This window comes from Canis lupus, chromosome 26 (assembly GCF_003254725.2).
Source record: "Canis lupus dingo isolate Sandy chromosome 26, ASM325472v2, whole genome shotgun sequence".
Taxonomy (NCBI): domain Eukaryota; kingdom Metazoa; phylum Chordata; class Mammalia; order Carnivora; family Canidae; genus Canis; species Canis lupus.
In genome coordinates this window covers 18,396,927-18,521,457 of record NC_064268.1, presented here as the reverse complement: position 1 = coordinate 18,521,457, position 124,531 = coordinate 18,396,927, and the positions used below count along the sequence as shown (strand labels likewise).

Below are 124,531 nucleotides of genomic sequence, written 5' to 3'. Positions count from 1 at the left end.
GCTAAAACTTGAATTTTATATACTTTTTACTTGTCATTCTTTTTTAGTCCCCCCCCCCAACCACTTAAAAATGTAAAAAATCTATTCTTGTGCACTCTACACAAACTTCCAGTGGGGTGGATTTGGCCTGTGGGCCTCAGTTTACTCACTTGTCTTACTACCTTAAATGGTTACTCTGGCCACTGTGTTGAGAACAGACAAAAGTAGGGAGCAGGAAAGTTGGTTTGGAAGCTGTGATAGTCCATTTCATGTCAATTTTACTGGACCATGGGGTACCTAGATTATTTGGGCAAATATTCTGAGTGTGTCCATGAGGGTGTTTCCCAGATACTAACATTCTAATCCTTAGACCAAGGAAAGCAGATTGTCCTCCACAGTGTGGGTGGGCCTCACCCCAATCAGGTGAAGGCCAGAAAAAGAACAAAAAGGGGGAGTTTAAGAGGGAACTCCTTGACTATCCTTGAGCCTTTTTTTCCCCATTGTCTTTGGACTCAAATGGAAACATCAGGTCTCCTGGGTCTCCAGCTTGCTGAAAGGAGACCTTGGGACTTGTCAGCAACCATAACTATGAGCAAGTTCCTTATAATGACTTTATATATGTACACATCCGATTGGTCCTGTCTCTCTGGAGAACCCCACTGCAGAAGCTCAGTTCACATCAGAGATGGCAGTAGTGGTTAACAGTGGCAGTGTGAGAGGCAGCCACAGCCAACAGGAGTAGCTGAGTCTGTTGTGGGATATGAGAAAGGAGATGGGAATCAGGTGGGGTGGGAGGCAGGCAGCAAGTCCAGGGGGCAAGTCAGGGGGCTACCCCAGAGGAGGCTGAAAAGCATGGACTTCATTCTGGAGACAAGGGGAACCTTGTGCCCCCCTCAGGGGTCTCGACAGATTCTGTTCTAGAACACATCACTCATGAAGCAAAAAAGGGAACAGGTGGCTGGTGGTAGAGGAACCAGCTACAAGGCTGTTCAATGCTCTGTTCTCTCTACAAGGAGAAGTTTCTGGCAGGTGCCCAGATGCCTATATGGGATTCTCCACCCTGTCATCTTTTGTGGCATTTTAATCCACAGCCCCTAGTAGAAACTGGCCAGGGTGGTAATTCATTTTACTGTTTCAGGGGCTGTAGCTGATGGAGGGTGGCTGTAAGTGGTCCTGCAGGTTTGTTAACCATGAGGTGCCTCTTCTATCTTCTACAACCCAAGTATCATCTTGGCACGGAAATGAACCTGCAACAACTTCCTGTTATTTGTGGGGCAACTTCCCAGTTCTCAGACCTCTCAGTGCAGCCCAAAACTTGGATTTTGTTGCTAAAATACTGGTGATTTCTTGACCCTCAGGGCACACAGCTCCTGTCTGAACCCCAAACACAGCTGGACCACTTAAGTCATTTGCTCAACTACATTTTTTTCCAGGGCTTTCAAACCTTCACAGGAAAAATAAGTATTTACCCAGTGAATGCCACAACAGAATCATGTCTAGTGTGTGTGTGTGGTGGTGAAAAGGGTAATGGGGGCGGGGAGTGGAGATTAGTCATGAGAAGACAGCAGGGCTATGATAAAGGCCAAGGCCTGCTGTTGGGGACCAGAGGCACCACTCATCTGGCAACCCACCCCCTCAAGGCCCCCAGGCACCCTGTGCTTCACCCCTTTATGCTGCAATCTACTTGCATCACCTGGACCAATTGGCGGTGAAGGTACTTTATTTGTAGCTGAAGCCCAAGCACAGCACCTGGCACCTGATGAGCTCCTTGCTCCTTCCCTTTGCAATGCTGATGACTGCACATTTTTTTTTAAAAAAATATTTATTCATGAGAGACAGAGGCAGAGAGAGAAGCAGGCTTTCCACATGGAGTTTGATGTGGAACTCGATCCCAGGACCCTGGGATCATGACCTGAGCCAAAAGCAGATGCTCAACCACTGAGCCACCTAGGTGCCCCTGCTTGCCTCTTTCAATCTGAAGCTTTCCAAACAACCCACCAACTGGCTGCTAGTCTTTGTCTGATTCCTCTCTCTCCAGCACTGCCGCAAACCCAGCACTGTCATCCTGTCCAAAAATATCCATTCAGTCTTTGAGCCAGTGTGAGAAAGCCTCTCCACTTAAAAAACAAAAAACTAAGCACCCCGTGGTTTCAGTAACAGATCTACTTGCTTTCCGGCCTCCTGAGCATCCTGCAGTGATTCACTTGTCTCCCATCCCAGACTTTCCCCGTCACCTGAGCAGCTGTGCTTCTCACTCAAACACTACCCCCACCCCCCATTTACGAACTCGGGCCCTTAAAATCTGTTTTCCTACCTGGTTGCATTTCTGTACAATAACAGTAAAGCTACGCTGAACTGCAGATTCTAGCAGCTTCTCTAAACTCACTGCCCTCCACTTTCCAGCCAACCTAACAAACTCAGAAGCTACTAGACCCTTGGGTACCTTTGAATCTGGAGCAGTTTCTCTCTCCCCACTTCTCCATTTCACCGTTTCCAGAAACTCGCCATTGAGAAACAAAGCTCATTCTGCCTAGTGTCGCCCAGCAATCTCCTTCCACCTCTGTGATGAACAGCTTGCCAACAGCCTGAACTCCTGGGGGCAGAAGGAATGCCGCTGGTGGCACACCCCACCAGGGAGGTGAGATCACCCCCATTTCAAACAGTGCAGGCAGCTGGAACGCAGATGAAGCATACTAAAATATATTATTTCGGGGGGCACCTGGGTAGCTCAGTAGTTGAGTGCCTGCCTTCCGCTCAGGGCATGATCCCAGGTTCCTGGGATGGAGTCCCACATCGGGCTCCCCACAGGGAGCCTGCTTCTCTGCCTGTGTCCCTCATGAGTAAATAAAATCATATCTATATATGATATATATATCACAGATATTAATAAACACCTTACTTCATATCATATTGGTTGGAAGTCTATTTCCCAGCTCCCATGACCTTTCACTTTTTGACATATTGAAGTCTTATGTAATTGGGTTTTTATGGAGCCAATCTAGCTTTTCCTCTGAGATTTAAAAGGCTTCCCCCAGACTTAAGTCTAGATAGAAAAGGATTTTTTTCTTCTAAACTTGAAAATCAAGTTTCCATTTAACTACTGACTCCATCCGAACACACACTGGTGCTATAGAGTCCCTGCCCCCAGGGATACTTAATGTCGCTGCACCACTTTCTCCCAGCCACTGACTTAGGATGCTTGTTTCAATGTATTACTATTTCATCATTCATACGTTGACTTTAATAACTTTTTTCTGGGAATTAAGATAGTTATGGGAAATACACAATTGAGTAAAATCTAATTAAATACAAATTTCCCACACAGCTGGTACCTCCACACAGCAGTAACAAAACTTGTGTTTATTCTACACGTAAATATACACTGCATATGCATATATCCTGAAAGATGGCTTGCCAAAAGCAATCCATCCTGGGCTGGTTAATTAACCAACCCCCCCCCCCCACACACACACACACACACACACACTGATTTTTCCTCTAATTCCTGAATGGATCTCCCACTAGTTTGCCTGGGCCAAAATTCCCAGAGATGAAAACTCTGGGCCAGAAGGCAGGAACATTTAGGACTTCAGATATACCTTGTTGCACTGCCCCTGGGAAAGGCTGTGCCAGTGTGTACACACTCCCTTCCAGTCTTTCAGGAAAGGACTTTAAACAAAGGGCACGGTCCCGTATTGCCTGTCTACTGGAGGAAAGTGTGTCCTTGGCCATGATGCATGTTCGAGTCCACTGATGGCTTCAGGACATGCTAATATGCTAGCAGAAACAGAAGGGTCACTGAGAGTTGACAGATTCTTAAGAGCCAACAATAAGTTTTTCTGGACACCAAGAGCACCAAAGGAAGTAGCCTTTAAAAAAAAACAGAAGTCTCCCTCCACTGGGCCTGGCTGGCCGTCTGGGGCTGACACGGTGACCTGTGGGTTTTCTGGCATGGACACAAGGCAGCGGAAGAGAGAGTCAGTTGTCAACACTTCACACATGCGTCTGCCCCCTGACTGTGGGCACAGAGGGGCACAGACAGTATCTGCTGCTCAACTTCCTGCAGCCACACAGAGGCTGACCACAAACCCGGCTGCCTTTCTCCTCACTGACTACAGCAACTTTAGGAGACTACATTTGAGGAGGGGGAGTTTTGTGCCAATTATTCATCATGTCTACAAACCTTTAGAAAAACCAAATGGTGGGGAATTCTTTGCTACAAATCACTGAAATGTCATGAGATGGTATTTTGGTATAAAAGGGGAAGCTAAAAGGGCCATGAAGTTCAACTGACCCTGAAAACCCTCTGTTGGAATAAAAATCACAGCTAAGCTGAGAAGGCTGTACTTGTACTGAAGAAAACAGTGCTTTCGAAAGCACAGTCAGAGACTCAGCAGTCACAATAACAATGCCAGCCATGCGGTAGTGGCAAGGGCTCTCAGTACGACTGGGCGCAGGTATCTCTCTTCCAAATGACATGGGATTCGTATCCCTCCTTCAGAGCAGGGAAAGAGATGCCCCAAGATGAGATCTGCCCCAGATCCCACCCCTGGTAAAGGCTAGAGGCTTAACTGGAGTCTGGCCTGTAGCCCTCACCCTGCTACACCCCACCCTACCTCCCCCTGTGCTGGAGGGCAGCGGCCTACCCACACTCACCCTGTACTCACCCTGAGAGAGGAACAGTCGCGCAGCTGGTTCCACTGAATCAGAGAGGCTGTGGGCTGCCTCAAAGACAGCTGAGGTGTGAAATAAACACGGACACCATTTTGTAATCAATGATTTTTTTATCTTTGAAAATGGAAGCAAGTGTTTTGACAGAATACTATGGCCGCTCTATAAGAGCCGATCTAGGAGTAATTCACTGGTTTTCCTCTGGGATAGCACGGCTTTAAAAAGAAAGAAAAGAAGAAGAAAAGAAAGAAAGACAAAACAGGAAGGATAATCCACAAACTTCAGGCGCTGACTTTGAGCCTGGCTGGGCACCTGTTCATTAAATAAGTCATAAGCTACGCACTAAGATCAGGATAATTTCTCCTTGCCCTCCGTCTTCTCTTTGAACCACATTTCCTATGGTGTTCCACCACCAACAATTTTGTTTACTTAATTTGATATCAGAATCTTAAAACATTTCTGAATCTTAAAAAGGAAGGTCTTCAGCAGATTACGTTGATAAAGAAACATGTACAGATTTGAATATAAGTCATTGTGATTATTGTTTTCCTTATATTTCATTATCCACTCCAATATTACACACACACACACACACACACACACACACACCAAACACTCAGATGCCCGGAAGTTGTGGAGACAGAGATCCCAATATTGGGAAAAAACATGGTACCTTTCCTACAAAGACATCAGCCCCAGCTTGGCCGTAGATTCCAACCCGCTGTCACCACACTCCATCTCCATCCTGATTCCCGGTTATAGACATTCCCTGCCAGTTCCCTTCCACATCAGCAGGAATAGGCGCCAAGAGCCCCCAGGGGGGCCCACTGGCACCATCTGTTCCATGTTCAACCACACTCACTCAGCTCTTCCCCGAGATTCCTTAAATCTTGCTCCTCAAGCGTGCAAAATGAAAACATGGAAATGGGAGAGAAGCTAACTTGGTAATGGAATAGGTATTCAGAGCTCAGTCCCTGGCCCCTGAGTCTGGGGAGCCTCTGTGGGAGCTGGAGGGGCAAAGCATGTTGGCTTGGTAGAGGGGGCAAAGGGACAGGTTTGTACACATTAAAGCTACAGCAGAGGCCTGTGCTCCTGGTTTTGCATAATTCTAGACCGTTCTCCTCAGTCTCAATATTAAATAGCACCCTCTGGCCTCCTCTTAGCTGAACGTGAAGAGGGCTGAGAGGCAGGAAGGACAGAAGGACTGGCTGGGGGAGCCCTGAGAGAGATGGCTGCATCTGGGAGACTGAGGGGAGGGCAGGGGCTCTGGTGGCACAGGGAGAGCCATGCTGCAGGCAGCATGGCACAGAGACAGCATGGGATGTTCGGAAGAGCAGAGGATCACGTGGGGGCACACACTCCCCTCCAGCTTCCCTAGGTCTTAGTCTCCTACTGTACTGAAGAGCTAGGCAAGCTGCTGAAATGGGCAAGAAGGAACACTCCACAGTGGCTTCTGTGGCTTCTTGTCCTGGGCCCTTATCAAGTATTGACCGAAACCTGAAACATGATGTTTAAAGTGATCAATGCAATAGATTCTATGTGTATAACAAAACTGCAGAAACACATGCTAGTTTAGGTTAGATTATAATCATCTGAAGCACAGGATAACCAAGAAGTGAAATTCCATCTGGTACAACCACCCAGTTTCTAGAAAAGAGAAAGAAAGAAAACAATACAATAGGAGCTTTTTTGATCAGAAGACTCCATGAAAGGAGAGGGTGGTGATCGAACCCACGTGATTTTTCAAGTCTTCCTTCTGTACAGTCATGAGGATGACCAGGTTTGTGCTGCAAACGAGCCAGCACCATGTGGCTACTGCTCTGATTGTTCTCAGATGAATGTGTATACAAAATAATATCTTATCTTCATTTAGTTTATAAACATACACAGTGCTGTCCCTTTCAAATTAAGAAAAAAAAAAAAAAACCACACACAAATACTGCAAAGTAGCAAAATACAAGGGGGGAAAAAAGCTACTTTTGGTTTTGGCAACATTAAAAAAAAGAAATATAAAAAGCAATGTGGCATTGGTCCCTGTTTATAAAAAAAAAGGTACTTGGGCACGACACTGAATCAGAATTGGTTGGTTTTCTAAAATTCAGAATATCTGGGATTTTAAAAGTAGCACTTTTGTCTTTTAAAAGTTCGACAAGTCACATAACACTTAAAACATCAAAAAAGCTTTCTGATAAAAAGCTCGGCTTTTAAATCACATTATGTTTCTGCAAATTTGGGAGACGAATTGAGTTCTTACTGGAATGTGGCCTATCGCTGGTTGACAAATGTGACCCGGAATGTCTCCGAATGGCAGTGCCTCCCTTTCGCCCTCCCTGGGACCACGCCAACAACCAGCTACCAAGCACAAGTTCCTGCTCCCATTTTGGGGGTGGGGGATGGACCTTCAGGCTGCAATCTTCGCCATCTGCTGTTCTAACTTGGAAATGCGTTCGTCTTGATTGCAGATTGTGTCTTTTATAGATTTGATCTCTTTTAAAATCTCATCCAACTTGGCTTCATTTTGCTAAGGAAACCAAAAAGGAGGAGGGAGAGGAAAGAGGTTGACTAAAATGCAGTAAACGAAGCTTACCAAAGTTGAGAATTTATAAGGCATACAATCTAATTTTCTACTTTGGAAATGCAAGCCATAGCCACCAAGTTGGGCCTTCTGAGAAAGGAACTGCATGCTGGTCAGTCCACCTGCCACCCCACAGTAGAACCAGGGTCCCAGTACTCCCCATTCCATGTGCCTCTGCACTTACCTGGACTGAGACTCAGAACAAGTCAAACTGTGGGATAGGACCGATCCCTTCAGGGCTGCCCCACAGCCCAGCCACCCCATGCAATACCATCAGGAGTAACTTTTATGTGACCCAGGTCAGGAGTGAACTTCCAGAGGCTACAGAGCTCCTATCATCTCCCATGGAGGGTCCTTCTTAGGAGCCAACCCCCTTGCCATGCTTGCTCACTCTTCTGAAGAGGGCTCAGCCTCTGCCACATGTGGAGCTGATTCTTTTGGAAACCTTGCAATCCACAGCACCTCATGTGGCTACCTCAGTCATGGCCAAAACACCAGCTCTTCCAGGCACCTTGCCTCTTCATTCCACTCACCCTCTCACTGACAACTCTCTGCCTTCCCTCTGGCTCCCTGGGATCCTGTTCTACTCCTGCCAACTCCCCATGCCCTCTCCTCCCTGGCTGGACTCCGCTCTCCCAGCAGCAGCACCCTCAGCGGCCATGTGGGTCTCCAACATCAGGTTTTGGTTCCCACCACTCCAATGACATGGTTCTTGCCAATAGGCCCAAGATCATCTTTGCTGCTAAGTCCCACTCACCGCCAGATATTTTGTCTCTGGAACATTCAGCAACACCTGAACCCTGTCACTACTCTTTCCCTTTCCTTGGGCCCTTTCTTTCCAGGTTCATTTCTACCCCAATCAGAGATGAATGTAAACACTCTGGGTGGGGAGAGACCGCTAAGAAAACACCCAAGCAGCTCCTGTATACTCTCTCAAAGATGGTAGCAGACAGATTTCTATCCTGGTCATTATAAAAAATGCAGCTAAAGGAGCCAAAGTGGCCACGAGCTCATAAATGTCATGTAACCAAGAAGGTTCTTACAAATAGTATGTGTCCTCGTTTACTAAAAGCCCTGAGCCACAACCAAGCACACCCCTCCACCTCTTGCAGTCCTCACCACACTGGCCGTGTCTGGAGTTTTCTTGGGGGCACTGATCAGGTCGCACTTCTTATTTGCAGTGGGCTTGCTATCCAGAATGTTCTTCTTGACCACCTTGAGATCCCTGTTTTTGCCAGGGATGTATCCATGCTTTAAGGAGATGAGGACCGGGTCTGCATTTTTCCCCTCAAACCACTCCTCTGCCTCCAGCGCTGCTTCAGGCCCCGCTGTGTCAGGATACAGGTCATCTTGGAAAAGGTCGGACTATAAGAGACATTTGGGAAAACGCTTAAAGATGACAAGCCTGAAATTTTAAGAATCTTTTTAATCGTGGATTGCCCAGGAAACTGGGCACTTACCTTCCTGGGAACAGTCATGATAATAGGCTCACACTTTCTCTCATGAAGTTTGAAGAATCTTCAAGGGAGAAATAGAAATAATAACAAAGTTGTATTAAGTGAAACAGGAGGCCAGGTTAACAGGCTTCATGACTGACGGCTAGTCTTCTACACTGCTGTCTGGGGCATGAAACGCTCTGCCTATCACCTGAGCTGATCTACTCTGGGGAGCAGGTGCAGTGTGTGCTCCCATTTTCCAGAGGAGAAATGCGAGGCAATGGGGGACTGGAAACAAGAACCAGGAGCAGAAGTCTTTGCTTCTGGGGATGGCCCAACTCTGGTAATCTGGGGGCTGACCAGCCATGGGGGAAGAAACACCACTACCGACGATGATTCACTTCTGCAAAAGTGACCAAGTCAGCAGGCAGGTGAAAACAAACACCTAATATTAGACAGAATCTAGGACCTGGAATGCCAGGTCTTCTGCCAACTAGAGGTGGCTGAACATTTGTCAGCATAAATGGGATTTTTAAAAGGGAAAAGAAAAGAATCCTGAGATTAAAACTTTGGCATTCAAGCAAACCACATCACGTCTAACATTCAAGAAAAATTTGAAATTACCCAAAATGTGGATAAGACTGGGCACCTCTGCAGTCAGCAGAGCAATAACGAAGACCGGCCTGGGTTGACACCCAGCTCAAGTGCTACAGTGCCCGAGTGTGTGGCAGCACATTTAGCATAGCATCCAGCATATAACGAGTGCTCAATAAACAGTAAGTAGGAGGTATCCTGAATGGTTATGCTTGTAGTCTTTTAAACTTTTAGATGACAGTAAAATTAATGCTTTTCCAAATACTGGAGGCAACCTTAAGTTAGGATTTGATCAGTTTTGAACCATGTTTTGATGAGACTAGTTTAAACCATACTTTTGACTTATCTCTGACAGCTTTCCTTTGCACTCCAGGTGTAGAGAAATGTATTTTTAAGAGAAACTTCTAATAATATAAAAAGGGGCTTCTAAAAAATTATTTTTAAAGATGTGTTCATTATTGTGTGATCAGGACAGCATAGTTAGGCAGATACGTATGTAGTGTTGTGGGGTGCCTGCAAGGCTCAGTCAGTTACTAGTGTCCGACTCTTGATTTTGGCTCAGGTCATACATGAGGTCAGGGTTGTGAGATCGAGCCCTGTGTCTGGCTCTGTGCTCAGCGGGGAGTCTACTTGAGATCTCTCTCTTTCCCCTCTCTCTCTGCCCCTCCCCCTGTGCATGCTCTATCTAAAATAAATAAATTAAAATTTAAAAAAGAAACGCAGTACTGTACAAATGTGTGGTAGGACCACAGGCCTGATGGTGCAGCACTAGTCATTCTGTTGTTTAAAACGGCCAGTTATCCATGCATCTCATGGACTATCTTTTGTCGACCACGAGGAGAAAACAGCCTATTGTTTAGGAAGACCACTAGGCATTATGCAATACAAATTTTTTTTTAAACCACAGTAGTATATTTTATGTATTATATAACACAGCTGAACTTCCTACATCAAGCTAACCCAACAACCCAGCTATTGGTCTTTGGCTTCTCTAGTTTAGGATCCATGAGGTCTACAATCCAGTTTGGAACCTGTTCGTCTCCCTCAGGGCAGGAAAACCATCTCTTCTGTCCATCTCAGCAGCAGGCTCTCCCTGCTTGCCTCCCAGAGGACACTGGCCACAGACTCAGCCTGAAGACAAGAGATGAAGGCTTCACTATTTAAGTGTACAAAATCTGCCTTGGCTAAGCCACTGCACCACAGGTTATGTAGTCCAAAGAATGAGGAGGGGCACAATTCAATTACAGGATTTTGAAAGGCTCTTCACTACTCTAAAACTCCACGTTCCTAAGTGTGAGCAGGAAACGAGATACCAATTCTACAGGACAACAAAGGGTAGATAGACTGGCACTATGGTATGACTGGTAGTTGTACTACTCTTGTGTAACACATGTGGCACAAACAATCTGAATACTTTATGATACCAATTCTTTACCTGGCAATCTCGCATTTGTTAACATCAAGTCCCCTCTTGGGCATGTAGCCCATCCCTCTCTGAGGCTCCTTGCTGCTGAATGTGTTGAGGTAGTGGACATACGGGGATTCATCTGTGATCTCAAAGTAGCGGATACTGCTGTCACCCTACAAGAAATCAGAGACAAATTTGCATTGAATGTTACCTGAAGTATCTGGTTAAAGTGGTATCTCTCTCCCCTATAAACCCAGAATTAACTGGGACTCTGCTTCAGTGGCCAACCTCAGCTTTCCCTTCAGAGGAAGAGGATACAATGGTTTCTCTTCATGGCAGAGCAGGCCCTCACTTATCAAATGCTAGCATAGCCTTTAAACAGTCTCTCCTCTGCCTCCTACTGAAGGCTCAAATTTTACACTGCTGAGCCTAGACATCAAGTTGGAGTCAGAGCAAAAGCATTAACACCTCTGGCCAAGCAACTGCAATTGCAATTCAACTTCAAAAACCAAACACAAGTCTAGGAGGATCTCAGAGAAGGCAATAACTGATTTGAGTACTCTCACTGCCATGGAATAGTGTCATTCCCAAACCCAAGGGCACTAACATGGGACAATCAGATGATGATAAAAAATAAGATTTTTATAATTAAGAAATATTAAGAATAAATAGTTCTTAATCATTCTTATTTCATAATTAATTCTTAACTCATAATTCTTAATTAAAAAACTCACTAAAACATGAGTATCCTTTAACTTAAGAATATAGTACTATCTCATTGCAGTGTATCAAATTCTATGATAATTTTGCCTAGAATGTTCAGATGTTTTTGGAGGTCTGAAGCACATGCTAGCTTGTCCAAGTATAACTGTCACACAGTTCTACCAACCTGAAAAATGAAGGCAGGGCTGCCTGCTAGAGGGGGAAGTATGTATATAGATAACCAGGCAGTATTATGCCCTTCAAGACTCTTTATTTTGCATGGTTTCCATTTGTTTCAATGATGTAAATATCTAAAGCAATGGTAAAGAAGCTAAACACAGACTATTTGCTCCCTGCATATTCAAGAGTAATGTTCTGTGTTAATAATATATCTGGGTAACCGCTCCTGTTGTTTGGTCTGATGTACTCTATGGCAATTGTGAACATCTGAAGTAAAATGACTTTCAAAGAAACAGACAAGATCTCAGTTTCTAAGCAACTGACTGACCTATGACAATATAAAGCGTTCTCAGCCAAATATGAGAACTGAAACATCTCTGGCTTTACCTAGCAAGGGGCTATCTAACAGGTTTAGGGGAAATATATCAACAGCTCCAGCTGCCTTAGTTCATTTATTCCAACTACAAAAATTCTAAGGAAAATTGAACCTACAAAAGAATAAGGAATATTAAGGTTACCAGTCCACTAAAATAAGTCATCATCATCATCAAGCTAGACATCATAGTTAGGGAGAGAGGCTCATAAAGCAGGCAAGTAGGCTCTCTGATTTTAGTGTGGGGTCTTCCTGTAACAACTGTCACCTCCAGAAACTAGTCAGACCACCTACTTTCAAGCAGAGGGCCCTAATGCTGAGCTCCTCCAAGAACACCCTGGAGAATATCTGAGGCCTTCAAAAGCTCCTATCCGCAAAGCACCATTCTCTCCACAAGTCCATGGCATGTGGTGATAAGTAACGATATGCCAATAAAGGGCTACCCAGGGGATTTCAGCGTTAAATGTGGCAACCCGGTTACTCATTTGTCATACCATTACAGAGCAATCTAAAATCCTGGATGGCACTAGAGGTGAAAGGACAACAATGTGTCCTTTTTTCTCACTAAAATGCCTGAGTGAAGATGTCCCTGTCAGCGTTTGCCCCAACGCCAGAGCCCCATACCTAATGCAGTCAGAAGTCCTGAACACAGTGTGTTGTTACCACACAAATGACAAGTTCAAAGGGTCCAGTCTCAAGACTTAAAACACACCAAAATCACCAGCCCTTACTTTAGCTCAAGGCATATACACAGAGATCAGATAAATTAAAATATTAAAATGATGTAATGCACGGCCCACCTACTAAATTTTTTTTCCTCTTTCAAGACTACATCTAATATGAAACATTAAAACGACCATTTACCTTTCCACATAAGTAGATGATACTGGTGTCAGGGTCATAGAAGGGCAGCAACACCCCATTGCTAGTGTCCATTTCATGAAGAGCGATTGGTTCCTGCATATTTTTCTGGGGAAAAAAATACAAAAAAATATATATTTGCATATACACACACATTTACAAGATGAATCATTCTTTCATACATAATTATGGGAGCAATTTCCTAGAATAATGAAAGGTTGAACAATGCATATATAATACTTATACAAGTAAATACCAATTCATACATGTAAATATCAATTTTCCAACCCATTGAAAACTATCAATTTGACAACCTCATCAATGTATATATACATCAGTGTGATTCCATGACAAAAATGAGACAGCTCTTCTCCTTTATGATTTTGTTTCCTTTTATTTTTTATTTAAACTTATGTATTTAAAATAGGCTCCACACCCAATGCAGGGGTTGAATTTATGAGCCTGAGACCAAGAGCCATGTACTCTACCAACTGAGCCAGGGAGAAACCTTATTTTCTTTTTTTAAAGAAATCTTTCTTATTATAAAAATACACTCTTTAGTTAAAGTTACAGAAAGACTATAAAAACCATCCCATATTCCATAATCCCACAGTCCAGTGGATGGCAAAAACAATGACCGTTTTGGTCTACTTACTTCCAACACACACACACACACATACACACACACACACACAGATCATACCATATATTCAGTTTTGTTATTTTTTCACTTATGCTATTCTCAACATATTCCTAAGCGTGACTATTGTGACTTTAACATTTGATCATATTCTTTATAATACAAAGTTCAGAACTTGTTTCCCAAGTCCCAAACACTGGCTTCTTCGTGCAGTCTTTTAAAAATATATAGTCAACACAGAGTATTTGAGAGTATCAAGAATGCATTTTTCTAATACATTTAAGCAGTAAGTCTCCAGTGACGACGAGAGTGTCACATCCAATTCAAGTCAAGCAGGAGTTCAGAAAACTACACTAAGAATCCTATAATCTACCTACCCACCCAAAGACCTGCTCAGAAAAGAGAGAAAGCTCAAGTGTAAGCCTGTGGAAAGGCTGGGAAGGGGCATACCGGATTCCAGAGAGCCAGCTGCCGCTCACTCATGCGGCTGAAACCAGTGGTAAAGACATTCCCATCAGCCAGAAAGATGGCTCTCATGGGTCTTGCTCCTTCGTGTGCTTTCTCCTTCTCCTGGGAGATCAAGAACAATAGGAATATTATATTCAAACTGCAAGAAAGATGGAGGGCTCATACACTGAATTTAACCCATGCCCACCCCCATGTCTTTCAGATTACCAGGTATGCGTGTGTGTGTGTGTTTGTCTCCTCTGAAGATGAGAAACCAGAGACACTATGTAATTTGGCCAAGGTCCCTCAGCTAGTTAGTAAGCAGAAATGCCAGTTGATGACTCAAAAGCCTCACTCCTTCCACTATGCCCTGCTGCCAACCCATGCCCATGTTCTGCAAAAAGAAAACATGAAAGGACTCTGCCAGATGTCTGCTTCTCAGGAAGATAACCTGAAAGTTGGATATACCCTTCAGTTTCTACCAATTTCATTGTACAGAAGGCTGTATGGCTCAGTAACCCTTTCCTTAATCTCATGTGTCTACTGAGAGTGCACAAGCAGTGAGCCCTAGAAGGTTCTAGTGGAGAAAGCACTTTGTGAAGGGCTGGGAGAGTCCTCGGTGCTTGAGAAGCACTAGCCACAACCACTATCCAACTCTTAAGAAGTAATACTGTCCAAGAATCAGCACATCCCAGAGAAAGGTAAATGCAGGACCACAGAGCAGGGCTGATGCAAGACATCCCATGCTGGATGGGATCCAGCATCTGCCGTTTCAACCCCAGCTCAAGTCCCAAATGCCTGTCTTCTGTCATGCTGGGTGACCTGGTGAGGCTGAGTTTGGGTGGCAGGAACTAAGGCACTGAGCTGAAGAGATAGCCGGTGGCATCTCTGTGAGGTGCTCTGATGATGGTTACAGGAAGGGACAGGGATCAATTAACCAATACTCAGCACTAAGCCAGGATTGCAATTAACTGTTTAGATTAGCTGATCTAGGTTTGTAAATTCATGAAGACTCCAGTGAACTGATAAAAACTTTGTTTCTTTGTGAAAAATGGTCACCAAGTGAGAGAGAAGGCTCATGTCAATGCTGGAATGCACAACTCTGAAGGGTGGCTGGGAGGCAGAAACTTGTACAAGGCTCTGTGGATTCGTGGTCTGCTGTCTGCACACAACGAGGCTCCACTGACCAGGGAGCCTTAACAAGCAAAGTTCACACTCACTGAAGTGCTACAGAGATGGAGGCACTTGTCCTAAGCATACTTACAGCAACGATCTCTTGTTTTCTAGGATCGATTACTCTCACTTTCTTGTCTTTGGAAGCTGTGCAGATCAGACTGCCATTCCGGTTCCAGCTTACGTTGTAAATCATGTCTGAATGCATATCATCCAAGTTTATAAGGGCTTCCCCTGTCCCCACATTCCAGATGATGATGGCATTATCACAGCCTGTAAGCAAGCAAAGCCACACCCCTCAGAGATTAGAAACACCTGTAGAGTAACACTTGAAAGCTACAAATGCAGTGAGGAGACAAATGCACAGAAAGAATGACGCTGATTATAAGTGGCCTGACTTACTTGCTAGAAGTTAAAAACTCAAGCGACAAAGAAAAAAGACATCTGTATAAAAGAAATGTGGTAAAGGTAGAATATGGCTTGCTAAGTTCGGGTTCATATGAAACAAACAAAAAGCAATGACCAAAGAACTCTAAGAAAATACAATTCTATGTTTTTTGAGTTAACTGGGGCTGGTGGACCCCACGTGATCTTAAGCTTCCTTTTCCACTAAACCAACATCAGAATGGATACAGTTTATTTCTTCTCCACAGCAGAACTAAAAATGAAGAGTTTAAATAACTGCTTAGAATACTCAACAAAAATGTGGGACAGTACATTATTCAAATCAATAATGCTGTAAAACATGGTCTTCCATTAAAGCATGGTAAACCAAGTAACCAGAAGGTAAATGCATGTGCTCACAACAGATCTTTATCTTTTAAAGGGGAGAAAAATAGGTCAAGACTGGGCTGATCTAAGAAGCCCAAACTGTAATCAAGTAGACATGTGGATTCAGAAGCTGATCCCCAGAGAGGCCACAATGCTGACATAGCCACACCCCTCTGATCATAGACTCTACTTTCCTTCAAGCATCAGCCCCAAGTTCCCTTTATTTTATTAAAGAGTTATTTATTTGAGAGAGAAAGAGGACGTGCATGGAGGGAAGAACAGAGAGAATCCCAAGCAGAACCCCTGCTGAGCATGGAGCCTGATGCAGGACTCGATCCCAGGACCCTGAGATCACGACTTGATCCGAAACCAAGAGTTGGATGCTTACCTGGCTGAGCCACCCAGGCACCCCACCCTAGATTCCTTCAAAAGGCGGGTGCCAGGGACACCTGGGTGGCTCAGAGGTAAAGCATCTGCCTTTGGCTCAGGTGGTGATCCAGGTCCCCAGGAGTCTGCTTCTCCCTCTGCCTGTGTCTCTGCCTCTCTGTGTCTCATGAATAAATAAACAGTATCTTAAAAAAAAAAAAAAAGAAAGAAAGGCAGGTGCCATTTGTTGCCTTCCAGGACATTAGTTCAAGGATAAAGCCAAATAAAGGATGGATATCTTGAAGATAAATTCTTGTCAATAAGCCAATTTTGCAAGCATTTCAAAAAACTTAGCCACTGATACCCAGACACCTAAGCTGTCTAAGGGCTAGAAGCAGGAGACTGGAGAAAAAGCATGCACAACAGCAAAGCTGTAGCTGAACCCTGGGATGAGACCCGACCCTTCTGCCTTGTGCACCACAGGCAAACAGGTAACTTCAGCCACCATGGATGGATCATGTAGTCTTAAAATATGCACAACACTGCCATCAAGGCATTCTCCTTTGCTTGTAGAAGGCAGAGTGGGAAACAGTTGGCTGATGATGCCCTATGTTCGACCTCGATGACAAGGGGCAGCAGGAAAATTTCCATGACAGAATTCCGCCTTTGGAACTGTTTTCTCTCCTTATCAGAGTGAGGAGAACATTAGGAGGGTTCCCAGGTATAGTTACTTGTGATTTTAAATAAAAGAGAGAATTCTATATAGCGTCATTTTTTAAAAGCAGCCCTTGATTTCAATAGGTACCTGGTAAATTCACCATAAACACCCTCTATTCCTACTTAAAAAAGCTCAACTGCCTCCTCCCTTCCTTTTTTTTTTACTGGTGAGAGGAAATATCTTTGAAATTCTACCACTAGCAGTTTTCATAAATCACTTTTATTAAGGTATAATTTACATACAATGCAACGTTCCCATTTTGAGTATACATTTGCTAAACTTTGACAAATGTATATATTCATGTAGCCACCAACACAATCAAGATATAGAACATTTCCACCATCCCAAAAGGCTCCCTTGTGACCTTTGTATTGTTCCTATAAAAGATAAAACCTCAACTTGTAGACTGAGGACAAGATTTCTGTAGGATAACACTTGGAAACTACTCTAGTGGCAAAGCAAGAACACTAGGTCTTGGTTTGATACACTGTAGTGCTGTTCAACAGTGTAAAAAAATGCAGAAAGCCTCAGTGTACTGAAATAGGGGCCTAATTAAATAAATGAAGGTATCCAAGTATTGGTAGCATTGTTAAAAATATCACAGGAATAACATTTAATAGGACACGGAGAGGACCACAGCGCACCACTAAATACAAAAAGCAGGTCACATGTAAAATGTCTGAACCCATTTTTGTGGGTAAAATCATTTATGTATGTTAGCATAAGTATCTTCTGGAAAGAAATATCAATGGTGATGGACTGGTAGGATTACAAATGATTTTATTTTCCCCTTTTATTTATATTTTTTTTCCTATAACATACATGTATTATATGTATAAGGAGAAAAAAATCAAAGTATCTTCCTTAAAGGAAGGAGGAGATTTGCCTATCAGGACCACCCCAAGATTGGCAACAACATCAGAGCCTGGCACCCAGGGCTCCCATGAGGGATCCTCCTGCTGTATCAGGAATAACTAAAACTGTGTTCCATGAAGGGCCCCAGCAGGAGCCATGAGTCTGCTGGAATTCTAGGTAAGCGTGTTCATTTCTCTAGGCAAGAAGTCTTGAGTCATTGGCCTTTTCACACAGACATGTGCATGTCTGCAGGTGGGCTGGGGAGCTGCTGCATCTTAGCCCCTCACCGTGGATTCCCAGTAAGCTGCTTCAGAACTGCACAATGCACAAACACATTGGCCACTGCACAACGCATGGTCAAACACATTGGCCCTTACCCACCACTTTGCTCCTACCTGCACTAAGAAGTACATTGCGGGCAGTTGGATGCCAGGCCACAATGCCAACTCTCTTCGAGTGGCCTTCTAAAATTACCACAGGTTCGGTCAGGGAAAGAGTGAGTCCGTTTTCTGGGATCTGCCACACCTGTTGGGAAAGGAAGCAAGAGGGTCCATATGAGGGATGACCTTTTACTGTGACCATCCAATTTGCAGACTTGCTCTGCAGAAATAGAACACACACTGGTCTTTGGACAAAAGGCAGAATATTGTACAACGACTACATCTATGGAGGTACTTTTAAAATGGAGGATATTAAAGATCAGAACATTCATCAGGCCTATGAAATATTGCCTCTCCACTTTTATTTAATAATAGTTCAGATTTTATTTAAAATTCCCTGTTAAGTTCAAAACTCTCCAGCTAGAAGCGTGAGAAAAAAAAAAAAAAAAGGAAAGAAGAATAGAAAACAAGTGAAGCACCTGTGAGAAGCAGCACTGTGGGACAGCACCCAGCTAGGCCCACAGTTCTGGAGGGGGGAGCAGCCCCACTAGGGCTCCTGAGGGATGGTGCAGTTTTTAAAACAACATGTTTTCTGTGTTTTACATTTGGAAAATAAAAATATACATAATATACATAATAAATTCTGTAACATTTATCATAGAAAAATCTTGTGAAGAAAAAAAGATAAACTGGGCCTTATCAAAATTAAAAACTTTGCCTTTCAAACGACACGATCAAGACAATGAAAAAGAATATATAAAGGACTCTGAACAAATCAGTAATAAAAGGAAAATAACCCAATTTTTAAAATAGGCAAGGAATCTAAACAGAACATTTCTGCAAGAAAGATATATAGATAGTTTTAAGGCACATGAAAATGTGCACAATATTAGTCATTAGGGAAATGCAAATCTAAACCATAATAAAATATTGGCTCATACCCCCTAGGAGGCTATAATCAAAAGACCATGAGTGATCCATGAGGATGGGAGGCAATCAGAGCCCCCCCCCCCCACCACTGGTGGGAATGTAAAATGGTGCAGCCACTTTGGAAAAATCTGACAAGTTTTCAAATGATTAAACATAGAATTACTATATGCCCCAGCATTATCACTCCTAAGGCAACCCAAGAGAAATGAAAATCTACGTCCAGACAAAAACTTGTACGTGAATGTTCATTGCAGCATTATTCATAAAGGCCAAAATGCGGTAACAACCTAAATGTCCAGCAACTGAGAGAGATAAACAAAATGTGCTATCTCTATACATCGGAATGTTATTTGCCCACACAAAGCAACTGAGTACTGATTCATGCTACAACATGGATGAAGCTTGAAAATATTATGCTAAGTGATAAAAGTGAGTTCCAAAAGACCACACATATTGCAGGATTTTGTATACATGAAAGATCCAGAATAGAAAGATATGTAGAGACAGAAAGTAGATTAGTGGTTGCTTAGAACCGGGGACTTGGGGGCAGTGATAGTTAATGGGTAGAGGGTTTCTTTTTTGAGGTAATGAAATGTGCTAAAATCATCTCTGGTAATGGCTGTATGTATCTGTGAAATTAGGACCACTGAATTGTACACTTTAAATGGGCGAACTGTATGTGTATTATAGCTCAATGAAGTGGTTTAAAAAATCCTGACTGGCAAAGACACACAGAAGATTCGCCATATCTTCCTGCAGACATGCCAGGGTGGCAGAGGGGACAGGGTTGCAAAAAGCATCAGACAGAAGGGACAAGAGACTATGACAGTGAAAGGAAGACCTTTTAATAGACTAAGAGACACCCTCTGAGAAGAAAGAACGGAGTCACCACTAAGCTGAGTCATAGAATCCTGTAGAAAACCAGATATTAAGTAACATTAAATTTGTGGAAAAGCTAAAGTTTAAAATAATGATAATGATCTTCTTATATACGGAGATTAAAACACATTAAATACTTTAATATATTTTAAACATACAGATATTAAATAATCTGTATGTTTAAAATATATTAAACAACTCAAATGTATTATTAAATAAATTTACCACCAAAAAAGATTTTAAGGAACTAGTTCATGAAAAACTTAGAACTTGCCATGAAAAACTTAGATCATGCTCAACAGTGGAACAAGTGAGAAACAAAATTTTCCTTTGTTGGGGATTTTTAAGGAACTGTTTTCAACTGCTTAGTGGAAGGCAGAGGTCTGGATTAGATGAGTGTTTAAGGTTCAGTTCAGTTCTGGTGTCCTGCAAAAAATTAGAAGAAAAAGTTTGCCATCCTGAAGAATGAGAAAAGTCACGAATTAAGTGATCATTCTTACAACTAAATTCTGTCCAGGCTAACTACACAACCCCTTACGTCAATCACGGCAAAACAAAGGTGTCTTCTGAGGGTCTGAGTTATTAGCACATCACCTGATTTCTCCTGAACCCTCAAATTTTAAACAATGCAGCTGTGAGCAAGCATAGACAGCAAAAGAAGATCTACCTTGCCTCTCTCCCCCAGGGGTGTGGCATCTGCTTGCAACCCCCCCGCATTATAAGTTTGCTTTTATCCTGATATACACTATTTTTAGTCAAGGCTTTATAAGTAGTCAAACAGCTCCAAATTGAACTTAACTACCTGAATGTAGAGCAGGCCTTGTTTTTTTATTTTTTTATTTTATTTATTTATTATTTATTTATTTATTTATTTATTTATTTATTTTAACAGAAGGAATGGAAAACAACTACTGATTTGATCAAAGCATGAAGTCACAGAGAAACAATTATGAAATGGGACTTCACTGACTCAACTGGAAATGCATTTTCCAAGTTGAATTCTGACCCAGTCTTAGAGCTGTTGGAGCAGTAACACCACCTGCCATCTCCAGATGGCACCACAACCATGGGCTGCTGGTTTTCACTCATACAAAGGACTGGAAACCTCTGCACCCTGTATCCAACTCTGACCACAATTAAACAGTGTGTTTTCTAAATCCCTAATGAGGCATGGAGTGATAGAAGTCTTTGTTCATAGTCAGCATTTCCAATCTTAAATATGAAGGTGGAAGCAGAGCCCAGAATGGGACATTACTTTTTCCTCTCTCTAGCTGCTCCCTCAGCCACATTTTTCCTTGGACTGCAAGGAAATTTTAATGATGAAGCAAAACACTTATTATGTAATTTTTAAAATGAGGAAACTGTTCCTTTTTTTATCTCACCTTGGCAGATTTTGCCACCTTGGTCACTCATTCAAACAACACCTCTCTCAAGTAGCCTCTGTAAGGGTGGAAGGCGGGGGTGGGGGGGTGGCGGGGAAGGGGACTACATACAGGCTCTGCTTTCAAGGGGTTCACAGTCTGATAGAAAGCAGAGACTTCTAGAAGACCAAAAATCAAAGCAAGTGGTATGATGTAGAGGCTTAGGGCATGGGTGCCAGAGCCAAACAGATCCTGGTTCAAATCCTGCCTGGGCCACTTATAATGATGGTCCTGGGCAAACAACTCAACATCCCTGTGCACAGAGGAAACATGAGTACTTATACTTTCTAGGGCTGCTGTGAGGATTAAATGAGTTTGTAAGCCCTAGAACAGTGCCCAGCAAACAATTAGTGCCCCCCAAATGCAGAGACACAACAGTGAAGTGGCTAAGAACAGGGGCTCCAGAACTAGACTAGACTGTTCAATTCCTGATTCTGCCGCATAGCAGCTGCATAACCTTGGAGATACTGACCTAAACTTTCAGAGACTTAAGATTTTCTCATCTGCAAAATTGGAATAATAATGATTCTGCTTTCATTACAGTTTTGAGAAGCAATGTGGTAGTAAGAATCCAGAGTATTTAGAATAATGCCTGTCATAAGACAAGCTCTTCCTAAGCATTAGCCATTGCTACTGCCTCTATTATGTGCCAGGAAACCACACAGTGTATGTAACCAAAGCTACACTGGTATAAGTCAGGTGCTGCATGAAAACTCAAGTGTCATAAGGTTACCTTCTTGCTATCCAGTCTGGTGCAGCCAGGAAGGCTCTCTGAGGGGATGACCTCTAACAACGAATAGGAGTTCGGTGACAGGAAGAAGAGAAAAAGAAGGAAGAAGTAACATAGGCCTGAGGATTTACAGTGGGAGGTCAGTGACTGGAAAAGTCTGTGAAACTCAATGAAAAGATGATGGAACTCTTCTTGTCTTTAGTGATAAGTAAAGGTGGTGGTGTTCTGCATTATGGACTATGGAAAAGAGCTGGAAGATCTGTAAGCTTTTCCACATAAAACTTGCACGTCCTCTGGCTGGTGCCCACTGGCCCTACTCACGGCCTGTGGCTCTGTCCTTTGTAGTGTTTGTCTGAGGCTTCCAGGCAATGGCCTTCCTGTTTGGACCAAAGAGATCTTGCCTCCTAAAGTGCAGGGACAACAAAGCTGAACCCCGACTTGGTATGTGTTTAGTCTTCTTGTAGTCTGGGACGTAGCCTGGTGTGGCAGAAAGGACGCTAGCCTAGATGCCAGAAGACACCGGCGCCTGACAGAGCTAGGGTACTAAGTGGTTGTGTTAATATTAAGAAGGGACTTCACTTCTGGGAGCTTCAATTTCCTTGTTTGATATGGGGCCAGCATCAACTCTACTTACATGCATTACTGGATGCATGAAAAGAGCTAAAACATTCTGTATACCCGAAGCACTTCCCTGTCGTGAGATACTGCGAACAGGGTGACCTTTGACAAACCAGTTACTGCCTGGGCTGGTGTTTCCTAGGCTGTAAAATGAGACATCCTCTTGTCTTACTGTGCTGTTATAACAATTAAATATAATCATGCACATAAGGGCTTATAAAACATGGCTTGGCCAAAAAAACCACAAATGCTTACTGCGTTCACAATTATTTTTCTTGCTGTTTGCTCTGAGTCTGCATATATTTTCAAGAGTGAACATCAAGATTTCTTTCATGAGCCTTATCTTCAAATTAATTCAGCACTGTAACCAACTACCTAATTTACATCCAAGATATTACGTGTGAAAGCTCTAGTATATATGCCTACGCCCATCAGCACAAATGAAAACAACTTTGATGTCTACGCAGAGACATGGATAAAAAACCATGTCTAAAACCACTCTAAAACCAATAGCTTTTTCAAAAACATGTCAACGAGTAGAGAGGAAAATAGGTGCCAACCATCCTCTGCTATGCCCAGACTGAGCATCCCAGCACAGCAGGGATAACAAACTCTCTCTCTCCTCCACCAGATTTTTGCTTTGTTTTTTTAAATAATAATTTGTAGTCCTGAAAATTTTCTATTTGGACAGGACATTGCTATGGCAATGTTTTGTTTTGAAAAAGAAAAACAAAAACAAAAACAAAAAACACGTAATCAGCCCCAAGGGCTTCCAGATGAAAAAGCAAATCAATTAGTAAAAACCCATCATGGTTCTGGGAAAAAATAACTTGAAGCACATGTTCAGGAACTAATGTATCACTGGAATCCTTTTCAACATGTGAAATTCTGAAAATGGAAAAAGGACAGCTCAAGAGAACAGTTCCAATAGGAAAAAAGTGATGAATGGGGCACTTGGCTGGCTCAGTTAGAGGAGCATGAGACTCTTGACCTCAGAGTTGTGAGTTCAAGCCCCACACTGGGTGTAGAGGTTACTTAAAAATAAAATCTTTGAAAAAAAAAGAAGAAAGCGTGATGAAAATAAAGAAACTTGGGTTTCTCTCAAGGAGTAATTTTTATCCAATTCATTAATGGTGTTGTGTCTCAAACACAGTGCAAATTTAAAGCACACACAAGCATTTCTAGACACTGCTTCCCTATTTTAATTACCTCTCTTGAACTTGCTACTGGTCTAGCACTAGAGTTACAGTCATAAAAAGGGTATTCCCTCCCAAAGGCCATATTTTTTAAGTGCTAAGGAAACGAATTCCAAAGGGAAAGTGAAGAAAGAGATGATCTTAAGAGACAGGAAGAAGCTCACAGAGTCTGTAGCAGTTACAGAGCAGCAGAAACTGCCCCTACAGAAACTGCCTAAATAAACCAGGCCATTAAGAACATTAGTTTCGGGCAGCCTGGGTGGCTCAGCAGTTTAGAGCAGCCTTCAGCCCAGGGCCTGATGATCGTGGAGACCAGGGATCAAGTCCCACATCAGGCTCCGTGCATGGAGCCTGTTTCTCCCTCTGCCTGTGTCTCTTCCTCTCTCTCTCTGTCTCTGTGTCTCTCATGAATAAATAAATACAGTCTTTAAAAAAAAAAAAGTTAGTTTTGGGAAAATCAAGAACTGAGAGCTGGCTTCTAATGTGCCCAGGTTATAACACCTACTGGCAAATGGCCCAGATGCAATCTGCACAAAACAGAAATGACACGAAGCCCTGCAGAATGACTGAGGAATTCACTCTCACCAACTACAAAGTCACTTCCATTTTTATTTCAAGGCAAAAGCTGTATTAGGAAAATCTGTCACAGATTTTGGGACTGGTGAGAACATCTAGCCAGAGACTAGTAAGACAAATACTCTGTTTCCAAGATCTTTCCCTCTCCCAGACTCTGGGAGAAACAATGATTGCAACCCACTGTTTGAATTGGCCATTTTTTGCATTTATGTTTGATTACTCCCTGCAGATAAGGAACAACGGTGAATCAATGTCATTCACTAAACTTAACTTGGCTCCTCTTTGTATTATTTAAAATAGTAATATTTTCTTGAGCTAAACTTTTCCCAAGTAAAATACTTAGTAGCCACAATCTTTAAAACTCTCTATGAGAAGATATTGTTGGAGAAAAGTACAAAAAGTCTGAAAAAACCTAGAAGCAGAGCATAATTTCTGGGAAAAGTTTATATATAATTTATATATAATTGTTTTCTGCCAGGATAAGAAACTGCTAAAAATTTTTAAAAATGTTTTCTGCCAGGATAAGAAACTGCTAAAAATTATATAATTTATATATAATTGTTTTCTGCCAGGATAAGAAACTGCTAAAAAGGACATGCAGGGACACCTAGGTGGCTCTGGGACGCCTGGGTGGCTCAGTGGCTGAGTATCTGCCTTTGGCTCAGGTCATGATCCTGGGGTCCTGGGATTAAGTCCCCCACAGGGAGCCTGCTTCTCCCTCCCGTGTGTCTCTGCCTCTCATGAATAAATAAATATAATATTTTTCTTAAGTACATTCAAGGTAAGATACACCAATATAATTTACTTTTAGGCTGCTTAAAGAAGCCATTTATAAAAGATGAAGGAATGTACCAATAGCCTGGCACTCCTTTTCCTAAACCTACAATGAAAGAGATATCACTGTTACTGAATTGATGCTTGCAAAATTAACAAAGCAATGCTTAAATGCTTAGGATTTAATAGAATTAAAATTATAAATACAAAAAGCAGTTTTAAAATTAATTTTTAGGGACGCCTGGGTGGCAAAGTCATTGAGCATCTAACTCTTGATTTCTGCTTAGGTCATAATCTCAGGGTTGTGTGATGGAGACCCTGCGACAGGCTCTGTGCTGGGCCTGGAGCCTGCTTAAGATTTTATTCCTCTGCCTCACTGTGCTACATTCCCTACCCTGACCCCGTCAGGTGCTCTCTCTCTAAAAAAAGAAAAAGAAATCTCAATTTAATTCTTTTATAGTTGGGATGTCTGGGTGGCTCAGTGGTTTAGTCTGCCTTTGGCTCAGGGTGTGATCCTGGATTCCCGGACCAAGTCTCACATCAGGCTCCCTGCATGGAGCCTGTTTCTCCTCCCTCTGCCTGTGTCTCTGCCTCTCTCTGTGTGTCTCTCATGAATAAATAAGTAAAGTATTTTAAAATAAAAAAATAATCTCGCTCTCTCTGAATGAAAAAAATAAATAAATCTTAAAAAAAAAAAAAAAAGGGCAATCCCAGTGGCGCAGCGGTTTAGCGCTGCCTGCAGCCTGGGGTGTGATCCTGGAGACCCGGTATTGAGTCCCACATCGGGCTTCCTGCATGGGGCCTGCTTCTCCCTCTGCCTGTGTCTCTGCCTCTCTCTCGCTCTCTCTGAATGAATAAATAAATAAATCTTTAAAAATAAAAAAAATTAAAATTAAAATTAAAAAATAAAAAATAATTCTTTTACAGTTCATTTGACAAAGTGGTTCTATTTTATTTTTTTAACAAATATTTGCTAAAGATATTCTTACTGCTATGAATCCACTATAGGTACAATGTAAAAAATAGTAACATGTTTTATATTTATAGCTTCCTTGTTGTTTTTATTATTTTACACTTGTTGTTATTATTATTATTTTACCTATAAGGTAAATGAGGTTGAGAGCATGTAAGTGGCCTCCACATGCTCCAAAATCCCCATCTTTGGACTTTTCTTAAGACTCTTCTCAAAAAAAAAAGACTCTTCTCTTACTAGAATGAAGTCTTGTTACACTACCTACTATTTGAGCTCCTGGGTTACTACCAACAGCCTAGGCTTGGGAAACTACTGAAAGCATTTCTGTTTTTAAAAAATAGTACTTGGGTGCCTGGCTGGCTCCATCAGTAAAGCAGGTGACTCCTGATCTCTAGGTCATGAGTTTGAGCCCCACAGTGGGCGTGGAGATTAGTTAAAAAATAATAATATAGTAAAAATAAAATTTAAAAATCGTGTTATGTCTGAAATGGTTTGGTCTATCATAGTGTTCTTTTACCTTCAGGAGAGCAAAGGGAAAAATGAGGTACTGAGAAAGTGCAGTTGGAGATAATCAACTATTTCTTTAAAATTTCATTTCATTTTTTTTTAATTTTTATTTATTATTTATTTATGATAGTCACAGAGAGAGAGAGAGAGAGAGGCAGAGACACAGGCAGAGGGAGAAGCAGGCTCCATGTACCGGGAGCCCGATGTGGGATTCGATCCCGGGTCTCCGGGATCGCGCCCTGGGCCAAAGGCAGGCGCCCAACCGCTGCGCCACCCAGAGATCCCTAAAATTTCATTTCAATTGCTAAACTATAGAAGCTTCTTGTAATTGCCCTAATAATAATAACAAATGGGGACACCTGGGTGGCTCAGTGGTTGAGCATCTGCCTTTGGCTCAGGGCTCAGGGCTCAGGGCATGATCTGGGATCCAGAATGAGACTCACATTGGGCTTGCTGAGGGGAGCTTGCTTCTCTCTCTACCTGTGTCTCTGCCTCTCTCTGTGTGTCTCTCATGAGTAAGTAAATAAATCTTAAAAAAAAAAAAAGATTTGGGGGATATTAAACAATTAAAATATCAGTGCCACACTTAAGGGCTTAAAAAAGCAAACTAAGAGGAGGATTAATCTCAAAGTATTACTTAATTTACAAAATGTTCACTCTGGCAATACCAATATAAGGTCAAGGTCAGAAGATTCTGGAAGGATGGTGGTATCAGTGGCAAGCACAATTTTGGGATCTCCTCAAGTCTCTCTGTAAAAACACAGAGCAAACAAAAACCCAGAACTACGTGATAACCCCCAAATCCAAGTGGGAGGAGGAAAACTACCAACAGCCATATGACTTGTGTATTAGGGGTCTCTGTGTGGAAAAATCATGGGGTAGTGATGGGGTGCTTCACAGACCTGGCAGCAGCAGGCCAATGTAGAGGCAAGCAGTGGAAACTGGGAAGGGTTTGCCCTCTCCAAGAGCAAGCAATGATAGGGACCCGAAATACAAAGGTCTAAAGGGGCTTGAGCAGTCTAAACCCCATACTCTAGAAGTGAACCATAAACAGCTCCCTTCCAAGACAGGCTCCACAATGAGGATAAATTCCAAGGAATGGAATCAAATCAGAGGACAGAAATAACAGGGAGAAAGACCAAATAAAAAGCAGGCCAGGAAATCTCAGAAAGCAAGCCACCACGTTTCTGAACACTATCTGAAAAGGACAGAAGGGGGAGCTCTGTGAAGTTAGGTTGGCTGTGTAAACTGAGCCACCTTCAGAACAATTAAATGCATATCAAAAATAAGAAAAAAAAGCCAAAGCCCCCCAAATTACTATAAGAAACAAAGAGAACAAGGTATAGAATAGCATCCCAATAGACAACAGAAGAATGCTAAGAAGTGTTTTTTCAAAATGAGAAAAAAACCATCACTACTTCAAAATAATATCAGAACTTGAAAACTCAAAAGGCAGCAAAATTTTTTCGAAATTAAAGAAAAATCACTTTAGAAATGAAGACAAACCAAGAAAGAACACATTATTAAAAACATAATAATGCCCCCAAAGAAATAAGTAGAAAGCAGAAAAAAGATTAAAGTTCTGAAGCTAACGTAACAAACACTATGTCAACTATACTTCAATTAAAAAATAAAATAAAATAAATGAACATGAAAAAAAGTTGGGAGAGAAATTGACCCAATATTGAAGACAGGTAAAGATGACAAAGCAAATGGATTAACAAGTGTCCCTGAAAAAGAAAACCAAGGCAAGAAAACAGAACAAATTCTAAGGACTATAACTGGAGAAAATATTCCTGGGAGGGGGAAGAAAAGACCTGAAATTCTACATTGAAAGAACATACCATCAACCTAGGAATGCCAACTCAGAATAACCAACAATATTCTAGCACGATTACTGTATTCTAAGAAAAAAAAAAATCTTATGAACATCTAGGCAAAAAGAACGTATGGTTTATAAAGGAGAGAGAATTAGATTATCTGATTCTTTTTTTACATCAAAACTTTATGCCAAAAGAAAATGGAATAATATATTTAGATACCTGAGGAAAATCTCTGAGCCAATGATTTTTTTTTAATTTTTTTTTATTTATTTATGATAGGCACACAGTGGGGGGGGCAGAGACACAGGCAGAGGGAGAAGCAGGCTCCATGCACCGGGAGCCCGACGTGGGATTCGATCCCGGGTCTCCAGGATCGCGCCCTGGGCCAAAGGCAGGCGCTAAACCGCTGCGCCACCCAGGGATCCCGCCAATGATTTTATATTCAGAAAAACCAGAAAATCTGTAAAGGTCACAGATAAGGCATTATCTATATAGAAGGATTTTTTAAAGTACTGTTCCCATGAGCCTTTTCTACTTGATTCCATTCTTTTTGCAATCTCTCCTCAGGGGGCCTGTCCCAGAAGGGAGCACTCTCTGGTTGAGTTCTAGCATACTAGGGTCTCGAATCTACTAGGGAAGGAGCTTAGACTAAATGACGAGAAGTAGATATAAGGACCTATGGAGAGCACTAACTATAGTGACTTACAGAACTAAGGAGAGGCTGTTAAATGTAATGGCTACGTCACCTTGGAATAGAAAGTATATCATTTTTAAAGCGGAAGAACAGAGAGAGCATAGATTGAAAAGCTGTGGTTCTTTAAAACTACTTTCTGTAATCATCAACTGGTAGTCATAATAGTATTTTTGCTCTGAGTTTTGCTCTTAGTTGTATCTATAATATGATAAAGCACATGAGACAGATCAAAACAGTCTAATTCACCCTCTGAGCCCTTTAGGACCTGGATTCTCAGTGTGCAAGAAGAGAGATAAAGATGCAATGTTCAAGAGGTTAGGTTAAAACTAGACAGTCCAGAATTTAAACAAGGACTATTAGGATGAAGTCACAGGGTATTTTATCCTTAAATATGTATGTATATTCTAGTCCCATTTACTGCAAAGTCTTTAAAAAAAAAAAAAAGATCACCATGGTAACAATGAACATTCCTAGCATCCAGACTGATCTAGAAATTCTATTTTCCATTAAAAGAAGCCAGAGCTTCTGAGAGAAGTGGCTGGTATGAAGCTTGGGTAAAGAGATGTCCAAGACAAGCCTGGAACACCTTAACATACTAAATAGCAAGGAAATTATCAAAAACAACTAGGGTATGTGAAAAAAACCTCAGGAAATTTGAAAAAGTTCCCATTAACAAAGACTGGATGACCTAAGCTTTGAAATAAGAATTGTAACGAATCAAAACCCATGAAATACTTTTAAATCCATAAGCTCAAGATGAAATGAAAGTGGGGTCAGGGGTAGAGAACCTAACTTGTCATTTTCTGAGAAAGACAGAGAACCAATTCATTATCTTGAAAACTGGGTAAGTCAAAGGAAAAAATGAGCATCTAGACTACTTTCCTAGCTTTGCGCAGTGGCAGTATCGTAGCCAATGAGGTTTATCCGAGGCGCGATTATTGCTAATAGACTACTTTCCTATATGAACAGTACTACTAGACAACCAAATAGTAGATAAGAGGGGGTTATCACCTTTCAATTTTTACTAGCTAAGAATGGAAAACAAAATAACAGAATTTAACATTACCATATTGTGACCCTTAAGGATTTGATGGATCTAGGTACTGAGCATTGATAACTGCACAAATCAAAAAAGAACAAAGACCAGATTATCTTGGTATCATGGGCCTCTAGACTGAAGGACATAATAACACTAGCTATAGTCTTGCCAAAGGTACTGAACCTGAATCTGATCACACTTCTGGATCCAGCTGCCAATTTGAAGGGAATTCAGAGGACAGGCAAGCATGTTGAAAGTGCACCATGAGCGTGCCATCACCAAAAACTAGACAGCTGAAAGATGCAGGTCAAAGGTCAGGCATCTTCATCAGATTTATTGTTAAGGACAAGGAAACAATGGAGGAGGAAGCTACAGATTACAAAAGACTTAGAAGACATCAAGTTCTTTAAACCGGCAAGACTAAGTTACAGCGTCTAGAAATACACGCTTGGGTAATTAAAACCACGAAGAACAGAAATTGAGTATTCGAAGAGTAGAAGTAGTGGTTACCTGGTTACCACAGCGAAGGAGCGCATGGAAGAGTCTGAGAAGAAAATGTTCTATTTCCTAACCTGGGTGGTGGTTAGAGGGTATTCACTTCACTGAACTTCCTTCCCTGTTTAAGTATGTTTTATAATAAAAAAGGCGTTTTCTTAAGATGAATCAAACCTGCTTCTTCAGAAGAAGTTAAGGTTTAGTTGAAGATTTGGCATCAGTGGTCTAAATAATATTCCTTTCCCTTAGCAAAATGTGTCTGCAGCCACGAAAATGATCAATTTAGCAATGAACACTAAGCAGAACAATTCCTTTTAACGGCAGCATATTTCTTTATAATGTGACTTGGCTGCCAAAATTATGAGATCACAGGAGGAGTTATCCTTAGCCAAAAGTCCATGAGGAAAAATGAGTAAATGTTTAAATGACACAGTTCAGGAATTAATTTGTGTTTATGTAAAATAATTTTAATTAATAAAACCTTCCAAACAATGTTTCTAAGTCTGGCTCAGTCTACAGAAAATGAAGAGGGAAATAATAGTAGTGTGGGTCTCCAAGCCCTGTACCCGACAGACATGAGATTGCCTGCAACTGACATAGGGACCACTTTCACTTATTTCTACTCTTACCACATTATTCCCCATCCGTGCTTATGGTAGCCTTTCAACATATTTTGGGCTAGGATTAAGAATTGATCCAAACCAATAATTACATTTTAAGCCTAAGAAGAACATAATCAAGAACAAGCAGCTTTGCATTAAAAAGTATCCCAAAGCCTGGTTTCACACTAACCTACTCTTGGAATCTAAATGAGGGAATGTAAAGAACCTACTTTAAATATCTTTCATGTTGTGTATCTGCATAAAAAGGACTTTCTTAACAGGGTCCAACTAGACAGAACACACCTTCTGATATTATCTTGGAAATAAGCACTTTATTTATTGCAAAACTTACTATCTCCCAATATCTGTTATATATCCCATTTTTTACATATAACCTTTCACTATAATGTACCATTCATGCCAGCCATGTTTTTTCTCCTTTAGAGGAGTGAGAAGAATTGTTGATCAAGGGCATTCACAGAAGTACTGGAAAGCCATTCTGCTTTCTCCAAAATCTTTCCACAGAGCAGATGTGACAACTGTCATTAAGCATGTGGACACCCATACAAAAGAAGAAGAAAGACAATATAGTACGTCTTTGATATAAGCCCTGGGCTTATATCACAGTTATGTTTATATCTATAGTTATACTTTGTCACTAAAATATTGTATAATCCAATGGACAATCAAAATTGCTATGACCTTCTGCTTTTCAAGCCTCTGCCCACACTTTTTGGAAGGAGTAGGTGGGTCTCACTTTGTGCATGCTACACCCTGGGAGCTTACCATAACCGTGCAGTCCTCTGAGCCACTGGCAATGACCTGATCATTATGTGGGCACCAGTCTATGTCAAGCACCGGTCCTGTGTGGCCACATACTGTAGGGTAGGATTTGTCAATCCGACCAGTCTGAAAGAAAAGAGAAACAAATCTACTATATAACACCAACACCACAGAATCTGTATGTTTTCTCAAGCCCGTTTTTTCCTTTGTTACCTCCACCCCAAATCCAGAGTCTATATATGATGACATTCACATCGGTCAGTGTCAACTAGTAGGAACTGTCAATTTGCATTTCTAGAAATAACTACTCCACCAAATCAAAAGGATCCAAACTTCTAGAACCACAGAGATTTTATTTAATCAACTGCATTATTAGGCATAGCCAACAAAAATATAAAATCTTTTCGCCAAAACACAATTTGTAAATTATAAGTGTGTTTTTACTATTAAAAAACCCTTGGTATTATTCAAAATGTTAAATATAACTTTTAATATAATTAACTAATACCCTTGAATATAACAAATTACCAGTACTGGAAGTGAATGGCATTGTAAGCATACAAAGTTAGGATAATAAAAAGAAAAGCTTTAGCTATTGCTCAGGGGTTGAAGGACAGACTCTATTTTAAGTCTCAGTCTCTTCACTGTCTTCAATCAACAGAAGAGCCAGCCAGACCATCTAATTGACACCAGCTTGGATCCCACCCATTATCCACTCCACATCTCATTAAGAATACTATTTTCAACATTGATTAAGTAGACATCACAATATGCTCATGTTATACATTTGAATCTAACAAGTCAATCTGGCTTATCAAGCCCATTTTTGTGTTAACTAATACAAACACTGCTATAACAACAGGTACATAAAAGCTCTTTCCTTTTTAAGCAGGTTAATACCAGTCCACACTGAGGTCCTATACGCTCTAAAAGCAGGTCTACAAAGATGAATCACTGCCAAGCAACACTGAACCTATTCTTTGTAGCTGTTGTTGTTTTCCTATTATGGCAAGTCATCACATCACTGGGGCGAGGCGTCTCAAAAATTTTTCAATATCAAGAAATTCTGTAATTTCTCTACTTTAACTCAATTGTGGAAATCTCCAGAGCAGTAGTATGCTAAATGCAAAGACCACAGTATCAGAGTCAGACACATATGGGTTCAAAACCAGGCTCTACTGCTTCAACAGCAGGTGACCTTAAACAAGTCATATAATCTCCTTGAGCTTCATCTCATCATCTGTGAAATGAGTAACAAGAATACTTACCTTCCAAGATTACTGTAAGGATTAGATAAAGTTTTTTGGCAAACCATAACTTAGTATTACAATTGTATAAAGTATGTAAAAAATTTAATTTCAGGTGTACCTCAGAGGTATTACAGGTTCTGGTCCATATCACTGCAACTAAAGCAAGTCAAATGAATTTCTGATTTCCCAGCGCACATAAAAGTTATATTTACACCGTAATGTAATCTATTAAGTGCACAAGACTTATGTCTAAAACAAATACAATTGTAAACCTTAATTAAAAAGTACTTTATTGCTGAAGAATGCTGTCAATGAATCATAATCACTGATCACAGATAAACCTTAACAAATATACTAGTTATGAAAAAGTCTGAGATATTCCAAGAATGACCAAAATGTGACAAAGAGACATGAAGTAAGCAAATGCTATTGGGAAAATGGCATCGACAGACTTGCTCCATGCAGGATTGCCAAAGATCTTCAGTTTGGAAAAAAAAAAAAAAAAAAAAAGACATGGTATGTGGGAAGGGTAGTAAATGAGGTAAGCCTGTATAGTGCCTGGAACATAGTAAATAATAAAAAAAACTACTATCACTTATTATTAGTTCTATATATATGTTAGCATAATATATTAATTTACTCTGCCATTAAGAACTACAAATATGTGTCCCTTATGAACTTTTAGGGGCCAGACACCATACTAAGTACTGGGGGTACAAATGTTTACAGGGCAGTCCTTGAATTGGCTGAACATGGACTCGAGTCCATTAAATCCCCAATTCCAGTGCAGCGTGAGACATGCTCCACCAGGACAGGTACAGGGGGGCAAGGACACAGAAGGGAGACATTCAATCAGGTCTGTGGGGGTAATAGTCTTTGGGACGGTTTTCTGCTGAGAAAGAAGAACTCTAAACTGAGGTGTGGAGATGGTCTGTCCACAGACCTAAAGCCTGGGAGTTTCACATGCTCATTTCCCCTTGCAAATCTAATTCAACCCCGTTTGGATCTTCAGAATTGCATTACCAAAAAAAGAATACTAGAAGAAAATGCCAATGAATACCATATGATATAGAATGTGGGTGTTTATTTTAAGGAGGGCCATACAGACAGGTCATTTACAGGCAGCAAAGCACAAGGGGGTGGGAAGCAGACTGCCTGGGCTGGCGTCGTAGCTCCATCCTTTTCCAGCTCTGAGGCCCTGGCCAAATGACTTCATCTCCCAACCTCATTTCCTCATCTGTAAAATGAGAATGTTACAACTCTTTCTATAAGAGCTCATGTGAGGATTAACTGAAGACAATCAAAGTAGGGGACTTGGTACTTTCCCAGCACCTGAAGGGATCAATAAATGGTACCCTAAATTAAGCAACTGCTGGGATCCACTCTATCATATCCCTGATCACAGCTTTCTTTAAAGAGGTAACTGCTACAGAGCACCTAGCCAGCTGGTTTTCCCTATCTCCCTCCCTGCAACTACACAGAAACCATGTGAGTAACCCAGCCCTGAAGCTACTGCCTGCCACCCGGTAATATTCCACTGCTGAAGCAGGTGGTAGCGGAACTCACAGGTGTCCATTTTATAATAATATGATATACAGAATACAAAATTATAATATGAACATTAAATCCAGCAGTGAAAGGCATGTCTCAGATTAGATTAAAATCAGCTACAAGTCATGTTTAAGAAATAATAAAGCAACTAAATTAAAAAATAAAAAGGGGGATCCCTGGGTGGTGCAGTGGTTTGGCGCCTGCCTTTGGCCTGGGGCGCGATCCTGGAGACCCAGGATCGAATCCCACATCGGGCTCCTGGTGCATGGAGCCTGCTTATCCCTCTGCCTGTGTCTCTGCCTCTCTCTCTCTCTCTCTCTGACTATCATAAATAAATAAATAAAATTTAAAAAAAATAAATAAAAAGGTCACTAAAGGAGGAAACAAAAATATGTAACAGCCAGCTGGCTAGAACAAACCAACTTTAAGATGCAATGCATTATTAAAGGTTAATGTCACTACGTAACATTTAAACAATTCATTGGGATGCTATGGGTTCTATGAACTCTAACTCCTCTAACTACATAGATTAAAAATAATTATAGTGAAATCTGACAGAACTAGGAAGAGAAAAGGACAGAGCCATAATCTTAAGAGATGTTAACAAAGACTCTCAAGCAAACAGACAAAAATTAGCATGAATATAAAAGACTCTAGCAAGTAACAAGCTTGATCTAATGGGCCAATCCAGCCTTGGAGCCAATATTTCAAAAATTAACTTTTTTTCCAAGCACACATTAAACATTACCTTTTTAAGATGACCAATTAGGATACCACAAAGCAAATCTCACAAAATACCAAGGAATCAATATCCTGTAGCCCATGTTCAGAGTACAATGCAATTCAATTAAAAAATTAATAGAAAAATATATAAACCCCATATTACCAAGGCACCTGAAAATTTTTTTTTACTTTACCAAATAATTCACACAAAAAATTATAATGGCCAATAGAAAAGGTTAAAACTGAAAAACACATGATGTTTCAGAATTTGTGGGACAGAGCTACAACAGACCTCCAATGGAAAATCAGTAGCCTTACATGATTATACAAAAAGTCCAAAAATTAAGGAGCTAAGCACGTAATATGAGAAGTTAGAACATACAGAGCACACCCACAGAATGTAAAATTACAAGAAGAAACTAACAAAAAGGGGGGTGGGGGTGAATGGGTGACGGGCACTGAAGGGGGCACTTGACGGGATGAGCACTGGGTGTTATTCTGTATGTTGGCAAATTGAACACCAATAAAAAATAAATTTATTATTTAAAAAAAAAGAAACTAACAAAAATAAATAATAAGCCAAACTGACACAATACAATAGATTTAGAAAAGAGAGAAAGCACAAATACCAGGAATTTTAAAGGGGACATAACTTATGGTGTAAACTTACATGATATGACAATACTGGGAATAACATCTGATAATAAATTTGAACATCCCAGATTGAACTGGCAATCTCCCAGGAAAAAAAGATAGCATACCAAAACTTTTTCAATAAATAAAAAACCTGGGGTACCTGGGCAGCTCAGTTGGTTAAGCATCTGCTCTCAGCTCAGGTCATGATCCCAGAATGCTGGGACTGAGCCCCGCATCAACAGGCTCCCCACTCAGCAGGGATCCTGCTTCTCCCTCTCCCCACTGCCATTCCCCCTGCTTGTGTTCTCGTGCTATCAAATAAATCTTTTTTTTTAAAGGTAAAAGATATAAAAAATAAATAAAAAACCTGAATAGACCCATAACCATAAAAGAACCAGTAACAAAAGTCCACATATTACCCACCTCCCTATCAGTCAATCATGTTAACACCAAAAGTCACTAGGCCCAGATGGTTTTACCAGAGTTTTACCAAACACTCAAGGAAGAGATCATCTCAGATAAAACTTCCCAGAGAACAGAAAGAAGAGCACCACTGAATTCATTACATACGGAATGTACCACCCTCACACAGAGGACAATATAAGAAAGGGAAACTGAAGCCTGTATGACATAAATATTGATGCAAACCTCCCTCAACAACAACAAACTCAGCAGTGTGGGTTGTTCTCAAAAAAAAAAAAAAAAAAAAAAAAAGCAGCAGAGTGGAAAGACAAGTTGCAGACAGAAAAACACATATGCAACATCCATACTAGACAAAGTCAACAAACAACCTACACAGAATAATGACAAATGGTACGAGCACGGAACTCACAGGGAAAGAAACTCAAACACCCTAGAGATGTAAGAAAAGCTACTGGTCTCACTGGTAATCAGGGACTACAGATTAAAATAGTGAGGTAACACTTCACAACTATTAAAACTGGCAAAAGTTTGGAAGTTGAAATACAAGTGCTGCCAAGGATGTCAGGAAAGAGGACCTCAAAAACACCAGGCATAGGAGTTTCTTCTGCTACCATACTTTTTGAGAGCGATCCAGAAAGGTCAGGTGGGGATGCCCACCCCTGAGCAATACCGCCTCTGGGTAGTCTGTGGAAGAGCAAGGCTCCCATATTTTACACAGAAAATATATTAAATGAGGCACCACAGGGAAAAGTGAAAAAAGCAGAAGCAATTTAAGTGTCCTAAGTATGGAAACAAACATCACTTAAGTAGAGGTTTAACACATATAATATTATAACCTATGCATAGATAGATACACACGTGATAAAAGTACACATCCCAACTTTGAGGAAATGGTTACCTCTGGTGAAAGAGAAGAGGAGGGAAGGGTATTTCAGCTACATCTGTTATGCTTTATTGTTTTTCAAAAAAGGGAGGTATGAAATAAACAGGGAAAAATATTAACATCTGTTTAATCTTGTGGGTAAGTACATGAGTGTTCTATTATTTTGCTTCCTATTTTTAAAAAATAATTAAAATATATAAAGTTGAGAAACGCATCAACATATGGTTATTCACACATACACACAAGACAAATGTACTGTTACTAACTTTACATTAAAAAAATTTTTACTCTAAAGGAAAAAAAGTTTTTCTATCTGAAGTGCTTTATCTCGGGAGTCTTTGCATCCTTACACTCTCCCCAGCAAACCACATCTGGCAGCTTTGATGGCAAAGTACAGTCACTTAACTCTGAACTTCTAAGGACACAAAATAATTTTTTCCAATCTGGGCTAAGAAGAGCTTTTGCTCAGATATACAGTAATTTTGAGGGCAATCTGGAAGTACTAATACAAGCTGTTCTTAATTCTACTGAGAAGCTTACTAAATGACTTTCTTTTTAAGGTGAAAATTATACAATCCTAGCTTAAAGATACTGGCCAGTAATGTTCAGTCATGTCAGACATTTGAGAGCAGGAGTTAGCCTAGCTTCCATTCTCAGCTCAGTGCTGACAAGTCCATAGCATTAATATACTAAGAAGGCTAACATTTTCATAGGAATTTATCACTTAAAGAGCAACTGCACTGCCTTCCTATCAAAAATAAATAATAATAAAAATAGCTAACACTTGGGGTATCTGAGTGGCAGTTAAGCATCTGACTCTTGGTTTCAGCTTAGGTCACAATCTCAGGATTGTGAGATCGAGTCTCGAGTCAGGCTCCATGCTCAGCGTGGAGTGTGCTTGTTCCCCCCTCTCCCTCTGCTCCAACGCATCCCATCCCATCCCACCCGCTGCCTGCACACTCCCTCTCTCAAACAAATAAATAAAATCTTTAAAAAAAATAGCTAATACTTTCAGAGTGCTTATATTACATGCCAGGAACTGTATAAAGAGCTTTAGATCCTCATTCTAAGCTGCTTTTTGATATATCAACTTTATTTATCCCCATTTTCTAAATAAAGAAATGGAGTGAAGAAGCAGAGCTCTAAAACATCACTGATCATCCAGCCATACTAGATTTCCATAGGGAAAGAAAATTCCCACTAGGCCACGGGTTGTGAAAAAGGCACGAAAGTAATGTTAGAATTATTGGCAGCTGGTCATCAGAAACAGAGGTAATAAAAAATGATATCCTGCCAACAGCTGTTTCCTCTGGTGGTAACATCATCACAAATCCTTACACCAAATAAAACAGGGAAAGTAGCATCAAATTTCAGCAGAACAAAAAGGGAATTGACTAAATGTCTGATAGTGATAAAGGAACAAAAAAGAAGACATGGGAAAAGAACTGGCATTTTAAATGTGCGTGGACTGTTTTACATACAGGATGCTCACCACACACAATCCAGGGTCAGCTATCTTGATTTCAAGGGCTTATACCCGAGTATCTTCTTATCCATAACAAAATTAATCAAAAGAAAAGCACATCTTTTACCCAGTGGGTATACGTTATTAAAGAGGTAGAGCTGGGCAATTATAAACTGCTGAGAGCTCGACTACATGGAAACTGCAGGAAACCATACAATACTGGCCTTATATGGTAAAGATGTGGACGCAGTGTTTCTCAGAAACACTCTGCACTAGGATCTAATGAAAATGCATTTCTTGTTCATACCCATGACACATCCTCATTCATCATGCAGTGAATAAACCAAGGAATCCATGTCTAATCACTGGCTTGTGAAGGACCACTCAGAAGAGACATCCATTGCAAGTCATGGTGACAGTACAGCTCACCTGCACCTCTAAGCAGCAAATATAAGTGCATGCTGAGGTCAGAAAAAAAGAGTTACAAGAACTTTTTTTTAACTAAATGGTGATTTAAGTTCTACCTATAAGTTTTCCAATGTTTACATATAGAGTAATTTCATTTACTAAAAAAAATCAAGTTGCTGTCTCATTAAGGATGTGTCACACCTCAGCTTCATCATCTAGAATATCACTTCTTTTCTAGCATGGAATTAAAAGTTTAGCTGAGAATAGTCAGTCACCATTTAGGCTCCTTGCTTTGAATAATGTTTAAAATTTTATTGATTACTTATTAGTTCCTGCCACTTGTCACAGGAGAGCTCTTATTGTACCCCTCTAGCTAAAACTCCTAAGTGGTGGGAATTGCCAGCAAGTCCTCAAGTGGCAAAATGACCAAGGTTACCAACAGAGCTGGCTTCGTGCCTAGTAAACTTGTGAAATATTAGTGAAACAGGTCAGGGCACTGGCTTATGGACTGTGATTATCTAAAAGATCCAGTGGCCTGCCTGGGGCCCAGCAACATGAGCCCCAGGGAAAATTCAGCCTCCAAAGTGTGTGTACAGCTGGCACAGGGGAGAGGTGTGACAGCACAATTTCCATGTGGCTGGCCCGAGCTGAGGCTGATGGCTTTGACATGTTCCAGCCAGCAACCCTTATGGTGGCAGAAAACCACCTAGACACTAGCACTATCATTTACTTTGGGTTTGAGGAAAGTTCTCAAAAATTTCAAAGCAGCCACAAAACTCAACAGAGCTCCTGGAAACTGATGCCTCAATTAAACCCAGAGTTAGGCAACACTTTCCTCCAATAGGCTTTTTTGGGGAGGGGAAAGTAAAAATCAAAATTTAAATACCAGTAAATACATTATCTAGCTGTTCTCTAAGAAAGAATGTTTGTAATTTTAAATAAACCTACAAACACATTCCTCCTGAGGCATAAATAATTCAATGTAACTCTTATGACATATTTCTAATTATTAAAGATATTTTCCATCAATTTTGGTGGAAAACCATAACTTCTCCCACTTACATTTCACAGTGTATTTTATTTATTTCTCACATCTCATGTCAAAAAGGAATCCATACTTAGGGAGTGCACTCATCCTATATGCCCAGGGCAGTACCATTGCAATCAAACAACTCTAAATATACAAGAACAGAAGCATACAGATGTCTTCTTACAGATTTGCTTCTATAAAGGAGCTCCACACTGCACTGTTTTTAAAGGAGATGATGGTATATCACAGATGAGCCTGCAGACATTTTCACCCTCTCAAACTCTCAAAATTCAACATTGGGAAGCTTCCCATAAGACTTCTGCATTATATAGAAGATCATTCAGAATGACTGTTTTTTTAATGTAACAACCACCCCTCACAGGATAACTGTGTTCAATCCACACATTAGCTTGCTCAATATTATGCTGAAGATGCTACCAAACTGAGGCTTATGGGAGCCTCTAATGGGTCCTTCAAAATGTACCATTTTGTTAAAGCCACACAGCACTTTACTCGGCAGGCTCACTCTTTTTCACAATAACCTAGGTTTCCAACAACTTAATAAACTTCCATGGTATAAAAAAGTGACATGTGTTTATTTTACTAGTCAAATAAAGTATTCCCCTTTAAGAGGCTCCAAGTATTCCACATAAGACGTCTTTCTAGCTGACAACCCAGAGTTCAGTCATGCACACCCAGACTGTTCCGGGGGGCGGCCTCTGACCACAGCCCACACCGTCCCCCTCATCTAGTCCTTTTTTTTTAAAAAAAGATTTTTATTTATTTATTCATGAGAGACACACAGAGAGAGAGAGAGAGAGAGAGAGGCAGAGACACAGGCAGAGGGAAGCAGGCTCCATGCAGGAAGCCTGACGTGGGACTCGATCCCCGGTCTCTAGGATCACACCCTGGGCTGAAGGCAGCACTAAACCTCTGAACCACCAGGGCTGCCCCCCCCCCCCAATCTAGTCCTGCACAGCAGCGTCCCAGAGCCTTAACCAGCTTCTGACTTGCAGTCATCTTATTCAGTCGCTTCACAATCCATCATTATACCCTGTCCTTATTATCCAGACTGACTTCACCAACCTCGGATGTAAAGGCCTGAAAAGTCCCTCCCTCTCCTGACTCAAGGAACAAGAGACCAAGATTTTCCAAACTGTCCATCCTTACTTTATATAAGCTTTTATTTTAGGAAAAAATGCTGATCAAAACCACTTTATATCCCCCAAGTTCACTAACTTTGTCATTCTGTCCATACTTTAAAAGATCTTTTGTGAGGCACTGATAATGACTCCTAACTGGCCTTGGAGCAATACACTGAAAATTCTTGAACTCTCGGCAAGGAGAATGGTAAGTCAAACGTGCTCGGAAGCAAGGGAAAAGTTTTCATCCCAAGCATAGTGGCTCCATTCACACTGTGTAGAGTTCAAAGGAGTCCAAAAAGAATGCCTACCGAAGTTTTTTTCAACTTCCTTTTTCTTGTATCAGTGTTATTTATGTGGATATATGCTCTGTTGAAATCTCTTCAGGCCCCGTTGCGCCACATGAACAGCTCTGGTGTCTGCGATCATGGGCCGGGGCAAAGTGATGACAGGGATTTCTTCAGCAGCCTAGAAAGACTGAGGCACACACAACAGGACTTGTGGACAGGCCGGCCACCGAGAGTGACCGCTTCTGACCCAGGACTAATACATTCTGTGGAGGTTTTCCTTTAAAGGAACCAAAAATACCCACCTTGAGGGTAAGCGGAGGCACCCTGGAATAAAACACACAGGTTGGGTTACTCAGGACTGTAAAGTAAGCCAGCTCCTCGACCTGCCAGGGAGAGGCAGTGCAGCTCTGCACAGGGCTCACCTGCCTGTGAGCGAACAGCAACAGAGAAAATGCCAAGCAAATTACTTGGCAGCACGGGTTCTCTTTAACACCTGGGTCTAATACCATTTTAAAAGTCCATTAAGAATCTGAGGGAAGTGACTATAAAACTATGGACTTCATGATCAGAAAGCAGAACAGAGGAAGTTAACATTTCCTTGCTCAACTACACCTAAATATGCAACAGTGCGCAGAGACACACTATGTCCTAACTTAACAATTTATAAAGTGAAAACCTCATCGCTACAGACAAATAATTCCATAGACTTCTGGTGTGAGAATAAGCAAAAGCTAGGAACACAAGGTGAGGCAGAAACTAGTCAAAATAAAATTCCACTCGAAAGCAAAAGCTGAAAAGCAAAGTAACTACTGACGTTAAGTGCAAATATAGGAAATGAAAACAAATTGTTCAACTTCAAATCAGAAAGGAGAGTAATCAGTTCCCTAACCCCTTGTACTCAGCAAATGACCGTGTAGATTTCTCCCCTGAGGACCTCCTGTGAATGACAAAGAGCTCCAGAGCTACTAACCTTTTTGGTCTGAGCTTTGCACTGGTTTACACACAAGCTTCAGAAAAAAAAAAAATCTGGGACACCTGGGTGGCTCAGTGGTTGAATGCCTGCCTTCAGCCCAGGGTGTGATCCTGGAGTCCCAGGATTGAGCCCCACATCGGGCTGCCTGCATGGAGCCTGCTTCTCCCTCTGCCTATGTCTTTGCCTCTCTCTCTCTCTCCGTGTCTCTCATGAATAAATAAAATCTTAAAAAAAAAAAAAAAAAGGAAAAAAATCCACCCTCCTTCAAGTTGAGATGAAAACCAGAAAAATATATAACTTTTTTTAAAAGGTAAATGCCTTGGGCTCCATGGCAGAGGCCATTCTCATCTTGCAGCAGCTATAAACAAGCAGGAAGGGGATCCCTGGGTGGCACAGCGGTTTGGCGCCTGCCTTTGGCCCAGGGCGTGATCCTGGAGATCCGGGATCGAATCCCATGTCGGGCTCCCGGTGCATGGAGCCTGCTTCTCCCTCTGCCTGTGTCTCTGCCTCTCTCTCTCTCTCTCTGTGTGTGACTATCATAAATAAAAAAAAAAAAAAAAAAAACAAGCAGGAGGATGGAAGTATAGACCCAATTCAGTAGAGTGTATCATTTACTCATGACTTAAAGCTCAGCCAGAAACCCAAGTCACTGTTCCTCTAAGAAAGCCAACACGTGCTCCATCACTCAGTCTTCCGGCTCAGCCTACCCTGGATTCAACTCAGGTCCCACCCTAACCATACAGATATTCAACTTGGCAACAGAAAATTTGCTACATATGGTTATAAAGGAGGCTTCTGGACAAATCAGGACTGCAGATATTTGCCCATCAAACCTTGGGTCTATTTCAGAGTAATCTGTGTTCGGAAAGCTTTTCTTTGATTTCCCAGACTTAGGTTATAATGTTTACATGGTGAGGGCTTCCGCTAGCAGCACTTGCCTGTGCACACTCTACACAGGCTCACACTCCAAAAAACCAGCAAAGAGTTAAACGTTCTTTGCACTTGACTCAGTGGCTTCCCTTCACCACACACTCCCAGATCCCACCATTCTCTGAGCTGAGCAGCCAATCAAAGCAAAGGAAGGAAATTATCCTGGCCAGCTGACAGCCCCAGAGTTCTGATGGCCATATATGGTAAAAACCACTGTCAGAGCCCTGTCAGCCCTACAGGCCGGCTGCTGTGGACATATCAGTAAACTGCAGCGGCAGGAGAAGTCGGCCAAGGAAACGTACAAAGGACAGGCTGCCTGCTCATCTCCAGGGGAGGAGGGTGCAGAGGGGAGGGGGGAGCCGGCATCTGCCAGGGCACACTCTGAGTCACAGCCACTCACTGTAATCAAAAATAGCCCCAGGGTACATTGTGAGGTTCGTTCTGCCAGGACTTTGTGCTTCATTGTTAACTGGGGGTGAGCAGGGTATCCCCCTTAAAAGCCCCCATGGCAGGACTGTGGAAAACAGTCCCTGGGAGAAAATGAAAGGGCCCTTCTGTGGCACTTCATGTGGTAATGAGGCCGTGCAGTGCTCGTGCTGCTGGCAGCTCGTGACATAATTTGGAAGTCATTGTTCTGCACCTGGTGCCGTCCCCCTGCATCCCTCCCACCCCTACCCCGCTGCCTTGCAGCCTTTCACGGCCCATACAATTGACAGTTCAAGGTGCTCAGCGCATCAGACAGCGTCTATTTCAGGAGGCGGTGAATGGGCATCCCGTGACACATCAGGACACTGGCAATGAATAAAATTCCCTGCCGTAACACCAAAGCGACCGTGTGCCAAACGCCCACATCTGTACAAAGGGCTACTGGCACCGCTCCCCTTGTCCAAACTGGAGCACTGCTATTTGTGGGAAAGAAAATTGCCTGTCAGCAGAGTACAGTAAGGGGAGTAAGGGGGAGATGCAGCCAATGCAAATCCAGCAGGTGCTGGCAGTGACACGGGGGTGGGGGGGGGGTTGTCACAGAGAAAAGCACCATCGGGAGACTGCCATTCCTTTTGAACCAGTCCATGAAAAGAAGGCACTCATCAGCACGGTGCCTGGCGCTTTAGCAGAGCCCTCCATAATGCAAAGTGCTGCAATTTCATCACTCTGGCTGTCTCCTTGAGGCAGAGTATGGACCCAGTACCTTCCAAACCTTAAGATAATTCTCTGACAGAGCCAAAGCCCTGGCAACCTAGTGTTTTTTGTTATTAACCCTTCTAATCCCAGAGAAAGAATGCCAAGGATTAAGTATCAATGAGACCACAGTTTCTATATGTCCCTCCCCATCAAAAAAATCTTTCACACTAGGTGGGGAAAAAATGTTAATCAAAAATATACATGTACAAATCAAATAAAGACTCAGAGGCCCAGGTTCTAATGCATGAAAGACCCCACAGCCCCGAGCAATCACTCAGTCTGAGCTTCAATCCCTGCACCTGCAGAACACAGGGAGGACAGCAAGCCCACCCATGCAACAGCTAAGACCATTTATGAAGGGGACCCTCCAAGCACACTCTGACGTCATTTTGGAGTCATATTTTTATGAAGATGACATGAAAGCATTGCCTTTTCCTGAAGAAGACACAGGAAAGATGCTTTGTGGATCCAGTTACAACAATAATCCTAAAATGCAGGACAGTGCTGCTTATTTTCTCGTTCTTCTCCATAAAATGATCAAGGAAAACACTAATTTTGCACTATTTACACTGGAAGCAACAGGACTAAAAGGACAAAAGAAAAGGTGTTTCTACCAAAAAGCTATTTTCACCCCCTCTTAATCCTTCCAAACATCCCATTTGACCAGTTTCACCAAACACTCATCTCCACACTCAAAGATCCTAGTATCTGAGGGGGAATGTAGCTCCCACCTCATTCTCCATTCTCCTGAGAACAGAGCACCTCTTCAAACTCATCAGTTTAGCGAATTGGCTGGGCTCCTCTTCTGTTTCATCCCTAGCTCCTACATATAGGAGAAACCTGAATTCCAATAGAACCTTCTCTGTGATATCTTCCTTGACTTATGAGCCTCAGTTGGAACACATCTTTCATCAGTGTGTCAAAAGAACTTTATGTACACACATAGCTCCCTATCAGAGAGATCAAGGTCAACTGTTACCAAAGCTTTTTAAGAGCAAAAACCCAACACAGGTCCTGGCACAGAGCAGGTACTCAAATGTCTAAGGAAGGAGTATGTGAATGAATAAATATGACTTTTTTTAAAGTACTGTTTTAGACTTCACTAAAGTTTAAAGAACAATTAGCTCTTTATACATGCCCTGATAGCACTACTGATAATACTTTTTAAAAAATAACCTTTACATGTAATAAATTCATTATAAAACATTTTGAGAAAAGCACAGTAATCATAAAGTAGAAAATAAAAATCACCTTCAGAAAAAAAAAAATCACCTTCAGTCCCACCATCAATGTTAACATGCCACACTTCTTCCCAAACCATTAACATAATTTGAAGTTACACATAAGACAGTGACTATGACCTTATAATACATTTTTTAGGTTATATGACTGTATCATAGAACATAGGTTAAACAAATCTTGCCATATAACTTTCTCTTGTAACTGTACAGAATCCCTCAATTATCCATTTTAGATTTTTTTTTAAGATTTTATTTATTTATTCATGAGAGAGAGAGAGAGAGAGAGAGAGAGAGAGGGGGGGGCAGAAACACAGGCAGAGGGGGAAGCAGGCTCCATGCAGGGAGCCTGATGTGGGACTCGATCCCGGGACTCCAGGATCACACTCTGGGCCAAAGGCAGGTGCTAAACCGCTAAGCCACTCAAGGATCCCCCATTTTAGATTTATTTAACATTGTTATATACCTATATATATTTATATATCTGTATAGATATTTTAAGATATATATGGAAAGGGCACCTAAAACTACCAGAGGCCTTTTAGATCACTGTAAGTAACTAATTTATTTATGCATTGTGTGACCTAACAGTATGAGTCAAGTGCTACATTCTGAGAATACATGAATCAGTTCTCAAGTACTGCTTAATAATTACCCTAAAACTTAGCTGCTTAAACTAATCATTTATTATCTCATAGTTTGAGAGTCAGGAGTTCAAAAGTACCTTATCTGGGTGGTTCTAGCTCAGGGTTCTCACGAATCATGTGTCAGCCAGGGCTGCAAGATGCACTTTCAAGACAGCTCCATCACAGGGTTGGTTGGTTGACACGGACTACAGCAGGAGGTCCTGTGGACCTCTCCACAAAACTGCTTGAGTGTCCTCAAAACATGGTGCTTCCCAAAGAGACAACATGGACTACAGCGGGAAGTTCTATAGACCTCTCCACAGAACTGCTCGAGTGTCCTCAAAACATGGTACTTCCCAAAGAGACAAAGTGGCAGCCAACATGCTTTCATGACCTACTCTCAGAAGTCACACTCCAGGGACACCTGGGTGGCTCAGTGGTTAAGCATCTGCCTTCCGGCCCAGGGTGTGATCGTGGAGTCCCGGGATCAAGTCCCACATTGGGCTCCCTGCGTGGAGCCTACTTCTCCCTCTGCCTGTGTCTCTGCCTCTCTCTATCATGAATAAATAAATAAAATCTTAAAAAAAAAAAAAAAGCTGTCACACTCCATCAATTCCACCATATCCCAGTGGTTACATCGTTCAGGACTATTAAATGTGGAAGGGACCCAAACTACAGCATGAATACAAGGAGGTGGGGATCCCTGGAGGTCTACCACAGTGGAGTAAGGCCAGATTTTGGAGAACCTTTATCAAGAGCTACCATACAAGCAGCCATCTGGTTTTGCATCCTCCAACCAAGTCAATGTCTAGAGATCAATATAATTATAATCATCCTCCCCTTATCTGTTAAGTGGCTAAGAACACAAATTGCAATGTGATGACACATTTTGTGGTACCATGAGCATGCACAAGTAGCTAAGGGAACCCAAAAGATGATTTTCACTGATTCAGTGAATCAGAGGTAACATCTGAGTTGGATACTGAACAGTAAGAACAGGTACTTAGAATACTGACTGAAATGAATCAAGATTTCTTCTTCAATAAACATGACAGAAAAAACTATAAAAGTGGCTCTTATCCACCCAGTTCTATGAGAAAATTAAGTCCTAACATTCTAAGGCAGCAAATCTATGTAATGAATTAATTTCTCTCCTATGCATCCAGAAGGCATAGCATGTACCATCCTTGAGAGAACTAAGAAAATATTTACTGAAATGATTTTCTGTAGGATTGAATTCTTTCAGAAAACCCTAGTTGACAAAGACTACAGGATCAATTGAAAAGAGGGCAGACTGGGTGGCTCAGCACTTTGGTGCCGCCTTCAGCTCAGGGCCTGGTCCTGGAGACCCGGGATCAAGTCCCATGTCAGGCTCCCTGCATGGAGCCTGCTTCTCCCTCTCTGCCTGTGTCTCTGCCTCTCTCTCTCTTTCTCTCTTTCTCTCTGTGTTTCTCATGAATAAATAAATAAAATCTTAAAAAAAAAGAAAGAAAAAATAGTTCACAGACATAAAGCCATGTCAGAAATATTCCCACGAACAGTTCCTAAACAAATGGGGGAAACATAACTGTGTACAAGAAGGTACTGTACAACTATACCACAGAAGCTAGAAGAAGAGGAGATAGTGACCCAAAAGAGTAAACAGAGGCCTGGCCACACCCAGCCCACACTGGCCCAGAGCAGAGCTGTCTCACAGGCCATTACTGGGAGGATGAAATCAGCCATCACTCCAATAACCCGAAGTAAAAATAGCCCAGGGAGGAAGGGAGAAAGTAATGAGGGAAGACAGGAGCCCTCCAATGTGCATCCTCCACCCAAGTAAATGTTAAGAGATCTAGAGCACAAAATTCAAATTCCTCTCACTCTGTTTTAAGTTGGGATTTACAGGTTCACTGTGACCTGAAGCTTTAGTGTGTATGTGCATGCACATACATGAACCTTCCCATAAACAGTGGTGTGTATGAACCACCAGGGTTCACGACAGCGATGGGAATGCCTCATCCCACATCACCAGTGCAGCTGCTCCACAGAGGGGAGGCTTCTTCGTGCCCACATGGTACACTGACCACAGGGAGCTAAAATCTGTATGCTCTCCATATGCAGCAGGTTGTGTAATTATGGGGGGAAAAATCCCTACAGCCAAAACCACAAAGCCAACTTCTGTTCTGCAAGACTGCTATTATTCATCCTCTGAAAGACCAAATAATAAGAAAATGTATTAAGCCACACCTTGAAAGTCATGACAGCATGGCATGCCACAGCTTGATGGGAGCATTACAAAAGAGATCCTGAACCACGTGTGCTAATCTAAATCACCCCACCTCAGAGCTGAGTACTTTCTGTAGTCCTCTAGCAGTGACCTCCTACAATCCCACCTTCCCTAATAAAACCTTAATGAAAACCTCACAAATCATACACTTAAAATAAATATACATTCATTCCTAAGATTGCTTCTTGCTATGTATGTGTTTTAACTTATTTGTCCCTACTACTCTCCTTTTTAAGTCTATAGAGATCACAATTTTCCCCAGAATCTAACCACAGCCTCATGAAGTAGCAATAATGAGCCCAATTTACTGCTTACGCTAAGGAGCTTTGAAGAGAAATTCACAGAAGGCCATGTTTGCAAATAGAAACCTTTAACGAAGAGTCACAACGTATCTTAAGATCAATACATGCATATTCAAAATTAACATGTACAGAGAGCTCCAAAAGCATCACCAAAACTCACCTGCCCATTTGTATCCAGAAAAAAAGGGGGCAGGGGAGACATTAATAGAAGTCTCTGAGAGGTTATTAAAAACCATGGCCATCTCCTACAGTTCATGTTTAGAGGAATCCCAGACTGCTATCAACACATACTGGAGCCCAGTATACACCTAGAGTATCATTTCCTGCAATCTTAATTTCAAGCATCACTTCATATTATATGTAGGAACTTGGTTTTTCTTTGCTTTAAACCAAAGCAGCACCTCATTATAAAACTATTTCAAAGTTGTCAAGAGACTAAAGATATAGGAAGGATATCCATGTCCCACTAGGCTCCCCAGTTCCCAGACCCATGTTCTTCTATGCCACACTGACCCTAAGGGCAAAAATATAGACACTTTTAATACACAAAAATCCCACACAGTACATGTGAACCCATCACTTATAAAACTCATTAACACTAAGTACTTCTAATGGTTGGGCTTAGTTTATGCCAATGTCACCTCCTCCAAAATAAATTAATATTTTAAATATTAACATTAAATATTAATATTTTTAAAATATCTTATTGATTGATGAGAGACACACAGAGGCAGAGACACAGGCAGAAGTCTCCCTCAGAGAGGACTCTTGCGGGGAGTCCATTGCAGAACTTGATCCCAGGATCACACCTTGAGCCGAAGGCAGATGACCAACCACCAAGCCACCCAGGCGTCCCCAAAATAAATTAATATTTAAGGAGCAAAGCCTCATGGACCATATTATAGTCTGGGAAAAAAGACCCTAAAACCTCCTCCAAAAACTACCGCTTCTTCCCAACATGGCAATTTTTAGAGCAACTTCTTATACCTTAATTCCTATACAACTGGCAAAAGAACAAAATACTAACACAAGTGAAAACCAAATCTTAAGATCCAGGTGGCTCAGGAACTACATACAGGTCTCCCTTAAATGACATAAATGAAACTCAAAGCTTCTGTGGTTTTTAAAAACCAAAATGGATTCACAGAGCCTTCTGTGGATGTGGAACTTGAAGAGAACTATCTGAACTCAGAGGTAGATTAGCCATTCAAAAGTTTATTTGGGGCTTTACTGGCTTTGAAGCAAAATAAATAAATTAGTAAGTCATTCTTAAATGTATCCCTCAGTCTATAGAATAAAAACTCAAACTCCCAAAACACATCATGGTGCTCCAGTGCCTGATCTCAGTTGACAAGCTGAGGTGTCCTCTCAGATGGCCACCGTAAAACCCACCACATGCAATTGACATTAAATTCAAACTCCCACTGTAGAATCAGGTAAGCAGTTACAATACTGTAATGTATTATTGTCCCTGCATTTTCTCCACAGAAATAAAAGTATCCGAGTAGGTGGGCGCCTGAGGGGCTCAGTTGGTTAAACATCTGCCTTTGGCTCAGGTCATGATCTCGGGGTCCTGGGATCAAGACCCACATGAGGCTCCTTGCTTGGTGGGGAGTTTGCCTCTCACTCTCCCTCTGCCTGCCACTTCTCCTGCTTGTGCTCTCTCTCTCTCTCTTAAATTAATAAAATCTTAAAAGAAAAGTATCCAAGTAGAAAATTAAATTTCGACTTCATGAAAAGATTCTCCTTTAAAATATAACCAACAACTCTGCCAGTAAAAAGGTATGTGGGAACACTTATCAAATTTGTTCCCCAAAGGCATCCATCTACTATTTCTGTAGTAAGATGGTCCTATTGTATAATATCACATCAATCTGGCCACTGAAGTAAAAATCAGATGTTAAAATAAGTCAGTCATGAGCATCCGAGAGGAAGTAAAATATAGGGGAACTGGGAGTTTTCCCAAGGGAAAAAAGTCAAAATATAATGGGAAACAACATTTTGACAGAAACTCACTTTACTGTAACCACTTTCAGAATCACACGGTCCATTATGACAAGATGTACCCCTAATATACATGGCTCAGACACATGGAGACCCAATGTTCTCAGCAGAGTGGAAACAGCTGTAATGTGACCCAACACCTGCATCCTCACCAGTACTGAGCCCTTATCATTAGAGCTCAGGACCTACCAAACTTATTTTTCCTCCTAGAAGCCAACTAGAAAATGATTCTTTCCAGGCTCACTCTTTCTCTTTTCATACCCTCTGTCCCACCCTCCACTTATCTACCATCCTGGGATTTCCTGTTAAAGCAAATTCTAAGCTTTGTCTACAATATTCAAGAACAGTCAGAAATTCACAGATCTATGTTCTCCCCCATATTGGAGAGAGCTCTCTGGAAGAATAAAGTCAGGAGACTGGGAAGACCAGTAAGGTTGAAGATCACATATAACAATTTTCAGTAAAGATCCTTTATTTCTACCACTTATTTGCATTGCTTAGATTCTATGCTGAAATTTAGTCTAGTCCATACTTGAAACCTGCATTGTTTGGGGACATCTTCTTAAGGTCTCATTCCACTTACCATTCAAAAAACCAATAAGTCTCAGTCTTTATGACTTCACAGGAGAAGGAGAAGAAGAGAAGAGGAAGAAGATTAACTTAAAAATCTCTGCTCAGGTGCCTGGATGGCTCAGTCAGTTGAATGTCCAACTTTTGATTTTGGCTCAGGTTATGATCTCAGGGTCATGAGATCAACCCCTCGTGAAGGGCTCTGAGCTAGGCGTGGAGTCTACTTGAGACTCTTTTTTCCCCTCCCTCTCCCCTAACCCCCTCACAAGTGCACGTGCTCTCTAATAAAATCTTTTTTAAAAAAAATCCTGTTTACTTTAACAATTGCACTTTTGGGAAAAACTTTTGTGAAAAGTGGATGATTACTAAGCAATCATAAAATGCCTGTGCCTGCCCATGCTCATAGATAGCATCGCTATAATAATCTCTTCATCCAGGGAAGGCACACCCAGAACAGAGTTCACCATTTTATTTAATGATTCGGTTAGAGAAAAACTGATGTGATTAGTGAAGCATGTGGAACTAAACCTCAGTAACATCAGTCTAATGGTCTCCATAATCACACAATTCTTAGTAAACTGTCAATTCCCAAAGTCAATCTATTATAAAATAAATCAAGATTACCAAGAGAATAGTAAGTCAGTTTACTTACCTTGTGCAAAGGGAGCACAAGAAACGCTCCTCCCCCACTTGCTTCTATGATTATGGCAACAAATCTGGGATTGACAGCGCAAAAGGAACTATCCCAAGTCACTCGAGAAACCCGGATGTCATCATAACACTGGTCATTTTTCACTGCTTGTCCAAATACATGCCGAAACTTGCTCTGTCGTACCACTCGCCTCATTGTGTCTGTGGAAGAGCAAAAAGTAGTACATTAATCCAAGGGGGAAAAAAATCAGAATGATACGGCATTCTGTCTACTCTCCTAAAAAGTAGCCAAATGGCAAATCCAAATTTCCTTTAGCAGCACATACCCAGAGAAAACTGCAAAATGCGTCAGGGAAAGAATTACAAAGAAATGAAAAATTCCTAATTCAAGATCCAGAAACTGCTCATCAGTTTTAATTTCAGGAGAAAGATCAAGGCAAAGAATGAAAGAAAATTAGCCTTTCAGGGTTGGGTGGGGGAGCTGAAAGACAATTCACTCCAACCTTCTTCTTTCATAGATAAGGAAACTCCAAAGTGAAGTTATCTGGTGAATTTGAAGCTAAAGCAAATCCCCCACAAAAATTATGATACTATGGCTTTTTCCTCAGTCTGCCAAGGTACTTTTTTCAGTATGTAAGCATTTTCCCCAGATATTGGCACTCTGCTGAGGACTGTGCCTGCTTACGAGTGTTTCCATAAGACCGGCTACGTGTAGTGGCAAATTCAAGAGACATAAGCAACAATCTTTGTCTTCAAGAGCCTTCCGGAATAGGAATAATATCAGAGCAATGTAAAACAAGACTTCTGGTGCTAAGGGCTAACAGCAATCTAAGGCAACAGAAAGGTCAAAAGCCAGATCTTAGAAGAGTAGCAAAGATTTAAATAAAAAGATTGTGATAAAAGTGCTACTATTTAGGATGACAAGAGGTCTAACTAGCATATATTTCTTAAAGATTTTATTTATTATGAGAGACACACACACAGAAAGAGAGAGAGAGAGAGAGGCAGAGACACAGTCAGAGGGAGAAGTAGGCTCCATGTAGGGAGCCTGACAAAGGACTCAATCCCAGGACTCCAGGATCACGCCCTGGGCCGGAAGGCAGATGCTCAACCACTGAGCCACCCAGGAGTCCCTCATATTGGGCATATTAGATAGAAGAAGCTAGAAGCAAGGTGCTGGCTGAACTATGGGAGTAAACCAGTCTGAGAAAGTTCCAGAATGATTACAGCAGTAGTAGTCAGAGGAAAGGAAAAACTCAGGGAGGGGAAACAAAATCAGGATGGGTTTTCATGTCAGAGCTGATCATTCACCACAGCCATTTCCCAAGTAAGTAGGGGACTGGGGAAAGGGGAAGTGACACCAAGCTGCTGTTCCTGGGCTTCCTCATGGGTCACTTCAGACTCCAAATTCCACTAGGTATCCCAGAGACATATGCATGAAAGCTTCATGGTTTGGGATCACCAGACCTCACCTAATCCAGGTTTCCTAGACTGCAGCCAATATAATTTTCCTGTCTGCTAATATGCAGGACATTCTGTTCATATTGGCTAGTATAGAAGGAGCCTAGAGAAGACAGAAGAGGAAATGGAACATGGTCAAACCTGCCAATTCAGCTGAAAACCAGTACTCCTGATCATCATGCACAGAGGAAAGCTAACACCTGTCTACTTGTGCCAAATAGGACACATGGTGGGCTGTTGCTAATTCCTTCCCTCTGATTGTCTTCTTCATGGCTCTGGGCCCACTGGTAAATGCAGAGGGAGATCATTTATATTTGCCAGAGCCTCCTTCTACCCTTCCAAGGCATGTGCAAAAGTGGCCTCTTTCCAAGCCTGGGGCATGTGGCTGGGCTGAGGCAACAAACGCTTGGCAGGCAGCTGAGCACCCGTGTTCCTCAGCCCAGCTGTTGCCAGACCTTTCCAGCTGACTACCAGGACCATATATTTAGAGTATCTGGTAGAAGAAGATGGCAAATGATTTGCTTCCACTTGGCCAGAGTCTGTTCATTTGTGAAACAGTATGAATATTTCTCAAACATGAATGGATAAGACAGCTTCCATGAGGTGGTGAAAACCAAAAGAAAATCACATCCATACAAAAGTCAATGTACAACCAGCTGGTCTCAGGATCCACTTCCCTATACAACCATCTGTACAAGTTAGTAAAAACTGGAATCCCCACTGGTATCTTCCAGTGAGTGTTTCAAAAGTTAACAGAGACGAAAGGAAGGATTGCACCGTATGTTAAAAAGAGTTGTTATTGTTATTTCATATATAAAGTTTTTACAGATTCAAAACATGAAAATTCCAATAGAAAATTATACAAAGGACATGAAGAGGTAATCTACAAAAGAAATACAAATGAGGGACGCCTGGGTGGCTCAGAGGTTAAGCACCTGCCTTCAGCTCAGGGTGTGATCCTACCTAGAGTCCTGGGACTCAACCCGCATTGGACTCCCTGCATAGAGCCTGCTTCTCCCTCTGCATATGTCTCTGCCTCTCTCTCTCTCTGTGTCTCTCATGAATAAATAAATAAAATCTTTTTTTAAAAATTACAAATGATATTTATCTCCACTCTTTTCTGAAATCCTAATAAAATGCCAGTAAAGGAATAAAAGTAGGTAATATGAAAGGACAGAGAAAGAACGCTGGAAAGAAGCCTACAAAGGAGCAAATGTGGGGGTGCCTGGCTCGCACAGTGGTGGAGAGTGTGGCCCTTAACCCAGGGTTGTAAAAGTTCGAGCCTCACTTTGGGTGTACAGATTACTTAAAATATATATATATATATTTTTTTAATTATCATTTCTATCCTTTTCTTTGTCCTTTCTTTTCATCCTCATGGTTTCTTCTCTTTCTTGGCTTCCTTACTTCTTTACTTATCTCCTCCCAACCCCTGTTTTGACTTACTACCTTCTTTTTTTTTTTTTTAATTTTATTTATTTATTTGTTTGTTTGTTTGTTTGTTTATGATAGTCATACAGAGAGAGAGAGAGAGAGAGAGAGAGGCAGAGACACAGGCGGAGGGAGAAGCAGGCTCCATGCACCGGGAGCCCGACGTGGGATTCGATCCCGGGTCTCCAGGATCGTGCCCTGGGCCAAAGGCAGGCGCCAAACCGCTGCACCACCCAGGGATCCCTATATATATATATTTTAAAAAAAGGAGTAAATGTGACAAGAAAATCTGGGAATACAGAATGCAATGTGACTGACTGAAGTGTGAATGTTCTGCACTCAGTTGAGTGCCCCAGGAGGAGAGGCTCACAAAAGGATGCCTGCCAAGGCCCACTGCAAATCCCAAGAGCACTCAGAGAAAAGCTGTATGTCTCTAGACAGGGATGTGGAAAACAGGCTGCAGAGAAAATTGACTAAAAGCCTACATTAAGAGCAGCTAGGGGATCCCTGGGTGGCGCAGCAGTTTGGCGCCTGCCTTTGGCCCAGAGCACGATCCTGGAGACCCGGGATCGAATCCCACGTCGGGCTCCCGGTGCATGGAGCCTGCTTCTCCCTCTGCCTATGTCTCTGTCTCTCTCTCTCTCTCTCTCTGTGACTATCATAAATAAATAAAAAAATTTAAAAAGAGCAGCTAGATATTCAGATACCTTCCTTCCAGTGCTGCACGATCACGCAATTGCCCCAAGCCAGCCTCAGCAGAAGCCAGGCTGTTGGCTCTGGATAAAACAACACCTAGCAGAGGTGAGCACAGGTATGAGCAGGTACCACTGACAATCTGGGTCTGTACAGTGAAGCCTTGGGCCATTGCTCCTGGGGCTCCCAAAACAACTAGCTGCCAAGCCTGGATACCACTCACCCACTCTACAGGAAATGAGACCTCACCTGCCTCTGTGAGCTCTACCACTCAATGGGCCCTTCCACCCACACAAGGCATCAGGTCAGCTTTTTGTGCCTCCCCTGAATTGTGAATGGACATTTGAAAAAGAACTTTTTTTTTTTTTTAGATTTTATTTATTTATTCATGAGAGACACAGACAGAGGGAGAAGCAGGCTCCACGCAGGGAGCCGGATGCGGGACTCGATCCCAGGTCTCCAGGGTCACGCCCCGGGCCGAAGGCTGAGCCACCCAGGATGCCCCTGAAGAGGACCTTTAAGTAAAAAATGAAGACAGGGCAGCCCCAGTGGCGCAGCGGTTTAGCGCCGCCTGCAGCCCGGGGTGTGATCCTGGAGACCCGGGATTGAGTCCCATGTCGGGCTCCCTGCGTGGTGCCTGCTTCTCCCTCTGCCTGTGTCTCTGCCTCTCTCTCTCTCTCTAGCTGTGTCTCTATGAATAAATAAATAAAATCTTTAAAAAAAAAAAAAATGAAGACAATTTTTCCTCTTTACACAAATAGGCTAGATACCATCTAATCTCACCAACAATATGAATATTAATATAAACATGAAAAGTGCTTTGAATGTCCTCATTGAAAGACATTATGTAAATCTGCTGGCTGACGTCCACATTAAAATACCTTTAAAAGTCATTTCTATATTACTCACAGTGACAACTTACTTTTATCCTGACCACATGGAATCAAAATGATATACAGGTTCTTTTGCTACAACCAAAGAGAAGAGTGTCAGTTACATAGCACAGTGAGAAAAGGCAGTAGTACTTATACAGCACTATGCTGAATGAGCCAGGTATGTCCAAGTGGAATTTGAAGGGCAGTGTGAGCCCATTCACATCCAAGGCCGAACCTGTCCTGGGCTCAGCCGCCCACATGTGGCACAGTTGCTTTTACTGCACACAATAGAGAAAAGCAATTAAGAGGGCAGGCTCCAGAGTCAGACAGCCTCGTGAGTGAGAAGCAGAGCTGTATCATTTGTTTCCTGGCCAAGATTCAGTATGGCAAGTTAGTGTCAGATTCTCTATCCGAAAATGGGTACAATACATATGAAGCTATTATTAAATAAGCACTTGATGTGGGGATTGTAGCAGGAGATTAATACGTCAGAGCACCTTGTTTGGTTAGAGACACATAACTATGAGGTAAATGTCAGCTATTTACGTGGTAAATGTCAGCTATTGTTACCATCCTAGAACTTGACATATAGCCATTCGGATTAAGATCCCTGTTTTGCCATTTATTAGTGAATTATTTAACCTTTCTGAGCTTCAGTTTCCTCTTCTATAAAATGAAGGGAATGACACCTATAAGAAGAATTAAAAACATCTGACTAAGCCCAGGTCCAGAAGGTTTCACCACTGAAGCCTATCAAATATTTAAAGAATACCAATTCTTCACAAATGCTTCCAAAGAACAGAAGAGGAGGGGACACTTCCAAACTAATTTTATGAGGTTATTATTACTCTAATACCAAAAATCAAAGAAATATATCCCAAGAAAATGAAACCAATATGTCTTATGAATACAGATGCAAAAATCCTCAACAGTATACTAGATCAAACCTAGCAACCTATGAAAAGGATTATACACCATGACCAAATGGGATTGTTCTAGAAATGCAAGGCAGAGTCAACATCTGAAAATCAAATAATGTAACATCAATTGAATAAAAACAAAATCAATCATCTCATACAGATAAAGCATTTGACAAAATCCAACACTTTCATGATAAAAACCCTCAACAAAGTAGGAATACAAGAAAACTTACTCAAAACAAAAACAAAACTTCCAAACAAGACAAAATTCCCACAACACAATTTTCAATGATGAAAGATGCTTTCCCTCCAAGATGGAGACACAGACAACAATGTCTAATCTTACCATTACTATTCAGCAATGTGCTACAAGTTCTAGCCAAAGCAATTAGACAAGAAAAATAAAAGGCATTCAGATTGTAAAGAAAGAAGTGAAACTATCTCTGTACACAGATGACATGATCTTACATATAGAAAATCCTAAGGAAGCCACCAAAAAACTATTAGGATAAGTTCAGCAAGGTTGCAGGATAAGAGATCAAAACACAAGAATCGACTATTTCTATACACTCCTAACAATCTGGAAATGAGGGACGCCTGGGTGGCTCAGCAGTTGAGCATCTGCCTTTGGCTCAGGGCATGATCCCAGAGTCCCAGGATCAAGTCCCACATTGTGCTCCCTGTGGGGAGTCTGCTGTCTGCCTATGTTTCTGCCCCCCCCTTCTCATGAATAAATAAATCTTTTTTAAAAAATCTGAAAATGAAATTAAGAAAACAATTCCATTTACAGCAGTATCAGAATAAAATACTTAGGAATAAACCTAACCAAAAAGGTAAAAAACGTGTACACTGAGAACTACAAGATACTGCTAAAAGAAATTAAAGAAGATCACAATTAAATGAAAAGACATCCAGTGTTGATGGATCAGAAGACTTAACATTAAGATAGCAATACTCCGGGGAGCCTGGCTGGCTCAGTTGGTAGAACATAAGACACCTGATCTCAGGATTGTGAGGTCAAGCCCCACAGTGTGCATAGAGCCTACTTAAAAAAAAAAAAAAAAAAAAAAAAAAAAAAAGTACAATACTCCTCAAACTGGAAATTAAGAGATTCTAAAATTCATATGGAATTGCAAGGGACCTCAAAATAACCAAAACAACCTTGAAAAAGAACAAATTAGGAATATCCATACTTTCTGACTGCAAAACTTACTACAAAGCAATGAAAATCAAGACAGTGAGGTAGAAGAACAAAGATAGACATATAGATCAATGGAACAAAATTCAAAGTCCAGAAATAAATTCATACATCTTTGGTCAAGTGATTTATTTTCTTCCTTCCTTCCTTCTTCCCTCCCTCCTTCCAAGATTTTTATTTATTTGAGAGAGAGAGAGAGAGAGAGAGAGAGAGAACGAGGATGAGCAATGGGGAGGAGGCAGAGGGAGAAGCATACCGTGGGATCATGACCTGAGCTAAAGGTAGATGCTTAACCAACTGAGCCACCCAGGTGCCCCTGTCAAGTGATTTTCAACAAGGGTGCCAAAACCATTCAATGGGGAAAGAATGGTCTTTTCAACAAAAAGTGCTGGGACCATTGGATAGCCACATATAAAAGAAGTTGGACCCTGACCCACACCATATAAAATGATTAATTCTAAAAGGATCAGGGGATCCCTGGATGGCTCAGTGGTTTTGGCAACTGCCTTCAGCCCAGGGCATGATCCTGGAGTCCCAGGATCGAGTCCCACATCGGGCTCCCTGCATGGAGCCTGCTTCTCCCTCTGCCTATGTCTTTCTCTGTGTCTCTCATTAATAAATAAATGATTTTTAAAAAAAATGGATCAAAGACATAATCATAAAAGAATTAAAACTATGAAAGTCTTAGAAGAAAACAGAAGTAATCTCCATGATCTTGAATCTGACAAAGGATTCTTAGATATGACACAACCAAAAGCACAAGCAACAAAATAAAAAGTAGATAAACTGGATTTTCTCAAAGTTAAAAACCTTTGTGCTTCAAAAGATACCATCAAGAAAGTGAAAAGACAATCCCCCAGAATGCAAGAGATTTTTTGCAAATCATGTATCCGATAAGGCACCTGTATCTAGAATACATAAGAATTCCTACAATTCAATTAGAGAAACTTAGTATATGTATTCATAAATATGTGAAACTTTCACCACAGATTTTAGAACATTTTCATACTTTAGAAACTCTGTACTTGTTAGCTGTAACGTTTTATTCCCCTGTGTCATCTCCCCTCCCCCAACCCCTACTAAGCAACCAAAACTGAATTCAATTTAAAAGGGAACAAAGAAATTGAATAGATTTTTTCAAAGAAAATATACAAATGTCCAATAAGCACATGAAAAGATACTAGACATCATTAGTATTAAGGAAATGTAAATCACTACCACAAAGAATACGACTTCATGCCCCACTAAGATGGCTAAAATCAAAAACAGAACAAGTATTGATGAGGATGCAGAGAAATGAGAACCTTCATACACTTCTAGTGAAAAATATAAAATGGTAGAGCTGTTCTGGAAAGCACTGGTGGCAGTTTTTGAAATGATTAAACAGTTACCATAGATCCCAGAAATTCACTCCTAGAAATATACCCCAAAGAACTGAAAACAGGTATTCAAGTATCTGTACATGAATGTTCTTAGCAGCATATTCACAATAGCCAAAGGGTAGAAACAACCAATAGGCTGGATACCCTTTAGATGAATGGGAAAACAAAATGTGGTATACAATTAAGTATTATTTAGCAATAAAAAGGAATGAAGTAGTAATATATGCTACAACTTGGATGAACCTTAAAATTATGCTGATATAATCACAAAATCTCAATCCCCAAAGTCTACATAGTATGATTCCATTCACATTGAAGTCCAGAATAGGCAAATTGACAGATATAGAAAGTAAATTAGTGGTTGCTTGGTGGGGGGTAGGGGAAGGGAGATGACAACAGGGGAATAAAATGTTACAGCTAACAAGTACGGAGTTTCTTTCTGAAGTATGAAAATATTCTAAAATTGACTGTGGTGATAGTTTCACGTATTTGTGAATATGTATACTAAAAACCATTGAACTGTATGCCTTAAATGGGTGAATTGTATGATATGTGAATTACAGTCGACCCTTGAACAACATAGGTTTCAACTGCATGGGTACACTTGCTGATTTTTTTTTTCCAATACATACAGTACAGGACTGTAAATGTATTTTCTCTTCCTTATAATTTTCTTAGTAACACTTTCTTTTCTCTAGTTTACTCTACTGTAAAAATGCAGAATATAACATATAACATACAAAATATGTGTTAATTGACTCTATTCTTGGTAAGGATTCTGGTCAACGGTAGGGTGTTAATAAAGTATTTGGGGAGTCAAAAGTTATATACAGATTTTTGACTGTGCAGGGTGTCACTGCCCCTAACCTCCATGTTGTTCAAAAATCAACCCTATATCTCAAAAAGATGTTTTTAAAAATATCTGTCAAGTGGGATGCCAGGGTGGCTCAGCAGTTGAGCATCTGCTTTTGGCTCAGGACATGATCCAGAGTCCCACATCAGGCTCCCTGGAGGGAGTCTGCTTCTCCCTCTGCCTGTATCTCTGCCTCTGTGTGTGTCTCATGAATAAATAAATCTTTTTTTTTTAATTATGTTCTCCTCATAAATACCTCAGCATGGTACTTACTATACTTCAATTTCCCCTCAAAGGAAAAAAAAAAAAAAAAAAGACCTATCTCAACTTCTCAACTCCCCTGCATTTTTTAAAGATTTTATTTATTTATTCATGAGAGAATAAACAGCACATCTTATCAATTCATCTGTGAAGGACACTTAGGTTGTTTCCAATTCTTGGCTATTATAAATAATGCTATAATGAACATGAGGATAAACACCCAGAAGTGGAATTGTTGGATCATAAGGTAGTTTTACTTTTAATTTTCTGAGGAACTTCCATAGTGGCTGCATAAATTTACACTTCCACAAAGATTTCTAATGAGTTGATAATATACTCCTGTTTTTGCTTCAAATAAAGAAAATCTAAAAGCTGACTACTGACATTTCCAATGCTTAACAGTTTATCTAAGGAAGAAAAAAAAAAAACCACACACACAAAATTTTCTTTACATGTTGGGTCATCATCTTAACCAAGAACAAGCTGTTAAAAATAAGGTCTATCTCTATAGTTTAGGGACTTATTTTAGTTTTTAAAGATTTTACAAGTAATCTCTAGACCCAACATGGGGCTTGAACTCAAAACCCTGAGATCAAGAGTTACATGCTCTACCGACTGAGCCGCCCATGTGCCCCAAACTTATAAGTGTTAGAGGAAAGTTTGCTAAAAATCATACTTAGAATAAAATTTGCATCTTACAGCCAGTTAATAATCTTCAACCTCTACGAGAGTGTAGTCTTCTGGTCCTGCCAAGCTACACCTAGAAAATTTATTCCATAGGCCATACAAGAAATGTGTTGGGTGTTAGGATGAAAAAATGTAGACAAGACAGGGTGTTTATACTGTAATGGTACCAAATAAAATACACTCAACACACCTGAGTAAATGTTACTACATTTTCTCTATTCTCTACTTCCATCAATCTCATAAAAAATTACCACAATTTTGACATTTTCCTGTTTATTGAGAAGTTATCTGTTTAAAGATTCCAGCAGATGTATTTCTATGGTTCATATGAAAGGAAACACATCCTGCTAGGAACACATACAGGAAAACCCCTACTAGTAGTAAAATCCTGCCCAGCACATTTGCTGAGACTACTCCAGAGCATCAATTACTCCAGTGCTCACAGAGTGTTCCCTAGCCAGCACCAACTGCAGGAAGACTCCAGAATATCCCAACAGGGAAAGAGCATGTTCCCTCTAAGTTGTTGCTTTAATGGCAGGCACTTTTCAACATGGGAGAGATTGGATGCATTATTTAAGAGAAACTGACAAGTAAGATCGCAGATGAGGATATGTCCTAAAAATCAGCTTTTAAATGGCAATACAAAAAGTTAAAACTGCTTTTAAGAATGTCAGAGTTCATTCTAGAATATGTAAGCCTATGTAGAATACACATTCACAGGAGAGCACACACCCAAAGCAAATATGGGAGGTGCTCCGATTAAATACAAAAATTCAACATTCATCATTTCTGGATATGAGATGGCTGAGCTGTTTTGATTTTTTTTTAACTAATTTATTTATTTATTTATGATAGTCACAGAGAGAGAGAGAGAGAGAGAGAGAGGCAGAGACACAGGCAGAGGGAGAAGCAGGCTCCATGCACCGGGAGCCCGATGTGGGACTCGATCCTGGGTCTCCAGGATCGCACCCTGGGCCAAAGGCAGGCACCAAACCGCTGCGCCACCCAGGGATCCCCGGCTGAGCTGTTTTGAATTTTCTTTTCTTTTTTTATTATTATTTAAGATTTTATTCATCCATTCCTGTGAGACAGAGAGAGGCAGAGACATAGGCAGAGGAAGAAGCAGACTTCCTGCAGGGAGCCCAATGCAGGACTAGATCCCAGGACCCCGAGATCACGACCTGAGCCAAAGGCAGATGCTGAGCCACTGAACCACCCAGGCGCCCTGTTTTTTCTTAAACAAAAATCTACCAGTGACACTCGAATTCATCTGACAAATCATTCTCACTGCATCCAATTCCTTAATTAACAGATTCATATGTGACACATTCCAAGAAAAAAATATGCCTAATTTACCTACTTTAATAGAAGTTGTTTTAAAAAAGAAGAAAAAAGGGGCGCCTGGGTGGCTCAGTGGTTGAGCGTCTGCCTTTGGCTCAGGTTGTGGTCCTGGGATCTAGTCCCAATTCAGGCTCCCTGAAGGGAGTCTGCTTCTCCCTCTGCCTGTACCTCTCTATGTCTCTCATGAATAAATAAATAAAACCTTTAAAAATAAATAAATAAGAATTTTAAAAAGGAAGAAAAAAGGCCACATGCTACATTTCTTTAAAAGCACAACAGAAAGTCAGATACACAACAGACCTCATTACACAGCAGCTATGGCTCAGAGATGTGAACTCCCCTAATGACACTGAGGTGCTGGGGAAAAAATGGTTTTTCTCTAGAAAAATAGCTGACCACTTAAGACAACTGACTACAAGTATGGAACAACCTTGATGTTGGTTCAATTTATTATGACATCAAGAATGGTAAGAACAAAGGGGGGAAATTCATCCTTATTCCTGCCTTCCAAGTAGTTTCCTTCCATTACCATTATTCATCCAGGTAATAGGCAGAATGCCAAGAAGGAGGCATTAATTATAAATGTGCTTTGTTTCAATTCAATGATCCATTATCATTTTAGTTTTTAAATCTTTCCAGGAATAAGAGAAGAAAAGAAAAGAAAAGGAAAGAAAAGGAAAGGAAAGGAAAGGAAAGGAAAGGAAAGGAAAGGAAAGGAAAGGAAAGGAAGAGAAAGAAGAGAAGAGAAGAGAAGAGAAGAGAAGAGAAGAGAAGAGAAGAGAAGAGAAAGAAAGAGAGAGAGAAGGGGGGGGAGGGGAAGGGCAGGGCAGACACACACGCACAAATAAGATCCACCAAGAAGCATCCAGGCTCACTCCTCACAGCAGCCTGGAGTGGAAAAGGTTTCAAAGCTCATCAATTCCAGGACCTTCATTTTCGGCACAGAAACATTATGTGACTTGACCAAAGATAAAAGACTTTTCTGGAGAGACACAATGACCTTGAACCACAAAGTACAGGCCAGTTCAACCTTCTACCCCCATGAACTTTCATACTTTTTCAATGATAAACTCCCCATCACACATACAATTTGGCTTTCCCACATCAGCCAATAATGCCACTCAGAGATCTTTTGTGGGGGTGCTGCTTCGACAGTTCAAGGTTCCACATAGCCTGCTTGTGTAATTTAAGTTTGAAACTGCATTTGCTCACATTTTATAAAATATAGAAACTGGCTGTAAACATTCAAAGACAGAGAGACAAACAGCATTAAATATGCCAAAAGAAGCAAATCTTTACTTCTGATTGAAAACCCTTAGGCTTAATGCCAGAGGACTATGCACTCTATTGTCTAAGAAACCAGCACAAAAAGACATGGGTAAAAAGCTAGAAATCTATATCAAGGACCATTTCTCAAAGGTGAGGTAAAATGAACAGGTTTGTACTTTTTAAAGCTTTCTAAGCAAAGAACTCTTTCATCTTTTGCAATTTTGTATTCATTTTACCAACTTGCTACAGAGAGAAACTGAGGACTACTGACATCTACATAAACAGTCACTGATGACCTGAAGTAGAAGGGGAAGCTATGAAAATGACTGTTAAAAATGAAGTCTGACAAGAAATGAAATGAGCTATAGAATATAAATCAAGGGTATCCCTGGGTGGGCTCAGCCTTTGGCCCAGGGCGCGATCCTGGAGTTCCAGGATCGGGTCCCGCGTCAGGCTCCTGGCATGGAGCCTGCTTCTCCGACCCTCTCTCTATATCTATCATGAATAAATAAATAAATAAATAAACCTTTAAAAATATATATATATAAATCAAATCACCACAAGGTGCACTTCAAACATCTTAACAATTTCATGTCAACTATACCTCAATAAAGCCAAAATTTAAAAAAAGAAATGAATCAGCACATGAGGGACACCTGGGTGGCTCAGTGGTTGAGCGTCTGCCTTCGGCTCAGGGCCTGATCCCAAGATCCAGGATCAAGTCCCACATCGGGTTCCCTATGAGGAGCTGGTTTCTCCCTCTGCCTGTGTCTCTGCTTCTCTCTCTGTGTCTCTCAAGAATAAATAAATAAATCTTAAAAAAAAAAAAGGTAATCAGCATATGAACAGCAAAATACCAACATATAAAGGTCCCAAATTCAAAAACTAAAAATTTTCAAATTAACTCTCTCTTGCACTAGAGAAACTCATTATTAACTAAAAGATGCACTCACTAATAGGACCTGTAACTCACTTAAGATATAATAAATAATGACATTACAGAAATATTACAGTTGCTAAATCACGAGATTATAAGGTTTTAGAGGTCATCTCTGGCTTTTCAATGATAGAAATATATTTTTGTTATTGCACCATCAAAATAAGCAGATTCTTTTCCTACGATCATATACAAAGATAATCTGTTTACTATCCCTCATACTCTTCCAATTTGCTGCTTATCACCAGCATCTGCTTATATACAACCACCTCTCCCCATCCTGGAGCTTTGAAAAAGAATTGCGTGAGAAACCTCCATCACAGAGACAGAGGCAGGCCCCCTACCTGCCAGAAGAACACTATGGATCAGATTCGAGGCTGCTGCCATCTCCCTCAAGTGCACCACAGGAGACTAATCTCAGAAGCTGAACCTCTTCTCATCAAAGAGCCAAATTAATCCCAAGAGTTCTCATATCAACAGCAGAACTTTTACAAACATGACTGACCCAGCAATCTCACTTAAAAAATTAATGATGAATGTGTTTTGAAATACTCTTTCTATACCAATGACCTACTTCTCTTATCAACAACTGGTAAAAAGCACACCACGTATGACTGTTCAAACTTGTTAAGTCTGTTTCTACCGCTTAGTCAGATGAAGTTACTCTTGGTATAAAATTCTAACAATTCTTTGCCATTATACTTGTACTAGGAAATGAAATTACTGGACTCCCAGATCTTTTGGGGGTCTTTAAAAGACATTTTTGGGACGCCTGGGTGCCTCAGCAGTTGAGCATCTGTCTTTGGCTCAGGGCGTGATCCCACGGTCCCAGGATCAAGTCCCACATCAGGCTCCCTGCATGGAGCCTGCTTCTCCCTCTGCCCATGTCTCTGCCTGCCTCTCTCTCGTTGTCTCTCATGAATAAATAAATAAAATCGAAAAAAAAAAAAAAGACATTTTTATGAACATTCTCATAGGGCTGGTCATAGGCAAAACTAGCAATGTCAAAAGACAAAGTAATCACCTTTCACTGAATAATCTGTCTTCCCTTTTTAATACCCTATACCCTGGGCGGTAAGTAAACATATACTCCCGACAATGTTTCAAGGGAACAGAGAGAAGGAAAACTCTGGCTTAGATGTAAGACACAAGTTTATCCTGACATAGTCCCTTAACCACTAAATTATTTTTGTACTATGGTTGTTGGTTTCTTCATCTATAAAATGGACAACTAACAAAAGATGTTATTCTAGGGATCCTATTATAATCTAAAGCCTACAAGTGGAAATGAAATGCTTCTTTCACTGGGATCCAGTCCACAACCCATAAAAGACACACAATTCACTGAGAATTTAGTTACTAGCACTCACAGGGTTATACACACAACACATACACTCATCTGTGAATACTGAGTAGGTCTTTAATCCTTGTCATTCATCATGCATTTATTCAAATATTTATTAATCTTTGATCACATGCTTGGCATCATGCTAGACATGGCAGACAATAGTGAGCAAGGAGACTGGCCCTAGCTCTCATGCAGCTTACAATCTGCTGGAAGAGATGCATCATAATCAAATAGTCCCACTACTATTAATGTGCTGCTGTGACAAATGTTGGGAAACAGAAAGTGCGCCCAGAGGGAGTCAAAAACCAGGGCAAAGAATTACCTTAGTAGTAGCTCCAAAGAGCCTTCTCTCTGCAAGTAGTGTTTGAAAGGAAAAAAAAAAAAATTAGGGGAAAAATTCAAATTACTTATTGTACCTTTTCATATTAATAACTAGACTCATGGGGGATCAAGACCTCCATTCTTGAGGAAAAAACATCATACATCCCATCTCACCAATAAAATGAAAATACCTCCAGGGAAGTGAGACAAACAAATAAAGCACTCTTTGAGGAGGAAACAGTTGGGTTAAGTATTTTGGGAGTGAATATTCCATTACAAGAAGCTTTTAGTAGCCTTAGCTGGCAAAACTGTAACACAATCCCCCCAGTTCTATTTTCATTCCAAACCGTATGAAAATTTGAAAAGAAAATCATAGTCAATTCTTTATGTTAAATTAATTGGACTATATAATAGTAACTAAAAGAGAAATTGTATATGCCTCAAAAGAAAGTAGAAAGAATCCTCTTTAAAGTATTTTGAGTAGAAGACTAGCAGAAAAATAGGTGGCTTTCCATCCCTCATATTCTTTTAAAAGACAGCATTTATAATAGACAAGCAAGAAAACTACATTTATAGTAGTAATCTCTAAAAACTGCCAGAAATACATACACACACAAATGCAATTACAAAACAATTTTTTTTTTCTTAAAGGTAGGCTCTATCCCAGCATGGGGCTTGAACTCATGACTATGAGAGCAAGGACTTCTCTGGACGCCTGGGTGGGTGGCTCAATCAGTTAAGTGTCTGACTCTTGATTTCTGTTCAGGTCAGGGTTGTGAGACAGAGCTACAGCAGGCTACACACTGGGCATGGAGCATGCTTAAAATTCTCTCCCTCCCCACCTCTCTGTGTGTGCGTAGGCTCCCTTGCTCTCTCCATCGCCCTCTTTAAAAAAGAAAAAAAAAAAAAAAGTTGCATGCTCTACCAACTGAGCCAGCCAGGAGCCCCTACAAAGCAATTCTTATGATCGTTTATCATAACTACAAAACAATTCTTTCTTTGAAATCACATATCACAATTACAAAACAATTTTTTGTGATCATGCATCACTAATATACCTTGAGTTTTCAAATTTTAATCCTGCACCAATAAACCCCCAAATGATCCAACAGTTGAAATGGTACACAATATGGCCTATCTTACTATACCCAGTTCTTGTCAATTTTCTCAAGTCAAATGAATGCAAACACATTAAAACCTTGGAGCCCAGGAGCTCCTGAAAAGGGCTGAGAGCTGTCCGTGATTACCCTGGGGCTGGCCTGGAGTCCCCTCAGGGTCCACTAGGGACACTTAGCAGTCAGTCAATGCATTAAAGGACAAGAAACTTAAGAAAGGGAAGCTCAATTTTTTTCATGACTACCTTAACTTCAAATCCTCATTTTGATACAAATTATGGTTCTTCTTGTATCTATTTTAACAAAAACTCACAAGACAAAAGCATGCTTCCAGGGGATGTTACTTTAATTGTTTCTAAAGTCCAAGTTGCAGGCACCTGTGTGGCTCAGTCAAGTGTCTGCCTTTGGCTCAGGTCTATCTCAGGGTTCTGGATTGAATCCCACATGGGGCTCCCCACTCAGCAGGGAGGCTGCTCCTTCCTCTCCCTCTGCCTCTCCCCTGGCTTGTGCTCACTCTTGCTCACTCTCTCAAATAAATAAATGCATGACATCACAGTTATGTGTGATGATGGGCTGATTAAAAAAAAAAAGTCAAAGTTGCTAGCCAAACTACAAAACAAAGACCTAAAAACCCCAAGCTACCAATATTTTCAACTTATTCAAGTCAGTTAAGTACATTTGCAATGAAGTACCAGTATGTTAGGTCACCCTGTTTTTCATCAGAATTCATGCTTTAAATAACCAGAGCTCCAAAATGTTCTTTACAAATAAAGCATGTTTCAATAAATAAATGTGTACATATACACACACACTTTGCTTACAGTATTTATAATGAAAATTATGGGGTTAGATTACTGTAAAATTATTTAATAAGCAAATGTTTACAATTAGCAATCCTTCCACACCACAGAAAACGTCCCCTTCACTACTTTCGTCTTCTAATAAAATGGGAAGACCGGCCATCTCTATCACAAGTGTATCACGTAAAACTGAAATTCAATTATTTAACTAACACTTACTGAGCACCTATGTGCCAGGCAGCATGTTGGGGAATGGAGGCACAGAAAATGTAGGATATTCCCTGCCTTCAGAGAACATGGAAGATAGCAGTATTAGTGTTCACTTTCACAAACTGAAAAATAATTCCCTACAGATATTTACTTTTAAATTTCTACTCATTTAATCCAAAATATAATCATATTAGTAGAGAAATCATGAACACTAGTGACACCCACAAACTACATGTTCACCTACCTTTGTAACTCCTATCTAAGCTATGTTTATATTTTATATCCATAGAATGTATATTCTGTTATCATGACTTCTCACAACCTGGGCCATATCTTATGTCCATCTGACATTCGTTCTCTTCTATTACACCTATTCCAAATCAGCCAAGTGCTATTTTGTACACCTTAGGGCCTCAGCCCATAGATACGGACTCTCCAACACCTTATCCTCCCAACACCCATGGAGCTCAGTCCCCACAGAGAATTCAATATCAAGAATTATACTTGAGGAGCACCTGGCTGGCTCTGTCAGTAGAGCTAGGACTCTTGATGTCAAGGTTGTAAGTTCGAGCCCCATATTAGGTGTAGATATTACTTTAAAAAGGGGGGGGGGATATGCTAGAGAAAGGTTATAACATTTTTTAAACTATTACACATTTTAAAAGCAAATAAAATAATACATAAAAATGTTTGAATGATGGGACGCCTGGGTGGCTCAGCAGTTGAGTGTCTGCCTTCAGCCCAAGCTATGATCCTGGAATCCTGGGATCGAGTCCCACTTCAGGCTCTCTGCGCAGAGCCTGCTTCTCCCTCTGCCTATGACTCTCTCCCTCTCTCTCTCTGTTCGCTCATGAATAAGTAAATAAAATCTTTTAAAAAATAATGTTTGAATGAGTTCTTAGAAACCAGACAATCCAAACCCTTCAAAAAGGTAATGACAAAAGAGAGAGATCAATTATTTCTCATTGTTTGAGAAAAAAGGGGCTTTCTGGTAAGAGTTTATAAGGGAATAGAAATAAAAAGATCAGTGCCTAGCTCTAGCCAGTACAAGCTGACCCAATTTATAGCCATTACCCTGCCCTGATCCACTGCTCAAAGGTCACAGAAACCAAGTCATTGGCTTAAACCTAACACCCTTTCATGAGTGGTTTCCAAAAGGGAAGAGAAAAAAAAAAGGGATCATGAATGTTGGGAAGGGGAGAAAGAAAGAAAACTTAGCAAATTAAGTATCTCAGAGGTAACAGAAAGAAACTTTCAAAAGCAGGCAAGGCCTCTTCCCGATCCCAGGTATCAGAACTAGCCTCTCTGTTCCCAGGTATCAGAACTAGCCTCTCTGTATGTGCTCCCCCGATCCCACATGCCTTATTTAACTTTCCCCTTGAAACCTTGTTATGCAGACTGAATGCCAAAATTTCAGAGAGATGATCTATTCACAGGAATCTCCTTTTAAAAAGTATTAATATTGAGGCGTCTGGGTGGTTCAGTTGTTTAAGTGTCTGACTCCTGATTTCAGCTCAAGTCATGATCTCAGGGTCGTGAGATCAAGCCCAGAGTCCAGCTCTGGGCTCAGTGTAGAGCCTGCTTAAGATTCTCTCCCTCTCCTCCCTCCAAGCTCACGTCCCCTCTCTAAAACAATAATAATATTTTTAATATTGTACCTCTGAAAGGGTAAAGGGATGTGAGGAAAATAACATAATTAAAGCCTATAGTCATCCTAGCACTGATTAACAGTGGTAGTCCTGTAGTGACTATGGCCATCCAGGAACACATTAGTAGAAATGAATTTGAACCATTTACTTTACTATTTAAAGGAGATCAGTTTAACCAGGGGGAACAGAAGTGTCAAATTAAGAAAGGAGAATGAAGCACATGGAGGGCTGCCAGAGCAAGAGGCCCCAAGATGCCAGCACAGGCTGGTAGGGGTAGAACGTGGTACCTTCCCTCTGTTTCACAGGACTCCACTATCACCATTAAGAGGCAAAAAAACCTGTGCTACGAATTAAACAGATTTCTTCAGTCTAGCCTGGGAACTTACCCACCACTTATAATACTGAATCTATACCACAAACGCCATTTAAGTTCCAAATAACGGAGTTCAACTTTGGAATACAACCCAGTTCCGGATTGAGGACTAAATGTACACAGTGCCTACAAAATGAAAACTGTATCTGGGCTCTCAACCATTCAGTCTTTAAAAATTGCATGGTTCACCACCATTCTTTACAGGTAATATGCATTATTTTGTTCCACTTGACAATGTAATTCAGCCCAGTGTATGCAAGGTATCTCTATACTGTACAAGAACAAAATGAAAGCCTCAGTGTTAAAAAAAAAAAAAAAAAGCCACCCAAAACTTCTAACTTATCTTTTCTTATAATAGCACTCCAAAGCAGCAATGGCTTGAATAAGAAAGAAAGCCTAAGATTACTCTATTTCTAAAACAGACAACATGCATCTTATTAAATACCACCCCAAAGAGCTATGGCCAGCACTCCTTGGCTGAGGCCCCTCTCTTACTTGCCAAGAAAAACTAGGATGACAATGTTAAGCTAAATACACTACTAGCCACAAAATTAATTCACCACCTAGCTTGTAAAGTGATGAGTCTCCCAATAAATCCTTCTGCTTAACGGAGAAGACAGCTCAAGTTTACACGTGTTTCTCGGTCACCACCACATAGCATTTGAGTTTTTATATTCGTAAAATAGCCTCAATTCTTTAAGTTCCTAGGAATGAAAGGAATTAGAATCTTTAACTAGAAAAGAATGCTTGACCATTATGAAAAGGAATTTAAGTATCTTTCATATGAAGTAAGCAAATAATGGTGATTAAACATTTGTCCTAAGGAGGGGGTGCTTATGAATTCTGTCAAGAACCCCTACAATATCAAGAGTGGACAATACCCCCTCAAAGGCTGCACTCTCCCAACACTTCCTTTCCCACATGTGTTCATGGCCTTTTAAAAACTGAAAAACTACAACTCTGTTGATTCAGGATGAAGACCTCAGCAGTTCTCAGAATATGGAGACACACATCTGGCTCCACAATGGGGCAAAACAGGCTCATGCACCAAACTGCCATGTGCCCAGATTCCCAGTCTTAGTTCTGCGGAGACAGAATGACCACACTGTGAAGCTGTGATCAACCTCTGCTAATCCTAAAGGGTTTTCACTATGCCTGTTACAATCAGTGTAGTTCCAGTACCTGGTATGTGTTGCTCCTGTCAAAATTAACGTCTCCATATGCATATGGCATAATGGTGCTGATTATTCTGGCAAGATGCAATGTGAAGGCCTTTGGAGTATTAATTGGTCTTTGAAACTTTCGAGATAAATTCCCACAACCACTGCTTACTAATGGTCAGATTAGAAGACTGAGGAAATAAAAAAAGGGATTTTTTTTTTTTTTTTTACATTAAAACTAAGAAATCAGGGCTCCAGGATGGCTCAGCCAGTTAAGTGTCTGCCTTCAGCTCAGGTCATGAACTCAGGGTCCTGGAATCGTGCCCCACATCAGGCTCCCTGCTCAGCAGACGCCTGCTTCTTCTCTCCCTCTGCCACTTCCCCTGTTTGCACACACTCTTTCTCTGTGTCAAATAAATAAATAAAATATTAAAAAATAAGAAAAAAAAGAAATCAAATCTATAAAAGGCTTATCCAAGAGGTTCAGTATTTTTGAGTTTCTGAAAAATACATTGAAAAAACCCTGAAAATCTGGACCAAGCTTCATAGTATAAAATACACGTACAATCTAAAGATGTGAGAAAACACACAACCATTGGTACAAACTACTGATAGTGGTGATAAACAGAAGAGGCAAACTCTGTAAGCAGATCTGGCAAAAGACCGTGCTGGAAGGTTAAGAGGGAACTAGTGCATTCGGTCAAGGACTAAAAAGAGAAAGCACATCAGGTTCACACTGTTTAAAAAAAAATTTTTTTTTTCACAAGACACAACCGACGCTAAAAATGAATTTCACACAACACATGGAAGGAGGTGGAAAGCAGTTGGGGGAGAAGGGATGGAACAGTTAAGTTCCTGATCTTGGGCAAGTCTCTCATGCTTCTATGACAATAGTCCCCTCACCCGTAAGATGAGGAATAGACCAACGAGGTACTTTCCACTCTGGCTGTGATTCAGAGTCACCGGGGAGAACAAACCCAGGCAGCTAGCTGTATTTATAAAGGTCTACAGCTGATCCCCACTGGGCAGTCAAAAATGAGGTCCTCTGGACTTGAGAAAAATAATACACCCAACACCCTAAAATGACATAGTCTTAAAAAGGTGATGACTGGTGCTGTGTACGATCCATTTTAATAATTAAAAAAAATAAATGTAGACAATTTCATAACCAAAGGGGGAGGATATGTATTGTGAAATTATTGCCTTCAGTGGTACAAAACATAAGCCTCTCTACACCCATTTGTATTCCAGTTTCTCTCATTCTGACCTTTGCATTAAATTAATTTCTCTTTACTGTGGAAAACAGTTCGAGGAACCGTTTTTGTTATTAATGTGAAATCCAAATGACAGGCCCAATTTAATATCTCATGAAGCTACTGAGGCTCTTGCCCACACAGAATGTTCGTTTTATCACAATGCTGCCATTCACATTGTAACCCCGATGAGGGTCTCAGACACTGTAGCTCAATATTCCCAACCCTAAAAAGATCAATTTTCTCCAGGAACTAAATATTTTTTCTTAAAATAGATTGAATACAAAGGAGGCCTAAATAAGAAAACCTTGTCTAAATAGACATTTCCAATTCAGACAGAAGGCAAACAAAACAAAACAAAACGAAACAGAAAACCCAGCCTCATCTTTAATATTACCTTCCTAACCTACATTTCTTCCCCCTTCGGTAATTCAACTTTGATTCAAAGTCTAAAACGCTGAGGTAGGAGTGGAAATCCATACGTTAATAGCTTAGTTTCAGAAATAAAATATATTAAACTTAGTCTGTTTGATTCTCCCTAGTTCCATTCATTAAGAGTGAAGACAGAGGGAATACAAACTTAGTCACAGCCTACCCTGATAGCCCAGCAAGGCATCATTAGCATCCCTATACTACAGAAGAGAAATCAGGCTCAGGGAGGTGAGATAACTGGCAGTCACAGCTAATTAAGAAGTAGAGCCAAGAGTGAAACCCAGCTCAGTCTAGCTCTAAAGGCCTGCATCTTCCATTGCCTCAGTTTCTCTAAATATAAAACTCTCTTAGAGCAAAAAACTACAAAGGTAGGAACAGCTCACTGAGCCTAAAGAGACAAATTTGAAATTATTTTTTTTTCTTTACTACCTTACCATAATCCAATCACTTCAATGAACACACATAAAAAAAGAAATGTTCCCTAAATGGCCAACCGGTTTCTCCTAATTCTCAAGATACTAAGTGAGGGAGCCTGAGTGGCTCAGTCAGTTGAGCATCCAATTCTTGATTTCAGTTCAGACTGAACGCCAGCCACATCAGGATCCTCACTCAGCAGAGAATCTGCTTGAGGTTCTCTCTCCTTCTTCCCCCTCACCCAGACACTTGTTCTCCCTCTGTCTAAAATAAATAAATAAATCTTTAAAAAAAAAAAAAAGAGTATTTTATTTTTCTTTTTTTAAGATTTTATTTATTTATTCATGAGAGACACAGAGAGAGAGGCAGACACAGGCAGAGGGAGAAGCAGGCTCCATGCAGGCACCCTGATGTGGGACTCGATCTCAGGTCTCCAGGATCACGCCCCGGGCCGAAGGCAGGTGCTAAACCGCTGAGCCACCTAGGCTGCCCAACAGTAGAGTATTTTTTTTTTCAGTAGAGTATTTTCAATGAAACTATAAAGAGTGAACATAGGAGCACAAAGCATAACTAAAGACTAGTAGAGTCAGATGCTCTGAGAGAAGCAAGAGAGCATTAACAAAAGAATGAAAGACAAGAATGCATGTGCCCTGAAAACCCAGTTTACACCCATCATCGGGTGTACACAGGAATGGTTCCAGTACTGATCAACTCCATATTATCAGGGCTGGCCTGCTGCATTTGGTGTGGCGAAATCATATCAAACCTAAAAATGTACCCTGCCCATCTGTCCTACTGAGAAGGCTGTGCACCAGTCATCACTGTTCATTAGGGGGAAAGAACCTGGACAAGATTCTGCTCTCAGGAAAATATTTCACATGCTCAGTTTTACATCTGAGCAATTTTTTGGCAAGAGCTGGACCTGGGTGTCAGGAAGGCAGAGGAGGAATCACCCCAGTACTTCAGGTTACTTCAACACACACAATAAAGATGTAATTAATCAGAGAAACCCACTGAACTCAAAATCTTTCCAATTAACTTTGATAATCCTTCATTCAGCAAATAACCCAACAGGCACTCGAGACAAAGCTGTGAGCAAGGCAATCTCAGCCTGCCTTCCATGTGAACTTCTCTCTCATTCTGCCTTCTGTGGAAGGTGCCTTTCTGACACTAAGCTCAAGTTCAGGTCCAGTTCCTGTAGCAGACAGTAGGATGACAGGGACAATGTCTGCCTGCAGGGATGAGGAGGTTTCATGGAGGATCCCAAAGGACAAGTGGGATTCAGCAGATTAGGGGGTAGGTTCGTAGTAGTAAGCTCATTATAAGAAGGTCTAAGGCTGGGAAGTTTCAGGAAGTGAAAACAGGAAGGAGTGTAGTGAGAGAGGAGGCTGCTGAAATCAGAGACACCTTGATCTAGAACCACATGAAGAAGTCTGGAGTTTAACCAGAGAGGAGGCAGGAAGCCGCCAGAGAATTAAACAGCGGAATGATATGTTCCTGATGAACCCTTTATCATCTAGAACTTTTAAATCTTTCCCTAACCCTTTACATTTGGTTTCTAATCTGTAGAACCAAATTATCGATGAGGATGTGATTTAAGGTCCAAGTAACTCCTAACTCCATTATCAGTTGACTCCATTATGCATAAATTGGACTTCAACAATATTAAAAACTTCTTGTGCTTCAAGGGATGCCATCAAAAAAGTGAAAAGGCTGGGAAGCCCGGGTGGCTCAGCGGTTTGGCACTTGCCTTCGGCCCAGGGCATGATCCTGGAGACCCGGGATCAGTGGGTTCCCATGTCCGGCTCCCTGCATGGAGCCTGCTTCTCCCTCTGCCTCTCTCTCTCTGTCTCTCTCATGAATAAATAAAATCTTTAAAAAATAAAAAAAAAAGTGAAAAGGCAACTCACAGAATTAGAAAAAAATTTTGCAAAGCATACATCTGATAAGGTACTGTAAATCTAGAATATATAAATAATTCATAACTCAATAAAAAGATAATACAATTTAAAAATTCAAAAAACATCTGAATAGAGATTTCTCCAGAGAAAATATACAGTTGTCTGCGAATTACTTTAGAAGATGCTGGATATCATGAGCCATCAGGGAAATGCAAATCAAAACCACAATGAGATACTGCTTCACACCCACTAGGATGGCTAGTCAAAAAGTAAGAGAATAACTGTGTTGACAAGGAGATGGAGAAATTGAAACCTTTATACACTGCTGGTGGAATTGTAAAATGATGCAGCTGCTTTGGAAAACAGTCTGGCAGTTCCTCTAACAGTTAAACACAGAGTAACCAATATGACCCAGCAAGTCCCAAGAGAAATGAAAACATGTCCACACAGAAACTTTGTACAGGAATGTTCACAGCAGCATTATGCACAGCAGCCAAGGGGGAAACACCCAAATGTCTATCAACTGATGAATGGACAAACAAAATACTGTATATCCATGCAATGGAATATTATTTGACCATTAAAAAAAGAATAAAGCAGGGATGCCTGGGTGGCTCAGCGGTTGAGCGCCTGCCTTTGGCTCAGGGTGTGATCCCATCCTAGGATGGAGTCCCACATCAGGCTACCTGTGGGGGAGCCTGCTTCTCCCTCTGCCTATGTCTCTGCCTCTCTCTCTGCGTCTCTCATGAATAAAATCTTATTTTAAAAAAAGAATAAAGCACAGATACATGCTACAACATAAATAAACCTTGAAAATCCTTATGCTTAATAAGACAGACACAAAAGACCACATACTGAATGATCCCACTTATATGAAATGTCTAAAATAGGCAAATCCACAGAGACAGAAAATACATTAATGGCTGCCTGAGGACAGTGAATAGGAGGGTGGAAGGACAGCTATCGGGTATGGGATTTCTTTTTGGACTGATGGAAATGCTCTAAAACTATGGTGATGACTGCACAACTCTGAATATAACAAAAACCACTGAGTTGTACACGTTTAAGTAGTGAATTACATGGTAGGTGAATTAAATCTCAAAAAGCAGTTATAAAACAAAAAGGATTCCATTATGCATTACTGAAGTACAAATAAGGTCTCAAAAAGGAGTAGAGAATCGTGCTCACTCGTTTTATTTTAAAGGATCCAAACTAGGGCAAAGAAAACCCAGAGAGATTCTATTACTTAAGATTCTAGGTACTAGGTCATACTGAAATATTCATGAGGATTTCCATGTTTTAATACAGAAAAGGCATCTTAAATTGAAAAAGATGTAGAAGTGTCAGAAAAAGAGTTTTTATAACTCAGAAACAGGATAACACAGGGAAGTCATCAAATGGAAAACAAACATGGATTTGTACTCTGCCTAAGAAAAAGGCACCCAAGTTTATTACTGTTCTACCTCTGAAACAAAGTTGAAACAGCCCAAATAATGTTTCTAAAGCACCAATTTGTGACAAATCAAAGTATTAAGAAATAATTTGCCATTCCCGGTTACATAACTGAGAACTGATAACCTTTTGAACATTCCATTTCACAGACATTGGAGTGACTCTTCTCCTCATGGCTGAAGTGGATCCCAAAAGTGACAGGTGCCTATTTTAGACATTTTATTAAAAATAAAATAAAAATCAAAAAATCCAACAGTGTTTTATTTTATTTTTATTTTTTTTTAATTTTTATTTATTTATGATAGTCACAGAGAGAGAGGCAGAGACACAGGCAGAGGGAGAAAACAGGTTCCATGCACCGGGAGCCCGACGTGGGACTCGATCCCGGGTCTCCAGGATCACGCCCTGGGCCAAAGGCAGGCGCCAAACCGCTGCGCCACCCAGGGATCCCAAAAAATCCAACAGTGTTTTAAAAAGTACTATGTGTCACCTACTAACACAATCTAATCCTGAACTATGTAAAGTAATAGACATAAAGGCTAATTAGCCCAATCTGCAGGCAAAGTAACAAACATGAAAAATTCAACACTGTGTGCAGTGTGATAGTTCACTGGTATGTATCTATCAAAAGCCTTCAGGCTTCAATGTACCTTTCACAATAATCAAAAACAAATATGGGGGCAAGGCACATTCTGCCTTTGTCAAAACGGTGTGTACCTGACCTTTATACCAATCCTAGTTCAGTCGTCCGTACCCATGACTATCACCTACCACACAACATTGCATGTCTTGGAGGCCTAACATACAATGTAATTCCCAGTTTTATTTTGCTTCTGCCCCAAAGTATTCATGCAACCTCTCAGAGCCCAGGGTTACTAACTAGACTTCACATCCAAACACTGTGTCTGAAATGCACCTCCACTCTGAAACAACAACAATAATAATAATAAATAATAATTCCTTTCCTTAAGTTAGTTCTCTGAAATATACGGGATCAAGTCCAAAACAGATTTTTCCCATTTCTTCAGATTTACAGGGAACCCAGAAAGTGAAGTTATATAAACAGATAATCTATTTGCCTTCACAAATGAACAGCCGGTACAAAGCAACTGCTTATACTTAATCATGTTTTTGTCTATGCTTCCAGGCCCTGGTGTCAGGAGAGAGTTCTGCCGGGTAAGGACAATGAAATGCATTATTATATAGAGTGACTAAGAGCCCTACAAGAACTGTTTTAGAATGCAACCCCAGGCAGGAAGACTGCAGTAAAAGGGCCCAATATTCTGTGATCACTCTTACCAAAAGTAAGGACCTTCGCCACCCAGTACCAGTTTAAAAACACGCACTATACTCGTTTTCTGTCTAACTGTCTTAAAGGAAGGAAGGGCCTTTGTATCTGTCTTCCCGTCCTGGGGGAGATGAACAACTTGCAATTTGCTCCGCACGCTGAATCCCACGTTTGCGACATGTAGAGCAAGCACTTGAGACACCACAAAACAAGGGCAGCCTACATTAAGGCCAAATATAGGATGTGATTCTAAACCACCATGCAGTAAAGCCTACGTTTCCTTTTCCAGCCATCAAAACCCTTTGAACACTCCCAAAAAAGGACGGCAGGGCCAGCGCCTCCCTCCAAGAGGAAGCCCCTTTCTTCTCGGCTTTCCCTTGCAGCCTGCCACTTCCCCCGACACGTTCAAGGCATCGGAGACGGGGAGCTGGTGCGTGCGCGCCTCTGTGCACAGGCGGGAGAGCTGGGTTCCTGCATCTCCACCCTCCACATCTGACCTCATCCCCAGGCATCTGGGCGCCGCCGAGCCCCACCTGCACCTCGCTCCCGCCGCCTGCGCCCCTCGCCGGCTGCTGCGCTCCTCCCGGCGCACTCGGGCGCTCCAGGGCCCGACCCCGCGGCGTCCCGGCTCCGTCCTTCCCCGCCCGGCCCATCCCGCTCCCGAAGGCGCCCCCGCCCACGTTGCTCCGGCTCCGGCTCGGGCTCCCGCTCGGGCTCCGGCCGCGCCCCGCCCTTCCCGGCCCGGGGCTGGCCTCGCACCCACAGCCAGCCACCCTGGGGCCGGCCCGTCGCCCCCCGCCCTCCCACGCCGAGCCCCAGCTCGCCCCCGCCCCGCGCGAGCCCGGCCCCCCACCCACTCGCCCCCCGGGGCCGCTCCAGCCCTCCAGCCCCGCTCCAGCCCCGCCCCCCGCCCCCCGGCTCGGCGCCGCGCCCCGCCCCGGACCCCACCCCGCCGGCGGGTCCGCGACCCCCGAAGCCCTTCCTCGGCAGCCCCGCGGCTGCTCACCCCGCCGGGAGCCCCCCCGGGCGGCCGCCCCCCCACGGGGGCCGCGCGTCACCCTCCCCAGCCAAGCGGTTCCGTCCCGAGCCTCCGGCACCAGCTCCGGCTCCGGCCCCTGCACCTCGGCCGGGGGCGGGGGGGCCTAGGTCCGCGCCCCGCGCGCCGCCGCAGCCCACTCCCCGGCACCGGGCCCTGCTCCACGCCCCGCCGGCTGCTGTCACCGGCGCCGGCACATGCCGAGACGCCCAGCCGGCCCGCCGGCTCGCTCCCGAGCGGCCCCGCCAGGCGCGCGCCGCTCACCAGGGCCGAGGTGCCGAGGCGCCGCCGCCGCCGAAGTCCCCGCTGCACAGCCCGGCGAAGCCTCCAACCGCTGCCGCCTCCCGCCTGGCACTGAGCGCCGCGCGGGGGAGGGGCGCGGGCAGCCGCCGCCGCCGCCGCCGCCGCACGCAGGCCCCGCCCCCGCGCCGCGCCGCGCCCAACCCGGGGCCTCGGGCTGCGGCGCGCCCCGCCCACTTCCGGGAGGGGAAGCCCGCCCCGCTCTCCTTAGCGCCCCCTCTGGTCGCGCCGGGGGGTGCGAGTGGGCTGCGGAGGGAGGCGGCAGCCGAGCCCACGCGCCGCCCACGAGTCCACCCCCAGGGCCACGCCTCCGGGCGCCCCCGGGCCACGCCCGCTGCCCCTCAGAACCGGGAGGGGCGTTCTCAGAGCTCCGCCCTCCGGCCCGCCCGGCTCCTCGGAGATTCCCGCAGAGCCCCTCAAAGCCGGAGCCGCGGCGCCTGCGAGCCCCGCCCGCTGCCCCTGCAGCCCGCGGCCCGCCTCCCCTCCCACGGCTTCCGAACCGACCCGAGGGCGCCGCCGAGCCCCGCCCACGGGCCTGACCCGGTCCTCGGCCTCGCGGGCCCCGCCCACTGCCCGGGTCAGCCCGCGAACCTCCAGGCCCCGCCCCGATCCTCCGACTCCCGCCTCTGGCTGCCGAAGCCCCGCCCCGCCCCGCCCCGCCCCGCCCGCCTCCGAGGCCGCCCGCCTCCGCGCCCGCCTCCCTGCGCCTTCCGGCGTAGCGTTCCGGGCTCCCGGGGCCGCCCCTGCGCCGGCCGCACGGCTCGGCAGGGAGCGCCCGTCTCCGCCGGCTCCCAGGTGGGGAGCGGGGCCCCTCCCTTCCTCCTGCGGGCCAGAGTCCCGTTCGCTCAGCAGCTGGGCGGCCCCGGCCGCAGAGCACCGGATTCGAGGCCCAGCTTTGATGCTGTCGGACTGTGTGCCTTGGGTCAGTTCCCGTCGCCTCCTCAGGCCAGAACTTCCTGATGGTTAGTTAGCGTGAAGTTGTCCTGTGAAGAGCCAGAGCCCCTCTTCGGAAATACCAAGCTCTGCAGTGCCAAGATTGGGGGAACGACCTGAAGAACTGCATGAGCGGAGCAACGCCTGCCTGCCTGCCTGCCGCCTGCCTGCCGAGGGGTGGTCCCTTCCCCCAACGAGGCACCTTTGCAGTTCCCAGGGGGAGGGGAGGATTTTTCATTTACGCTTTAGCCTTAGAAATATGTGTTATGTAGGGATTCCCGGGTGGCTCAGCGGTTTAGCACCTGCCTTCGGCCCAGGGCGTGATCCTGCAGTCCTGGAATCAAGTCCCACCTCAAGCCCCCTGCATGGAGCCTGCTTCTCCCTCTGCCTGCCTGTGTTGTGTCTCTGCCTCTCTCTCTCTGTCTCTAATGAATAAATAAAATCTTTTAAAAATATATATGTATTATGTAAATCATGGTCCACCTGAACCAAAAGAGCCATGACAGCAACCTACGTATCTTCTCTAGGGCTCAGTTTCTTTGTCAATAAAATAGGAACAGTAGCAGCCACTCCTGGAAGGATTCCTCGAGCTTAGTAATGCACTTGGCAAGGTGACTAACTTGAGATAAGCCCCCCCCCTCCCCCGACAAATGGTACCTGTTGCTGCTAATTTCTGGGCCTCAACAAAGGGCAGGGGTGACCTTCGTTCTGCCTTCAAGCAGCCACCATCAGGAGGGACTGAGCACTACTTCCACAGCAAGGCTTGGCTTGGCTACTCACTTCATTTAAATGAGGTGAAGGTGAAGCACCTGATGCAGAGCCAGGCTTTTGGCGATGCACAAAGAAACCATTGGCTAGTGTCACGATGCCAATTTTTAGCGAAGCAAGGGCATTGTTAGCAGTGGAGCCCTGAGTGGATTTGGGGAAATGAAGGTTGATGCAAACGCTTTGAAAAGGGACGGGGGCTGTGTGGTCGTGTCTGTGCTGATGCCGCAGCTGCTGAGGGGCCTAACAGGCCTCACCCGGCGGCTCCCGGTGCAGCGTGCCCAGATCCATTCCAAGCCACCGCGGGACCAGCTCGGCCGGGACCATGGATGTTGCCGTTGGGCTCACCTCCTGCTTCCTGTGTTTCCTCCTGCCATCGGGCTGGGTCCTGTCACATCTGGAGAGCTACAAGAAGCAGGAGTGAAGGGGGCTGTCCTGTCCCTCACCCTGTGACCTGACCACCCCTGGCCTGTCCTGATCATGTCTCTGCTGCATTCCTGGCCGCCCTTCCATGGATCATGTCCTTCAATTACAGTGACCTCTTCTACAATCATGACCTCTTGATTTCTCCATGGTGACATCCTGGGACCAAACATATTGGTTTATAAGGCCCCACTCAGTAGGGCCCTCCTTGTCACAATAAAGTCTATTTAAACCTTAAAAAAAAAAAAAAAAAAAAAGGAACAGAGAACCAAACTGGCTTATTCTTTGGGAACGGATTATTGCTAACATTTAACATCACTTATATATGCCAGGCACTACCTGAGTGCTTTTTGAACACAAAATCTCCTGAAATTCCGCCAACAACCCAATGTCTACAAAAACAATTCTTCTTTTTCTTAAGATTTTAATTTATTTATTAGAGAGAGAGAAAGAGCACGAGTAGTGGGGAGAGACAGAGGGAGAAACAGACTCCCCACTGAGCGGGGCTCCATCCCAAGACCCCCAAATCCTGACCTGAGCCTAAGGCAGATACTTTGTGGACTGAGCCACTCAGGTGCCCCTAAAAAAATGATTCTTAATCCTCATCTATACAGGTGAAGAAAATAAGTTAATTGCCTGAGGCCATTCAACTTGAGTTAGTCGGAGCTAATAAGATAGAACCCACATCCCCCTAATGGCAGAATTTGCACCCTCTGCCAGTTAGTCATTTCATTAAACCGCCTCTATGGCAGCAAGAAAGAATAGAAAAAACAGGGACTTTGGATCTGGTGGACTTGGCCTTACCTTCAAGCTCCTCTACTTATCCACTGTGTGACCTTGGGCAAGTCATTTTCCCTCTTTGGCCTTACTCTCTTTATCTATACAGTGGGATTCATCAAATGCTTACTTCGGGGTGGGGTTTTAAAGATTCCAGGGTTTATGGGCAGCCCGGGTGGCACAGCAGTTTGGCTCCACCTTTAGCCCAGGGTGTGATCCTGGAGACCCGGGATCGAATCCCACGTCGGGCTCCCTGCATGGAGCCTGCTTCTCCCTTTGCCTGTGTCTCTGCTTCTGTGTGTGTGTGTCATAAATAAATAAATAAAATCATAAAAAAAAAGATTCCAGGGTTTAAAGTCCATGAATTAAGGCATGGCAAAGCAACCGGCACAGTGCCTGTCACACAGCAGATGCTTAAAACTTGTTAATTCGCTTATCTCATTTTTTTAAATGATGAAATTAGGGGTAAAATTTTCCATGACACCAATTTTCCCCCAGGTGACACCACCATAGAGCAACCATGGACTATAATGAGAAAGAGAGATCCCAAGGCCTTTGCCTTCCAGGTTCCTGCTTTGATTCCTAGTTTTATTCCTGGTTTGGGAGTGGTGATTCTTGCACAAGAAACAAGGCCACCTCACCACCTCACCCCACCCCACACCTGCCTTGAATGTGGTCAGCTGAGAGCTACTGACTCCCAGAAACAGCAGGAAAATTGCATAACCCTTGACTGGAAGAAAACCCTGTATCTCCCTGTTCTTGAATCCACAGCAATGCCTTTGTGAACCTGAAGGAAATCTTGGCTCTGCCAAGCTGGCCCTTAAATGATAGGACTCTGGTCCAGGTGAGACGCTGGATTTTAGAGTCTTTTACCAGTGGTTTCTGAAGTGACCTACAACACATGCTAGGTGAAGAGGAATTTTTTTTTTTAAGATTTATTTATTCATGAGAGACACAGAGAGAGAGGCAGAGGGAGAAGCAGGCTCCCTGTGGGGAGCCTGATGTGGGACTCGATCCCGGATCCTGGGATCACGCCCTGAGCCGAAGGCAGATGCTCAACCGCTGAGCCACCCAGGTGTCCCGGTAAAGAGGAATTTAATGATCGGGAAAAATAAGAGTGATTCCAAATCCTACCCACTGCAGGTGCCAGCTCATGTATGAAGAAGAAAGGATTATGAAACCTGCATTTGGAGCTCCTCAGCACATCATTTTTCTGGTTTCTCTTTGTACCAAATGGGGACATTAGTCTTGGGTTGCCAGGGCAACCTGGAAGCTGAGTGAATTAGCCCTGTGGAAGCATTAACAAATAATAATAATATTAAATAAATGAGAGACTGGAAACCCCTAAAGTAATCTCAGCAGGCAAGACCCCTAATTGAGTGACAGAAAAGGACAAAGCTCAGAGAATATTAGAATTCACGCTACAATGATACATCTTGATTCTCACTGCTTTGAGTGCTTCTTCCTACAAACCAGGAACTAGAAATGATTGGCTACAGATGGACTGTCTTCTTTAAATTAAAATTTTTATTTTGAGACAATTGTAGATTCACATGCAAGTATAAGAAATAATAGAGATCATATGTACCCTTTACCCAGTTTCCCCCAGTGATAATGTCTTATAAAATGATAGTACAATATAACAATCCAGATGTTGACATTGATACAGTCAAGATACAGAGTATTTCCAAAACCACAAAATCACTTCCCCTTTTCATAGCCACACCCACTTCTTTCCTGCCCTGCCTTAACTCCTGGCAGCCATTCATCTGTTCTCAGTTTCTCTAATTCAGTCATTTCAAGAATGACATGAAATTATGTAGTATGCAAGCTTTGGGGATTGGCTTTTATCATTCAGTATAAATTTCTGGAGATGTACCTAGGTCGTTGTATATATGAGTAGTTTATTCTTTATTACTACTAAGTGGTATTCCATGGTTGGTATGGCTACATCACAGTTTAACCATTTGTCCCCAGTTTGGAGCAAATTATTACCAAAAAAAAACCAAACAAAACAAAACAAAAAAAAAACAGAAAACAAAAACAAAAACAAAAAAAAAATGCTGCTATAAACATTATAAATATTCATGTTCAGGTTTTTGTGTAAATATAAATTTTTATTTCTCTATGGAAAAAAATTTGCCCCATTTTACAATGGCTAGGTCATATGGTAAGTGTATGTTTAGTATTTTAAAAAACTGCCAGACTATTCTCCAGAGTGATGATACCATTTTATACCCTTATCAACCAGAAATCTACACATGATCCAGTTTTTCTGCATCTTCACCAGCATTTGGTGTTGTCATTATTACTTATTTTAGCCATTCTGATAGGCATGTAGTGGTATCTCATTGTGGTTTTAATTTACATTTCTCTGATGGCTAGTGATTTTGAAATCTTCTTTTTAAAATTTTATATATTTATTTTGAGAGAAAGAACAAGTGCAGGGGAGAAGGACGAGGAGCAGAGGGAGAGAAGCATACTCCCCACTGAGCACAGCACCAGATGTGGGGCTCAGTCTCATGACCCTGAGATCATGACCTGAGCCAACAAAATCAAGAGTTGGATGCTTAACTGACTGAGCTACCCAGGTGTCCCTGAAATCTTTTCATATGCTTACTTACCATCTCTTTGTCTCTTCCTATCTTTTGCCCATTTTTTAAACTGAACTTTTTATGTTTTTGACTGTTGGGTTTGAGAGTTCTTTGTATGTTCTACATACTAGTCCTTTTTTGGATATGTGGTTCAAAGTTTTCTCCCAGTATATAGTATTTTTTCATCCCCTTAATGTAGTCTTTCACACACCCCCAAAAAGAAAAGTTTTAATTTTGATTATATTCAATTTGTCAATTTTCCTTTTTGGATCACTTTTGGTGTTAAATCTAAGAAGTACATGATCCATATTGAATTATTATTTCTTTAGGTTTATTTATTTATTTATGCACCCAAAGCAGGGCTCAAACTCACCACCCAGAAACCAAGAGTCACACAGCCAAGTGTACCTTTGTTAAATTATTTTTTAAAAATATTTCATTTATTTATTCATGAGAGACACAGAGACAGAGAGAGGCAGAGACACAGGCAGAGGGAGAAGAAGGCTCCATGCAGGGAGCCTGACGTGGGACTCGATCCTGGAACTCCAGGATCATGCCCCGAGCTGAAGGCAGATGCTCAACCACTGAGCTACCCAGGCGTCCCATTAAATTAATTTTTGTATAAAATTTGAGACATAGGTTGAGGTTGTTTTGTTTTTGTTTTTGCCAACAGCTGTACAATCACTCCAGTGTCATTTATTGGAAATGCTATCTTCCTCCGTTGAGTTTTAATTTTGCATCTTTGTCAAAAATCAGTTGGGCATATTTATATGGGTCTATTTATGCTTTCCTACTTTGTTGATTTATCTGTCTTCTGCCATTAACACACAGTCATGATCACTGTGGGTCTATAATAAATCCTGGAATTGGGCATACTGTTTCTGCCCACTTTATTCTTCTTCTTTTTTTAAGATTTATTTATTCATGAGAGGGTCAGAGACATAGGCAGAGGAAGAAGCAGGCTCCCCGCAGAGAGCCTAGTGTGGGACTCCATCCCAGGATCCAGGATCATACCCTGAGCCAAAGGCAGATGCTCAACCGCTGAGCCACCCAGGCGTCCCTTTATTCTTCATTTTTAAAAATGTTTTAGTTATTCTATTTTTTAAGATTTGAGAGAGGGCCAGAGCGAGCAAGCAGAGGGAGGGCAAGATAAGCAGACACCCCACTGAGCAGGGAGCCTGACATGGGGCTCAATCCCAGGACCCTGTGATCATGACCCAAGCAGAAGTCAAGAGCCAGATGCTCAACTGACTGAGCCACCCAGGCGTCCCTGTTTTAGTTACTCTAACTTCACTACTTTTACATATAAATTTTAGAATAATCTTGTTTATATCTCAAAAAAAATCTCTCTGAGATTTTATAGGAACTATTAAACCTGTATATCACTTTGGGGAGAAGTGACAGCAGCTTTACTTTGTTGTTTTCCAATCCATAACATCATATTTATTTCTGCTTAGATCTTTGATTTCTTTCATCATGTTGTGTAGTTTTATTATATACAGTCCTGTGAGATTTACCCCCAAGTTATTTTTTTTACAATTATAAATAGCATTGTATTTTTGAAACTTTATTTATTAGAGAGAGAGAGAGAGAAAGAATGAGCAGTAGGGAGGGGTAGAGGGAGAGGGAGAAGGAGACTCCCTGCTCAGCAGGGAGTCCGATGCAGGACTTGATCCTAGAACCCCAAGATCATGGTCTGAGCCAAAGGCAGACACTTAATTGACTGAGCCACCCAGGAACCCAGTATTGTATTTTTAAATTTCAGTGTCTATGAGTTCCTTGGTAGTGTATTGAAACATAATTGATTTTTTTTTTGTATGTTTAACTTGTATCCTGCAATTTTCTTGAACTCCCTTATTGGTTCCAGAAAGTGTTCTGTAGATTCCTTGGGATTTTCTATGCAGACAATCATGTCCTCTAAAATAGGGATAGTCTTATTTCTTCCTTTCTGATCTGTATGCCATTATTCCCTTTTCTTGCCTTATTGCACTGGCTAGAACTGTCAGTACTAGTGATTATCCTGTTATCTTTCTGAATAAATAGAGCAAACATCTTTGTCTTTTTCTGACTTCAGGGGGGGAAGCATTCTGTCTTTCATCATTAACTATATTGTTAACTATAGATTTTCTTTGTAGATATTCTTTATTGAGTTGTGAAAGTTCCCCTTTATTTTAACATTTAGAAGAGTTTTTATTATGAATAGGTGTTGAATGTTATCAAATATTTTCTTTATATCAAATGACATGATCATATAATTTTTCTGCTCTAGCCTATTAATATGGTAGGCTACACTGATTGATTTTTGAATATTGAGCTAGCCTTGTATCTCTAGAATAAATTCCACTTGGTCATGGTATATCATTCTTTTTACATGTTGCTGAATTCTATTTGCTAATGTATTTTTAAGAATGTTTGTTTCTAAACTAATGAGGGATATTGGTCTATAGTTTCCCTTTTTTGCATTCTTTGCCTGGTTTTGATAAGGCAGAATAACACTGCCTTAATAAAATAAGGTGGGATACATTTTCTTCTCTATTTTCTGGAGAGATTGTGTAGATAACTGTTAATACTTTAAATGTTTGGTAGGCTTTTCCAGTGAAACCAAATGGATCTAGACATTTTTCTTTTGAGGAGGAGCTGTTAAATTACAAATTCAAGGGGTGCTTGGCTGGCTTAGTCAGTTAAGTGTCTGCCTTCAGCTTAGGTCATGATCCTAGGGTCCTGGGATCAAGCCCTATGTCAGGCTCCCTACTCAGCTTCTCCTCTCCACTTCCCCTGCTTGTGCTCTCTCTCTCTCTGTCAAATAAATAATAAAATATATTTTTAGAAATTAAAAATTCAATGTCCTCAATAGTTACATTGCTTTTCAAATTATCTGTTCTGTATTTGGTGACTTATGGTAGTTTGTGTTTTTCAAAGTATTGGCCCATTTCACTTAAGTTGTTAAATTTATGTGTGTAGAGTTGATTGTAGAGTGTTCTTATCATCTTTTGATGCCTGTAGGGTCTGTAGTAATAATTCCTGTTTCATTCCTGATATTTGTAAGTTGTGTCTTCTTTTTTTTATTGTTTTCTTGGTCAGTCTTAGAGAGTTGTCAATTTCACTGATCCTTCTGAAGAACTACTCTTCATTTCACTGATTTTCTCTATTGTTTTTCTATTTTCCATTCATTGATTTGTGCTCTTTATTATTGCCTTCCTTCTGCTTAATTTGTGTTTATTTTGCTCTTCTTTTTCTAGGTGTTTGAAGTAGGAGCTTAGATTATTGACATGAGACTTTATCTAGTATATGTATTTGGTACTTCATTTGTAATATATGCATTTAGTACTACAGAATTCCTTCCCAGTACTACTTTAGCTATGTGCCACACATTTTGATATTTGTTTTGTCATTCAGTTCATTATATTTTCAAATTTCCCTGAAGACTTCCTCTTTGACTCATGAATTATTTATAACTGTGTTGTTTAGTGTTGAAGTGTTTGGAGATTATCCTGTTATCTTTCTGTTATTGATTTCTAATTTGATTTCATCATGATCAGAGAACACACTGTATGGCTAAATTTGTTGACGTTTCTTTTTTTTTTTAATTTTTCATTTTGATTAAATAGGCTTTCATTTTAATTAAGTAGGCTTAATGTGGGGCTTGAATTCATGACCCTGACATCAAGAGTCATATGCTCTTACTGACTGAGCCAGCCAGGTGCCCTGATGTTTTGTTTTGTTTTGCATTTTTATAAAACTTGACCAAAGGAAAAAATAGTATTTCAGGGGAATCTGGGTGGCTTAGTCAGATAAACGTCTGCCTTTGGCTCAGGTTATGATTCCAGGGTCCTAGGATCAAGCCCTGCATTGGGCTCTCTGCTCAGGGGGAAACCTGCTTCTCCCTCTCCCTCCTCTGTGACTTCCCCTGCTTGTGCTCTCTCTGTCAAATAAATAAATAATTTTTAATAAATAAAATTAAAAGAAATAGTATTTCAGGGGAACATGAGTTGCTAGGTCATGGTCCCAGGGTCCTGAGATCGAGCCCTGCATCAGGCTCCCTCTCCCTCTCCTCCTCCCCACTGCTTGTGCTCTCTCTCAAATAAATAAATAATCTTTTAAAAAATAGCATTTTACATTGTACAATCACCAGAAGTACATAGTCAAAAAGTACACGCTTCACTTGGCATCTTCTGAAATTTATTTCTAATGGTCCAGGATATAGTTTGTGTTGGTATGTGTTCTATGAGTACTTGAAAAGAATGTGGATTCTGTTATGGTTCAATAGAGTGTTCTAAAAATGGCAGACAGATCCTATCAGTTGATAGTGTCCCTATTGATTTTTTTTGTCAAGTTGTTCTTTCGATTGAGAGAGGAACATTGAAAACTTAAACTTGAACAAATATGGATGGATTTATTTCTCCTTTCAGTTTTATCAGTTTTTGCTTCACATATTCTGCAGTTCTGTTGTTTGGTATATACACATTTAGGATGGTTAGGTCTTCCTGGTGGATCGAGCTTTTATCATTATAGAGTGTCCCTCTCCACCTGGTCATTTTCTTTGCTCTCAAATATATTCTAATATTAACATGGCTATTCCTGAATTATTTTGATTAATATTTCCATAGTATACCTTTTTCCATCCTTTTTTAAAAAGATTTTATTTATTTATTCATGAGAGACAAACAGAGAGAGGCAGAGATGTAGGCAGAAGGAAAAGCAAGCTCTCTGTAGGGAATCTGATGTGGGACTCGATTCTGGGACCCTGGGATCACGACCTGAGGTGAAGGCAGATGATTAACGTGAGCCACCCAGGCATCCCTTTTTTCCATCCTTTTACTTTCAACCAGCCTATATGGATATATTGAAGTGAGTTTCTTATAGAGTATATTGGTTCATGTTTTTTAATGCCATTCTCTGTCTTAATTAGTGTGTTTAGACCATTTACATTTAAGGTAATTGTTGATACATTAAAGCATAATCTGACATATTGTTTTGTGCTTGTTTTACTTTTCATTTGTCTTATTTTCTTTTTCCTGCTTTCTTGTGGGTTACTTGAACATTCTTTTTTATAATTCCATCTTGATTTATCCTCGTGTGTTTTTTTGTTGTTGTTGTTTTTTAAGATTTTATTTGTTTATTCATGAGAGACACAGAGAGAGAGAGAGAGGAAGAGACACAGGCAGAGGAAGAAGCAGGCTCCATGTGGAGAGCCTGATGTGGGACTCAATCCCAGGACTCCAGGATCATGCTCTGAGCTGAAGGGAGATGCTCAACCATTGAACCACTCAGGCATCCCTATCCCTAGTGTTTTTGAGTATATCTCTGCGTATAGCTTTTATAATGGTTGCTCTAAGTATTACATAATAGATAGGATAAATCTATACCTCTGTATCTATATCTATATATTTACAGATATGTTCACAGTCCACTGGTGTCATTTTACCAGTTCAAGTAAAGTACAGCGAACTTATTTCTCTTTATGTCGCCTTTGTTTGCAGTATAATTGTCTTAAAGATTTTCTCTACATACATTTAGGACTATATCAGATAGTGGTAAAAGTCCTGACTCTCTACTATTCCTCCTCATATGCCACCCTAGAGGAGAGAGACAAGTACATTTTATCATGTGGGGGTAGAAATCCTGGCTCCTCCTGTGGTCTCTACTGATACCAGTGGGGTGAAGGCTGCATGACCACTCGTGGATATGAAAGTCTCACTCCCTACTCAGCCTCTTCTAACATCACTTCATTATATAGGAACATCCATGAAAAAGTGCAGCTTGCACACCTGGCTCACAGCCCAGCACATGGTGATGGCTCATCCATGCATGATAGCCATGATGGATTGAGCTGATGGCGGAAGCCCTGGTGTAATGACTGGCCCTGCTACTGGTCCTCCTAGCCCTGTGATCTTGGATAAATCACATCACCTCTCAGAGTCTCAATTTCCTTATCTCTTCACTGGGAAAAAAGTGATACTAACCTGACATTATGTTTGTGAGAGCACCTACCACAGATCTTTAATACAAATAAATACTATCATGGATCTGGTACTTATTAAGCACTTACTGCTTAATAAACACCACAGCCAGTGTTACCAACTTGTCAGGCACCAGCTCAAGGAATATTCCTCCTATGCTGACAAAAACTAATATAGTTTTTCTAGATCTCCATTATACAGAGGAAACAGGTTTGCTGCACAATAAGAGCTAACTGATACAAACTCAGAAGACTTCAGTAGGGCGATTCTACTTAAGCTCAGTAACTCCATTCTCAGAAATTTATCCTAAGGCAATAATTATGATTCCATGCAAAGATGCAGTCAATTCTTATTACTCACTATTGTTATACTCTATAATAAAGTCACCATACTTTATTAGTGAATACTGAATCATCGCACCTAGGGGAAATACAGAGCTAGGTTCCTGCAGGCCTCTTGTGCTGACATTTTCATCAACCAATCAAAATACAGCCTTGTTTCATGTGTGTTTCTGTTTGACGGCACCTTACTTAATACATATATTGTTCATTAATGTATATTTGTATCTTGATTCATTAACATCAAACTCACAGCCAATAGCCCAATTACTCATGTCTGAACAAAGCTTATCTCTCTTTTTTTTTAAGGTTTTATTTATTTATTAATGAGAGACACAGAGAGAGAGAGATTGGCAGAGACACAGGCAGAGGGAGAAGCAGGCTCCATGCAGGAAGCCCAATGCGGGACCCAATCCAGGACTCTGGGATCACGCCCTGAGCCGAAGGCAGATGCTCAACTGCTGAACTACCCGGCGTCCCTTTTCTTTCTTTCTTTCTTTCTTTCTTTCTTTCTTTCTTTCTTTCTTTCTTTCTTTCTTTCTCTCTCTCTCTCTCTCTCTCTCTCTCTCTCTCTCTTTCTTTCTTTCTTTCTTTCTAAGATTTTGTTTATTTATTCATGAGAAACACAGACAGCGAGAGGCAGAGACATAGGCAGAGGGAGAAGCAGGCTCCCTGTGAGGAGCCTGATGCAAGACTAGATCCCAGGACCCAGAATCATGACCTCAGCCAAAGTCAGATGCTCAACCACTGAGCCACCCAGGTGCCCTTGAACAAAGCTTCTCTAACACAAGTATTTTCTCCCTAAGGCACATCACAGCCTCCTTGCCACTTAGGAAGTCCAGACTGCACTTGAGCACTACACCTGGGGGCCATTTGAAATAGCAGATCATGCCCTAAATGCACATAAATGCTAAAATTGTGCACAAATGCTAACTATACCATGAAAGGATGCTTTCTTACATTATGAGAGCTGAAACAAGAAGGCAGAGCGTTGCCTAGGTTGACCTCAGCTGGCAATGTGTGTGCTAGATGACTAACACTTTCTCCACTCTGCTCATGCACATGCCTGTGAATAACTACAAAAGCACTACAAATGTGACTTTGGGGGTTGCAAATAAATTTTAACAAGATGTTGAATTTGCGAATATGGAGTCCGCAGATAATGAAGATTGACCACATACGTGTAAGGATGTTTGTCCATGTTTGTATGGAAACAATCCTTGACAGAAACAAGAGCGGATAGGTAAATACATTCCAGAGTAGTAATTGGACAGAACGTGATAAAGAAGGGGTATGACCAGAAAGACAGACTGAGGCCAGGCTCTGGAAAGAATGAACAGCAGCCAAAAATGTCTGTACCTCACCCTAGACTTGGATCCTGACTTCCCAGAATCCAACCTCTGCCCGGACTTCAGAGCCTGCGTTCTCCTCTCTCCTGCATGAGGTCTGTGGTCCCTGACCCCCACATGCCCAGGTAACATCTGTAAGGGACTGGTCTGTCACAAACCATGGGATATGGCCTCAGCCTTTCCCCTCATGAAGCCTGCCTATTCCCAGTCCACTGGGAACCACAGGTTTTTGAGCAGGAAATATGAAAGAATTTTGTGGAAGACAATTATTGCTTAATGATATGTAAAGATGTCCCAGATATACAGTTAAGTGAAAAAGGCAAGTCAGAAAGCTGTTATGTCCTATTTCTACACACACACACACACACACACACACACACACACAGTAATAGAAATTATCTCCAGGATCCCTGGGTGGCGCAGCAGTTTAGCGCCTGCCTTTGGCCCAGGGCACGATCCTGGAGACCCGGGATCGAATCCCACGTCGGGCTCCCGGTGCATGGAGCCTGCTTCTCCCTCTGCCTGTGTGTGACTCTGCCTCTCTCTCTCTCTGTGTGACTATCATAAATAAATAAAAATTAAAAAAAAAAAAAGAAATTATCTCCAAGTGACGGATTTCAAGTTATAAGCGAGTTTCCTTTTTCTGAACAGTTGCCTGTTCAGTACTTTCTCATATTTCTGTGAAAGGCATTCAATGGTTTGAAATTTTAAAATGTTACCTTTTTGAAGAGGGTGAAGGAATTCTGTACATTCTAGGTGTGCTGTCAAGACCCCCGAGATCCTTAAAGATTTTTCAAAATTCAAATAGGGATCTTGGTACAAGGAGCACTCTCTCACCCATGTAAATCTCGTCCTTGAGGCAATAAATCTTGCAACTGCCTGTATCATCTACAGCAACATGAGCTACAGTTTCCAAGGTCTTACCTTGACAAATCAGGTCACAAATAAGATGCCTCCACCTCACATGACAAGGGATTACTGTTAATTAATAACAATGATAAAGGTTGTTTATCATTTAGACCAACAGTTGTCAACTGGGGCCAATTACACTCCCCACCTCTGCCCCCAGGGCACATCGGACAAGGTCTAGAGACATTTTTGGTTGCCAGAGCTATGAGAGTGCTACTGGCATCTAGTGTGTAGAGGCCAGGAATGCTGCTAAATATAATGCAATGTACAGAAAAGCCTCCGTCCCACCCCACACCAGAGAAGTATTAGACCCCTATTAGATGCCAACTGGAGCACTGGAGCGAGGTTGGGGAATCCTGGCTCAGACACAGGGAGACTTTACTAAGTCTTACTGGGCTCAGGTTTTTTGTTTGTTTGTTTGTTTGTTTTTGTTTTTGTTTTTTTTTTAAGATTTTATTTATCCATGAGAGACACAGAGAGAGAGAGAGGCAGAGACACAGGCAGAGGGAGAAGCAGGCTCCACCCAGGGAGCCCGACATGGGACTCGATCCCGGGTCTCCAGGATCATGCCCTGGGCTGAAGGCAGCGCTAAACCACTGAGCCACCGGGGCTGCCCTGGGCTCAGGGTTTTACAGGAAAGATCTCATTTGATCCTCACAGCAATCCTAGGAGATAGGGCCTATTACGATGCCCATTTTGCAGAAGAGGAAACTGAGTCTTCAGGAGGAGAGGAGAGTTGAGATTATACAGCTGTATCTCAAGGGTTTCGGACGGACTTCAGAGCACTGCGATCTCCCCTCTCCCCCGTAGCCTCTGCTTCCAAATTATTGAGTTATTGCTATTCCCGTTTTTTTGAATCATGGAAACTTTCAGGTATAAACAAAAGCAAAGCAACCAGTTGAGCGAGCCCATAGGTTCCCACGCTCTAGCTTCAGGGCTGCCCTTGGCACCTCCGGGACATGATGCTCCCCTGCAGCGTCAAGAATCCCTGAACACGCCAGGGTAAATCACACCAGGCTTGGGCCCTCGGGGGCACATGAGCTCCTCTCTCAGATATTTGGAATATCTTCCCTTTTCCTTTACAGGTTTTTTGGTGTTGTTGTTGTTTTAAGATTTTATTTATTTATTCATGAGACAGAGAGAGAGGCAGAGACACAGGCAGAGGGAGAAACAGGCTCCATGCAGGGAGCCACCGGGGTGGCTCAGTGGGCTAAGCATCCGACTTGGGGGGGTTGGCACAGGTCCTGATCTCAGGATCTTGAGATCAAGCCCTGTGTCAGGCTCCACACTCAATGGGGAGTCTGCTTGAAGATTCTCTTCCTCTGCCCTCCCCCACACTCACTCGCTCTTTCTCAAATAAACAAACCTTAAAAAAAAAAAAAAAAAAAAGGATTGCAGTCAGGTAAAAATGGGGCTGCAGTCTGTGGAAGGCTTGATTGAGACCCCACTCCCCTTCCCAGTTGGTCCGCCCACAGCTAGCAAGCTGGTGTGGCCCTTGGTGGGAGACCTCAGTTCCCCGTCACATGGGCATCCCCTCTGGCTGTCGGAGTGTCCTCAGGCACGGCAGTTGGCCTCCCCAGACGGTGAGACTCCAGAGCCCAAGGTAGAGGCTGGAGTGCCATCTATGATTTAGCGCTGAAAGTCACATGCAGGCCAGCCCCGGTTCCATCGGGCAGGAAACTTCCTAAAGACGTGAGTATGAGGAAGCATAGATTGCTGGGCCCCCCTTGGAGGTAAGGCTATCACTTCTGAGAACCCGGTCTAAGGAAGGCTGGCAGGGGCTGCAGATGCGTTAGGCTAAAGGGTGGTCCCTGCAGTGTTGTTTACAATAGTAAGAAATTGGAAACAACCTATGTACGCCTCCTTCCACGGGAGAAGCCACACGACGGAATGACGATTATCTGCACGCATATGCCCAGAGAAAGAACCAGAAGACGTCATCAAGACATCATCACACTTTGAGTCCTGGTTATTGAGTCACAGGGGGCCTGTGAGTGGGTAGCATCGGTAGCAAACTGAGGCTCAGGGCGCCCAAATATGGGGCCAATGAGGGAAGGACGCTGGCCCTTCGTTTCTAAATCCATCCTGCTGGGCTGCTCTCTCCTCGAGCCTCCCAGAAAATTGAAGCTGAGCATTTTGGTTTCTGAGTGCCTGCCTGGCTGAAATACCCCTTTAGCCAGGCTGGCTTCCAACCAGAGGTTTAGCAGCCACTTATAAGATTTGATTCCAAGTAGTAGATGGTCCAGCTCGGTGGCAGTGATTGCTTCTCATTCACCTTCCCAATCCTGCCACCTACACCAATGAGGACACGGGGAGAGTCTTCTGGAGCACCCAAGACAGGGAAGGGCCACAGAGGTATTACCTTGTCCTGTAAATTAGAAACAGACATTTGTCCCCCGGCCCCTTCCACTCCACCAGTTCAGTGAGAAATGTCCATTTTTTTTTTCTTGACCCTCAAGACATTAATTATCCAGGGATTGCAAAGAAAATGAGACCATTTCTGGAAGAAATCTATGGCCCCATCTGTCCCTATTTCCCTGAGGCTCTCGGGACTCAAAAAGCTTTTAAAGGAGGCACATACAGTTCCCTGGTAGCCAGCTTGCCACCAAGGCCTTTTCCAGGGCCTGGGAAGTGATATCCCTCAGGGAGAAGAAGCTGATGGCGTGAGAGGACTGGATGCTATCTCTTCCCCCGCCTTGGCTGGCAAGGCAGAAGTGATGGAGAAAAAGAGCAAGACGTTCTGCTGTCATTTGAGCACCACTGGAGCACTTTGGCCGTTGAGCAGAGCCTTGGGCAATGAGCAGCCCCCCTTTTGATTGCCATCTCTGCCAGAGACATGCAGTGTGGCCTTGGGCAAGTCACTATGCTTCTCTGTGCCTCCATTTCCTCACCTTTAAAAGGAGAGACGGAGCAGCCTGGGTGGTGGCTCAGTGGTTTAGCACCTGCCTTCAGCCCAGGGCGTGATCCTGGAGCCTGGGATCGAGTCCCACGTTGGGCTCTCGGCGTGGAGCCTGCTTCTCCCTCTGCCTGTGTCTCTGCCTCTCTCTCTCTCTCTCTCTCTCTCTCTCTGTGTGTGTGTGTGTGTGTCTCATGAATAAATAAATAAAATCTTTAAAAAAGAAAGGAGAGACTAAGGGGGCATACCTCTCCTGGTTGCCGTGAGGTTTCACAAGGTCGCATTTAAACGCTTAGCAAAGTGTAGGGCACGCAATGGTGGTGTCAGGATCACGCTACCGCAGATTCCCCAGACTGGCCGCAAGAGCAGGGCTACTGGCCTAGATGGAGCCTTTGTGAAATTAGGAGAAGCTGGATCAGTAAGACCTCAGGTTTCCCGTCTCTCAAATGGGGATACACAAGGCATACCCATGCCGCCAGGATGTTGAGATCAGCTGGTGGATCTAGTGTAGATGATGGTGCAGCTTTCAAAGCCTGCCTGTTGGACCTGACTGCATTAAGTGCACCTGCTCTTTGCCTTGGCCTTCAGCCACGCCCTGCCCCCATCCTGCAGGAGCTGGAGGCTGGTGGGCACGCAGGCCTGCGCTGGGACCCTTGCACTGGAGGCCCTGCCCACTCTCCTCCAGACTGTGTCCCGCAGGCTCAGGAGGAGGGGGGTGGCCCCTGGGGTCCCTGGGAGGAGGCCAGCAGTGCTGGGAGGAGGAGGAGGAGCATCCTGTGGGAGGGCAGGTAGAAGACAGTGCTGCCCAGAGCCCACCCATCTGGCCTGGAGCGACCCTCCATGCCCCCAGGGCTGCAGAAGCATCCTGACACCCTTTGGCCATCCCTGAGATGCTTCTGGACCCACAGGAGGAGGGGGCATGGGTGACAGGGCCCTTTCTTACCTGCACTTTGGAAGCTTCTAATCACACCCCAAGCTGACCTTGTGTTTCCTCTCACTTCCCTTTCCTCGGGGACGGGAGGCGGATTGAACTCCTGAAGCCACAGGATTCGCTGTGTGTCCCTGTATTGTCCACACTCACTTCCTTCTTCCAGAAAACAGACTTGGGGCTGTGGTCAAGGGTCTCCTGGGGCTGGGGATATGAACTTCCCTTCTCCACCGTATGCTTTGGTAAGTGACAGTCACCTTTCTGAGCCCATGGTCCCTCAGCTGTTAAATGGGGACAACAGCATTTCCTTGGAGTTCTTAGGATTTAATGAGAAAACAAGGCCCAGGATAAAGGCCTAAAACTATTGCTCTCCTCCACCCCTCTCTAGGGCCTCCTCAGGCCTAGGAGACCTCTCTTGGTCTCCCCAGAAGCCCAGCCCTGCTGATTGTTTGGGGGCAGAGCAGCGAGGATAGCTAAGGCCACAGGTGGATCCAGCAAGATCCATTGCTGTGAGAATTTGGACATGTCACTGGCCTCTCTGAGGCTGAGCTTCTGCATCTGTGAAAGTAGGAGCTTCACTCCTAAAACTGAGACCGCAGTGCCTGTCCATTCGTCCAGCGCTCACTGTATGATCCAGCCTTCATTGCCTTGTCAACCATTTCATGGGCACCAGTGCCATAGACAGCCCCTGGTCCAGGAACCATTGCTCAGAGAGGTGGAGTGACGTGTCCACAGGCACCAAGCTAGGCATAGTGATGCTATCCTGAGCCCCACTCTCCTCTCTGTGTATCTTCCTTCCATTGGGTAACAGTCCTCACACTGGAGGCACTCCCACTCCCACTCAAATTTCCCTACTTCCTTTGTAGGCTCTGTGGAGAGATGATCCCTGGAAGAGCACTTACTAACCCAGCTCCTCAAGAATCAGCACGGAGGCTGTGACAGGGTCATGGCTCCATGTGCACCTAGTCGGGAAGTGGAATGGAGAAACACCCCAGAGCCGGCCCAGGTATAGGAATAGAGTTCTGGGAGGTGCTTTGGCTCCCTAGACCTAGAGCCAAACAGAAATGGATTTGATGCCTTCAAAAATGTGAGCACCTACTTCCTCCTGGCACAGAGCAACGCACTGGTGTCAGGTAGAAGAAATGGGAGAACTCACCCCAAATCATAGAGGCCCATGTTTATGGTGGACTTACTATGTGGACTCTCATTTGATCCTCACTACACCAAGTGATCAGTGATATAATTAACCCTAAGTGGCAGATAGGGAAAATGAGGCCCAGAGAAGGAAAGTGATTTTACGCATTTAGTCGGTGTTGGAGCTCGGATTAGGAACCCCCACAGCCTGACTTCGGGCCTGAATTCTCTCTTTACAGTGCTATTTATTATTTACTGAACACCTACTACGTACAGTCATTGCAAGTCATCTCCACCCCTCCCTATAGACTGTAACCCTTTTTTACAGACAGGTTACTGGGCCAAGGTGACACAGCCAGGAAGTGGCACAGGAAAGATTCAATCAGGACTGCCTGACTGCCGCAAACCTCTCAAGGCCCAAGACGAGAAGAGATCAATTCCACCATTCATCATTTTATTTATCCATTCATTGAATAAATACTTGTTGAGTGTCTATTATGTCAGGCACAGAGTGGGCCACAATAAAGCTGACCCAGCCCCCAACCTAAGGGGTTCACAGTCTTGTACATGCCCATGGGGTGCTCAGACTAAATAGCCCTCTCTCCCAGACTTGAGAGCACGCTATTAGGGGTGGCTTTCTGGAAGAGCTGGCTCTGGAGTTCTATTTTCTGGCTGGGCAACCTGGGTAAGTCATTTCAACTTCTGAGTCTCTTCATCTGAACAATGGTGGAAACAAAGCCACCTTGTCTAGGGTGGCTCAAGAGGTGTCACCTGTTACAAGTAACATTAGGATCCCAACCAAGCCTGCACTGCAGGGCAGGGAAAGTGGGCAGAGGGAAAAGGTGTGATGTCACTGAGGTCTAGGCCCTGGGAGGGGACGGTAGAGTGCCGAAACCCTTGGAAGGCAAGAACACAGACGAACGGGTGAGGAGAGCCCAAAGGCCCCAGACAGGGTGTGGCCTCCATGAGTTAGGGCCAGAACTGTGACCTCAGTTGGACCCCTGGGGCTTCCAGCGGGAATGAGGTCAGGGCTGGGAGAGCGTGGCCCGGAGAGAGGAGGGGACCTGGCAACGTGTTCAAGGACTATGTGAAGCAGCAAAGGGGGTTGGTGGTGATGGAAGATTCTGGGCTTAAAGCTGTATAGTGTTGGTGTCACCCGGATTCACATCCAGATCAGAGACTCCTTAGTGACCTTAGGCGGGTGTGATGTCACTTCTCTGAGCCTCTGTTTCTTCCTTGCACTGCCAGTTTGACAGATGGAATCACATATTAAGAATGATCTTATTTGACAAATGCAGGTATAGCACGTACCTGGGCCCGGTGCTACACTAAGCCCTTTATGCACGCATATTTTTAACGAGAGGTATGTGGCCCAGCGGCTGGCTTGTACACCACGAGCGCGAGCAGCTACTGTCGCTACAGACATCATGTGATTTTGATACAATGACTGTGTTTTACTTTCTAATCAGGAAAAACAACAATAACAACCAGGAAAGCAAATTCCATTTTGGGAGCAGGACGGGGCCACGTAGGGCAGCTCTGGGAGCCTGGCTGGGAGCGAGACCAGGATGAGAATTCGGGGTCGGCGGGGAGGGGGGAGCAGTCCTGCGAGGGCTGTGCACTTGGGATCTTCTCCCAGGGCCTCGGGGAAGAACATCGGGAATTGGGAACTCTTCCCTATGGGAAACGGGCCGGTCCCGGAAGCTGTCCAGACACAGCGAGCGGGTGCGTGCCTGCGATCGTCTGGGGCAGGGGGGGGGCGGTTTCGAGGAGGCTTCCCGGGTCACTGTCCAGCGCAGGTCTTGCTGGGTCTTGCGTCCTCTCCACCCCAGCCTCCGGTGCCCGTCCACGGCCTCGCTGCCAGCCGCCAGCCGCAGCCGTCTGTTGTGGCAGATGTTTGGCTGTGCCATGGCAACGCCAGAACAGGATGTGCCTCTGGATCGCAGCAGGGACAAGCCCACGCTCACAGGCCGCCCACGCCGTTCCCTTCCCCAAAGGCGTATTGCGAAGAACCACTCAGGTCCAGGTTGGGATGGATGGTGTTTGTATCCGGAGAAAGGCCGAGCCAGCATCCTCCAAGGGTTCGGTGGCAGGGGATGGGGAGGGCGTGTGTGCATATCCCAGCTGAGATCTCCCCCTCCTTGCTCCAGTTTGCTTCCCTCTGCCCTTCAGAGTGATGCTAAGGGAGCAGGGTGGAGAGGAGAGCTGCCCATCCACAGGGTCTGATCTGTGGGTGTCCAACCATTGGCTTCCCCTGTTGCAGCAACTAGTCATTGACGGATTGCTTTTTTGCCGGGACCTGTGCTAGGTACTTTATCTAACAAATAACACTAAAATTCGGGGGTATGTACTGAGTGCTGACTACCCAGTGTTAATCTTTAGTACATCGTTATGAGGTTATTTTTGTTCTTCAACTCGGGAAACTGAGTCACAGGGAGGTCAAGCCACTTGTTCCAGGTCACAGAGTACGTAAGTCAGGGAGCGGGGATTGGGACCCAGGCCCGTCTTGCTCCAAAGCCCTTGACTGGAAGAGTGACACTGCCAACACCGGCTACATAATTTGCAGGGCCCAATTGCAAAATGAAAAGGCCTGATTTTTGTTAAAGAGTTATTAGGGATATCAAAGGAGCGACAAGCAGAGCATTAGACCAGTCGCAAAGCCCCTGCAAGCAGCACAGAGCCCCTGCAGCTGCCCGTGGAGCCTACCCTGGATGCTACACTGCCACCCCCAGATGCTCAGAGGATAGGCCTGAGCAGGCTGGAGAAGCTCACGGACCAGGCTAGCAAACCACTGCAATCTGGGAGCAGATCGCAATCTCTGTCTATTCCAGACGCCTGTGCTAGCTCATCAGAAGGGAGGAGTGACCTTCTCCCGCAAAATGCTCTGCTGCGTCCCCCAGAGCCATGAGCCTGGGAGCTTACGGTGCAAATTTTAGCTCAATACAAAAGCATTCCTTTATTAAATCTTTACATTTCCCTTTTTTGTTATAAAAATAACATAATCCTGTTGCAGAGATACTGGAAAATAAGTTAAAAGGAGGAAAAAACAGGGATGCCTGGCTCAGGGTGTGATCCCAGGGCCCGGGATCGAGTCCCACATCGGGCTCTCTGCATGGAGCCTGCTTCTCCCTCTGCCTGTGTCTCTGCCTCTCTCTCTGTGTCTCTGATGAATAAATAAATAAAATCTATTTTTTTAAAAAAAGGAGGAAAAGACATAAACCTTGAATCCTACCTGTCCGACTCCATTTCTGTTAGCAGGTGGTGCATTTTCTTCCTGTCTTTTACAGAAGGGTTTTCTGTCAGGACCCCCAGGGATGAAACAGATGGCCTTTCTTTGTCCCCAGCATCTGGCACATGGCAGGGGAGCCACGGATGGGGGGAGGATGTTGGAATGGATGCTATAAAGGAACCTGGCTTGAGTGACCTTTCACGTGCTTCTGGACTCTGAAAGACTAAGGATTATTAGATTCATAGCTAATGCCCGGTGCTGACCTAAGGTTTGGTCCAATGTGCCAAGCCCTTTTGGGGGTCCAGAAGGTGACAGGCACCATCCTTATCTCAGAGAGACTTGGTTTAGGCAATCATGGGTGTCCCCAAATTTTCTAGGCCTTGGTGAATGAAACTAGGACTCGCTTTCAGAGCCTATTTCATTCATTTGCTCACTCACTCACAATCATCAAATATTTATTGAGCACCTACTATGTGCTCAGCATTACACTGTGTACACTATGGGCTATTTTCCATGGGGGAATGGATGGTGGGGTAGAAAGTCTATAAATTTGGAGTCAGGCACCCTGGACCTTTGTCCCTTTCTGGCTGTGCAGCTCTAACCCACCTTTCCTAACCTCTCTGCGTTTGTACCTTTTTGTTTGTAAAAGGGGGTCTTTTCAGTTGTGAGGACCAACATATATGGGTAACATATGTGCAACACTTGCAAGCTCAGCTAGGCTACTTCCTGCTTGCCTCCCTCCCCCCATCCCTCCCGCCCTTACCAACAGTAACGGCCACCATGATACAGCATGGATGATGTGCCAGGCAAAGGGGGTTGTGTACATTTATCAGCTAATTCTCAAATTCTTGGCTCCATGAGGTAGGGTAGCATTGTTCTTAACCCATTTTGATACCAAACTTCCAAACCAGAGACAGCTCACCCCCAACAAACCACTTGCACCTGCATCTGCAGGGCCCCATGCATCCTTTTCTGTGCTGGGAGGCTGCTCATGCCAGCACCATTTTATTTGCTGGAACAGTTTACACCGAGAGGACTTTTGAGCTGAAATGGGACCCTTTACAAATATACTTCAGGATGCATGAGCAATTTCTCCTTAAAGGCAAAAAAATGGTGGATATGACTCGGGAGAGAGAGGTACATTTTGTATCATCCAAATAGCCTTTGGAGCATGACGTGGGTCAGATTTCCCGGGGGCTGGAGGTTTCATTTCTGACTCCTGTGTTTTCTTGCTGATATCTATAGGGCGATCAACACGCATCCATCTTCAGGTTGCTTTTTCTACTTCTGGGGTGGGGACGGCTCTGGGTAAAGTTTCAGGTGGGGAAGAAGCAGTACCTATGGGCCTCACCACTTTCCAGATGCAACCGTGGGCAAACCACTTAGACTCTGCAGGCCTGTTTCTTCAGGTCTGAACTGTGGTTAACATCAACAGGGCTGCCTGGAGGGCTCTGGGATTCCTTATGTAAAGTGCTGGGTACACAGAAGGGTCAGTATGATCTGCTCCTTCGTGCTAGGGCACGGGATGTGTGGCTGGTATTTCCCGGCAGGGCTCACTTTGCATGCTATTGATGGACATCTTTAGAAAGGGCTTATCTGGGGGCACCCGGGCGACTCAGTGGTTGAAGGTCTGCCTGTGGGTCAGGTCCTGATCCTGGGGGTCCTGGGATGGAGTCCCCTGCAGGGAGCCTGCTTCTCCCTCTGCCTGTGTCTCTGCCTTTCTCTGTCTCTCATGAATAAATAAAATCTTAAAAAAGGAGGGGAGCTTACCCAACTATACAGTGAATCCTTCTGAAATGCCATTCTCCAAGTCCTGCCTTCTGGAGTATCCTCCAAGCACCTCACGGAGGGGCTTCTCCAGGCGTAAACACAAACAAGCAGGAGGGTCCTCCTCTATAAAACTACCCCCGCTGGAGGAGTGACCTGGAATCACACTCAACCTCAGCATCGTTACTCTGAGGATGAAATCAGGGTAAAACCAGCCAATTAGAGGAACGTTCTCCAAAGTGCCCTCGGTAAGCGGAGTATCTGACTGAGTTTTGGAACACCATATTCCGTTAGGGGGATGTGGGTGTTGTCTCTAGGAAGCATGTGTGGAATGCGATTGTAGCTAGCAAAGTGGAAGCCTGCCCCATTGCATCACATTCTTATTTTGATGGTTTTTGTGCTCAGCCATTAGAATTCCCAGGGACTCCATCAGGAACATACAGCATGCTGGGCCCCATCCTCAGGCTCTGGTTCATGGCTGGAGCTTGAAGAGAATTTGGGAGGGGTCTCCAGACTTGCCAACAGACTGTCCTGAACCATGACCCTCAGTGGTTTGGTTTCAGAACCATCTTACAGAAAGGACTGCCCTGCAGCGTGCTGGCATCAACCACTGGAATCACCGTCCCCTCTTCGGCTTTGATTTCATACTCCATCAACAATTCCTAACCATAATTTGGCTTCGAATGTAGATTTGTCTAGAGGACTCAATGTGCTAATTGGCAAGTGAGAGTAATCGGACCTGCCTGACCGCTATAATTTTGGCTCTAAAGTCATCAGCTTGCATTCTGGTTTATCCATCAGTCCCCTGTGAATCCAGGCGACAGACACAGCATGCCGAGGTGAGCTAAGCTGTTTCTTGGATACACAGGCACTGGAATTTAGTGGTCATGCCAAGGTACTTGTGGCAGACAGCAGTGCTCACCGAGCGTGCGTGCACATCTCCCAGCAATCCCGGCGGTCGGGGTGGAGCCATGTGACTGGGTCTCGCCCATGATGACATAAAGAGGTGCGATGTGGCACATCTAAAGGCAGTGAAGGAGCACCTGGGTGGCTCAGCGGTTGAGCGTCTGCCTCTGGGTCAGGTCATGATCCCGGGGTCCTGAGATCGAGTCCCACATGGCGCTCTGTGTGGGGTGCCTGCTTCTCCCTCTGCCTAGATTTCTTCCTCTGTCTCTCATGAATAAAATTTTAAAAATTAAAAAAAAAAAAGTGAAGAGTGAACGTGAGTCCCCGTGCTTTCACCCTGACTGCACAGCCAGAGCAAAGAACTCGAAATAGCAGGGTTTAAAGTAGCTCAGCTTCATGAGTCAACAGGGGAGAGCCACCAAAAGGTCCTGACCTGCAGTGGGTTGTGACCTTGGCATGAGTTAAGCCTTCGTTGTGTGCAGCAACTCTGGTTCCCTAGAACTCCTGCCCTGGCCACCAGCAATCATTAGCCTCCATGGTCTCCTCTCCTGTGACAGGTTGCTGGACTAACTTAGGTGGTAGGGTCAAGCACACTCTAGCTTTCTGCTTTTGTGCAAGATACCCCACTGAGCAGGGACTTTTTTTTTTTTTTTTTAATACAAATAGCCACCCACAAGTGGGACTGCTCTTCCTTAATGACCAAATCAGGAGGAAAAAACAAGACAATTCCTGGAGGAGCTAACACTTTTTCCCTTGGTCTTTCCTTCAGTCTAATGAGTCCAGGTTTCTGGCACGGGGCTTAGCACAGGGTAGGTGCTCAGAGAAGATTGGCTGTTATGACGATTGCAGATATGCTGTCTTGGCAAGGGTTGAAGCAGCAGTTTCCTTTTGCACAAGTTCACAAGTCATCAAACATTTATAAAGAAAAAGTTTATTATCATCACAAGAAGCACACAGACTATTACAGTACACACCAACAGAAGTAAAAAAAAAAAGTGCATTATGCATCTTCTACTGCAAATTCACAGTACAAAAGATACTGCTTTTTAAATATATAATATAAAAAAAAACACGAAGGAAAACAATAGAATAAAAAAAATCATTGATATCTTAACGCAACACACTGGAACCCACTGGCAGCTTCTGAAAACCAAAGAACTTATCTTACAGAGCTCCTGATTTTGCAGGGGCTGGTGTCTGTTCCTGAATTTTGTTGCAGAGAGCTTGGGACACCAACAGAGGAGAAAACAGGGTGGCCTAGGTGGTAACCACATCTCTGTGAAACAACTGTGTGATGGGGGTGAGGGTGGGGGAGTGGAGGAGGTGCCGCCCCAGCTGGCTAGCGAACCAAATTCTGTGCTTTCCTTCCTACTGTGGGACACAAGGTGAGCTAGTGCCTGCCTCGCTTGCAGGAACCACTGTCGCTCCTTGGACAGTGGTGGGGGGGCACTCCTCTCCCCAACCCCCTCAACCCTGCACATGACTGCACAGCAGATGAGCACAAGTAGGAGGTAGGGTAAGCTCCGGCCCTCACGCCAACCACCACTGACAAGGCAAAGGTCCAATCACAGAAGGTGACAGCTTACCAGTTTCCCATAAATACACAGTATTTGTAAACTATTATTAAGGCACTCAATTGTAAAACAATAATTACAGTGTCGGAAAAGGGGCGGGGTGGGGGGGAAGCAGCCACCTTCTTGTGTGGCACAGCCAACACGAAGGACAGCAGAGAACCGGTGGGCTGGTTATAAAGACTCCTGTTGAAGAGGCTGGATGGGGCCAGGGCCGTGGCACCCACTACAAGACAAAAGGAGGTCGCATTGGGTCTATCGAGAGCAGCGCTGCACACAGCCCCACTCCAGATCGGTCAGGTGATCTGCTTTGTACTCGCATGACAGGGCACATGTGTGGATGGGCGAGAAGGGACCCACAAAGTGATTTGATTCAAGTTGCATATATATATATGTATGCAGAGTGAACTCCTAGACACAGAAACTCAGTCATACACAATAAAAAGACCAAGAAGCTGAGCATGGGGTGGGGGTGGGGGTGTCAGTGGACTACAGTTTGGCATGCAGCATTGGCAAGAACCCGCACAGTGGGAGTGGAGCTAAGGGTCACAGACTCCTTAGCCTGCCTAGCTCTCCTGCCAGAGGTCGAGTGCCCTCACTGGGTCTGGGGGAAGCCCTGCTAGGTGGCAAGCCAGAGTACGGCTGGGTGGGATGTGTGCTGGAACAAAGCATTTCTGGTCAACAGAGAACATGTCTTTCATATTCAGACACCTTGGGTAAGGTCAGTATATGACTTGACTAAAGGACGCATCACTTCTCCCCACTGGGGAGAAATGGCCCCAGGGGGGCAGGGGGAGTCATGAACCTTCTGGGGTCTGGCCTGTGTAGAAAGACAAGAGTGGCGAAGATCAGGGCTGTCCTGAAAATGTGAATTCTATTGCAATGTTGGCTCTACCCTGTGGCACCCTCTGGGCTTATTCAGGAGGAGAAGAGCTTAAGAATAGGCTGGAATGGTTTTTGGCTAGAGGCATGGGGTGGGACAGAGGGGGTGAGACAGTGCGGCCACTGGGGAGCAGCTGGTGAGTGGTCTCACATATGACGGACAGAGTGCCACTACCCAGGAGCGTGCTGTTCAGCACCCAAGGTTGGCATGGGTTCCCACAAAGAGAACAAAAAACTGGGGAATGCCAAGGGCAAGAAGCCTTGTTCTTAGGTTCATGCGGTGGGGAACATCAGTCCGACACCTCGAAGTAACTCCAAGGCAAAGAAACTGAAATCGGCATTATCGAATCATGGTCAGAGGGCAGCGTGGTTTTTTCTCTGTGCCCAGCTGCACCCTCATACTTGACAAGAAGACCCCGACCCTACCCCGGATCAATGCAAGATGACGATCTAGGGAAGTTCTAACTTGCGCTTACCACATGAAGTCAAGTAAAAGACAGAAAGGTGAGTTGGTACTAGAAAAGCAGTCCAAGGCTCAGGGAGATTTTCCAGTTGATCTAGCAAATCTCCATTCTCTATTTCAACAAGGGCATTCCCTGAAGATGGCAGTCACCACAATCAATGACTTTCACAGCAGAAACCCCTGCCTCTGACTTGTGCCACCCATGCTCGGCATGGTTGCCATCAGCAGATTCCAGGCAGAGCACTGGTCAAAGGGGGGCATATCTTATGGCACAGATCTTCTTTTCAGAGGCCAGCGTGAGGCTCTCTTTGCTAGGGTGCCCCCAGGCCCCACAGAATGCTCTTGGTGATGTGGGTTTCGGGGAAATGCTTGTTGTATCCTTTCCTACAGGCCAGAGTGTTACCTGTCCAATCAAGAATGCTCACACTTCACCCTGATGATGGGGACCCAGGCCCTAGTCTGCGTAGATGCTGACATGTAAGCTGTGCTTATGAAAACGAAAAGGATAACTAAGAGCCAAAGACTCACTCCAGTTTGTAACCCTCCTCCTACGCTTTCAAAATTAAAGTTTTCAAAAATATATTGTTCTCACGCACCGAGCCATCAAGAGCAACATAAGCCTGTCGGCATCAAATCTAAAGAATTATTCGACACAAAAATTGAGCCACCACGTGAAATTTAATTTGGCAAAACATATTGAACTCGATATGTTTTTTTGAGGATGATGTTTCTTTTGGCTGGGGGCATGGGGGCAGCACAAGAGGGTTTTCAGGATGAAGTAGATAATCACCTTTTAATGTGATTTCAATTGACAGGGGTGGGAAAACAAATTCCTATAAAATAATGTTATGGTAAAAAAAAAAAAAATTAACAGCAGGGAGGGAAACTTCCTGGAGAGAGCATTTCTGTATAAACTCTACCCATTAGTTGAAATGTGGACCACCTATGTCCACCCTTTGTCCTGAGGAGCCTGCCTGGGGTGCTCTCTAGAACAGCTGCTCCTGGGGACCCAGGTCTGACCAATGTAAGATAAAAGACGGCAGCCCTTTTGGCCACTTTCGGAGCTTGGCTGGCACCTGAGGGCTTCTAGCTTCACTGAATAAATCTGGCTGCAAGCTGACTGCACACCATACTCTGGGAGAGCTCTGGCCAGCGGCCTCTGCACCTACACAGCTACTCTGCCCTCGGCGAGAGCCACATGGGGGTGAGTAGGCAAGGTCTAGGCTGGGAGAAGGCAAGGGTTGGGCCTGAGGTGTCCAAGAAGGAGGGGAGGCCTTCGAATATGCCAGATTCTTCTTGGAGGGCCCTGGGCAGCAAATCTTGTCTATAAAGGTTTCTGATACAGCGTGAATTTCCTAAGCTTTGCAGGCTACATGGTGCCTGTTGCATATTGGATTTTTTTTTTTTTTAAAAAACTCCTTAAAAATGTAAAAGCCATTCTTAGCTCATGGGTCTGTACACCAGAGTGTGTGGAATCCTTGGATGAAGCCTTTCTGCCTTACTACCAAGATTCTTTTTTCTTCTCTCTTCAAAATACTTTACCAGCCTGTCTTGCCAACCAACAGCAGCAGACTCCCTCCACCCATGTGCCCAGAGCCTGTGGCAGCATGACGGGCACAGCTCACCAGATTCTGAAAGGACCCACTCCAGAGCCCAGGCCGGGACTAGAGACCCCTCCTCTACTCTGTCTTCACTGCCAGGAAGAGCCACTGGGAGACAGGAAGAGGTATCCTCAACCAAAGGAAGGGACAACTATAAACATCTGTGAAGCTTTCCAATGGTCTTGTTTCTCTGAGCAGCGGCTGAAGGGTTGCTCCCGGAGAGGGACTAGCAGGGTGGCTCACTACTGATGAAAGCCCCCTCTCCTCCCCAAACATGCTCCTGTGACCTCATGCACCCAAGGGGCTAGGGCTCCTGGCAGGACGATCTGTGTCTCGGAACCACTCCTGGCCCCCACCCGACTCTAGCACTTTCACAGCCTCAACACAACCACATCAGGTTCAACAGCAGATGAGATGCAGTGCATGCTCCATGGGTCCTGCTCCCCAGACCAGGGGGCACAGCATGAGGACATCACAGGTACCTCCTGCCTCCTCACCCCAGTGCCGGCCAGACACATCACTCCGCTGGGACAACACATCAGGACAAAGAAGTCAACCGCACAGATGATCTCCATGCCACATCAGAGTTGCTTCAACAACTAGACGACTTTGTGTAACTTCACCTAGAGGTGTTGGGTGTAGGCAACTTAAAAGTCTGAACACTTTTTGGGGTCCCAACCCCACCTCAATTCTTTTTGGAAAAACCTTTTCTGACACAGCATTATTCCCTGGAACGAGCCTTGGACACTACTGTATTTTAAAAATAAAAAGCACAGCAAGAACAGAGGTAGGACTTATACTGTCACCCCAGGGTTTCCCCGCAAGGGCCTGAATGAGCTAGGAACGTGCGCCGTGGTGAGGCAGCCTTCATTGCTGCCACTCGTTTGCATGGTGCAAATGGAGTATTTGTGATGTGTGCGCATATTTGCATATGCTCTTTTTAAAACAGGATTCTTCCTGAAAACACAGGACTTGGGGATCGGAGTTTTGTATCTACTGGCCTGCGGCTTTTGGCTTCCCTGGGCCACCCGACTGGCAAAACCACCCTTTCTTCTTGTGCTGGGTTATTCTTGATTTTTTTCTCTTCCTCTCTGTGGCAAGAGGGGGAGAGTGAGAATGTCAACTGTTTAGGAGAAATCACGGCCAAAACCCACAGTGAAACGAAGGGAGAGACCATGTGAAAATACACGTCTGATTACAGCAAGAGGCGGGTCAGCTTTTGCTCATCCATGAGGGGCTTCTCGAGTGTTCTGAAGCAGATTTCCCTGATGGTTGAGAGGTCGCAGTTGGGCTCCTCAGGGCTGCCGGGGGCTGATGCAAGAAGGAAGACTCGCTCAACTTGGCATCCCGGGAGTCGGTGAGGGTGGATGCGTCCGCCTCACTGGACAGGTCCTCTGTCGAGAAATTGAGACTTCCAAGCTTGGCCAGAGAGTGTGAGCGTTTCAGCGGGGACGAGACAGTGAGGCCTGCCAGCCGGAGCCGGGTCTCAATCTCCTGTGTCCGCTGCTTCACCAGCCCCGGCTTGCCTCGGATGCTGTGGATGCTGTCACTGCTGGAGCTCCGCGTCAGGTTGGAGCTCATGGAGGAGGACGTGGGGGTGTAGCAGATGGTCTTCAGGAAGTCCTTTGAGAAATGACTGGTGTGATCTAGGCGGGAGAGGAAGGGAGTGGGGCTCTTAAGTGGGGTGCCTTCCAACGGAGAGGGGATGGCCTCTGACTTCTCGTCACTCCCAGTGAGGATAGGCAGGGCTGGGGGCCCCGGCAGAGGAACAGGAGCCAGGTCGGGGTTCTCCTCGGGTATGCTGGGCTCCAGTCTGCTGCTGGTGCCATCCCTACAGGAAGATGCTGGGTCTGCAGGTGTGCCCTTCAGCCTCTCCAATTCTTTGGTGTGCTTTCGGACCAAACCTGCCTTCTGCAGCTGAATGATGGATTCCTGGTGCTGCATCAAGTAGCTGTTGGTTGTGGGCTTCTCAGCTTCTTTACTGAACAGAAGTCGCAGGTCCTTGGCTGGTTTCAGATCTTTCTTGGGTGGTGATTCATCCTTCGCTACTTCCATGCTTGGAGGGTTCTTGTCACAGTGAGAATTCTTCAAAAGGAGGGACTTTGGCGGGACTTTTTGGGTTTCTCTGGAAGGTTCCAAAACGCTAGCTGGTAGTTCTGGGGCTGCTGCAGCCCCAGAGCCGCCAGTGTCTGACCTCCTTGAGCCTGCTGGTGGTAGGAATGAGAGACTCTCGCTTGGGCCAGAGGCCAGTTTCTCTAAAGCTCGGGACCTGCTGGCTGTGTGGGCCACAAGGGAAGATGTGAGGTGGGGCAGGAAGGTTGGCTGGGTACAGATGGCAGGAGCGCCAGGATTCTCGCCTCGCTCCCTGAAGACCTCAGGAGCCCCGCTGGCTGTAGGGTACATGCAGTCAGCACAGGATTTGTAGGAAGGCTTCACCTTGTTAAGGATCCCAAATATAGCATCATGCTGAAAGGTGACAAGAACATCGTGAATATACAACAGTGAGCCAGACGCCACAAAACACAAGGAGGGTGTTAAGTGGGCTGTGCAGGCACCGGAGAGGCAGCGCCCACCCTTCAGTTAGCACAGAACAGAGGCCTCTTGGAACCCACTTGGCCATGAGTAGTGATGGTTAGAGATGCTGAACCAAACTTCCCAGAAGCTGTATGGCTATGATTACTGGGCAAATCTCTGGGTCACAGATCCAGCATGGTCAGAACCAGGGCTTGTTCAACCCTACCTTCACCATCTCATATGGGTGCCCCTCCCTTCCTTTCCCTTTCAGAAAGAATCTCTTCTTGGGGAGTTTGTGGCCTGAAAATGGAGTTCTTCCCTTCCAGCACATACACATCATGGCTCCAAGGAACCACCATCTAGCCATTGGGTGTGGTCTTCACAGTGAGGAAACCAAGGGCAAAAATGGCTTTGGAAGACTCCAGTATAGACACAAACATGGGTCCTCACAGTCCCAGATGAGGGAGCCAGGCTGAGGTGGATTTTATATACCAATGGAGAACATGTTTGCATTGTTTTCCGAGGAAAGCCACCTACCTGGCTCTAAGTGAGCATGACATACGCCTCCACACCACACCCTCCTGGTGGGCAGAGCAACAGCCTACCTCCCTCACATGCCCATCAACAGATCCCAGGGCTGCTCCTCTGAGCTGATGCGGGCAACCAACCCTCTGCCTGACAGTGGTTTAGCTGTGGGATTCCCAAGCTAGTCTAAAACAAAGGCTTCTTGAAAAAGGGCTGCTGCTGCATCCTGTTTCTCCCTCCCCCTGCCCATGGCCCTGATCATCAGGGCCTTATCCCATCCTGTGTCACGCACATAGGGCCCCCAAGTCATGGAGTGGTCCAATACTGAAGGCATCATAAGGAAACCCAGCCATGATCCATAGAGGCTGCAGGGGAACACATGGAGAACGTGTGCTGGGGGGAGGTGGGAGGCCGGGTCTCCTGTTCCTAACGTTGTCAGGATTCCTGGGGTCAGCTTCCAGGTCGGACAGTGAGACCTGATCACCTCCGAACTCTTGACCCAGAAAGTTTTCTTAAACCCTGATCAAAGTTTCCTTCTAAAACCTTTAGAACCTAACGTTCTAAAACGTGGTGAAAAGTCCCACAGTGAGAGATTTAGGACTACCTTTTGGAGCCCAAGGAGCAATCAGGCGAGGGGGGCGGGGGGCACTCCACTCAACCAACTTGTATTTCAGGAGTGCCTGTCATGCACCAGCACTTGAATCAGGCACGGGGCTGTAAACAAGACATGGTCCTTGCTCTCAGGGTCTATTGTGGACCAGGAAACTGAGTGACAAGGGTGAGGATGGAGAGGGGTGAGCTCAAAGTTTTCTGCAGAGGGAAGGCTTCCCGGAGTGGCTGAACCTCAGCTAAGACCTTTGGGATGAGCAGGTGCTAATCAGGCTGAGGGGAGGAGAGGAGGTTCAGACCCCTCACAGCTGAACCGCTCACCAACCTGGCACCCTAGTGCACAAACAAGAGTTGAACAAGGGGAGGAGTACTTGTCTCTTGGTCCCATTCTTTAGAAAACATCACCTGTTCAAATTCCAGCAAAGGCAGGATATCCTTCATGCACCTTTTCACCCACCCCTACTGTATTTTTCATGACTCACCCCTGTGCCATCTCAGACTGATGAAGGCACTGCTGCCCTGGACAGACGTTTTGTATCACCTCTCTTTATGGGTATTTGCTCTTTGAGGGAAGGGGAGTGGCGGCAGAAATTCATGAGTAATTAACATTTGGTCTGGAATGTTCTATGGTCAGTAGATCTAATTTCCCATTTCATTTATATTAGAACATGGTAAAGACAAACCCTTTGGATGTGGGAATGCACCTGTCAGCTTTCCGAGTGCTCTCACTTACAAATCACAGCGGTCTTGGAAGATGGGCGGTGAGGCCAGGGGAAGTGAAGCTCTTTGGCCCCAGCCATGGCAAAAGCCAGTGCAGAGGGAGGGTGGAACCCAGAAGTGGGCAACACAGCACACCCCTCACAAAACCAGCCTTGGCTCCTGGGCCACTGGGAGGAGGGGAAAGCCTGGTGGAATTACTGATTTTTCTGAGCAGGTGCCATCTTGCTAAGACCTTATTGCAGAAAGCCCCCAAATGTGATAGCTACATGGGACTAATGGGGCCGAGCATTACAGTGAGTTGGAAGTCCAGACACTTGACAACACTGAGCACTTCCTAGCAATTTCTTAAACGTGGTATGAAGAAGCGACACAGCTGGGGTTTGTTTCAAGACAATTCAGAGTGTGGGAAAGTTGAGTGGGGTGGGGATGAAATAGGACCGGCCTTGTGTTGATAAATTTTGAAGCGGGGTGGTTAAGTTTTGTTTTACATTTTATGTAAGAAAGAAATCGACTTGGGAGCTCTGCCTGAGAGCTGCGTGGGGGAAAGAAGGCAAGCAGGAATGTGTGCCAGGCCCTGCAGAGCCCCGAAACCATGGTGCACCCGTACTCCTTGGCAGCCTGCAGCCACACTTCCATAAGGCCCGCTGGCAGGACGGGAGCCGCCGCCCTCCGCCCTCCATGCTGGCCCCCTGCCTACCTCGAAGTCGTCTGGACAGCTCCTCTTGCTGTTGTTGTTGTTGAGGTTTTCCCGGTTGAGCAGGCTCTTATCAAGCTGGGGCGGGGGCCGCCCCCACCGCCCTGCTCCCAGGGCCTCCTCCCCTTCCATCTCCTCCACCTGTGGTAAAGAGCCACTCCGGGCCTTGGGGCTCCCGAAGTCCAGTTTCTTCTTCACTTCCTTCTCACAGCGGTCAGGAGAGTCTTGGGGAGGTCTGGCTGGCGTGTGTGCCCCGGTTGGCTCGGCTGCTTCCTCCAACAGAGCATCCCTCTCCAGATCCTCCAGGTGGACCAAGCTGGCAGTTTCGTCACTGGGGGAATGCAGGAGGGGGTCTGACAGTCGCCGGAAGCAGCTGGGGAGAGTGGGTCCCCCTGGAGCTCTGCTGTCTGCAAACCCAGGCTGGGTGGCATCGTCCAAACAGGGCAGCCGGGCCTCCGGGCCGCTGTCCAAGGTCTCTGGCAAGAAGTCCCCAGACCCTTCGGGGTCATCCACAGGCTGCTGGAGGCAGGTCTTGCTCTGCTGGCGCCACAGCTTGTTGTGCCGCTGTTTGCTGTGGGGGGAGGGGAGCAGAGGAAGGTCATCATTAGGAGCCAGTGTCCAGAGGGTCGCAGGAGGAAGGGCAGTGGTGAGCCAGCAAGAGATAGCTCGGGGCTGACAGAAATGGTGCTAAGACCCTCAACCACCATGGCTCAAGCCTTAAATGACTGCCACACAATGACGCCATGGCAGACATGTGAAGGCAGTCTAAACCTCAAAGACCTCCACGGTCTCGGTGTCCCGTCTCATTCTGTGAACTAAGGCTCTCCATGTGTCAAAAGGAGTAACAATCCTCTCCTCCCTGTATTGGAGGGAGATAGCAAGGACCGAAGCAGAGAGCTCATGCAGATTCACGGGCAAACGCAAAGCACACATGCGTCCGTTGGGACAATCAGAGAAAAATATGAGATTTTTTTTTTCTGGTTAGATAGATGACAGATCACTTTTAAAAACAGTTCTTATAAGGACGCCTGGGTGGCTCAGTGGTTGAGCGTCTGTCTTAGGCTCAGGGTGTGATCCCAGAATTCCAAGATCGAGTCCCACATTGGGCTCCCTGTGAGGAGCCTGCTTCTCCTCTGCCTTCTCTGTGTCTCTCATGAATAAATAAATAAAATCTTTAAAAAAAATTTTTTAAATAAAAATAGGTCTTATAATACCATGATAGTATTATCATAACACAGTTTTAATGTAAAGATCTAAAAAAAAAAAAAAAGGAGAGAAAACTTTAACGTGAAGGTCAGTAAGTCACCCCCATGACCCCCAGGGCCATACTCATTCCAACATCACATAGTTGTGTGGGCTACGATTAGAGAAGTCAATGTATAAAGACATTGGGAATTAAGGACCTGCTGTTGTTTTGCAATGCACGGAAGCACCTTGAACACTGGTGAATGCTCTGTGTGCACAGTCCAGGCAAGGCCAGGAGGGCCCCTAGATGGGGCTACAAGTCAAGATCAGTGCCTCATGGCTGTAACCCTGGCCTGAAGACCCCGGGTGAGGCTGTGAAGGCTGCAAACCCCTGAAGGCAGCAAGCATCTGAAGGGCTAAAGAGGAAGAAGGGCAAGATGCACCCGCCTCCTTTCCCTCCTCCTCCCCCTCCTCATCATCCTGGGGCTCTGCCTGGGGACCTGTCCGTAGCTCCCTGGTTGACAGTAAAGGGACTCTAGAGATGTCCAGGACTGTTCTCAGACCCCCGTTCCACCCTGCCAGGGCATTCCTGCATTCTCACACTTGCCCAAGAAACCAGTGGACTGAGCCTGTGGCCTCCTCATAATACCAGTCAGAAATAATCCAGACAGAAAAGGAGGGGAACAGGAAGAAAGTGAGTTCCAGCATCCAGCGGGGATCAGCCTCCATGGGGCCCCTCCACAGGAACCCTGAGGGCCAACAGACTTGGGTGTGCTCTCTCCCTGCTGCTGCCCACCGCTCGATGTAAGATAAGCTAACCTCCAGTGTCAGTTCCTCATCCCCCCATACACGGGGGACAACCTGTGCTTTGCAGACCTTTGCTGGGTGGGGGTTAGAGATGTCAAAAACTGCATTTTATTTATCATGAGCCAGGTCTAGCAAAGCATCTGCGAAGGTTAACTTGTACGGTACTCAGGTAAATCTCCCATCAGCCCTCCCCAGCAGGCTTTAATTCAACTCAGAGGGGGACACCGAGGCTGAGATTGGCAAGCCTGCCCTAAGGGCCCAGCTCATCAGTGCCAGAAGAGGGTTCACTCACAGTCCTTGAAACTGCCTGGTGGTGAGGCCTGGCATGGGGTTTGGTGCAAAGCAGATGCTCAGGAAACAGGGACGTCCACAGGCCTGTGCCACTCGTGACGTCATGCCCTGGAGTGGAAGCTGTGCACCATTCCCTCTAGCAGCAAAACAGCCTTCTGTGTGTGCCAACAAAATCAAACAGATCCCTCCTGGAAACCACTAATCAAACCCCAAACAATAGTTGTTTTTCTCGGCCCAGCTCCCCCTCCAGAGGCCGCTGCCAGGCCGGACGGGAGCCCGCTCGGTTCGCCAATCCTTCCCCACAGAGGCTCACCCACCTCGCGTCCAAGATGCCTTCATACTCAGACAGCTGCCTCATAAAGCCCGCATTGGGCTGTGTAATGCTGCGCTTCTGCTTCACGTAGTTGTACGCTTTTTCCAGAGGCCAGCCAAATTCCTTCATCGCATAGGCTATGACCGTGGAAGCGGATCGACTGACACCCATTTTGCAATGTACCAAGCACTTGGAATGGTTCCTCCTGCAGAGGCGGGAGAGAGTGTCCAAAAACCTCAACGATTTCATTCTCTTAGATTTCACCCAATGGTTTTTTTTTTTTTTAAACCCTGAAGTTATCTCGGTGTCCAGACCCCCCTCCCCATGTCCTGATATTTATCCAGCAGATGGCCACACACCCTCGAAAGGAAATAACTTCACTGCAAAATCAATTAGCACACAATGGGAAATCGAGATAAATCTGTCCTGGCCTTGCCAAGTCGCACAGGGAGAGCTCCCAAATCAGGCCGCCTTCAGGGACAGAGTGGGATTGCTGGGACAGGCCAGGAGACCACAAATTCTTTTTTTGCAGGAAGCGAAGGGGCAGCGAAAGGGGCATCTGCAAAAGCTACACAGCTGCCACAACAGATGGAGGCGGGGCGCGGGGTTATTGCAGAGAAACGGGGTCAGCGAATTGAAGGGTTCGAGGCCCTGGGGCAGGCAAGATGTTCGCCAGACAAGGAGGGTTGGAGAGCCAGACCAAGGATGGCAGTGCCCTGGATTTGGACGAGGGGTAGAAGGCAGGTGGGCTGGTCGTTCGTAAGGAAGTGGTACTGTGGTAGAAATGGCAAGGCCGCCAACAGACAGCGTTTCTCGAGACTTCAGCGGGCTGGAGAATGGGAGGGGACCATGATGTTCAAAGGGGCTGCACCTGGGAGGCTTTATTTGGACAGGAGGCAGACCCACCAGCCTGCCTGTTTATATTGGAAGCAGCTGGCCCGTCAGGTGGGTCTGGGCTCCCTTCCTAGACCCCAGGCTTCAACTTCATCCCTATTTGTCAGTGCATTTTGTTTTTTGTTTTGTTTTTTTTTTGTTTGACTGCTGGTCTGCAGTCAATCCCCCAGGAATGCAAACAAACTAAGATTTGCTAAGGACATGCTACAGAGCTTTGAGCAGAAGGGGTACAAAGCAGAAGACGGGGCTCCTCTCCAAAGAATTGCAAAGGCTTCTCTCTCTCTGTTCTGGACTTTCGTAAGGCAGAGTTGCTCCATAGGAGAATAAGGGGAGGACAAGAGATGGGGGACACCAGTAACAAGCTCAGGGCAATGGAGACCTCTGACGGACCGTCCCATTCTTTGAACAGGAAAAGTGCACTAACTCAGGTACATTGTGGGCCATACCCTGGGCCTCTGCCTCAGCAGCTTCCTTTGGGGAAGCAGCCCCAAAGGTACCCACAGTCTACGACCTCACTCTCCTCCCTCCCTCAGCTCAGCGACTCCCCATAGACAGAGTTCCCAAGAATGTCCACTTGATATCAGATTCTTGCCTAGAAGCAGCGCTGATGACAAAAGTGGGGTCCGATGCCACAATTGATGACGGGTGAAAAAAAGACTCACTGGGGCCCCTACCTTGAGAAGATCAGTGACTGTGCTCTTTTGGTACAAGGGGTCCCACGCTCTAAAACCAAAAGTCCACAGACAGCAAAGGCTCCACAAACCAGAGACATCTGGGTCTGGGATTGCCATTAATTTCTGCCCACCCAGCATCTGCCAGACCAGTTTCTTTGGCTTCTCAACCCACTTACTTTGCTTTGTTTATAAAATGGTATGCTTCGTTCCAGTGGGCAAGAAGGTCTGTTGTCTCTTCATCATAGACTCGGATGTTATGATATGCAAATAAGCCAGGAAAAAAATTATCTATTTCTCTGGTGACATTTAAAATGTAGTCAACACTGTAATGAGAAAGAAAGAAAGAAAGAAAGAAAGAAAGAAAGAAAGAAAGAAAGAAAGAAAGAAAGAAAGAAAGAAAGAAAGAACGAACAATTGTGGAGAATCAGAATGAGGAATTACAAAAAAAAAAAAAAGTAACAGAAAATTGAGCAAAGAAAAAAATTAAATACTCATAAAGTAGGTATGTTTCAGTGGGACTTTTGTTTTTCCTTAGTCTTTTTTTTTCTTTTTTTTTGCGTTTTCCAAATGCCCTCTATGTGACAAAAATGTATGATATTTACAATAAAGAACTAATCTCTTTGTAAAAAACTTACAAAACGAAAGTTCCAAGTATTGCTAAGCAATGTGAATTCTGGAAAACAGACATATGTATTACTTAAATATGTTTTCAGACACTCAAAGTTTCAAACTTTGTAACCGTTACGAATAAACACAGGCTTTAAAAAAAGTCTCCACTTTTAAATAGCTAAAAGAGTAGAATATAGCCATCCATTATTTATGTCCTTGAGAATTGCCTTAAATATTTTTGAAACAAGGCAGACTACAAATAAATAAATAAACAGTGGAGGGGGTTTTTGAATGCAGGTTCTCTAGTTCTCTAAACTTGATACTTATATTCCTGGAAGACCAAAATAATTTCAGGAGTTAGAAAATACCTCACATAGGGTGTAAGAAAATACTTATAAATGTTTTACAAAATACCTTTTAAAATCATTTATTTATTCCCAACCAGAGAAAGCATATAGTATCATTCTACATTTTAAGAACACTTTCTGTTGCAAGAACACATCTTAACCAGTAGTTCTAAAGATATATTTTAAGATTTGTTTAGTCTTGATTTTTAAATGCAGTAATTCAAGAATGCCATCATGTCAGATCCACAGAATGGTGATTTTGTGGCTGTGTTGTTTAAAAAAAAAAAAATGTCCAGACATCTGTTCTTGAAGGTCTAGATTTAAACTTTTTTTTTTTAATTCTTGCTGCTGGGCATTTCTCAGACTAAGATGAACATATGTTTCTGGCCAACACTAAGCATTCAGCTGCAAGATTCCCACCAGGCAGGCCCCAAAGTATAACCTCAGGTAGAACAAGAGTGGTCCTGGGATCAGAGTTGCCAACTGGCCTGACAGGTGTGTGTGTCCATACCAGGATTGCCAGCGCCTGTGCAGGGCCAGTGGGGCCCAGGAGGGGGTCATGGCCCTATCAGTATCCAGGCTGTCCTCTGCCACTGGAGTGTGATTATAAATTGTTCTTGGTGACATACACAATCACACCCCACCCCCCTTAAGACTGAAAAGTCATGAATTATTCAGGAGGTGGCATTTTGAAGCTCGTCTGTTTAGCTATGCAAAATCAGCCCAGCCCTTGGGAGATGGGAGACAGGGTGTAGGCAGTTATAAGGGCTCAATCTTGGGGGTTTCTAAGCTGCCTGGAAGGACAAGAGAAGACGAGGGGAGCAGACTCACCCTGAGCCCTGCAGTTCCTCCAGATTGGATGCATTCCATTCAGAGCCCTGGGGGACAGATCACACAAACCCCCGTGAGTGTCACATGTCAGCCTCAGAGCTGCTTAGGGGATGTACGGTGTGGGCTAGTCCTGGAGGGGGGGCAGATGGTTATTTCATGGCCATTGGCCTCAGACAACGGACGGAACTGAAAGAAGCCACTAGCAAAGCAGGTTCCCGAGGCATTCCCAGCGTCGTCAGCCAGAGTGGAAGGCCCTGGCTGCCCCCTGGCCTTTGTGAAACAGCAAAACCTATATCCCCTCTCACCACTACTTCCTTTCCTAAGGCTCCAGCAGGTCCTGTCACCAGAGGCAGTGACTTCCAGCTTCCCACTGGGGAGAGGGCACTTTCACACAACACTCATTTAAAGCAGGAGTTGCCTACATTTTTGGGGAAGTATTTTTCAAAGCTCCCACCCTTTGACCCAGCCGTTCCACCTACAAACAGCTGCCCTAAGGAAACGCCCAGAATTCGCACACAGATTTACGCACAAGGATATTTATGGTTATGTGCAACGACAAACAATGGGGACAATTCAGAGGACCAACAAGAAATTAGTAAAATAAATGATGACGAAGGCACACGATGGGGCAATTAAAAACAAATCCTACTTTTGGTGGCTGTTTAAAGACACAGGGAAATGCCACATAATGAAAACAATTTAAAAAGAGAAAACAGGATATAAAACTATATAAAGAGTATGAGTCTTTCCTTTTCTATTTTTAAGAAGCTCTATAGACATAAAAAGAAAAAAAATCCCAGAAGATGGGAAAATAAATATAGTAAAATAATAACAATGACTACGCCTAGATTTATGAAATGGAAATGCAAAATTTTTGCTTTCTTCTCTAGAGTTACTTGTGTTTCTGAACCTTCCATAGCATGTTTTAATTTAATGCCTTTTAAAGCATATTAAAAAACAAACCCTCCATTTCTGAGCTTACTGGGAACACGGAGGGGGAAAAGCAAAGAAAGAGCTATCATGTCACTCTGTGGCAATGCAAATGACAGAGTCACGAAGAGCAAAAGACTCCCCTGAGTTTCCCTAAAAACTTCCTTTCTCAGGGGGGTAGACCTCTCAGGACACACAGATTGCAGGAGGCCCAACGGAGCTGACAAGTATGGGTGCTAGCTGCATTTTCATGGGGGAGGGAGAGGCTCAAACATAAAAATTCCTTTAGTATCTCTCATGGAAAAAGTGACATAAAGCACCGAACCACACTGAAAAAAATAACAAAAGCTCAGTAAGTCTGTGAGCATCCTCTTGCTGTGATCACCACCTAGTGGAGAGACAGCCTGCCTTCTGTTGTTTCCACTAGGAAAAACCACCAACTTCCCAGAGAGAAGATTAGAGCCCAGTGCTGCCAGACGGCTTTTGAGATACAGGCTTCAAATCCACACACTCACAGACGTTTTAATATAAGTATTAAATATATATATATATGTGTACACACATATATACATATATACGGATTAATACATAAATACATTAAAAATATATATGTTATATATATATTTATTTAACACACTAAGTATATATTATGACACATGGATCTGGAGAACTAGTAATTAATTCTTGTGGGCAGGAAACAAAACTGTTCATGCCTTCAGCAGCAAATTCACTTCCTCCACTTTCCCAGGAAGTGACTTCTGCTGTAACAATGGTTGCCACGTATTAGCGCCTACAGAAACTGCACTCAGTGCGTTAAATGTGTCTTTTACTTAATCCTCGTGATCATTCCACATGCTATGGAATGAAGGAGAAAAGGAAAAGACCCGGTTACATGGCTGCTTAGGCTGGGGAGTGGGAACTTGGCCCTGGTGGGTCTAATTTTCTTCACACTGTATTGCTTCTCTAATTTTAGTAACATGCTTTCCTCTATAGTCTCTCGGAGAGACTGAGAACTAGCCAGTTGCCTTCTATGGAGATTTATAGCATTAAGAGAATCTGAGCAAGAGATGGAGGTAGGGAGAATCCACAAAACCCAACCCCCTGGTGGTGCTCCTGGGGCCTGTCCATTTGATGGGCCTGGGAACAGTGCACAGAGTAGCCATGCGGACAGAGAGAGGGGAAGAAGCTGTGTTTTGGGGGTTCGGTCTGTCTTCCCTACTGTTTCTCACATCTCGGCAATGCCCAGGCAAATTCTGGGTTTTGGTGAGAACTGGGGTTCTGAGCCCTCAAACCACGTGGAGGAAATTGGACGGGGCCTCTGTGTTACTGACTGCAGACCAAGGATGGAGAGAGTCTGAGAACTGCCGACGTGGCCTATGTCAGAGAGCCTTCAAACAATTCCCCACAGCTCAACTGGGAGCCACATCTCAGACATCTGGCTTGAGAGCAAACTAGGGCAGACCAGAGGAAGGGGGTCAAAGACAGGAGTTCCCAGAACAGCCAGGATTGAGGTTCCAGCAACACAAATTCTCTCCCCCTCTCTGACTTTGCTGCAAACTTCAAACAATCAAGGTTTGTTGATTTATGTTCCCCCAACCAGACCCTGCCGTGCGCTGTGCTTCTTACAAGATAAAGGTGGTCGAAGATAAGGGAGGGCTTGTCCATCTGTCCCAAGATAAGGAGCATCTCATTGTCTATGAATTCTTTAAATTCTTTCAAGTTACAGTTCATCTGCGTCTCCAATTCATTACGGATCTGTGGAGTGGAAAACAGCAGGAAAAAGTGATTTGTCATAAAGCAAAATGACAGTGGCCCACCTCCAAAGAGGTCAAGTCACCACTTCAACTGCGGTGGTTTTCAAAAAAGGTGTTTTGTTGGTGTTGTGGTTTGTTTTTTTACCCCATAGTAAGCACACATGCAGGTGGTAGAGATGCAGGACCCACAGCCTCAAAGTCAGCCTGACTGGGAAAAGCTGATTATTTTATATGAAGAGGCTGATTCACATGGGATCTCTTCTACTCAGTTAAGGCACTTATATTTTTACGATTAAATATCAAATATATGGGACGCCTGGGTGGCTCAGCGGTT

At 43.7% G+C, this 124,531-nt stretch overlaps 2 protein-coding genes and 2 pseudogenes across 6 annotated transcripts in view; 2 read left to right on the top strand and 2 right to left on the bottom strand.

The window, feature by feature from the left end:
• Window positions 1–4,743: 4,743 nt before the first annotated feature.
• On the bottom strand, window positions 4,744–81,196 carry CORO1C (coronin 1C). 3 transcript variants are annotated; one of them, XM_049101720.1, is made up of 12 exons: window positions 67,694–67,717; window positions 57,223–57,268; window positions 52,717–52,916; window positions 32,173–32,295; window positions 18,145–18,274; window positions 15,131–15,312; window positions 13,870–13,989; window positions 12,783–12,887; window positions 10,691–10,836; window positions 8,686–8,743; window positions 8,345–8,590; window positions 4,744–7,171 (listed from the first exon to the last, which is right to left on the bottom strand). In XM_049101720.1, the coding sequence occupies exons 3-12, from the start codon at window positions 52,909–52,911 to the stop codon at window positions 7,052–7,054; spliced, it is 1,425 nt and encodes a 474-aa protein (XP_048957677.1). In that variant the 5' UTR covers window positions 52,912–52,916; window positions 57,223–57,268; window positions 67,694–67,717; the 3' UTR covers window positions 4,744–7,051. The 3 variants fall into 3 exon arrangements, with proteins under 3 accessions (XP_048957677.1, XP_025330093.1, XP_035562454.1); XM_025474308.3 differs by lacking the exons at window positions 57,223–57,268; window positions 67,694–67,717 and adding an exon at window positions 81,040–81,196; XM_035706561.2 differs by lacking the exons at window positions 57,223–57,268; window positions 67,694–67,717 and adding an exon at window positions 64,118–64,138.
• On the top strand, window positions 30,135–30,289 carry LOC112677041 (U4 spliceosomal RNA; annotated as a pseudogene).
• A 1,538-nt stretch (window positions 81,197–82,734) lies between the features above and the next one.
• LOC112676322 (cytochrome c oxidase subunit 8A, mitochondrial-like) lies at window positions 82,735–83,470 on the top strand (annotated as a pseudogene).
• A 23,428-nt stretch (window positions 83,471–106,898) lies between these two features.
• The window catches only part of SSH1 (slingshot protein phosphatase 1), a 62,090-nt gene continuing 44,457 nt past the window's right edge, over window positions 106,899–124,531 (bottom strand). For all 3 annotated transcript variants that reach the window (XM_025474305.3, XM_025474306.3, XM_025474307.3), the window contains 6 exons: window positions 124,070–124,198; window positions 121,514–121,560; window positions 119,903–120,049; window positions 118,163–118,363; window positions 115,566–116,133; window positions 106,899–112,966 (listed from right to left, as the gene is read on the bottom strand). In XM_025474305.3, the coding sequence (XP_025330090.3) occupies window positions 111,713–112,966; window positions 115,566–116,133; window positions 118,163–118,363; window positions 119,903–120,049; window positions 121,514–121,560; window positions 124,070–124,198 (2,346 nt within the window). In that variant the 3' untranslated portion in view covers window positions 106,899–111,712. The remainder of the gene's footprint in view (window positions 112,967–115,565; window positions 116,134–118,162; window positions 118,364–119,902; window positions 120,050–121,513; window positions 121,561–124,069; window positions 124,199–124,531) is intronic.

Coding starts and splice junctions, on each gene's coding strand:
- CORO1C (XM_025474308.3), bottom strand. CDS start 52,911: ATGAGGCGAGTGGTACGACAGAGCAAGTTTCGGCATGTATTTGGACAA. Junction 13,990..15,130: donor GAAAACAAGAGATCGTTGCT/GTAAGTATGCTT, acceptor TTGATCTCCCAG/GAGAAGGAGAAAGCACACGA. Junction 12,888..13,869: donor AGCTGGCTCTCTGGAATCCG/GTATGCCCCTTC, acceptor TTTTTTCCCCAG/AAAAATATGCAGGAACCAAT.